Source organism: Triturus cristatus, unplaced genomic scaffold (genome assembly GCF_964204655.1).
Source record: "Triturus cristatus unplaced genomic scaffold, aTriCri1.1 SCAFFOLD_168, whole genome shotgun sequence".
Classification (NCBI taxonomy): domain Eukaryota; kingdom Metazoa; phylum Chordata; class Amphibia; order Caudata; family Salamandridae; genus Triturus; species Triturus cristatus.
In genome coordinates, this window is record NW_028187305.1 from 1787507 (window position 1) to 1931685 (window position 144179).

At 47.0% G+C, this 144179-nt stretch overlaps 1 protein-coding gene across 2 annotated transcripts; it reads left to right on the top strand.

Moving 5' to 3' along the window:
- The first annotated feature begins 6223 nt into the window (after window positions 1–6223).
- Window positions 6224–99830, top strand: LOC146771982 (E3 ubiquitin-protein ligase TRIM38-like). 2 transcript variants are annotated; one of them, XM_085640276.1, is made up of 6 exons: window positions 6224–6683; window positions 18136–18229; window positions 22884–23114; window positions 30627–30649; window positions 32338–32467; window positions 98093–99830. In XM_085640276.1, the coding sequence occupies exons 1-6, from the start codon at window positions 6589–6591 to the stop codon at window positions 98105–98107; spliced, it is 588 nt and encodes a 195-aa protein (XP_085496402.1). In that variant the 5' UTR covers window positions 6224–6588; the 3' UTR covers window positions 98108–99830. The 2 variants fall into 2 exon arrangements, with proteins under 2 accessions (XP_085496402.1, XP_085496403.1); XM_085640277.1 differs by lacking the exon at window positions 6224–6683 and having other exon boundaries at window positions 17426–18229.
- The last annotated feature ends 44349 nt before the right edge of the window (window positions 99831–144179 follow it).

Consider the following 144179-nt stretch of genomic DNA (forward strand, 5'->3'; position numbering starts at 1 on the left):
CATTGCGGACTGTGAATCCGCGCGCTTCAAAATTGCCACTAATCCTAATTGCACTCTTTCAGGCCTGTTTATCTACAGACCGCCGGGGCCTTCCGCGAAATTCACGGAAGAGCTCATTGAGGTAACGCACGCTATGATTACTGACTCGGCCAACTTCACTATCTTAGGAGATCTCAATCTCCATATAGACAACTCATCAGATGCTAAAATCAGCAATTTGACAGCAGACCTAGCCGCTCTTCAGCTAATTCAGCTGATACGAACCCCAACACACGTAGCGGGCCATCTGCTGGACCCAGTGTTCACGAATATTCCGGAAGCCAGTGCGGATGATCCTACACCCATGGCCTGGACGGACCACTCACTAGTAACCTTCTCCATCCCTAATAACCACTATGTCATAAAAAAGCCTCCAACTTCCTGCCTAAAACGACCTTGGCACAAACTCCAACAATATGACCTTGCAGTGAGTTTGGGGAGACCTAATCTGGAGGATATAGATGATATTGAGAAATCATATATATCCTTCCAGAACTGGATTACCAAGGGACTGGACGCCATTATACCAGCGAAGTGGACCATGGGGCGTAGCACCCCTTCCAATCCCTGGTACAATGAGAACCTCAAAATAATGAGGAAAGGCTGTAAAAAAATGGAGCGACAATGGAGAAAGGAGTACAAGCAGGAAGATAAAGATGCATATTTGACTACTCTTAAAACATATCATAAGGCAATCCGGGTAGCCCGTGCTACCTTCTACGCCACTGAGATAAAGGCTAGCCCTAACCCCACGAAAACGATCTTCCAAATCGTGCAAAAACTACAACTCGGTAACATACCGGCGTCTCACATTACCTCCACGCAACAATGTGAAGACCTAGCCACCTTCTTCACGGAGAAAGTGAAAAAAATTTACAACGCCTTCACCCAGGATAGCCCAGAGGACATCAACCTTCCCACTACCATCCGCGGAGACTCTAGTCTCACACGCATACCCGCCATCTCCGGTGAAGAACTCTCTAAACTCTGTAGGAAGGTGAAATCGGGCGCTCCCACAGATCCGATGAGGCCTACTCATTTTCTGGAAGCCTTGGAACTCTTCCTCCCACCCTTGACCTCACTCCTTAATCTTTCTTTTGCCACGGCTACGGTCCCCACCTGTTGGAAACAGGCTTGGGTAACACCGATCATAAAAAAACCCTCCCTAGACCCAGCTAAACCGGAGAACTACCGGCCCGTTTCGCTGCTCCCATGGGTCGCGAAACTCGCGGAAGCCCACGCTAACAAAATACTAAGTGAGCACATGGCAAAAAACAACATCCTGGACCCCTCCCAGCACGGGTTCAGGCCGGGCCACAGCACGGAATCCGCGCTCCTAACTTCCACAGAAAGTTTACGGGAAATTATGGATTCCGGCGAAAGTGCCGCGCTGATTCTACTCGATCTCAGCGCGGCCTTTGACACGGTCTCCCATGCCATCCTATTGAAACGCCTAGGAAACATAGGTATCACAGACGCGGCACTCCAATGGTTCAGATCATTCCTAACCAACAGATCGTTTAGGGTATCCGCCCCCCCGTTTATCTCCCAACCCCAAAACATAGGACAAGGAGTTCCACAGGGCTCTGCCCTCAGTCCCTCCTTGTTTAACCTATACATGCAACCCCTGGCGGAGGTTGCCAAGAAATGGGGCCTCACAATGGTGTCGTACGCCGACGACACACAGCTGGTCATCAGCATCAACCATGCCCCCTCCCCCGATGCCACTAGATTCAGGGATGGTCTGACCGCCGTTGCTAAATGGATGACGGCAAATTGCCTTCAACTCAACGGCGACAAAACAGAGGTGCTGATAATGGGGAAAAATAGTAACAACTGGAATGACCTCTGGTGGCCCCAATCACTGGGCCCAGCACCCCCCCCTAAGACTCTAGCGAAAAACCTGGGAGTATGGCTAGACTCTGCGCTTAGCTTCCAGTCGCACACAAAAAAAGTTGCCGCAACCTGCATTGGCCTACTGAGAAGCCTCACCCCCATCTTAGGCTATTTTGACTCCAAAACTCGACAACTCATCGTTCAATCTACCATTCTGTCCAGATTGGACTACGCGAGTGTCTTGTTGTTAGGAGCTAATAAAACTGAAGTTAAGAGACTCCAACGGATACAAAATTCGGCGGCAAGGGCCATAGTAGGTCTCCCTAAAAGATGCTCGGCGAGAGCAACCATTCACAGACTACATTGGTTACCCATGGAAGCCCGCATCCAGTTCAAGGCCCTCATATTCGCCTTTAAAATCATGAGGAACGAAGGCCCGGAGCTACTCCGCTCACTGCTGACCCCCTACTCTCCCAAACGGAACCTCAGGTCCATGGGGCAACACCTAGCTATGGTGCCCTACACTAAGTTTTGCCGCATCGGAGGGCGCTCCTTCAAACTACTGGGGGCCAAATTATGGAACTCCCTTCCCCTCAATATTCGATGCATGGACAACATCCTAGCTTTCCGCAGAACTATTAAAACCTATCTCTTCCCCCCCTGTTAGGTCCCTCCCCTCCCCTTGTTCAGTTGGTTGTGTTATGGTTCCAGCGCCGGGACGCCCCGTTGCGAGGGCAGCTGTTTGCGCTTTACAAAACTGTTAACATAACATAACATAACAGGAGCGCGAGCTGGCCCCTGCATTGGGAGTTATAGAACTCTCAGGCCATTTGATGGGGGACAGCTCGCTTCAATGTCTGAAATTACTGACAACAGGCATTCGTGGAAGAATGTTTCACGGACAACGGACAAGAGGCCCAAATAACGGTCGGTCCGTGAAATTTACGCATGGTTGGTCACCTTAGCTGCTAGTGCTGGTGAGCACGAAACGGTCGGAGTGGAATCTGTCTCTGACAGCCAAAGCGCATCTGTTGCCCCGAGCCGCCGCTGAACTATCCGCAGGGGCTAATTTGCATAGTATCCGGAAGTGTTCACCATCACGCTGTGTTTGACAAAGAAGCGTCTATTCATGGCCCTGTGCTGTCAGTCACATCTACACTATCGTTTGCATTTGTGCAAACACAGGAATCAAAGCAGCCCAGTGAAGTGGATGGCATCAAACTGCCTGAAACTCAATGCAGGTAAAGCAGAGGTGATCATATTTGGGAACACCTCTAACCCCTGGACACCGGACTGGTGGCCAACTGCAATGGGTACGATTCCAGTCCCTGTGGAGAAGGTTAAGAATCTGGGGGTGATCCTTGATTCGAAACTCTCCTTCAGTGACCAAATCAGCTCATCAAGTTTCTACATTTCTGAGGAAAATGAAATTCCTCCTTCCGGAAGACAGCCTGAAGATAGCAGCCACAGCGCTCATTCTGTTTAACCCTGGGCGTAGTTTGCGAAGTAGCGCTACGTGTAGCTACGCAAAGTGCATTTTGCACTACGCAAGCTATGCGTAGCTTCGCAAACTGCGTAGTGCACTGTGCAAGATGCTGCTCGCACTGATTGCACAGTGCCGGATGCTTGTCCGCACTGTGCAATCAGTGCAAACTGCATCTTGCACAGTGCAAGCGGTCGTTTTCTGCCGCTCGAGTAGATTTCTACTCGAGCGGTAGCTTTCTCAGCACGGACTGGTAGTTTCTCATCGCGAGCAGTCGCGAGCATACGCGACCACTCGCAATGAGAAACCTGACCTCCCCGCGTTGAGAAGCTCGCCGGGAGGTTTATTTTCCACTCTCCCGATCGGCAACTTGATGTTGCTGATCGCGAACGAGGAAAATGTCTCGCCGAGATGTCATTTTGCTTGCTCGCGGTCGCCAACTTGACGTTGAGGACCGTGAGCAAGCAAAAAATGACCGTGCAATTCGCGTAGTGCGAAGTAGCACAAACTTCGCAAACTACGCGAGCGTAGCATAGTGCTTTGCCCAGGCTTAATTCTGTTGTGTCTGGATTACTGCAATAGTCTCTACATGAACATCCAAAAGAGACACCTGAACAGATCGTACAGAATGCGGCAGCCAGGCTGCTAACAGATACACCCAGGTTTGTCTCTGTGAGGATGGGACTTAGAGATCTTCACTGGCTCCCTGTCAAACAACGGGCACAGTTTAAGGCTCTGTGTACAGTTTTTAAGGCCCTTATGGGTGTTGGCCCTGAGGTTCTGAAAAATGGGATACAATGGTATGTTCCTGGAGGAGCTTTGCGCTCCTCGGAAGCTAAACAAGTGATTGTGCCTCGTTTTAAAAAGGCCAGCTGGGGTGGCAGGAGCTTTTGTCACTGTGCTTCAAAGGCTTGAAACAGCCTGCCTTTGCATCTTAGAAACTCAACTGAGCTCCTCCTTCAGGAAGGAATTGAAAACATGGCTCTTTACATGAACAGTTTTATCTTATCTACGTCCAGGTAGGCAGTGCCCAGCGCCCGGACACCCCAGGGTAACAGAGCGCTTTAGAAGTCTTAGTAACATTAACAGTGACAGCGGCAATTACGAAAGCCAAGGGACTTTCTAATAGAACTCTAAGGATGCGCTATGTATTATATTTTTATTGTTTATGTTTACATTTCTTAGATTTTATTAAGACCTATCCTCTCCTTTTCCCTCGGCTCTCTACTTTTTCTCCTCTTTCATTTCTTCTGTTCTTCAAAATTCTTTAAATGATATTTGCTTGAATCAGATTATTATAGCACTATATATACTGTACTATGTATGTTTGTTACTTACTTCCTGTTCAATTATACTTCTGTTGTATATATAGGGCTTATGCACACTCATTTTTTTGGGTGGCACTTTTATGTAGCGCAAACTCGATCCGAAGGTATCAGATCGCTTTACATGACCACCGGTTGCATTACAGACGTGCACATTCATTTTTCAGGCAGAGTGGGGGATGCGTCAGTCTCCTGCCAAGACTCGAACCTGGTTCCCCAGTTTCAAGGTCAGTCGCTTTGGCCATTACGCCACATGCTCCTTTTACAATACTGTATGTTATTGTATTTTATTAAACAAAGCATTATCAAAGTTTTTTTTTAAAACAAAAGAAAGCCGAGGGAGGGAGTTGAAAATGGCTTTAATCCAATCTGAGTGTATTGTGTGTGTCTGCTTATGTCTGTGTGTTTGCCTGCTTATGTTTGCTGCTCTTGACTGAGAGAATGGGGACACTCTTGAGAGGTATTTTAAAAGAAATGTGTGCAATGCTTTTTGTGTGCATGTCTGCTTGTTTCTTTCTGTGTGTGTACGCTCCATAATATCTAGTATTCTGCCAAAGACAACAAACAACAGGAGTGACGCTGCAAATGTTACAAAAAGGGAAATGTTAACACATCATTGCGTTTGACTTTCATTTTGTGTAACAGGTTAACCTGTTTAGTTTATAGACACGTATTTCCTGTGTTTTGGTATGTGCTGCAGCTGGTATAGAAATCTTTAAGTATCATCATGTCTTGCCCTTTGCCCCCCGCCCACTCACCACACCTCTAGCTCATTTTAATGAGTACCTGCGCTTCTTTATTCCCATTTTAAACACTGTACTACAAGTTCCAGAATGCACAGGACAAACCACAAGCGCTGAGTGAACTTCGCGCCCCTGGTTCTCCGTACCCGTTGCTGACGTGCTCTCACGTTCCGTAACCGTTATATTGAGTTGCAGTTCGACTTCCGGTTCCTCCCAGGCAGATGTGGCTTGGCTAGAGTGACAGGCCGTCTGCGCAGTGGGAGACAGGAAGCTGGGATATAGTGACCACACCGTCATCCGCTTCAATCAACACGCATGCACAGACGTCACCCAATGATTACACTGACACTTTCTTTGTGGGTGAAGAACTGCTGCAGGTTTATTTCATACAACATAAGTATGACAATAAAAATGGGTTATCTTACGGGCGATCCAGGGCAAGCAGCCCCTAGCTGCTCCGCCCGCCTGGTGAGCCAGCACACACGGTGGGTCGATGCCCGGCAGTGTGGCACATATTTATTTTCAGATCATCCACTGGGTCACGTGATCTGTCTCCTACTCCCGCCCCTTCTGACAGGGGCGGAGCGTGTTGTGGCACACCCCCGGTTGGTCAGGCCCCCCAACCGCCCGAAGAACTAACGCCCCCCACCCCCAACGGCCCACCTCCACCTCCACACTATTGGGAGGTCTCCTCCCTGGGCGTAGCCTCGCGCGCGAGGCAGAAGAGGGGGAAGGCTGCGACGGGCGGCCACTAGAGAGCTGCCCTGCTGATGTCCCACTGCGTGGGACGCGGGCAGCGGCACTCCCAGGATACAAACAGCAGAAACGAAACTGGTCTATTACTGCATCATGGCGGCGGCAGCCCAGTCTCAGAACCTGGAGGACGAAGTCACTTGTTCGATTTGTTTGGAATATTTCAAGGATCCGGTGGTCATAGGCTGTGGACACATCTTCTGCCAGCCCTGCATCTCACGGTGCTGGCAGGGGTCCGAGACAAACCTCGCCTGTCCCCAGTGCAGAGAAATATCCCAAGAGAAAATACTTCAGCCCATCCGGCAGCTGGGAAACCTCGTGGAAATGCAAAAAATTCACCTCCCCTCTTTGAAGCCGCAGGAGAACGTGTGCGAGAAACACCAGCAGCGGCTGCAGCTCTTCTGTGAGGATGACCAGGAGCCCATCTGTGTGGTGTGTGACCGGTCCAGGGACCACCGGTCTCACACCGTCATTCCTATGGAGGAGGCTGCCCAAGAGTACAAGGTATGTGCGAGGCACTGCTGGGATCGCAGCTCTTTGACCATAAACTCTGTACTGCTTGACTGACTGCGACTAAGAGTACAAGCCGTGTGTGGGACAGCGCTGGGACCTCAGTTCTTTTACTGTAGGACCGTGCCCAAGAACACAAGGCCTGTGTGAGAAACTGCGGGGATTCTGTCTGGACTCACGGGCCTGGTGCTATAATGTGCTCCCTAGAGCACGATGAACCCAAAGAGTAGAATTCTCTTGTCACACAGGGTCTGTGTTGTGCCTCATGACTGTAGGCGTGGTGCCAAAGACAACACGGTGTGTCTGCGACAGACTTGTTTTTTAAAATTTTTATTTATTTTTTTGCATCTTTATATAGCGCGAACTCGACCCGAAGGTAATGGAGCGCTTTACATAGCACCGTATTTACATTACACATTCAGGCACGGGGAGATTAAGTGATTTGCCCAGGATCACAGGATGTGGACGCGACCCCGAGGCTCGAACCCTGGTTTCCTGCACCAGAGGCGGCAGCGCAGCCGACGGACCACATCCGTCAGTTCTCCTTGTCTCTGAGAATATAAAATTAGCTAGCATTCGCGCCAAGAATTTTCAATTCTATTAAGGACACGGAGGCGAGGATTATGCTTCTCTTTCTTATTTATTGCTACTCACAGCAGCCAATGAAAACTTTCCTTATGCAAAACAAACTACATTTCCCATGATGCATGCACCACATCACTTCCTGCAGAGCCCCATAAGAGCCAGTAATACCGGAACCAGTCCTCTTTCTTTGCTCCGAACTATAAGTCCAATAATTATAACAAAGTTCAACAACAGCTTCCAACGTGGAAGGAAATCAGACCAGCTGGGAAGAACGTCAACTTCAAGCAGGATTACGACTAATCCATCTTCTTTTCGGATCCTGAAAAAACAGAGATAGAACAACCCGTAACTTCTGTATAATCAGAGTATATATGCAAAACGGGTGGGCAATAATTACAATACTGTATTTTAACCGGGTGGGATAATCCTCGCCTCCGTGTCCTTAATAGAATTGAAAATTCTTGGCGCGAATTCTAGCTAATTTTATATTCTATTACAGGACCGGAGGCTTCGTATTATGCTAGTTTAACGCTGATTAAAAACAACAAAGGATATGTCACCCACCGGTTTATAATAAAGTTGCTTAAACGTTGACTCAGATGACCAGTCTGCAGAATGCATGATATCCTGTACAGTAGAACCCAACATGAAGGTCTTAGAGGCCATAGCGCCTCGAACAGAATGTGCACCAAAGACCTGAGTGTCTACACCCGCTTCCTGCATAACATTTTTGAGCCATCTGGCTATAGTAGCTGCAGTCACAGGTTTGTACGGTTTTTGCAGAGCAATCAACAATTGTACCACACCATCTGGCCTAATAGCCCTGGTACATTCTTCATAAACCTTAAGGCATTGGACCACACAAAGTTTAGCATTGTCGGGAAAAGCATGATAATCCACACTGCGTGACATTGTGTTAGTTCTAGATGTAAAATTAAACGAAACTCCCTCTGGAGTAAATACTCTACCTGTAATATCCAGAGCTTTAACGTCCGAGGAACGTCTACAGGCCGCTAGGCAGAGCAACATGGCCAGTTTGGCTGACAATTGTTTCCTGGACAACATATTGTTGTCGGGCCATCTGTTAAATAGTGACAGAACCAGCGAGACATCCCACAAAGAAGAATACTTTGGTTTGGGTGTAATAGCTACTCTGATACCCTTTAGAAGTTTACATATTAAAGGATGCATTCCGACAGGTTTGCCCTCGATTTGAGAGTGGCCTGCCGAAATGGCGGAGCGGAAGTTATTAACAGAGCGAAACGCTAAACCTTCCGCCACTTTTTCTGACAGGAAGTTTACAATAAAGGGTAATCCTTCCCCCACGGGATCCACATGCTGTCCCATGCACCAACGAACCCAACATCCCCAGGCTGAAGAATATCGTTTCCTGGTAGAGGGGGCCCACGCTTGGTTGATAAAGCCGGAAGCTTGTTCCGAAAATCCTGGCATTTGCCAACGCTGCCTGAAAGTCTCCAGGCCATCATAGACAGATGCCCCGATAGAACCATCGGGTGTTTCTCTCCATGAGGGCCCTGGAGCATCGTCGAGGACCATGGGATCCTCCTGGGGAAGTCGCAACTCGCCTCCAGTAACAACGGGAACCAAGGCTGCGACTTCCACAAGGGAGTCACTAATATCACTTCTGCTTTCTGGCGCATCACCTGCGTGAACACTCGAGGAATGAGAATGAAGGGTGGAAACTCATAATTCAACTTCTGAGTCCACTCCTGCGCAAAGGCATCCGTCGCCAGCGCCAATGGGTCCGGCCTCCAGCTGAAAAACTTCGTCATTTGACGGTTAAGCCTGGAGGCAAACAGGTCGATCTCGCAAAACCCCCATATCTCCTGCAACCACCAGACCACCCGTGGGAGAAGTTGCCAGTCGCTGTAGTCCCTGAGGTGGCGAGAGTTCCAATCCGCCACCACATTGGACTGACCCGGAATGTACTCTGCTATGACTGAAATCTGATGACTCAGGCAATAGTGCCAAAAGGCCTTCGCTATCTCCACCAACATTGAGGACCTCGTGCCTCCCAGTTTGTTGATGTACTGCACTGCCGATATGTTGTCCATCCGAAGAAGGATGCAACATGAGACCTGCCTGGGAGATAGTGTCCGGATCGCAAAAGATCCTGCGGTGAGTTCTAGACAATTTATGTGAAGATTTAACTCTTCCAGGGACCAACGTCCCCCTGTGGAAATATTTCCGCAGCGCGCTCACCAACCCCAATGGCTGGCGTCGGATTCTATGACCACCTCCGGCAGAGAGCCGAAAATTGCTCTGCCGTTCCACGCCTCGACGTGGGCCAAACGCCACTGGATCTCTTCCCTCACTTCTGGGGACAGAGGGACTACATCCGTGTATGAAAGACCCTTCTGCAAGTGCTGAATTTTGAGTCGTTGCAGGGCCTGTAGTGTAGGGGGCCTGGAATATTGCTTGAATGGATGACGCAAGAAGTCCCACTATCCGGGCAATTCCCCTGAGAGAGACCATTTGTTTGGTCAGGAAGGAGCGAAGCTCCTTCTTGATATCCTGAAGGTTGGAATTTGGAAGGCTGAGCTGGGCCGTCTGAGAGTTTATGACGAACCCCAGAAAATATATTGTCTGCGTGGGACACACAACCGATTTTGGCTCGATCACGTACCCCAGGTTCTGCAAGATACGAATGGTCATGCGCAAGTGCTGAACCGCCAACGCCTGAGACTGTGCCATGATGAGCATGTCGTCCAGGTAGACAATCATGCGAACCCCTTGTTCCCTGAGGTAGGCTATGACGGGTTTCAGAACCTTGGTGAAGCACCACGGTGCTGAGGAAAGTCCGAAAGGAAGGACCAAATATTCGTACCACCGGTTCCGCCATTGAAATTGAAGGAATCTGCGATGGGGACGATCTATGGGGACGGACAAATAAGCGTCCTTCCGGTCCAGACGGACTAACCAGTACCCCTGCTTCAACAGGTCCGCCAGCAGATGGATGCCCTCCATCTTGAAGTGCTTGTAAGTCATATAGTGGTTGAAATCCTTCAAATTGAGTACCAACCTGTAACCACCGCCTTTCTTCTGCACCAGAAAAATATTGCTGCAGAAACCACGAGGGCCCTCGTCGCAAGGTGCTATCGCGTGTTTCTGCAGCAATCCTTCTATTTCTGAATCGATGAAATCGCACTCTAGTTGGGAAAAAGAAAGCTGTCTGGGCCGATGAACCTGACAGGGTGTCTGAAAGAACTCTAGATGGAACCCCTGAACTGTCTGCAACACCCAGGCGTCCTGCGATATTTGAACCCAGTTGTGATAAAACTGCTGAATACGTCCCCCCAATGGAAGAAGAAGTAAGTCTGGAGCGCTCACCTGAAGACTCGGTGTTCTGGAATCCTCCCCGATAGGATCCCTTGTTAAAGCGTCGCTTGTTGAAGCGCTGCCTGGTGGGGTAGAAGGTGCCACCGCGGGTGGAGTCCCACTCTCCCCTGCCGCGTCCGAAATCTCCTCGCTGAGGACCTTGGGAGAATTGACGGATAAACGAGCGTCCCCGGCCTCGTCCGGCCCTGTTGAAAACCCCTGCTTGGAATACCCGTTTGATTCCTGCCTGAGCTTTGTCCAGGGTTGTGAAGGTGCCCACGTATTTCGCCACATCTTTGACGAAGCGGTTGCCAAATAGGTTGCCGTCCGCCAAAGGGCCAGGCTCCGCCGCTGCCAACTCCGTAAGGTTAGTGTCCATGCGCATCAGGATGGACTTTCTGCGCTCCGTGAAGATTGCGCAGTTGGCATTACCCAATAGGCAGATAGCCCGCTGGGTCCAGCCCGCCAATACATGGGAATCAATAGCGGTTCCTGATTCCTCCGCCTCCAGAGCCATCTCCAATATCTTGGCTAGGGGACCGACCACATCTAGAAGCTTGTCTTGGCACCCTTGCCATGCGCGGTCTATACCCTTCTTGGGGTCCTTGGCAAACTTTTTAAGGAAAGTTAGCAGACTAGAGTCAATTTCGGGAGTTTCCGCCACCTTGTCCGTAAGGTCCGGTCGGGGACATTCAGACCGCAGTCTGTTGCGCACTTACTTGTCAAAGCTCTTGCGCAAGTTCTCATGTAGGTACGCTGCCACCTGGGATTGAAGGTGAAAGGCGTAGGGGCCGCCTGTGGAGTCTCCACATTTTTAACCTTCCGAGATTTCTTCCTGGGAGGGGAATCATCAGGGGTGTCCGAGGAGGTGGAACCAGGTTCCGAATCAGTGTCCTGAACCCTCTCCCTCTCTGTCGCAGGGCACGGGAGTGACAAATAGGAAGCAGAATGAGGCCAGGACTTAGGTCGTGGCGCCTCTGCCGGCTCCTCAGTTGGGGTAGTGAAGCCATGATGCTTCGCGAACCTCTCCAATTGCCTAGAAATAGGCCTCCATGCAGTCGCCAAAGCCTGCTGCACAGTTCCCGGAACTGCCTTCTCCAGGGCCTTGTTGACTGACTCCTGCACGGAAGCGTCCAGGGCCTCAACAATATTATCTTCGATGGCAGGTGTACCCACCTCCTCCTCATACAAAGGTGTCATCCTCCTCGTAGTGCACCCAATTGTCCATGGTGGAACCAAATTTGTAGACGTACTTGCTCATAAGGCAGCAGTAAGGAGGAGTAACAGGGGGGGAGCCAACCCTCAGCACCACACCACCGGTACCTAGCTCCTCAGCAAAAGCTGTATCCCAATTATTACAGCCCACAGGGCGTAATGGAGCCAAAAGAGCAGGAAAAGATCCAAGGAGGTGTGCTCCCTCCAGGCCCAAGTCTTTTTTACAGCCAGCCAGGCGTAGTAGATGCTCTCTGTATGGAAATCAGCCTTGAATGGCGAAAAACAAAAGAAAAACTACAGAAAACGGGCAGTTTAAACGTGCGTAGCCCAAATCCTACCAAAATAGCCCAATTGGGCTACGCACGTGGAAACCTGAAGCAAAAAAAACTAAAGTGACCGGCTCCCAGAGCACCGGCTTATTAGGAGAGCCTTCGCGCTACACGATAATGATCTGCCATAATGATATGCACCCACCGAAGGCGGGGCGGTACCGTGCTGTTTATACAAATGAAGAGCTTCGACGCGCTGTTGTGCAATCTATCAGACGCTTGGGAAAAGTGCCATAAACTGGCGCGATGCCCCCACGCATCGAACGCCGTGTGTATGGACCTCGGCTAAGCCCTGAGACCTCCCCGCTCCCAGCGGGAGCTCCGTAGCGCTCAGAGCGCGAAATCAGGCTCGTCCCGCAAAATCGGGCGTTCGTGTCAAAATGCAACGCGGCGTTCAAGGAGACTTTAAATCAAACAATGATGTGTTACATGCTGCCAGCGGCGCTTTAATCATTAAAATAATGTATTTAATATTACAATAATCGAGAGCTCAACTTATCTGTCTGCATGAGCAGCAAAGAAAGAGGACTGGTTCCGGTATTACTGGCTCTTATGGGGTTCTGCAGGAAGTGATGTGGTGCATGCATCATGGGAAATGTAGTTTGTTTTGCATAAGGAAAGTTTTCATTGGCTGCTGTGAGTAGCAATAAATAAGAAAGAAAAGCATAATACGAAGCCTCCGGTCCTGTAATAGAATATGTTGTTTCTGTGTGACCTGGCTGAGGTAAAACAAAGTTCATAGTGTACGACAGGGTCGTAGTTTAGCAATATATGTTTTGGGGGGCATGGCCCCAGTGATGACAAACCTTTATTTACATACTCGAACAGGACGAAGGAGTCGTATTATTTTGCGATATCAATTGAAGATTAAAACTGGTTTGTCACCGGAGGTATTAACAAGAATTGAAGCACATTGGTGCTAGAGTAAACACCTGTGTAGAGATTGGGCTATGCTATTATTGCTTTAATGATCTCGACATAAACAAGATCGTACAGAATTGACGGACTTGCAGAAGTTTTTTGCCTTTGACATGTGGCATATGAGACAAATCCTGAAAGTAGAGCTTGTTTTTCCTGCTTGGTGTAGTGATGCTTTTCATCTGCTGCTGAGTCATTCCGAGTAGAGATGTATATAGACTCTTGAATTCTTTAATTGGAGCATTGGATTCCCGGCTGTACATTCCTAATATGTGTTTGGAGTAGTATTAGATGTTGTGTAAAAAGGAGTTTTTCTTCTATGGAAGATATATACGTATCATATTCCTGCAGGAGGTGGAGCCTATGAATGAATCCCACCAAAACGTGTCAACAAATTGATGGTACACAACTTACCGCTAGTGGACATTCTTACATGATCAAATTCAAGGATGCTTACTGATGTGTATGGTAGAGGTGCGATTTCTTCGCTTTAAATTTCTCCCATTTTATAAATATGGCACAGAATTATAAATATGGCTCAGTGTCTACTGGCCACTAGGAGCAAAAGGCCCTCTGTTTGTCAATGCGACACTAAAATAGGAGAAAAGTAAAATGTAAAGTTAATCATTAAGGTACTTTTTCGTTTTACTTTTCTCCCTTTTAAAAGCCTTCAGAAACATCATTTTGTTCTCATGCTCCAATATTGAGTCCACAAGGACTTTTATTTAAGAGTTAAATACCTCTGTGCTTCACCTCTGACCCATAAAGCTGACTGAGCACTGCTCATTATCAGTCTCTGCAGCCTGATGATAAAAATGTAAAGTAAACTTTGGCCTTACTCAACATTAAAAGAAAAATGCGACCCTGTGCTTATTTAAAAGTGAACTCAAGGCTCCGTGCTACTTTAAAGGTGTCTGAACACCTGGATTATATAGTCTGATCTATCTATATCTACACGTGTGTGTGTATGTGTGTGTGTGTGTGTGTGTGTGTGTGTATATATATATATATATTACCTACTGGCGGTCGCCAGTAGGTAGTTATAGTTAGGACCACGTTTCCATAGGAAAACCTCAACATTCTATTTTGAATAACTTTGGCGCCGGTCGACGAATCCTCGCGAATTTCTCAAAATAGGTGGGGCGCTACGCTCCGCTCCTACCCTGAAAGTCTCGGGGGGATCCGTCAAGCGGGGGCTGAGATAAAAGGGGGGTCCCAAAACGCGTTTTTCCCATGCATTTTTCCATAGGACCTTTAGAACGAGCTACAGCCCGAACGGCTGAACAGAATTACTCAAAATTTGGCAGAGAGGTAGTCCCTAGGTCAAGGAAGTGCCTTTTGTAGGTTTGGTGTAAATCTGTTCAGTAGATTCTGAGAAAATAGCCTTTAAATCAATATATATATCTGAGCCCGCTTACGGTACGCTTACCGTACGCTTACGGTAAGCGTACGGTGGCGTGCGCGAGCGCGATTCTGATTGGCTCTTAGATCTTAGTAAACATTCGAATCGGCCGAAACCAGGAAGCGGCGGCCGCCATTTTGTGTATTTCACTCTGAAAAAAAAGAGTGAAAACAAGGAAAGGGGGCAATGAGGAGAGTTACAGACCCCCTAACATTTGTGAGGTGGTCAAAGAAGGACTGTAAAGTACAAAGAAAACATTTATTGATTTTAAAAAAAATCACGGGGTACGCGTACGGTAAGCTTACGGTAAGCGTACGGTAGAAAAAATAAAAAAAAATAAATGAAAAGCAGATTTAAGAGTTTAGATATTAGGGAGCTCTAAAAAGAGCCGTTGTGTTTATGAAATGATTTTTTAGTGGTACCTACAAGTAAGTACCGATGCAGAGTCTAAGGTTCAAGAGGAAGACTCTGTTCCCTTCATCATTGAAGTGCACACCATCTCCTCTATAAATGTCTTGCATGTCATAACGCAAGTTGTTGTGGTAAATGGCACCCATACCATAGTCACGGAGGAAAGCAGAAACAGATTTGTTGACGTGCTTTCTTGCTTTGTCATCGCACCGCGTGCCCACCGTGCGTGCACGGCACTAACTGCGTAAAGTGGGCGCACGGTGCGCGAAGCGCACCGCGTGCTCACTGTGCGCGCACGGTGCGCGAAGCGCACCGTGCGCGCACGGAACGCGCACGGAACGAACTGCGTTAAGTGGGCGCGCACGCCACGAATGGCGTAAAGTAACTTAGCATTTAAAAAACCGTACAAATTCACTGAAAAAACCATAGGTTTCACACACGTTATAGTTAGGAATTAGCATTTAAAAAACCTTGCAAATTCACTGAAAAAACCATAGGTTTCACACATGTTATAGTTAGCGGAAATTTTACTGATAAAAAAACAATGAAATTCCCCCGTTATAGTTAGTGCAGGCAACTATAACTCACGCGACCGCAATCTTCTGCTGATGACATATGTGTCTTTATGAAAAAAAAATATTTGTAATATATGTATAGCTAAAAATGTATGGAAGAAGACATGGGCAAATAAGTGTCTAAATACAGTATTAGCATCAGCAGAGGATTGCGGTCGCGTGAGTTATAGTTGCCTGCACTAACTATAACGGGGGAATTTCATTGGTTTTTTATCAGTAAAATTTCCGCTAACTATAACATGTGTGAAACCTATGGTTTTTTCAGTGAATATATATATATATGTGATTAACAAAAGGCATCTATATTCCTGCTAAATATTATGCCACTAATCCATACATGCCGATATTTTAGAAGAGGTAAGGGGGAGATTGAAAAATAAAATAGCGGGAGAATGTATTTCTCCCATTGACTTCTATCGAAGCAGTGGTAATTTCAGGCGGGAGACAACCAACATACAGCAATTGTTTGCTTCAAAAATCGTGAGTCTCGCGCCTGAATCAGGTCTGTTGGTGTGTATGCGAAACCCCAGGTACATGCATTCAGTGGAACCGAGCCACCTGACGCTACTTCAAAGACCAGCCACACAGTACTCATGATGGGGAGGAAAACTAGCCCCCTCCCCAGGCTTTCCGCACCACATTTGCCTTTGAATAGCTCTTGCAGTGCCCTCCTCTTGTTTTAGCTGTAGAGCGAAGTCAGAAGATTGGGGCCAGGTACAGGAAGAGTTCTGGCGATCTGGTGGTTTCTGGGGCGAAGATGACTTTTGATGTGTGGTGGCCTGAGCTAGGACATCCCGGAATAGAGGCTGAAAATGGCGGCGCTCTCCACAACAAATCCACAATGTTAATTTTTGTTGTGCAGGGAACACACTTGCTTGAAAACAAAGGAGATTTGGTGACTAGATAACTGGTTTTACCCTTTAAAATATGCTGCTTTAACCACAAGGGAGAAATATCTGAAGCAGATGGCCGTAAGCATATCACAATAAAAAGGAGCGTACATATGCCCTATTTGAGAAAAAATGAATCTGATTTTACTACTCTTAGCTGACTTTATTTACCAGGTAGTTATGGTATAACATTTGATACCTATGTCAGATTCCATTAGGTTTTTTCTGGTATTTTAAATTTGCATCTTTTTAATGAGATTTAGACATTTTCAATTCTTTGTCCAAACATTATTATTGTGTTGCCTTGCTGTTGCGTGTGTAACATATGTATGTTTTTGAGTTAAACTATGCTGCTTGAGCAAGCTTGCAAATCAGTGAATTGGGTATTCCCCACAGTTATAGCTCAAACCAAGACGCTGACTTCTCTCCCCCATAACTTTACTCTCCGATTTCAAACACTCTTTATCCACACATCCTTGCATACATCTGACTGAGTTCTCCCTTAAACATTTTAACAAAATTATTCGTGGGGAGACTCCAGCTATATATTATCTTGTACATATTTACCTTCCACTGTTTTCAATAGTAGGTAGTTTTCATTATCCTAATTTCTCTTCACCATTTTAATGATCTATTTACTCAAATCCCTTTCCAATTGACCATATATATTCAGCGTCACAATCCATTGTATAAAGCAAAGATCTGGTCGACGTTTCCTAAGTAAACTTTCAAGTGACGCGAGTTGCAGTGGTATGTCTGGTGTAAGGGTGGAGCAGATACTTGCTGGAACAATGAACTCTCTGGAAAATAGTGCCACAAATGATTGACGACATATATCACATAGATAATGCGACTAATATATTAAGGTTCTTGATTTGTTTATGTAAGTTGACTTCTCTTGGTTATTCTGGTGTTAATGAGGGTTGGTCTTATGTATCATGCTATTTACATTCATATGTCTGAAGCCACTATGTATGTGGATACCTATAAATTAATAACATAGAGGTATTTAAAAAGTGATGCGAGTTGCAGAAGAACTCTCCTCTTAAGCATAGGGTTGAATATGCAGTGTGTTGTGATCTTTTGAATTGTGCTGCATGCGCATGCTATTCCATCTCCATGGCAGCATTCTGTTGAGACAGTTTACTCCTGGAGTAACAGCAGGCTGGCAGCAGGAGTTGGTGGTCTATGCCTCATGACAGAATAAAGCTTAAAAAATCTACCTGAACGTGTCTTCGTAATACAGTGCTCTCTCATTCTCAATAATTCTGTACCCCCGATTAGAGCCCTCGCATGTTGAGAGCTTCACAATTTTACACTTGACTTCAAGGACAGCCAGACCCCCTCTTTCCAAACATTGAAGGGCTTTACCCATATCCTTGCGCCGATGTCATTGTTTCCCACTGTGGGTGTCAATGGACAAGGTGAATGGATGAATACATTCAGATTTTATGTCTCAGCCTTGTTTGTGTGGGAATAAGTCAGAATGATTATGGGGAGCTTTCTTGTAATTCCAGAGTAGGTGCTGTTTGTTGAGAATAAGAGTGGGAACCAGTAGATCTTCCACATCAATGTGCAGCTTATCCATTGAAGATCTGGAGTCCTGATCAGACTGGAAGACGCGCATCAAGCGGGAAGGGCTGCAGCCCAAACTGAGCAGTTATGTGGTCCATAGGAAATGTGGTTGGTTTGCTATCGGTCTGAAAGTGGGGGTACATTAAAAAATTGCTCCCGCATATCACTGGTGTTGAATCATCATGTTTTTGTTAAAATTATTTATAGAAAATGCTTCAGTCGCTTGATTCAAATGAGAAGCAACCTGGAAGATGTGAAGAGATTCGCAACAGATGAGGACAAGAAAAGATCAGAGCTGAAGGTGAGTGTCATTGGCAGGTGGGGTCCCCTTTAATGAGTGAAGCAGCCAGAAATAAAAGGTGCATAGTATAGGACTTTCCTGTTACTAATGACTAGTACAGGGGAAGATGGCGGATGAGTATATATCCCAGAGTATGACCTACTGTAGGAGATGGGGAGCTTACAGATAAAGTATCACTGCAGCTCACCGGGATCTAGGAAGGAATTGAAAGCTTACCTTCTAATGACAAATTAGTCCAATCTAAACTGGTTGGATGGAAACTCTGATGTTGAGGTCAAAGGACTCAACATCAGAGGTCAAAGGATGTTGAGTCTGATTAATCTGCCCAGCAAAGAATAGAAATGAAAGGAGGCCATGATGGCTAGCATTTGCCTTCCATCACAATCCAATTTCACTAAGGGAAAACCAGTGGGTTACAAGGGTGTTACGTATAGTTAATTATTACGTTTTACTATTGTTAAAAACCGTTTACCACTTTCATGAAGTACTAATATGTTAACTTTTTGTTTTGAAAATTGTATAGATTATCAACCTATCGATTTAAAAAAAAATGTGATACCTTTGCACCCGTTTGAGGAATGCCGTCACACTTTAGCAGACTTTTTCCACTGGTTTAATTGTGGAAGGAGTAATATTTTGCAGGGTTGTTTGAAGGGGGTGTAAAGAGAAAATGGAGATCCCAAAATATGCTTACATTGAATATATGAAACATATACTTTTAAATTATGCACTGTCTGAAAACCAGGAGTCGTATTTTATTTAAATTTGGCAGGATTACATATAATGGTGTGCACATGCCTATTTTGTGTAGTGCAGGTATGTTATGTCATTATTTTTATAAGTTTTAATGTATAATGTATCTAAAGTTAGTACTATTTGTTATGGCGGTATTTTTGTAAAAATGTCGGTATTTCGCCTACCACGGTCATTAGCTGATTAGGTGATCATAAAAAAGTTAAAGGCACCCATGTTATTGTGTACACTTTCACCATGTTGTTTGTTATTTCTTCCGATGTAGGTAAGTATTAGGTTTGGCATTTTTGACCTAATTTTTACCACCTTAGTAAAGTGGTAATAGGTAGAGCAAAATAGTTTTAACTCTCTAGATATTTAAAAAAAAAATCTACAGAGCAGCACTGGAGTACTGCTGCCCCCCAAAATATTTTTGAAAAGGTTAATGTTTGGTTATAACTTTTATCCCACTGTACAATAGTGTTTTCTTTTTAAGTTGCACCGTAATTTTTAGTAATTACAGCGCTACTCCATGCACTTGTTTGTGTGTATTTAAATATGTAAAACATTGAAAAACCTCTTTAGCACACTATAGTAATAAAATATAATGTCTTACAGTGTATTTCCAATTTTTTTGGGGGGGGGGATCAGCGCTACTCCAGCTAAACTCCGTATTTTTTAAGCAACATATATATAATCTTATAAATATTTTTCTCTACCTATTACCACTTTAGTAAAGTGTTAATAGGTAGGGAAAAATACCACACCTAATATTTGCCTATATTGAAAAGGCAGTCATTAGCCAATCAGCTAATGAAATGTCATCGCTATATACCTCAGGAGTACAGCGGTACTACCGCGGCCACAGATAAAGAGCAGTGCTATCATGAGTGATGTCATTGACCATGTCATGAGTGATGTAATGTGCGAGGTCATAAGCAGTGCATTGTGGAGGCATAAGTTATAGTTAACTCTGCTTCACAGTTGTACCAGTGAAATATGAGCCTAACTACAACGTCCCTATAACCTTTGGTTTTTTCCAGTGAATTTCTAAGGTTTTTTAATGTTAATACCTAACAATAATGTCCCTGTAACCTTTGTTTTTTTCAGTAAATTTTTCTAATTCTATTTTCTAGTGGAGAAAGGGGGTGGGGCCTCCCATGAGCTCTCAGAAGTCCTGCTGTGTGGGACTTACTGGGGGTAACAGGAGGGTTGTTGGCCCCCAAGGACCCTCCGTATCCAAGGGAACATCAACCCTCAACCAGTAGTGCACCAGGAGGTGCGTTTGCAGAGTGGTGGAGAAAGGAGGCGGGCCTCGGTTGAGTTCTCAGCAATCGCGCTGTTTGGGACATACTGGAGGTAACAGGAGGGGCTCGTGGCCCTCAAGGAACATTAGCAGGCAAGGGGACTTAAACTCCCAACCAGTTGTGCTCCAGGAGGCCCTTTGCAGAGTGATTGAGAAAGGGGGCGGTGCCTACAACTTCCCCCAGGTTGGCCTTTTGTTTTTCTCATTGAGGGGACGAGGCCCCCACTCCGGGCTGATTTCGGGCTTGGAGACCCAATCCACAGGTCTTTGCCAATACACTACAACCCAGTGACCTCTGTTGGGGACTACGGGGGAGCCTCTAGGCCCCCGCGGTGCATGCTGTCAGCTCCCACAAAGCAAAAGCAATCTGCTACCTCCTGAGGGTGGGCAACTCAGGGGTTAGCAGGAGCCGTCCCTGGAGGACCGCGACCGCCCACAACCCCTACATTAATATATTTCAGCCCCCCCCCTGATTTTTGATAAAATGGCCCTGGGAGGTGGCAGAATACGGGGCTGCGGGGGGGAGAAGATGGGGGGGTGGGAGGGGCAACGCCACGGCTGCCCAACCTGCACTCATTTTATGTTTAGCCCTGGAAGGGGCTGCAGGGGAGGCCATACGGGCCCCTGCATTATTTTGGTATGATTTGCCGTGGGGAGGTGGCGGAGTGCGCGCAGGCCTAGCAGGACCACCCGCATACATATTGTTAATTCCCCCGGGGAGGTGGTGGTCCCCAGGCTGCGGGGGTCACATGCCCCTCCCCGCATTCGTTTATAAACATTTGCCCCAGGGAGGTAATGGTCCTCCAGGGTGCGTGGGTGCTGCGTGAGTGCCCCCCACATACATAAAAAACAATGCCCCGGGGAGGTGGCAGTTTTTGGGGCTTTCATAAACCCTAGGAAGGGGGCCCCAAGGACCCCCCTCCTATTTCACTAGCATTGGGTGCTGGCCCACCTGGGAATTAATTAAAAACAAGCATGCAATTTAAAAAATGCTTCTTTGACCTGTCGGGGACCAACTTTATGGGATCTACCCCCTTTTCTTTTTTTCTTGGTTGAAGTGTTGGCAACCAATCGGAGCTCTGCATTTCCCTGTAGGAGCTCGTTTTTCGTGGTCGTCACGGCTGCAGATATCGCTAGCTCTGTTTTTCTTATATTTCTTAACAACTACTGAACAAATTTAAACCACAATCTACCTTTCTGCCAAATGTAATTCTATCCAGCAGTTCGAGCTGCAGGCGTGTCTAAAGGTCTTGTGTGAATTAATATTGTAAAACACACTTTTTTATACACGCCTTGTTCTCAGTCCCCAATTGACGGATCACCCCACAACTTTTTCGGGAAAACTTTGTGAAGATTCGCCAATTGGCACCAAGGTTATAAGTTATAGGCAAGTAAAAAAAATGCTTTTCCTATGGAAACATGGTCATGACTATAAATACCTACTGGCAACCGTCAGTAGGTAATGTATATATCTCTATCCGGTGCATGTAAGCCAGGGGAGGCAATGGTGGGTACCACTGTGCATTGCCATTCCTGTTGAATAACATTGGCTGGGCCATTGCAGAAAGGTGGGCCCACTCTTTGAGAACCCAGTGTAGTACAACGAGGGAAGGAAGTGTGATAACCATAGCCCAACCTCCACCTGTTGGAATAGCTTCATTTTTGTTTCTTCAGTCTGACAATGTCCTGGGTTCTTGTGAGTCGGTGTCTGTCTAGGATGGTTAATTTCGGAGTCAGGTACTCTGGGGTGGAGGTGTTGGGGGGCTGCCGAGTGTCTTTTTAGGTGATGGAACTAACCTTGAAGTTGCGACAGAGCCAGTTGAGCTGAAATGTACACATTTCTTCAGGTGTTTAATTGGGTGTGCTGGAAGGATGCCTTTCGATGGGGACCTTGGGGAGGGGGAGAGGAGCAGGGTAATGTAGAGTAAAACGTAAAATAGGGCATTGCTGCTATACATATAACACAAATGGAAGACTAAGCAGATACAGACACTGGGGGAGAAGAGAGAATCTTTTCTGGGCTCCAAAGAATCCACAGTTTGCAAACGTGAATACTATCGAACTACACCATCAGACTGTAGATTGAGAAGTGTAAAAAAGAAGAAAAAACACAAGGCAGCAGACCTTTTCCATCTGTGCACCCATGATGTGGACCCACATCCCCTATCCATCAGGACCTCCGTATAGTGCTCCAATTTAAGAAAAGAGTTAAAGACTCTTTAAAGAAAAGGACATCTTAATGAATTAACCATCTACAACCCATCAACCTCTCCTATTACTTAACGTTATGCAGAACTGTCCCCATGTAAAGTGCTCTGCCCCTTTTGCCTAGGTTTGCGGCACAGAAATGCCATATACAAGTTTCCTCGTTATCCGAGTATTGTCTCGAAATGCAGTGGGGCAGAAGCCACAGGAGTTATTTCCTTTAACAAATGAATATTTTTCTGTCTAGAGATGTGATATGTGACGTCACTAGTGAAGTAATCAATAACATCATTTGTGATGGCACATCATGAGCTATGTAATGTCATGAGTGAATTACTACTGACTTCTTTATGTTAAAAAGATCTGTTGGTACTTTCATCAGCTTGAACTAATGTCACCTGTTTTTTTCAGGGTGAATATCAAAGCCACGCTGAGAAAATCACAAGAACCTTTGAAGATCTGCAGAAGTTTCTAGAGCAAGAAAAGAAAAACATACTTGGCAAGCTGGAGAAGGAACAGACAGAACATCTACAGAAGATTACTCTGAAAATGACTGACCTGGAGAAACAAAATGCCTCCTTCAAGAATCTGATCGAAGAGCTTGAGCGAGTGTGTCACAAGCAGGATGTGGAGTTACTGATGGTGAGGGAGTGTGAGGGTTTAAAATGTACACATCTGGAAGAGCTGTATTCTCTACTCATGAGATGCGGAGCTCCTGGAGGTAACTGGATTAGAAATCTACAGCAGCATGACTTACCCATGCCCCAGTGCCATGGAGGGAAGTGTGGGAGCAAGTTATGGAGTTAAGGAAGGCAAAAGGGCTCCAAAATCTACCGATCTAGAATAGCTGCATTCCTTCTCAAAGTGAAGTGTGAGCCTTTCCATTCCACACCCAACAGTATGTCTCTTGATAAGGGAAAGAGAGGATATTTATGTCGGGGACAGATTATATTTGACCTGCAGAGATTCTAGAGTCTGAACTCAATAGTCTGTATCGGACTATTGCAGTCTGCTTGCCTCTAGTCAGTGTGTTCAACCTTGATTTGACATTGGCTTCTTTTAGGACTGCTCATCTTGGAAGCATCCTAGACCAGATCATATCATATGTCTGATAGGCATACCTTAGTATGTGTATTATGTTAACATGCCAGTTATAATCGCCTTGGTTTTTCTGTGACCAACTTTAGCCATGTCTTTTATCCCATCTTTCCTACCGCTATCTTTCTTCCCCCACAGGTTTATCCTCCCCATAATCTCCTGCCCTCCCATTAACTCCTTCGCTCTCCTGCCTCACAGCGCTTTGTGCGCGCACACTGGACACTCACAAGTGTTTTCCTCCTATTGTTTGCCAACACTGGGAAGAAAACAATACAAAGAAACGCGCAGGCCGCAAGACCTGCTGCTGCATTATTCCCATGCAGTGCGTTTGCCAACTACTTACCTATATACTTCCCTGACATTTGCCCTCTGTCTTTGAATGTACAGCAAATGTGAGGGGGCAGGTTAGCAATTCCCTCCCTGGCCTTGCCCAAGGGCTTGGGAGTGGGGATGACACCGATGACATCTCTCCTTGCCTAGGGGAGAAGAGAGGTCACTCTATATTTGTATCAAGCAGCTTCCGCGTTTCCTGGTGTTGTGTACACCCCAGGCCCTAAATCTTAGACTCTCTGTACCTGATCCGAGGTTAAATAGTAGAAGGTGTCCCTCACTCCAAGCCCCCACACAATCAATCAATCGATCTATCAATCCACATTTGTATAGCGCAGCACTGAAACCCCTAGGAGTATTTGGTCGCTGTGGATGCGACGTCTTTGTCAAAGAGGCAGGTCAAAAACAAGCAGAAAGAGGAAAAATAACGCGCAGAGTGTGTAGAGAGAGGACAAAATGGAGGGCAGAAGTGGGCAGGAAAATGAGCAGAAAGCCAGCTGAAAAGAAGGCAGAAAACGAGCAGAGGAGGCACAAACCTAAGGCAGCAGAGGGTAGCGGACTGAGGGCAAGCTGGACAGGATAACTGTCGCATGGGGAGCTAGCACGAGGACCTGCTTTACTCCTGGGAAGGCATGTAAACCTCCTATGGCCTTGCCCAAGATTGATAGGTTGAAGAGAACTTACCTGCAGGAAGCATTGTTTTTACACCCACCTCACAATGCCCAAGATTGAGTGGAGTCTTTGAAAAATAATAATGGCATTTGACAGTTTATCTATCCCTCCCTATCACCTTGTTCCAAAAGGGCGTGGGAAGAAGTGCCAGCTAATAGCCACCTATGCAGACCGTTCGCAACTGAGAGCAGGCTGTAGGGGTAACAGGCGATTCACGCCTTGTGGCCTGCTGCTCTCGGGGCTCATGTAAGCGCAGAACAGGGTCACCCATCACCTGCCTCTGCACCAAGTGACAGGCTCCTCTGTAACTCGCTGAATTGTGCTGGCCAGCTGCCTAGCTGCCAACGTTTCAGATTGCTATGTGTGACTTTTTCATAATTCTTCTCAGCCTCCTCGTAGTGTTGCTGGGCGGGTCGGCAGAAAAACAATTAAATTGATTCCTGCCGTAGCCAGCCTTTGCCCACTGGATCCTCCCAATCATAAACAAACTTCAAAACCTTACCTGAAACTCACGAAACTTGTTCAGGCCACACAGAAATGAAAGCAGCTGCCATTCAGCAAGAAGCTCTTGACCATCAATCTGAGCAGAAGTGCTTGATTGCTGCTGAGAAGTGCCAGTACTCGCCTATCAAAAGCATTGTAGCAGTGCTGAGAAGTGTCAGTACTCGCCTATCAAAAGCATTGTAGCAGCCCGAGAAGTGCCAGTACTCGCCTATTAAAAGCATTGTAGCAGCGCCGAGAAGTGCCAGTACTCGCCTATCAAAAGCATTGTAGCCATGCCGAGAAGTGCCAGTACTCGCCTATCAAAAGCATTGTAGCAGTGCTGAGAAGTGCTAGGGCTATCTCTGCCAAATACTCAGTACCAGCTATGCTTGCCTATTTAAAGCAGTGCCCTCAGTGGAATCCAGAATTGTGGGAGAGTTACAGGGTGGGGGGGTCCTTCTATTGGTAGTGGGCTTGTAGGCACTGCTTTTCACTGCCATGGGACTTGCCTGTTATTCTTCCAGCCTCCTGGAATTATGGCTGCCTCCCAGTACCGGTAATTCCAGGGGCTGTTGTAGGCAGGGGTGGACGGATGACAGATATTATTTCGAGCCAATCGTAATGGGGACAGAATGTTGTGTGGCCTATTTAGGCTGCTATAGTTCCTTCTACAAGCAGCAAAGAAATGCTGTCTCCGTAAACTGTTAGTCTCCACCCCAACCACAGGGAAAAATGCTGCAGATAGGAGACAGCTGACCGACCCCTTCATTTCTTTGGACGTTCATTGACTTAGGATTCAGACCACTAGCACCCCTGTATCTACTCCTGTCCATTCCTTACTATCCCTCAAAAGCTTGCTCCCCACTTGCCACTCTAGATCAGGCCTAATGTCGCAACGTCCTTTCAAAACGTTTCATGTATCCCGAAACCAGTGTGCTGAGAACTCCTAATACAGTAGTCTCCACCCGCTCCCTCAACCCTATCAGGTTACATGCATACACCATCGCTAGTGGTCACGATTCCCAGATCCACGTATGAGGTGCTCCTCTAGTCCAAGTCTTAGCTCTGCGTTGTGGACTTGTTGGCCCAATTTTATAGAGGATAAAACAGGGCTACAGATCTCATGATGAAAACACCTGGTCTTGGTGAGCTTCTCGCAAAACGTGGGAGCTCTGAAACTGGTACTTCTGTTCTCTCTTATCAGAGAAGCCTTCAGTTGAGAGGCCAATAATTCAAAGGGAAGAAAGTCTCCGCGCCCCCTTCAACCAGTCTAACCAAGTGTGAGGCGCAAATGCTTAATGTGAGCAGTTCCTCTACTCCAAAAATACCTGAAGACTTGATGTCACCAGAAACCCCATGTTCCAAAATTGGGGTTTTATTTTAGAAGTCATTTTCTCAGTTGTGTTAGGCTAGTTAGATCAGTTCAAATTAACCAAAAATACAATTCCCAGGATGCACTAGGTTGATATAGAAAAGGATAGGGTTCGACTATGGAGCCATCGGGTAGCTTTACATACCCCAGGCTCTGTGGCTCTGTGCTGCTCAGTCAACCGCAACATTTGAGCCACATGTCTCTATATTTCCCTTTGTTTTGTTCCCGTGTGCAGGATACAGGACAAATGCTCGCTACACACTTGCGAGTCACTTCCTTCCTTTGGGACCTAGCACCTCTCTTGTTTAACATCTCTTCTAGGCGCAGACTCCATGGAGCCCCAGACAGTGCTCTTCTCTGAGTTCTGCTCTCCATTTTCCGGGGCTGGCCACTCACCCTTTTATTCCGTGCCCGTGGGGCTGGCTAATGTGGGAGCCCGGTCTGAACTGCCTCTTATAAGCTTCAGTGTGAGAGGGATTAGCCAGGGGTCAAGAACAATCCCTGAGCAAGAGGGGGAGATAGCGTATAGGAGAAAGTGAGGGAGGCCAGGGAAGGGGGGAGGGGATAAATTGTAAGAGATAGGATGGATACCGAGAAAGGTTCAGAAGTCAGCAAAGGAATGAAAGTGGCGGGGGCAACGAACGTGGACGTAGTGAAAGAAGAAAGTAAACCATAAAGCACGGGGAGAATGAGGGTGAAAGAGGCAGAGATAAAGTAATTCTGTTCTCTTGTACTGCCCCTATTCAAAGATAATGGTGAACCTTTTGCCTCTTCTGTCACGTCCCACAGCGCCTGACTGTGAGAAGTTGGCCTGATATGTAGTGCTCACTATTCTAGTGATCACTGTGTATCATTCCAAACGACCCTTATTGATGATTGGTTGTAAGTCAACCTTTTAGACCAGCTATCCTAGTAGCGTGGATACGAGCAGTCTTAGGCTAAACTCTAGAGGGCGTGTTAAGCCAGCTGTTTACCATCACATATACCCCTTGAACACCAAGTGAAAGGACACCACACAAGTTGTTATGAAAATAAAAGGATATTTATTTATAACAAGACTACCCTGGCTCTTTATGAGTCAGGGAGCTAAGCACACTACAAAACTCTTAGGAAAATACTTCAGTTGCACAATTTACACAAATGCCCGAGGGGCACGAGAAACCACCTACACTAACAGTGAAATGCGAATGGTTAGAGTCTGGAGGTACTGATTCCGGAGTGATCCGATCAGTGGGACTAAACGAAAAAGGAACTGGACACTTGTAGAGCGAACCTGCGATGGAGCACCGAGATGCTCGAGTTACCTAGCCCGGAGGCTGCGGCTGCGTGAAGTTCGTCAAGATGTCGGGAGTCCTCGTGTAGTCTCAGGAGCCTGAAAGAAGAAGTTGCTGGCAGGCGACCAGTGACGATGTTCAGAGCGATCCAAGCCTGGATCGGTGATGAAGGAAAACCTGAAAGCAGAGGGGACTCAGTTCTCAACCGCTAGCCAGCGATCGTGTGGGTACCAGGAGGGTACCGGCTGAAGTCACCTCGACCAGGTGAGTGGGTGACGTCGGACTCGGCTGTTCCTCGGACCAGGAGGCGCGGCGGCGACCAGGATGGAGGGCGAGCTGTCCCACGAAGGTGTCTGCTGTCGATGATGCTGGGCCCAGGAAGGGGCAGCGGATCTTGGCAGTGGCCACCCAAGCGGGGGAGTCAAGATGGCGTCGGGAGTGAACCAGGAGGGCCCGGGGTACTCCTCTGTTGAAGGGGAGCAAGAGCCAGTCTGGAGCAACCAGACTAGTGATGAAACCAAAACGTGGTGCGCCGTGAAGAGGGCCACAAGCCGGTCGGCAAGTGGTCGGACAACGCGGTGAACAGCAAGGAGCGGAAGGGCCCCCACGCAGATCTCGTGGATGCTGGGGAGACAGACTTCGATGCTGGAGCTGCTCAGGGTTTAGGGCTTCTCAAACCCTAGGTGCACTCACTCGAGGGTCCCTCGGTGGGCGTGCTAGATAAGCGTCGTGCAGGTTCTAAAGATAGCCGGTCCCGCAGGTCTCGTCACACCTACGACTCTCAGCTGAGCTGATGAGGGAGGTAAAAGGTCAGAGATGGCAGGGAACTCGGGTCTCGTCGAGCTGGGCAGTCTTGATCCGTAGGAGAGACTTACAGCAAACCGCAAGCGCTTAGGTGGTGCCTGCTGGTGCAGGGTGGCTACTCCTTAGCCACAAGGGAGAGTCTTCAGAAATAGTCAAGAGTTCCTTTCGTGGAAAGTGGTTCGTGATTCGGAGGTATCCGATTATCTGATTATCCAATTTGGGAAGGGGACTCGCTCCTACCTTTATTCTAAGAAAAAGGGGCTGGCCCGTGACTAGGTTCTACCTATGGGTGGAGCCAGGAGGGGGGTGGTTACACCCCTATCCTTTGTCCGGCTTCGCGCCAGCTCAGGGGCTGGGGTGCCCCCGAAACTGGTTTGAGCCGGGCTATGCACAGTGAGCACCGGGGTGCCACTTGCAATCACCTTCCTTTCAGCCCTGCCTACCTGGGATACACAAACCCTGTCTGGGACGGTGCTGACACCGCCCTCGACAGGAAACCCTTTGTCCAAGCTCCCCTCGCTGGAAGGTCCCCCAGCAGCGGGAGGTCAGACTTGTGTCTGGTGGCAGCATCCATTTTGTGATGCTGAGGCTTGAGTCAACTTTAACCGGGGTTCAAGGTTACTTCCATGTCGTGTCCCTCTAAAAGGGGGGAATGCCAACCTTGTCACCAGGACTGGCGAGGGGTTCGTATTCCCATTCGTATGACACCTTACTCGACATGTGTAGGTGAGGCGAGGCCAAAGTTAGCAGATAACCGCAAGGATTATAAGGCATTAAAAGTAGTTGGCCCGCGTCACCATGGCACGGCTATTAGGACTTGGTTCCGCAAGCCGTCGACGGGCTCAGCTCGCGCCAGAGCACCGTCCCACAGGATCCCCTGCACTCTGCCTTCAGGATTGATAAGGCCTGCTATAGGAGTGACTGATAGGAATCCATGTGTCCATTTTAGGGGTTAGGTGTAGGAATACTACACCTACAGCAACGGGTGATTACACCACGTGGCCCCAGCTGTCGTGCAGCCAGTTGTGTCAGATTTGGGCGGCCATTCCAGGGGTGGCATAATACCTGCTTCAGCCCCTGGTAGGCCCTGGGTACACCGGTGCCCTGGATACCTGTGGTATGCTGAGACAGGGACTGACAAGGCGGCCCAGTTCCAATTAGTGGATGCACCTAACGTACATGTGCGTTAATTTCGAGAGAGAACAGCTAGGCTGTGGGTCTGATTGGCAGGCCCACAGCCGGAGAAAGTCGTAAACCAATGAAGCAAAAGCAAAAAATCTGGGTGATCATAGGATTGCAGACCCTACTCCCCTACACTGACTACATCATACAATCTAACTGGGCTCCGGCTAGGCTGTCTTGTCTCGGTAGTTGCCATTTGGCACTACCTCGATGTGACGTCATGGCCTGAGAGCCGCGCTGTAAGAATCAAGACTTGATACATTGTAGCAGTGAGCCTCAAGCCTGAGGGAGCAGCGCGCACATGCTACGGGCTGCCAGCTTCCACACACGCCAATAAACAGTTTTAGGCAGCGCTTGAGTGACAGCTGAGACACTATGCACACGCGTGACATTGCATTTCAGTGCAGTGATGCGGAGCACCATACTGAAATGCTTTAGTCTAACTCCTGGTGTGTAGCAGGACTTTAGCTGCTCCATTGTATCTTTACCCATGCCTAGCGTTGGTTTGCAACAAGGTGTGCAAATATTAATATATCAGTATTTTTGAGGAAGACTGGGAGGAGGGAAACACACAGATCTCTGAGCATGGCAGGTGTATTGACATTCCCATATCATAGATACTTTTGATCTCCAGACTGATCATTTCTGGGCAGTGAAGTACTTTGCTGTTTTAAAGGTAAAAAGGGAAATCCTTTTGTAAAGTGCTCTTCTTCATAAGTGCATTGCGCGGCACCACTTCACATATATCAAAGAAGGAGGAAGAGAGTTACTGCTTGTTGAGTTTTAATAAGAATCATTGGACTCACAGGCACAAGATAAACTTCACTTCCTGTCTTCTAGTCATACTTTAGAATGTTATCAATCTGGCAAACTACACCTAGACTCTATATATGGATTGACACTGACTTGTGCTCTCTGTTTTTGTCTCCCTCACTCTAGGATGTGCGGTACGTCTTGTACAGGTATGGTTATTTTCTCAGGTAAGGTCTTGTAAAACACACACCTTTCTCAGCTGTTTAGGTTCCTCAGGTCAGTTGTAGCCCACTTTACTCTAAGATGTCCTTTTTATGTGATCTTGTACTTTAGATTGGATAATAATGTCACCGACCCAGTGTCAGATGATCCCCTCCTCCTATTTTTCTACCTCATCAGACTTATGTAGAAAAATTAAGGTTGCGAGAAGTTCCGGGAGTTTGGAGTTGGGAGGGGGCTGGGGGTGCTCCGGAGGAGGAAGAGTGACTAGAGTGGTATCACCAAAACAATAAGGACAGAAAGTTGAATCTCCGCGAACAGTTCTTAACCAGTGCAATTCTTAAAGTGCTTCCATCCAAACCACTCTTCTTCAATGGCTTGTCTTTGACTGCCTTACAAAGGTGGTTTTCTGAGACTCATTACTATGTAACTATATTTTTGTATTTTAGGAGAAATTTCCCTTTAACTATCTACATGTCACTCTAGCAAATTTAGTTTTCTGCTTCTCTGTAAAATGCCATCATTTAAAAATAGTAAATCTTTGACTTAACTATGCTTTATCAGTCTTATCTCTTATTTTCTGCCTCCTTGGACCCTAAATAATGTAACTATGCATTTAGTGTACATTTTCTTAACGAGGACAGTGTAGTTACTCTCCGAAGAGCATAGATTTAGAGAAACCTAGTTGGCCAGTCAGCGGACAGGGAGCAAGCACATGGTTTGATCCTCAAAAGATCATGTGTAACATTTCAGAAATGCGCCCCGTAGTGTACAATAGGTTCAGATTTCACACTTTAGTAATTCACAAATTCCAAAGAATCCAATTATTCCTCCAAGATAACTATAACAATTTTACGCTTCTCCAAGTACTTACAAATGTAACATTTCTGCAGGCCCGTTTGCAGAGATTACACTTTTCTCATACACAGAATCTCCTTCCCAAATGGCCCACTCTTTTAAAACTGTTAGTCCAATCCTCTTTCGCCCTCTCAGAGGTATGTAAATACCCTCCACGTTATGAGTTTAGACTACTTTTGTATGCTGTCCCACCTGGAAACATACACAATCCGCCCCTTATCCCTGGTAAATGGCTTATCCAGCATATGTTACACCTTTGTAAGTGTGTATTTCCAAATGTAAACAGTCACTAGGTTTGAATATGTGGTTTAGAACTCAGATATTACATTAATAAATTGATACTTTTGCACACCTAGCTTCTGCCTAGGTGAAGACCAGCTTTTGAGGAGGCCTGGCTCAGCGTACCGTGGCGGCTGCTGTATTCAGGGAGACTAGCCAGAGGATGCACAATGGAGGCTACTAGTTCACATGATCATATCTTGCAAGTCTCCATGAATTGCTTCTCTGCTGCATTTGGCATGGTAGATGTAAGCTCACCAAGAGAGCCTTTGAGGGCATGCTGCTGCTTGACTTCCTTCTTGGACTCTGGGAAGTGTATGGTCCTAACGCAACAGAGGTCAACCGAACTATCTGAAAGTGCATGGAGTGGATGCCAGAGGTTTTCTCTCTTGCTACTCAGTACTCCACCAGGCCACTCATGCTCTATGATTCTTGCTCTTTTCTGACAGTCAGAAGCTGGTAAAGGCACCTACATGTTCATTAATTTGCAATAACATATAGACACGTACAGCTTTAATCCATCATTTTGTGTTATCCACAGGTCTGATAGTGTGAAGGTTCTATTGCCGAAGAATGATTCAGTTGAATCAAATATGCAGAGTCTGCAGAGCTTCAGCAGCCATCATGCCTTTATACAGGAAAAGATCAAAGAATTTAAAGGTAAATGCCATGTAATCTATGAAACACTCTGCCGCGCGCAGTGAAGGTTGGCCAGTGCGCCTGGTTTCTCCAGCTCTTCATTATTGCATCTCCATTTATTTTTCAAACTACAGGCCATATTGCCTTGTCCTACAGTGCTGAGCGCCATAGATTTTTCTCTTCGGTCCGCAGCCCCAAAATAGAGAATGGGTGAATGGCTTGCTCACCAAATCAAAGTAGTTTATTTTTTAAAAGTTGTTCTTGGACGCTCAAACTACTGAGTAGATGTACAATGAACCAAGCAAAGCAGTTACTTGAGGAAGGTTCTGCTTACATGCCGAGTGTGGTGTAATTATGTTCAGCTTTTTTCTGTAGTTAAGAACAAAAATTCACATTGAATTAAAAATGGGAAAAGTCATTTTTCTGACCCCCCTTAACTCAAATTTGACTGTTCTGCATAGAAGTTGCCATGCAAACCCCGAGTCTGATGTACTTGTTTTTGGAAAGGTTTATGCACATTCGTCCACTATGGCAAAGTTATTAGAAAACTTAAAAGCATTTTCTGGCAAGGTCTGACATAACTAAGGCTATCCCCCTTTTGTTGTATGTAATATATATTACTTTATGGGCTTTTACTGAGCAAACTGCAATGGGATATGAACTCGTAATTCATTGTGAACTGACAAATATGGACAGTATTTGAAGCTTCCTCTGTGTAATAGGAGTTTCATCATCATGACCGCCCCAAAAACTATTGCCTGGGCACTAGAGCTAAGAGTACGTGTAAGATCAAAGTATGCACTAAGGCTATCTAAATAACGCCACCAGAAAAGGCAAATTATGCCGTGTGTTCTTGTTTCCATCTATTTGACCAAGAAATAAAATGTTGTTGAAATCTGCAACGTATGTGTCAAATGCAGTAAACCCATTACTATGCGGCAAACTCGGCAGCAACACAATCTTGTACAACCACTGGCCCTTAGTATAGTTCAGTTTTGTCAATAATATATTTGTGAAAGGTAAACAAAGCCTAAACATTCTAATTCAAATACGTGGTCATTGTTATCTGTACTTGTAAGAGAACAGCTTGTTCAAGCTGATTACACTGAAATAAACTTTATGAATAGTCATACATAAATATAAATAATACGTAACTGGTAATCTTGTTCCCTGCATGGTGTACAGTTGTCATTCCCTGCCCTGAGAGCCCAACTGCAAATATCTGATACACTGTTTTTTTAATTTTTGGGCCCCAGCCTTACACTAATCTAGTATGTTGACGAAGGCCTTAGCTTGGTCTTTGACATGATTGAGGCCCTGGAACAGGACAGAGAGACAAAGCGTGCCTTCATTTGTTGGACAGTGGACAACCCGTTTGTGGTTATGGTGATGCTAGCATACAGTGTTGTGTGAATCCGTAGTTGTGGCAAGACCTTTTTAATCTGTCACCAGAGTGAAGGCCTACTAGGCAATTCGTGTAAAGTTCACTGGTACATGCTAACCTAGAAAAGCTCTACTGATTAGTCTTCCAGGGCACAGCTGGTACAGGGTTGGGGTGTAGGGTGGAACTGCAGTCTCTGTTGTATGAATATATGCATGTGGTATTCGTACAGCACAAACCTACCTTAAAGACAGCAGAATGCTGTCCAAGGTCAAAGATGAGCTTAAAATAAAGGAGTGATAAGGGAGGTAGCCTGTTTGTGGACAGTTAAAGCATTAAGATGTAATGTTCTTTAAGGAGGTACGTCTTCAACTCTTTACTAAATTGGAGCTGCGTTGGGGTGATCCTGATGGATGTGGGGATGATGTTCCAGATCCAGGTTGCATTGATGGAAAAGGCCTGTTAACTTGCTTCTTCTTTGTTTTAAATTTAGTCTGAGGTCTGATGGTGTCCTGGATGTGGGTGTGCCGAGTAGCATCAGAGTGGATGAGCTACGGACTACCTAGGACGCACGCTTTCGGACCACAACCCACAGCTGTTGCAACTCACATGGGACATTGGCCCTCCCCCTACGTGGCATCTACAACCAGTAGTATTAGAAGACCATGCATTTTGCGCATTCCTGGTTCATCCATATTAGAATACTTTGTGATAAATGAACACACCGCAGAAGACCCCCTCATAGAATGGGACACCTGTAAGGTGACTACGAGAGGCCACTGCTTAGGAGCCACCTTGAACATCTGGAAACAATTAAATGACACTCAGCCGAATAGAAAAACAACTGCTGAGGGCAAGAAACAAAGCAGTCGGTGGGTAGCCAAAATACGAGGAAGCTAGATGCATTACGAGCCGAACACGCAGAAAGGCTGGAATGGCTTATTTGCCACAACTACGCAGCACACTCGGCGCGCACGCACGCCACAGCAGACCGTGCAGGTAAAATGCTGGCGTGGCTACTAGGACAGGAACATACACATCACCCTATAGGAGCCATACGCACTGAGATAGGGCAACTGGGATTCACACAAAACGAAATGCACAACGCAATGACAAGACATTACGCTCAGCTGTACCAGACCGCAAGATGAAAGGTTGCTCTTAACGTTCCTGGACTCGTGGCGACGGCAATTGAACGCACAAATCACCCCTGAAGAAATTAGAAGTGCAATCACGGCCCTCGCGAATGGGAAAACCCCTGGCCCAAACGGACTCCCAATGGAATTCTATAAAGCTTACGCCAAACCATTAGTTCCCCAACTGCACACACTATACACAGAGGCAATCCGCGCGCAGAGGCTCCCCACATCTACGAGGGAGGCGAGACTGGTATCCCTACCTTCACTGGATAAAGACCCTACAGACATGGGATCTTACAAACCACTAACCCTTCTAAACGTAGACTTTAAAATCCTTGAAGCTACTAACTGACAGGCTTGTGCAAATGGTACCCACACTAGGGCACACAGATCAGAACGGATTCGTACCCTCTAGGAGTATCTCATTAAATTTAAGGCACTTCATCAGACTAGCTACTTATTCGCATAACAATTAGCCACATACAGGATTCCTGATCTTCGATCTAGAGAAGGCCTTTGATTCGCTGGAGTGGTGGGTCCTATTCGCAGGTTTGGAAAAATACAAGCTAGTGGACGACTTCCTTAACCTGGTTAGACTACTGATGCGCCAGCTGTATGGGTAAAGACAGTTGCCTACATGTCAGAACCGATAACAGTGTGCAGAGGAACCAGACAGGGATGCCCCCTCTCCCCGCTGCTCTTTGCTTTAGCAATTGAGCCACATGCAGAAGTTATTAGATGGGCAATAAGTGAGGGCATAAATCTAGGAGATGGCACACATGGCATATCATTATCTGTTGATGATCTCTTGCTATACGTAAGAAACATTTATCAAACACCCCAACAATTGGCACAAATTTTAGTCAGATTTGCTATTGTATCGGGACTTAAGGTGAACGCCTCCAAATCTGGACTATACTCCTTAAGTGAAAGCGCCATAGACCCGGGATATGCATTCAATGGAGAACTGGTTCAGTGGTGTGCTACTCCATTTCGTTATCTTGGGATACTTTTAAACCGCAACCTGCCAGACCTGTTAGACGGAAATCTAGGCAAAGCCATAACAGCTGTCGGGTCCCAAATGGCCTCTTGGAAAACTTTGCCACTCTCAGTAACCGGAAGAATAGCACTGTCTAAAATGGTAATCCTCCCTAAGTTCTTATACTACTTTATAAACCTCCAATTATACGTTCCCCATCCTATTTCCGCCCCTTAGAGAGCTTATTCAGAGATTTCTTATGGGGAAACTCCAGGCATAGGGTAGCCATTGGAAAACTGTACTTACCAACTGACCAAGGATGCCTAGCAGTCCCAAAAATGGAGCAGTACTACCTTGCTGCCCAACTGCAGTGGGTGGCCAGGTGGATGGCAGACAGATACAGAGAAGATACGGTGACCATACTCCAACCCGAGCAACAACAAACCTGATGAAGCTCGTCCATCCCTGTGCTAGAATGAAACCTTTCAACGCAATACTGTTGCACGTGGCACATAAATGCTTCTGTAAATCTCTAAATATAACTCATGCATTCACTCCATACGCCCCCGCCCTCCCACTAGAAGGAACTCCTAGGGGCACTAAAGACACTTCAGCGGCAGAATTAAAGCAATGACGGGACGCAGGGGTCCAAGACATAGGAGACTTCTACTGAGAAGGGGTATTACAGCCGTACGCTTTGCTCGTGGAAGAGGGGGATATCCCTCCTGGGCAATTCCTATTGCACCGTTCTCTCATGGCAGCACTTACCACCAAATGGGGGGATTTAACTACAGAGCAGCCATGCACCTCACAGTGATATATATATATATATATATACCTTGCAAATTCACTGAAAAAACCATAGGTTTCACACATGTTATAGTTAGCTGGACATTTTACTGATAAAAAACCAATGAAATTCCCCCGTTATAGTTAGTGCAGGCAACTATAACTCACGCGACCGTAATCCTCTGCTGATGCTAATACTGTATTTAGACACTTATTTGCCCATGTCTTCTTCCATTAAATTTTAGCTATACATATATTACAAATATTTTTTTTTCATAAAGACACATATGTCATCAGCAGAGGATTACGGTCGCGTGAGTTATAGTTGCCTACAGTAACTATAACGGGGGAATTTCATTGGTTTTTTATCAGTAAAATGTCCAGCTAACTATAACGTGTGAAACCTATGGTTTTTTCAGTGAATTTGCAAGGTTTTTTAAATGCTAATTCCTAACTATACCGTGTGTGAAACCTATGGTTTTTTCAGTGAATTTGTACGGTTTTTTAAATGCTAAGTTACTTTACGCCATTTGTGGCGTGCGCGCCCACTTAACGCAGTTCGTTCCGTGCGCGCACGGTGCGCTTCGCGCACCGTGCGCGCACAGTGAGCACGCGGTGCGCTTTGCGCACCGCGTGTCCACGTTACGCTAGATGGGCCATGAACGCACGATGCGCTTCGCGCACCGTGCGCACATGGAGGACATATGATGAGCATCGTTGTGACAGGTAAAATATATGTTTTGTTTTGCTCTACTATGCCATGCAAAAATGGTGCCCTTCGGGCACCATTTACACACGGGGTGGGGAGAATGTGGATATTTTTTTTTTTTTATTATTTGCTACCGTACGCGTACGGTAAGCGTAATCGGCGAAATTTCCGAAAAAATTAAAATTGCCTTTTTTCACTTGGGGGATCGTTGGGGACTCCCTCGACATGGCTAGGTGCTTGGGAGCTGTCTAAACAGCCCCTTTACATGTTTTTGCACTTTGTTTTTCAACCCCCTGTCAGAGTGCGAGAGAGAAAATGGCGGCCGCCGCTTCCTGGTTTCGACCGATTCGAATGTTTACTAAGATCTAACGGCCAATCAGAATCGCGCTCGCGCACGTCACCGTACGCGTACGGTAAGCGCACCGTAAGCGCACCGTAAGCTGGCTCAGATATATATATTGATTTAAAGGCTATTTTCTCAGAATCTACTGAACAGATTTACACCAAACCTACAAAAGGCACTTCCTTGACCTGAGGACTACCTCTCTGCCAAATTTCATTAAATTCTGTTCAGCCGTTCGGGCTGTAGCTCTGTCTAAAGGTCCTATGGAAAAATGCATGGGAAAAACGCGTTTTGGGACCCCCCTTTTATCTCAGCCCCCGCTTGACGAATCCCCCCGAGACTTTCAGGGTAGGAGCGGAGCGTAGCGCCCCACCTATTTTGAAAAATTCGCGAGGATTCGTCGACCGGCGCCAAAGTTATTCAAAATAGAATGTTGCGGATTTCCTATGGTAAGAGGGTCCTAACTATAACTACCTACTGGCGACCGCCAGTAGGTAATATATATGTATATGTGTATATATATATTTATATTTATATATATATATGTGTGTGTGTGTATATATATATATATATATATATATATATATATATATATATATTATCTACTGGCGGTCGCCAGTAGATAGTCATAGTTAGGACCGTGTTTCCATAGGAAATCCGCAACATTCTATTTGGAATAACTTTGGCGCCGGTCGACGAATCCTCGCGAAATTTTCAAAACTAATGGGGCGCTACGCTCCGCTCCTACCCTGAAAGTCTCGGGGGGATTCGTCAAGCGGGGGCTGAGAAAAGAGGGGGGTCCCAAAACGCGTTTTCCCCATGCATTTTTCCATAGGACCTTTAGATACAGCTACAGCCCGAACGGCTGAACAGAATTACTTGAAATTTGGCAGAGAGGTAGTCCTCAGGTCAAGGATGTGCCTTTTGTAGGTCTGGTGTAAATCTGTTCAGTAGGTCATGAGAAAATAGCATTTAAATCAATATATATATCTGTAAGCGCGCTCCGTGCGCTTACCGTAAGCTTACCGTACGCGTACGGTGCCGTGCGCGAGCTCAATTCTGATTGGTGGTTACATGACTGTAAACATTCGAATCGGTCGAAATCAGGAAGTGTCGGCCGCCATTTTCTGTCTCTCGCACTGAGAAACAAAGGTGGGGAACGTGAAACGGGGGCAACGAAGAGAGTTGCAGACCCCCTAGTGTTTGTCAGGGGGTCCAAGAAGGACCCAAAAGTACGAAAAATAAATTTAATAATTTAAAAAAAAAATCGCGGGGTACGCGTACGGTAAGCTTACCGTACGCGCATGGCAAAAAAAAAAAAAAAAAAAAAATAAAGAAGTAACAATCACATTTATTAAATAAATTAAAGGACCCACAAGGGAGAAAAAAACAAATGTTACTGCGTAAAAAAAGGCGAGGCGCGCACGGCATGGACTGCGCAACGTGCGCGCGCGGCGCACGAAGCACACCGTGCGCCCACAGCGCGCGCACGGTGCGCGAAGCGCACTGTGCGCGCAGGGTGTGCGCATAGTGAAAAACCAGAAAAAAAAAAAATAAATAAATACATAACTTAGCATTTAAAAAACCGTACAAATTCACTGAAAAAACCATAGGTTTCACACACGTTATAGTTAGGAATTATCATTTACAAAACCTTGCAAATTCACTTAAAAAACCATAGGTTTCACACATGTTATAGTTAGCTGTACATTTCACTCGTAAAAAACCAATGAAATTCCACGTTATAGTTAGATCAGGTAACTATAACTTGCGCGACCACAATCCACAATGTGTAATTTCAGATGTCATCATTGATGTCATGAGTGATGTCACTGACCATGTCATGAGTGATGTACTATGTGACGTCATCAGCAGTTTATTGTGGGCGCGCAAGTTATAGTTACCTGATCTAACTATAACGTGGAATTTCATTGGTTTTTTACGAGTGAAATGTACAGCTAACTATAACATGTGTAAACCCTATGGTTTTTTAAGTGAATATATATGTGTGTGATGGGTCAAGGGGGGCACTTAATCAAGTGGTTTGCGACCTCACTGAGACATCACGCTGCTGCTGATCTGTCGCCCCTTAGGCAGCACTGGGAGAATAAGATGGGCCGGCAGCTTTCAACTTCTGAATGGTCCTCAATACTACAGAGCCCTACACGCGTTCCCAGAAACATGCGCTTACCCCAGATTCAATTCTTTAGCATGCACAGATCATATCTCACACCAGCAAAGATTAACCAGTATTTCAAACGCCAAGATGCAAAATGCCCCAGATGCTCACTCATAGATGCAGACCAACTGCACATGCTCTGGGAATGCCCCGCTCTGACAGAATACTGGAAAGAAATAGCGGAGGATCTAGCACATTGTACGAACGGGGACCTCTCCCGGGAATGGTAGACATATATATTGCATCTATATCGTAGAAACCGCAACAATAAGGTAACATCCCGCTTCCTGGATCTAGGGATGGTGGCAGCAAAGAGGCTGATCACTAGGAAGTGGAAGGCCCCACACCCCCCACACATAACAATGTGGAGGTGCTCCAGCGCCGAATACCAAAAATCCCCTCACTACGTCATAGACCACAGATCTTTTCCAACAACCACATTCATTCACTCATTTCACTGGTGGGGCCCATAACACCAATCATTCATTCTACCTTTAGATCAATGGTCCTCGAGAGAGCGAGAGAGAGAGAGAGAGGGGAAATTATTTTCTCTTATTCCATGCGCTGGAAATGGGAGGAAAATCAATACCTTTATAACCTAGCAATTCCTCCCATACTATAGGCCATGGATCAGCTTAGTTGCTGGGAAAGCGACACCTAATTCTTCTAAACAATATACATCAATACATTTCAAATAATAACCCGACACAGTTTTAAATGAATTGAAACATTTATCTAAATAAAGCATAAGAGAATCATAAAGCATTCAATATTTTTAATTCGCATATTTACCTAATCTGGCTAAATGGCGTCCTCTATGTCAAATTCGGATCTTTCCTCTTTATGCCCATAAATCGATCAATCAGTTTGTAAATTAATTTGGCATCTGATCAGTTCGTCAGAGTCTCTGGCAAGCAGCTGTCCAGCAGTGCCACCGTCCTCTCCGTCAGCATAACGTCAGGAAATCAGGTAAAGCACGACCAGTGGAAAATCTATCGACCCTCTCTAGTCTACTTCTATTATAGTAAAAACAATGATAAAATGTTACAATACATGTTTTATAACAGATCCAATTGGTTGAACCAGGATCATTCTTCCTGATTCTCATCCATTCAATGTTGCATTAGATGTAGTTCTCAATTTATTAATAAAATTGTAACAGTTTCTAGTCCATTCAGGGCATGTTGATTCCCATGCGGGTTGGAGTCCATGGTGTCATCAATTACAACAGTTCTTAGTTTATGAAAGTTCATTGTTTGAGGATTGGCACTCCTCCCGGTGCGTCCTTCACGAGTACAGTCTGCCTGGGGTCAGGACGAGGTTATTGTTGCTCATCTTTTAGCGCAGGCGCACTTCACTCCGTGACTTCTGTATCTCGTCTGTCCGTCAAAATGGAGATGGCAGCCATTTTGTGGCCACTCCAGAAAGGTCAACTTAAGCAAAAAGACACAAAACGCAATTAATACATGGAAATGACTATTAAAATGTTTTTCCCTCACTAAACCCTCTATGTGTGTGTATTTATCTAGCAAAAGCAACACGCAATGCGGTTTATACTCACAATTTAAAGCACAATTCACAAATCACATCACAAAGCAACATATAACATGCAAATTCGAAATATCTGACATTAATATGCGTACGAAATTAGTTTACGTATCAATCAGGCCATGCAAATGCGATTCCCACGTGTATTTTCTAATTAGAAATGTTGATTAATCAAACACAGCAAACCATTAATATTATGAAAGTTAGTCAGTTATTCATTTTAATTCTAAATGATAATATGGAGGAGGTATACGATTCTTAGGGAAAACCTCGTTTCAGCAATCCCCCCTTTGGTGATTTTATCACCACAAAACACCCAAATTTAGTACCCTTTTACGGAAATTTGAAATGACTTCTTACTCATAACTCAAAATTCAGTTTCTTCATATTCATCTCCTTTTGCTTTCTTATACATATTGTCTTTCCACTCATCTAAGGCTATCTCTTCAAAATCCTTTTCTGGATCTTTTCCTTTTCTCTGTTTATCTCTTTTTATTTTATTATTTGTTTTCTTTTTCCTGCAACACATATACCCTAATCTTATCACTAATACTGCAACTATCACACGTGTTAATGGAAACAGAATTTTACCTATAACAGTACTACCTATTTTAGCTAAGAAATTTTTAATAGCAGCTATTTTCTTTCCCATTCTCGTCCATACATCTTCAACCTCCAGTGGTACAAGTTCATCGTGCAATTCAGTAATATTTTTAATGTAAACCTTTAGATCTTTGCTTTCGTCTGGAATGTAAGTGCAACAATGTTGTACTTTCAGCATTCCACAGACTCCACCCTCTTTTGCCAAAAGAATGTCAAGGGCAAGTCGATTTTGCATTACCATAGCACGCATGGCAACCATTTCAGTATTAACCAATAAGAATCCATGAGCGGTGCTTGTTGACAAGCGATCCACTACTGTAGATCATTTTCTAATTTTATTTGCATTCAGAGTTATTCCCACTGCCGGTATCAATGCACAAAAGATGTCACCCACAATTTCTGCCCAAGATTCTCTCTTTCTACGCACTAAATGACTATTTAAACTATTTACAACTTCTTCTCTGTCCATGTGAAAGATTTTTGGAAACACCAGGCCTACATAACATGTGCCATACCAATGGTCTGGCAAACGTTAATATGCCCTGTTCCCACAGATAAAATATATTCCAGGAAATACTGGATCGCTTCCACCTTTGAATCCCCATCCACCCATGATTCGGTATGTATCATGGCACTCACTATTACCTACAAAAAGGTTATCATATGCAGTTTGATTCCTTCTTATACAAAGTTTTCCTTTCTGAGGCCTATCTAAAGCAATCGTTGGTGTAGACTCTCCTTTTGTCAGATGTTTCTCTATTTCTATATCCCAAGCCGCTTTCTCAACCTTTCCTTCTGATGCCTTTTTGTGCATCTTTTGCCTTCTTTCCTCAACCATATTCAAAAATGTATTTTCTTCCTTCTGCAAACTGCATGTCAAATTATATTTAAACACAGCTTCTAATGTTAACTCACTAGTCTCTAGGAAAAATTCACCTACAACTTTAGCAGGTCTTACCTTATTTAGCTTATTATTAGCAGGCACTAATGCAAAAATGTTATCTACATCTGAAAAATAATACTCTAATTTCCCTAACTCCTAAAATAAGCTAGCTATTACACTACATGTTATTCCATAAGTAGCTGGAAGGTGATAAGTCACTCCCTCTGCCACAGAAGCAGGTAACTGCATGCAGACGTAGCAGTCCCTTACGTCCATAGTCTTTACAGATTCATACAATAATTTTGAAAATACATTATTAGAAAAATCGTTAATAGACCTATCTTTATGTAAATGAACGTTTGTTCCTACAGTCGGTATTACCTTTGAAATTTTACCTATGTTAGTTTTGTTTTGACCATGTCCTTCTATTGTATCTATTGTGACTTTAAATGATATTACAGGAGCTAGGATGCTCCATAAAAGCATTAATAATCCTGTACAACAGCAACATGTTTTACACCATCTTTTCATGAATGTACATCTACTTTTACTACCATCTGTGTTAGCCATTTTACTAAATAGACCGTGTCTTTTGACTTAGCCTCTTCTACTTTGTGACCAGTTTCTACCCCAAAAGCTTCTACTTGGTTCCACTTGTTTTCTACTTCTTCTCTTTTATTATCGTTTTCCACATCAACAGCTTCTTTGTTTATTCAGTTTGGCATCTCATCGTCCTTTGCCTCCTTCTCCCAATCAGGATACAGAATTTCCTGAATCTCCGCTTCTTCTTCTCCAATGTCGGACAAGAGAACTCTCAGGATTTCTGATTCTTCTTCTTCTTTAACCACTTTCAGTAAAGCCTCCTCTGGATTTCCTTGACTGTCTGCCTCTTGGGATTCTTCAGGCAGGGCCACATACGTCCATTCCGGCGACTTATACTTCTGGTTAGGTTTTCTTGTTCTTCCGGACCCTTTGGTTACAACTGTTTCTTCCTCCTTTGATTTTTCCTGACTCGTGACTTCATTCAATTGTTCAGCTCTTGGTGATTTCACTCGAGACAATCGATATCTTAATCTCTTTATTTTATTCGGCCAAACTTCTGGTTTTACAGTTCTTCTCAATTTACTTTCTTTGACATTCTTTTCATTCTTTTCTTCTCTCCAAGCTCTCTTTCTCAGAACTCGACCTTCAGGTATTTCGTTCTCACTCTCTTCTGATTCTGTCCCAACTTGCTTTTCCTTTTCACCAGTCTCTTTATCCACCATTTGTTCCGGTTTCCCTAATTCTTTCCCTCCTCGGGTCTCCGACACGCAATCTTCCTGCTGACTACTTGTCCCTTCACCTAGCTGGATGTTGCAGTTCCCTACACCTCCTTGGGGGTCTTCCGCAATCTGTCCCTCTCTCTCTGTACCTGTCCCTTTTTCACTTTGATCTCTTATTTCAGGTGGAATTTCTCTTGGTCTTTCATCTGGAGCTTCCTCCTCTCGAATTTCTTTTACTGCCTCTTCATTGTCTTTTCCTTCCTTTTTTTAGGTTCCTTTCTAGGACCTTTCTTTCTCTGCTCGTCTTCAGAATCTGAGCTGTCAGAAATCTGCAATCTTCTTCTCAAAGAGACACTTCTGGGGACTAGAATCTGTTTTGGTTCGTTTTCCCCCCTTTCAGGATTTCCTCGTGTTTTTGGTTCTTCGTTGTCTGATTCAGTACTTGACTCTGATTCGTCATAGTACTCTTTCTCCTTACAATCCACTGGATTTGGTATTCTCAGGGTATGGCTGGCATGGATCCAATTTTTCAGGCCAACACAGCTGTTGTCGTGGTCAGCATGACTTGTCTTGGTTTTCCCGCCAGGGAACCAAACAGTTTCTTCTTCTGTGGACCTTTATCCTCACCCAATCTCCTGGGCTTAGATCATGGGCTTGCTTCTTTTCAAGGGTGGTGGCATCCGCTCCAACCTGATGAAACACAGAATGAACTGCGTCAGCCAGGCCTTTACAGTACTCCAACACCATGTCATCAGAAATCGTCATCAGTTTGTTGACTGGTATGTATGCATGCCTCATGGCACGTCCCATGATTATTTCATGAGGACTTAACCCTGTAGTTCTATCTGGGGTTGCACGTATGGTCATCAATACTAGAGGCAAGACATCAGGCCATTTCATTCCTGTGGCCAAACACATTTTCCCAATTCTGTTTTTGATTGTACCATTCATTTGCTCAACCACACCAGAAACCTCTGGTCGGTAGGCACAGTGCAGTTTCTGTTGTACATTTAATGCTTCACTGACCAATTTCACAATCTCATTATAGAAATGCCCTCCTCTTGTCTGATTCAAGAGTCACTGGGAACCCGAACCTGGGGATGAATTCTCTCAAAAGCAGCTTTGCTACAGTCAATCCATCATTTCTCGCTGTCTGGTATGCTTCTACCCACCTGGAGAATAGGCAGACTATGACCAGAACGTACCTTAATCTGTTACATGTTGGCATCTCAATGAAATCTATCTGCATTCTGGTAAAAGGCCCTCCTTCTCGGCCTATGGTTCCTCGGCTCACCACTGTCTTTCTCCCAGGATTGTATTGCTGACAAATTAGACATCTCTGACATAGGCTCTCTGATATAATTCTGAATTTGGGATTGTACCAGGTCTGTTTAAACGACCTGATCATAGCATCTCTCCCTATGTGTCCCTGGCCATGATACATCCGTGCCGTGGTAGACAACATGCTATCAGGCATGACTGGTCTTCCATCTCGATAGACCCACACATGATCCTTTTCCCTTGGTGCACATCCTGCTTTTACCCACTGCCTTGTTTCCTCATCTCCTGCTTCTTCCTGCAATTGTCTCACTTCTTCCCATGTCCCTACAACGTTAGTAAACATTAAGGAATAGGAAGTCGTTTCTTTCTCCTTTGCCCGATTGACTGAATATTGATTTCTGGCACAGTACTGTGCCATGTCGTTGGCATAACGGTTGCCGACAGTAACATAATCCTCCCCTTGGTTATGGGCAGCACATTTCACCACAGCCAATTGTTTAGGCAGCTGTATCGCCTCAATCAACTTTTCAACCACTTCAGCATTCTTTATAGGAGTTCCACTTGAGGTTAGGAAACCTCTTTGTAGCCACAACTGGCCAAAATCGTGGACAACTCCAAAGCCATACTGGCTGTCAGTTATCACAGTCACTCTCACACCTTTCCCAATTTTGCATGCTCGAGTCAGAGCCACTAATTCTGCTACTTGAGCAGATTTTACTCCTTTTAGATAGGATGCTTCCATCACTGCTGAAACCGTGTACACTGCATATGCTGCACTCAACACCCCTTCTTCTGTTCTCAAACATGACCCATCAACAAACATTACATAATCATTTTCTGCCAAGGGTACATCTTTTATGTTTGGTCTCGGTTTCGTACAATACTCGAGTACATCCAAACAATCATTATCTGCTTCATCTCTCACTTCCACATTCTCACCATCCGGTAACAACGTTGCTGGATTCACATTCACACATCTTGCAAGGCTCACATTCGTTGCACCTAATATGACTTTCTCATACTTAGTCAGCCGACTATGTGTCATATACTGAGTACGACTCCTTGTTAAAAGAATCGCCACATCATGAGGTACAAACACTTTCAAAGGATATCCCATCACAATTCCTTCACTCTGCTCCAAACTTCGACATGTTGCAGCTACTGCTTTCAGACAAACAGGTAAGCCTACTACTGGATCAAGCATCGATGAGTAATATGCAATCGGTCTCCTCAATCTTCCATGCTTCTGGATTAACACAGAAAGTGCACATCCATTTCTTTCACTGCAATACAACTCAAATTCTTTTTCATAATCGGGCATACCCAATGCTGGGGCTTCACACAATCCATCTTTCAATCGTTTGAATGCTGCTAATTCTTCTTTGTTCAATTCAAGGGGATCTTTTACATCACTCCTTGTTAGCCGTACCAGAGATTTTGCAATCAGCGAAAAGTTGCTGATCCACTGGCGGCAGTACCCTACCATTCCCAGAAACATTCTCACCTCTCTTTGGGTCATGGGGGCTCTCATTCCTTTTATGATTCTGATTCTGTCTATTGTTATTTTCCTCAATCCTTTCTCAATGTTATGTCCCAAATACTGTACTTCCTTTTTACAATACTGCAGTTTGGCTGGGGACACTTTTAGTCCTCCATCTGCCAGGTGATTTAGTAAAGCTATAGTGTCTACTTCACGAGTTTTCGACGCCACAAGGAGGCCGTCGATGTACTGCACTAATACTGAATTCTCGGGCATTTGCAGACTTTCCAATGACTTTTTCAACAATTGATTAAATATTGAGGGGCTTTCTGTATACCCCTGTGGGATTCGGCACCATGCCAAAATACGATCTCCAAACCGAAATGCAAAAATTTGCTGACTGTCGTGATGCAATGGAATGGAAAAGAACGCATGGCACAAATCAATTACTGTATACCATTCTGCATCATGGGGAATCTGATACAAAATCACTGATGGATTTGGTACAATGGGACAACATGGTACAACGATTTTGTTTACCTTTCTCAAGTCTTGCACTATTCTGAATTTCCCATTTGGCTTTTTCAGGCCCATTATGGGTGAGTTACATGGACTGCTCATTATCTCTCTCAGAATTCCTTGCTTGATCATTTTCTCAATTATTGGAGTTACTCCTTCAATTATTTCAGGTGTCAATCTATACTGAGGAATGTTCGGATAACTTACTCCATCTTTGACAGTAATTTTTACTGGGTCTACGTTTCTCATTAGCCCTACATCTTCTCCGATGAAATCCCAAACCTCTGCTTTTACAGACAGTTTCAATTCTTTAGGCAGTTAGTTCATCTGGATTAAATACTGCATATGTTCCAATATTCTCACATTCTCTATTAGCTATGGTCATTTTATACAATACATCCTCATCTGGTGTTTCAAAAGCTATTCCATCTGGAGTACAAAATATAGTGCAATTCATCTTGCACAATAGGTCCCTACCTAGCAAGTTCACAGGACTAGTGTCACACACCACAAATCGGTGCATCTCAGAAAATTTCCCTATACTAACCTTTACGGGTTCTGTAAGGTATGTCTTTAACTGTTGGTTAGATACACCAACTACTTGGATTGTTTCATCCGAAAGAGGAAGATTCTTAACATCAGCTGATCTAACAGTAGATCGAGTAACCCCAGTGTCCACTAGGAAAATAATGTTATCATCATTAATCTTCCCATCTACAAATGGTCCTGTCTGGTCTACTTCTAGAGTTGCGCCAAGTACGCACTCTTCTTCCTCCCTTCGGCACCGTCAATAATCCATTTCTGAATCACTCTCATCATGTTGCAGCCAATACTGCGAAACAGTGCGAGCGCGTGATGGTTTATTTACCTGTTCTTAATTGTAGAATCCCGAATCCTTACTATACTTCTGTGTGTTTCTGCTCTGTGGAAAAGGCGGCTTTGGCACCTGATTCTGGGAGGTAACCACCTGCTGCTGTTGCTGCAGTTGACCACCCACCTCTTTCTGCACCTGTGGATTCAATGATCGATTTTCATTATTAGTATTTGGAGGGTTCTTACACTCGGACTTCCAATGCCCTAACTCACCACAATTGTGACATGGTAATTTCTTTTTGGCTTCTGATATATTACCTTTCCCTTTCCCTGAACCAAATCTTGGTCTTACTCCTGGATTGTTTGCTTGTTCTACCAACTGAGCTTCCTGTCGTTCGGCTACCTTTACCTGTGCCCACATTGCCTTTTCTTTCAGTTTTCGCTGTTTTGCCTCAATCTCATCGCTGAAATATTTTGCATGTCTCAAAACTTCATCTTTTTTCTTATTTTGCCAATCAACTGTATGCTGCTTTATCATATCACCAATTTCTGGGCGTAAACCATATACAAACCTGTATACGAAATGACTCAAATCTTTATCACTCAGGTTCTCATCTCCACTGAACTGTTTAAAAGCCTGAATTAGCCTCTCATAATATGCATGTACTGACTCCTTGCTTTCCTGTTGGGTTCTGTCAATTTTTACCCAATCAGTCTCTTTAGGAGGTACCTTATTTTTCAGAAATGTCATAACCTGATCATATTTCTTCATTACTTCTGGGTCGGCAGCTCCCGTCTTAGGATCCCTAGGATACTCCTGAGTGGGCCAATTTATCATCAGCTTGCACTCTGTCCACAAATCTGCTGGTACTATTATATCGAATAGACAATTCAAATCTATCCATAATACCTTTGCCAATTTTACAAATCTGTCTACCTGCCGGTACCACTCGACGGGCTTTTCGCGTAGTCGAGGGAAATCATTTGTGAAAGACAAAATGTCCTGTCTTGTCCATGGGACATGGACATACCCTCCCCCTGGAATCTCTCTCATGGGGTATTCTGTTGTTACCTTTTCTTTCTCTCTAACGGGAAATGCTGAAACTGTCTTTTCTGTGATATTATCACGTCTTCTACACCACTTACTTCTCCATCTGTCAACATCTCCCCATTTTTTGAATAACCCAATTATGTCCTTAATTTGACCTATCCTTCCTGTAGTATTCATATTCTCTATATCCTTCTCAGTGAAATCAACTCGATAAGATTTTTGCAGTGCTTTTACTTTGTCAAAATCTATTCCCATTTCGTTTGCAATCTCCTCTAATCTTTCATGCAAGTTTTTCGCTCTCCACGTGGCACTCTTGCAGAGAAACAACAATTCCTCATCCTGGTAATTTTTCAGTAGGGATAGATCCTACTATTAATTCTTCTAATACCATTCGTAATTTGGCCACATCTATTGACTGGGTCTCTTGATCCTTTTTCTGTAACTCTCTGAGCCATTCACTTAATTCTTCTACAGAAGTTCCTATTGGATTATTTACATTAATTTGTTCTGGAGCCTTCTGTGGTTCTAATAATGTTTCCCCTGTCATTCTACTCTTTTCAGCATAAATTTGATTTACAAATGGATTATTTGAAACACTCGGTTCAAACCTATTTATTACCGGTCCCCACGGATTGTCAATTTGACTCAGTTCAGCATTTTCAATTAGATTTTGGCTTCTGTACGGCACTGTTAAACAATGTTCAGTATCTTTTTGTTTCTCAAATATGGGCATTACTGGATCTATCGTTACTGGAACTGTTACGGCTTCTAGATTTTTGGTCAATTCTCTTATTTTCTCAGTTAATTCTATGGTAGTTTTTGCCAGTTCTACTGAATTTTCCCCATTTACCCTACTCTCTGTTTTTCTATCTCTCTTGCAGAATTACTTTTCCCTAATTCTGGTGACATAGTCTCTGCTTTAATTATTCGTAATGTTTCTCTCATTGGGGCACTTGGTGACAATGCTTCTGGTTCTGGTCGATACGGTGGTGGGTTTTTGTAAAACACCTCATTAAGAACATCATCTTCTGATTCATTCACCTCATACCCACTCAAATCCACATTACGCCTTTTCTCAGTGCATTTTCTTCCTTCATTCTCTCCTACCATTCTCACAGGATACATACCCTCAGTCATACTTGCATTCCGCCACCGTTTCATCATGTCGTCATGTGTCTCATGTCCGTATGATCTACCGAACATGTATCGATAACCCTTGCCACTTCTCTGCTTTTCTCGTTCATGCATTTCGTCTTCCCATTCCGTCAATGCCTCAAACTGCGTCGGTCTAGGTCTTGGTTCTAAGTCCATCATTTTGTCTCTGAGATTCCTCAAAACAGCTAAATTAAAGGAACCATGTTCTGGAAACGCCACGACTCCATCGTCCTTGGTGTATTTTACCCAATTATCCAACCAAATACAAGTATGATACCCATATTTCGCTATCATTGTAGCTGCGGGTGTTTTCAGTGGAGGAAGTAACTGTCCTTCCCTAGTCTCAACTACTTTATCTTTCTTAAACCATCTTTTAATTTTTCCAAACCACGATTTCTTCTTTTCTGGTGGTTGGTAATACATTTTCTCAATTTTCGTGTACCGTTTAGTCTTCTTACAATGGTACCACTATTCTGTCCACTCACAGCGCGACTCTTGCTAACGCACCAATCAGGAGCGTCACTATCACAATCCTCCAATCTCAGCGCGACTCACACTAACACTCCAATTAGGGAGCGTTTACGTCACACTGTATTCCTCCACTCCTAGCGCGGCTTTTCACTAACGCACCAATCCGGAGCGTTTTACGCCTCCAACCTACTGTCCAATCCCAGCGCGGTCGTTCTGACGTCAGCAGCTGCTGCGGCAGCTCTGCTCTGCTCTCGACTACCCCTCCTTTACAAGACCGCTCCGTGAACTCTTACTGTAACTTTTACAATTCTGTTAGTTACAACACTAAAACATCTCCATTGTCTGTTCCGCTAACCAAAGAATAGAAAAAAGACCTTTCTCACAAGAATTCCGTCTTTCCCGAGAGCAGCGCTTACCTCTGCCCTACTACGGAATCGTTACTTCCGTTGATCAAGTAGCACATCCCTCTACTTCATCCTTCTAGCAAGCATTAGCTAATTGTTTTTCTGGTATTTTAGAAATAACCTAGAGTTTCGCAATCAACCCGAATGCCTTTACATTCACTCTCATTCATACAAGAAAATGTAGTACATACGCACAGAATCCTGTCTTTCTTGAGAACAGCGAACAGTCTGTCCTACTACAGAATTATGACACTCGTTAACAAAGCAGCGCTTCCCTCTACTTTGTCCTTCTAACAAGCTCAGAGAACACCTGCCACTTTTTCAGTGATAAGCGTTATCGGTATGCCAATTGGTTTCCTGATACTTAAAGACCAAAATTTCACAGGTAACGTTTACTATCATACGCACTTCTCTCACACAGAAATTGTCTCTAATGGCAACACACACGGCAATGTCGCCGAATCGAACCCAGATAATGCGCCGTGCAACTTCACTTGTCACACGTTTCCCCTGTGTACCTACAGGGCTACAACAATCCCGTCTTTCCCGAGAGCAGCGCTTACCTCTGCTCTGCTATGGAACTGTTACAAACTTCTGACTTCCTACATCCCAGAAGCCGTGCAAACAACATATAACTCTACACAACTCAACATAGAGTGTTAGTACATAAACCAATACCGATCAATAATCAATAAGCTATTTACAAGCAATCGTCACTAAACCCAAAACAATAGCTAACCATCATTCTGCTACCAGAAAAACTGCTCCAGCGCTGAATACCAAAAATCCCCTCACTACGTCATAGACCACAGATCTTTTCCAACAACCACATTCATTCACTCATTTCACTGGTGGGGCCCATAACACCAATCATTCATTCTACCTTTAGATCAATGGTCCTCGAGAGAGAGAGAGAGAGAGAGAGAGAGAGAGAGAGAGAGAGAGAGGGGAAATTATTTTCTCTTATTCCATGCGCTGGAAATGGGAGGGAATCAATACCTTTATAACCTAGCAATTCCTCCCATACTATAGGCCATGGATCAGCTTAGTTGCTGGGAAAGCGACACCTAATTCTTCTAAACAATATACATCAATACATTTCAAATAATAACCCGACACAGTTTTAAATGAATTGAAACGTTTATCTAAATAAAGCATAAGAGAATCATAAAGCATTCAATATTTTTAATTCGCATATTTACCTAATCTGGCTAAATGGCGTCCTCTATGTCAAATTCAGATCTTGCCTCTTTATGCCCATAAATCGATCAATCAGTTTGTAAATTAATTTGGCATCTGATCAGTTCGTCAGAGTCTCTGGCAAGCAGCTGTCCAGCAGTGTCACCGTCCTCTCCGTCAGCATAACGTCAGTAAATCAGGTAAAGCACGACAAGTGGAAAATCTATCGACCCTCTCTAGTCTACTTCTATTATAGTAAAAACAATGATAAAATGTTACAATACATGTTTTAGAACAGATCCAATTGGTTGAACCAGGATCATTCTTCCTGATTCTCACACATTCAATGTTGCATTAGATGTAGTTCTCAATTTATTAATAAAATTGTAACAGTTTCTAGTCCATTCAGGGCATGTTGATTCCCATGTGGGTTTGTGTCCATGGTATCATCAATTATAACAGTTCTTAGTTTATGAAAGTGTATTTTCTAATTAGAAATGTTGATTAATCAAACACACAGCAAACCATTAATATTATTAATGTTACTCAGTTATTCATTTTAATTCTAAATGATAATATGGAGGAGGTATACGATTCTTAGGGAAAACCTCGCTCCAGCAGAGGCACCCATGAATGTTTGGGCTAAAACAGAGAGTGTAGCACTCCACAGAGAAGATACGCTGGCCCTTCATAAGAGCCCCAATGCCAACAGCTGGGATGAGATCCTATCATCTCTGTCCCGGTCCACAACAGTGACGAACCCTCCTCACCCCTAGCGATAGTGCCGACTTAATAAGTAGAGGTATATTACTGAAATAAGTCTAAAAGCTGAACATGAAATAATGCAGATCGAGCAGACGGTAATAATGGGGGACCCCTCACAAATGTAACCAACACCACAAAATATTCCTTGACCATATGCACTCGTGCCCTTAAAACACAGGAACCGGTGTGCCCAGGTGATACAACTGATGCCCAGAACGAAATCCAGCATGTAATATCTGTTACCGTTACCCCATGGTTTATTTATAACTGCAGACAGAAAACAGAAGTAAAGCACAAGTTATAGTTACCCTAGAGGAGTCGTGCACCATTAAAAGTAATAAGAAATAAAAAATATAAGAAAGAGTCGCATAACAGTCAAAAAGTTGTAAATGCAACGAGGCAGTGAGCACTGTAACCATGCACTGTTCGGCGAACTGAAAATATGACTGTTCTTTAGGTTCAAAATGTAGTAGATTTAAACAGCTGAGTTATGTACAAAGCAACTATAATAAGCACCAGTTGGATGTATATGTGAAGCTAATGTACAATGTGCCATGTGTGAAAAATGTGTGATGGCTTTGTAAACCATTCAGCTAGTTTTAAAAAGGTTGTAGGCTGGCAACAGGAACCACTGAAGGATGAGGGTGGTGTGATTCTAAAGACATTTCTGGATGAAATGCTTTCACTTACTTTAAAGAGAGAGCCAGGCCATCTTTGCTTTTTAGGTCTCGCTGAGCCCAGCGCATGCGCTGGCTCGAAGAGACATTTTGTATGTGGGAATTTCAAAGTGCTGCTGGCTGGCCTAACGCTTGCGTTCACGCGATCGTGCACGCGCGCAGCCGGCCGCCAGCAGCACTTTGAAAATTCCTGCGTCATCGCGATCACTTTCGCTTTCAGAGCGATCACGATGACGCACGCGCACACACAACTCCCGCTTCTCCCCCTCCCCCACCACATATTGCGTCTCCAGCAGCTCGCGCGCGGCCAACGCTTGTTTCTTTTAACTTTGAGCACGAGGCGCGCGCGCGGCAAATGCTTGTTTAGTTAGGGAATTTTTCATTTAACTTGTGCTGTGAACGTCTCCAGGCAGTGACCCTACAATGCGCACTGCAGATTTCTGAGCGCTGGCTCTTACTTGCCTTCTCCCATATATTCCACATTTATTCTCTGATCTTTAACTTTCTTTCTTTCTTGGACATTTTTTTTCTCTTCATCTTTTGTGTCATTTATGTGATTCCGCCTGTCCCCCTCTGTTTCTCGCGTATTTCTGCTCTGTCTTCTTTTTTTGTCTTGCCTTTTCTGTTTCTCTTAAAGTGCCTGCTTCGTATCTCTGCTTTTATCCTCCTGCACCGCCCGTCTCTCTAGTCCTCCCTCTGTCTCTGTCTCTCTATCTTTCATTGTTCCTGTCTCTCCTCCTCTTTCTCTCTTTCGCCGCTCTTTCTCCTCTAATATATCTCTCTCTTGTGCCCTCTTTTCCACTGTCTATCGCGGTCTCTCTCTGTGCCTCTGCTTCTCTATCTTTTCCAGTGAGCCTGTCTCTCTCTTCTTCAGCTGTCGCTATCTGCCTCTCTGTGCTTCAGTCTGCGCCCCTCTTCACCACTGTCATTCTCCGCTTCTGTCTTCCCCCCTGAATGTCTCTATCTTTTCCATTGTGTCTCCTTGTCTATCTCTCCACAGTCCGCCTCTGCCTCGCTCTGTGTATCAGTCTCCCTGTCTCTGTGCATTGCACTCTTTCTGTCACCGCCACTCTATCGTTTCCCCTGTATTTCCCTCCCTCTCTGATCCGCTATCTGCCTCTGCTGCTTCCCTTTCTTTTCCCCTGACTGTCTCTGCCCCTCTTTCTTCCACTGTCTGCCCCAGATACTCTCTCTGACTGCATGTCTTTCTGTTCCGATGTCTCTCTTTTCTACCTTGCCAGTCTCACTCTTCCACGGTCCATCTCTGCCCCGCCCTCTCTTTTTGACTTTCTCTCTGCCCGTTTCATTTTTTTCTTCCGCTGAATGTCTCTTTGACTGCCTGTCTCTTTCTCTTCCGCTGACTTTATGTCTGCCTGTCTTTTCTACTTGGCCTCGCTCCTCTCGCTCTCTCTCTCTCTCTCTCTTTATGCTTTTATCTCACTCCGCTGCCTGTCTCTGCCTCTCTCACTAACCACTGCCTGGCTTGCGTATCTCTGTGACTGCCTCTCTCCCTGTCTTGGACTGTCTCTCTCCTCTACCCCCCCTTGTGCTCTCTCTCCCCCGCACGCTTTCTCCCCTCTACAGCCCGCCTCTGCCTCGTGCTCCACGACGCAGTCTCTTCCTTTAGCTTTAATTTTTGGCCGAGGCGCCGCCAGCCAGAACCAAAACAAACCGCAGAAATATTTCCAAGCAGTCTAATAGCATTCCCGTGCAACGACTTCACGTCGCACTTACCAAAATACCACGCTGGGGTCAGTACCGCGAAAAACGAGAATACCCTCTCGTTTCCAAGGCAGCGGCTATTTATATTTCTGGGTTTGTGGATTTAGCATTTTATGACAAAAAAATAGGAAAGCAGCGAGTCACAGCAAATGCAATAAAAGCCTGGCGTGGGAGGTCAGATCTGCGTGTGAAGAAAACATTTGTTGTTAATGCTCCAGAACCCTTTGTTTTTGCGTTGAGCTGAGAGAATATAAAACGTAAACATGAATTGGTTTGGTTACACCTTCTTACTTGGTGCTCTTGTAATGTGTGGCTGATTTTGTCGTTCATCTCCGCAATGTGTTTTTTCTGCTGTAATAACTGTAGACACTACATGTGGGGTGAACGCTTTTTATATATCTCTTTCTACAGTACAGATAGAGTGGAAAATGTACCCCTCTTTTTTCTGCTACAAAGGCTCTATGCAGCGTTCTTAAATGTTGGCAATTTACCTTTTCGGAGCTATTGACGACGCAGGCCCTTGCAAAAAATAGATCAGTAAACGGATAATAAAATTGTTTATGTAATTACAAGCCCTGCGGCAGTCACAATCTATCTATCCATCTATCCTATATGCACGCAGATCCATCAGATAGCCTAAATAAATAGCTAATAGGTCTCGCCTTTGGGACCTTATAAGTGTTTAACCATGCAGCTGTTGATGTTGTTGCAGTAAGGATATTGCACTGCATAACTAAATACTTATAAGGTCCCAAAGGCGAGACCTATTGGCTATGCCAATGCTTGTTTTAAATGTGTTGCTTGAGGCCGAGGTTAGTAGCCAGGGTGAAACTTAGTGACTCGCTTTTTGGTGAAGGTTGGAGTTCGAAGTCATCGAAGTTCATGTGATTGAGCCAGGTATGTTCTGTATCTTGTTTGGTGAATCTTGGTGCCGTTAAAAGCAGCTCGGTGTAGGGGTTGAAGATGATGGGAGTATGGAACCCTGGGGACTTTTGGGGATGATCTTTTGGGACCTAGCGGTGGCCTTGTGAACAAACTGACGTTGGTTGGAAAGGCCCTTTAGTGGAGGCCAGCCTTTTGTTTCCATTCCCCACAACTGTTCAGATTGGCTGTTGATATTCAGGTGCAGATGCTGACTCCACTTGGTGTAACTGCTGTGGATGGTCGAAAATGGAGATGAATCGGCTAAGAGGAGCATCACTCTACACAAAAGATGTGTCTGGAAGACAGCCTGAAAAGGACGCATGAAAGAAAAACCAATTCAAACAGGTTCTGAGCGTGCAGAGAGAGAATCCAAATGGTCTGCTTTGCCTGTATAAAAGTGGGATATGCTGACCCACTTGTTCCAGTTTCGAGTATTCCTTGACCAAAGAGCAGGGTGGCTCTGCAGAGTACTCAGAGGACTGCTGTGCAACTACAGTTGGTGTCTGCCGGACAGCCGTTTCCCAGAGATGAGGGGACATCACCTAGAGTCTGGCCTGGTAGGAAGAGCCAGCTAGTCCCGACCCTGAAGCACCTGAAGGCTGAACTGCCTGAGAAGAAACGGGAAGGAAGTACCAACCCTCCAAGAGGTGCTCGCTACCAGGGCAAGGAGAAGCAACTGACCCCAGAGCTGAGTGCGTCCTTTCACCCCGAGGGATTTGCGAAAGGTCGACTGGTATGCTTTTGTAGTGGAGAAGCTGCTACAGTGTGGCACTGCCGAAGTGCGCTTGAGTGGACTGTGTCACTGTGGCCTGAAAGTGGCCTCCACCATGGCACTGTCGTGAACTGTGCCCAGAGCAGAATGTGCCGCTATAACCCTGAAGCGGATGTCCCAAGGCAATGCTGTATTGTGCCTGATCGGATTGTGCTGCTGTGGCCCTAGAAGTGTCCTGCACCTTGGCACTGACCTGAAGTGTGCCTGAGGCTGACTGCTTGGCTGTGACTCTGAAGCGGCTGTACCGTGGCACTGTTGAAGTGTGTCAAAGCAGATTGCACTGCTGTGGTACATTTGTTCTTTCAGTGGGCTGTGCCACTGCTGAATCGGTCTACATATTGTAGTGAAATTCTGTTTTAAAGTGTATTAAAGTACTGCACGCACTGGTTTGGACAATCAGTTAAGGCGCTGCTGAACAACTGTTGAGTTCTGAGGTTGAAAAACACACTCACCACACCACACCCCACACCACACCCCCTTAGAAGCCTGTGACTGCTGGTAGACGCTACCACTGCAAATCAAGTTCTGAAGGGTTTACACTTAGTCTATGTTAGAAATGGGATTTCTGGTTGGCTAGGGCTTGCGCCAAAGCCAGGCAGAAACCACCACTCTAGTCAGGGCTGGGGAGTTACACGCCAAAGATAACCCCTGCTCACCCCCTTGGTAGCTTGGCACGAGCAGTCAGGCTTATCCCGGAGGCAATGTGTAAAGCGTTTGCACGAGCACCCAGCAACAACACCCAAGGCCCACCACAAAAGAAACTCCACACAAGGTATTATATAAAAAATAGCCTTTGTACTATACCAAAACACATCAGATAATATTCACATAATTTACACTGTGCCAACTGGCACTGGGCAGAATTTTACAAGGGACTATTTACACGGGACAGGGCCACATGGGCTACCGTCAGAATTAGCACAAATCACCAAGTGTACATGTAGAACATAACACAAATTAGCACTGTAGAACACAACCAGTAACTACTGGCGCAATAATGACCTCAGCCTCATCACACTAGCATCAGGTATAAAACCTATCCTGCATCCATCCCAGGGGCATAAAGACATTATGCAATTTCTCATTAGTCTAACGCATTAGACCTAACCAGAACTACACTAGGGCACATATCGCACAGGGAAGTACAATCTCCCTAACACCAACCCAAACAGGTAAAACAACCTCCTAGGCAGAAATGACCACATTTAGAGGTATAAAACACAGGGTGCGCAAAACATGCTATACACAGTACATTTCCTAGCACCAAAAGCATGAACACAGGGTGCGCAAAACATACTACACCGTACATTTCCTAGCACCAAAATCACATTAGAGTCCAGGTTGCGCCAGAACCTAAACGTAGCAGCTGCCCACTACTTGCTGGGCAGCTGGGGACAAGGACAGGGCCTAAACGCTGCAGCTGGCACTAAGTGCTGCGCAGCTGGGAAGGCAAATAGGCATGGGCTCTAAATGGCCCCTGATACAGTATCCAAGACGTGGGAGCCACCTAGGCTCTAAAACATACACATGTCCCCAAGCGTTGGAGCCTCTGGGCTCTAAACAAATACTCGCCCCGTTGTTGGAGTCCCTCTGGACTCAGCAAAGTGAAAGGCTGCCCCTAGACGTTGGAGTCCTGGTCATGGACTCGAGGAATAATGCCCCCAAAAGGTTGGAGTCCCACTCGGGAGACTCTTGAATAGCAATGCCCCCGTTGGAGCGGCCCGCAAACAAGGCACCATCAAAAGGGAAGCCCTTACTCACCGGGCTCCTTCTCTCCACAAGGCGGCTCCTGACGGCTCTCCCACGGTCCCTCTCCTGGGACTGGGGCTTCGATGTAGAGCCCGCTGCACTACGCTTCACCCGGGCCCCCTCCTGGGACCCGGGAGTCGTCCTCACTTCTCGGGGAGGCGGGGTAGGCTCTCGTCCTCCCCCTTGGCACACCGGGTCTCCCCTTGCCTCAGGGGAGCCCCGCATCGATAACTTCCGGTCCGGCCGCCGGCCCCGCCCAGAAGCAGGCGATCCTGGCCTGGCTTCCGGGTCGGCGGCCATTACTCGGGTCGCGGCGGTGATTTTCCTTCAATAATCGCGGGGTGGGCACCCGCAATAAAACAAAGGCACCAGCGGGGTGGGCACCCGCCAAACCCGGGAAATCGCGGGGTGGGCACCCGTGCACCATATACAATCAAAAGCGGCAACATGCGGGGTGGGCTCCCGCCTCTCTCCACTCCATCAGGGGGGGGGGGGATCCCTACGTCGGGACTCCCCCGGGAAAGGTTGCTGCGCCGCGCTGCGGAGCCCCCGTGCTCCTCCTCAGCTGGGCCATTTTAGAAAGCAGAATACAGCGCTCAGGTGCTGGAAGACTATAGCCAAGCCTTGGCAAAAGCAATAATAAAGATCCCAAGGTCCCAGCAGTCCTGGAGGCATCAGGGGGGCAAGGCAGGGCCCGGGGGGCCAGCACACAGGGCCCTCCAGCAGGGAGGTAGCCCCCATGGCAGTCCCTCCTGGGCCCCACCAGCAGCAAGCCCCCCTCTGTCAGGATCAAAAGGAGAACAAGCAATAAAGCGCTCCCCAGGCGCTAGAAGTAAAGTCCTCCAGTATCCAGGGGCTGGGCAGGGCCCAGGGAGGCAAGCCTTCCCCTGGGCCGCAGCAGCAGCACGCCCCTGGTAGATTCAAGACAGAACGCAAGAACATTTTCATGGGGTCACAGCCCCTCTTTTATACACCAAATCCCTTTGTCTCAAAGGTGCAGGGAAGGGGCGAACTAGATACAACTGGTTCCTGAGCACTTTGTTTTACTGAGCCCCTCTCCCTATTCACAGAAAAGGCCAGGGTCATCTTTCGCACCACAGGGGGCGGAGCCAGCATTGTGTGGGGAAAGCCCAGCCCTATTCAGGTCCTAGTTGTACTCCTCCCACCCATCTGGCTGCTGATCTCCCTATTCACCATTGGGTGACTCCTCCTGACTCTGGGGATTCCCTAGCCCGTCACATGACCTCAGCCAGCCAATCGCCAGACAAGGCACTCATTTCACACTGCACACAGAAGTGTCCACTTCTAGAGGTGGCACTTCCACACTAGATACATGCACGCCGCACACATCATCGCGCAGCATTTTACCACACGAGTCCGTACCTACCAAACTCGCACCTGCACTCCCCACGCATCAGGAACTACCAGGGACACATACATTCCCCCATGCATTCCTATGGGAGGGCAGGCCAACTTCACTACACGCACGCACTTTACCCTGGGACACAGTGGTAAAGTGCACAGAAGCAAAAAATCACTAACATCCGGTCACAATAAAAAGCAAAAAGTTCAGGGGGGAACCTGCCAGAAGGGCCAAGTCCAACACAACCCCCTTCCAGCCAAAACGCAGGGCAGACCAATCACCACCGTGATGGGCTTCCCTGCTTTGGGCGATAGAACACGGACGCGGGCCCGCACGGCAGGGACACCCTCCGGTTCTACGCCACTCTGAACCAACGTAGTTCCCTCTGAAACAAACTCTCAGGCCCAAATAGGCTACCCCACTGGTGCTCCCTAGTTGTCCATGGCCAGGACCAGGCCCTAGGCCACCCAGATACCACTGGTCCTTGCCAAACCCAGAGTGGGGGGTAGTAACCCCTGGCATACAACCCATTCTCCACTCTCCCTCTCAGTGTAGTTCCCAACTACCACTGATCCTTCAACCTAGGGTCCACACCCTCAGGCTGACCAGAGGTCACGGGCAAGAATGCCCCACCCTACCTCTACTTCTGGGGTTCCGCACCCTCCCAGGGAAGCACCCACCAGAACACAACTCTCCCACCAGTTCATGACCTCTCTCCACCAACTGGTCTACCACCTGGGATCCAAGGGGTCAGAGGCGGGGACTCCCTCCCTCTGCACCCCCTTCCACTGTAAAGCAGGGTCTCTTCACTTAAGATGAGCCCCACCTGCCCTCAGGACTACAGCTGCCCTTACGTCCAGATCCGGAAACACCGACTACTGGCTCCCCAACCGAGGGACGTACCCTTTGGTCAGATGCCTGGCGAACCAGAACTTAACGAGGGTGACACATAACTAATGGGTCGTGTGACAGTCTGCCTGGCGCTGATCTCACGACCTCCTGTCCATCTGACAGTGCGTGCAGACCCCCCCAGGACAGAAGTGGCGACACCACGGTCACTCAGTGGCGACTCAGCCATCCCGGCTGGTCCCTGACCTACTGGTTCCCACTGGGGAATCCCTCCCCCTCTCACCCCTCCCTCTGGACTTCCACACCCTCCCAACTGGAGCGGTACCGCCAGACACCAGGACTACTGGAGCTCTGATTACAGACACTCCACATCCTCTAGACACTGGGAGATCCTCCTCAAATGACCTATTGGTACAGCCTAGGCCCCCGACCTGATGTTCCCTAAAGAAACCATCCAGGCCCTGAGACTGGGTTTCGGGCACCTGGAGACACGCAGTCCCACCCACTCCTTCTCCGCAGAGACAGGACGTGAGCCCCTACACCGAGACCTAGCTGGGCTACTCTGAACCTCTTCCACCACGCTGGGCTGGAAGACACCTCAGCCACTCCTTTTGGAATCACTCCCCAATGCAAGCTCCCTATCCCAGACAACTCACACCCAATCAACTAGCAAGCTCCTTATTTCAGAGAACTCACACCAAAGTATTCAGCAAGCTCCTTATTTCAGAGAACTCACACCATTCATCCACACACACACACACACACCCCCCAGACTAGTAAGACAGTTTCTACCGCCCCTGATTTCTCAACCTGACCACCACGTGACACAGGTACTATTACTCTGGGAACTGGGAATGGGACGTTCACATTCATCCAGCGCATTACACATTCATCCCCACCCCTTCCAAGACTGGTAAGACAGTGTTCGAGGCATATGAGCTGCAGATTGTACACTTAGCATAGATCGCCATCTGGTGTTGGGCCCGGATGTTTGCAGTTTGTTTTTGTTCTTTGGACAGTCTTTGGAAGTCACGAGTTCGGTGACTCCTCCTTCGGTCCGTACTGCGCATGGGCTTCGGCTCCATCCTCAGATTGTTTTTTTCCGCCATCGGGCTCGGATGTGATACTTCGTGCTCCGGCTTCGAACTTCTACGGTTCCAGCCTCGACGGAAAATCCTCGTTCTTCGAGTTTCTTCATCTATCTTCATCTCTCGAAGCGGCACTTTTCTCCATCCCGTACATCAGCACCGGCCTTCGGGCCCTCCTCGACTCCGGTCCCGGCCGATGGAAAGGACTCCGTTCAAAAAGTGCCCAAAATGTGGGTCTAAATTTCCCCACACCGACTTTGCCTCTCTCCAGAACACGAGGCTAGAGACTGCCCCGCCTGTAAGTCTTTTCGATCTAAAAAGACCATCCGGGATCGAAGAGCTCGACGCACCATGGCGCACTCATCGACCGCAGCTCCACCGGACATTTTCGGAGACGACGCCGGAGCTTCGGGGCAACTACACACCGAGCAGGAGGACAACGTCGTCAGCGCTTCCGAGGCCAACGACTCCGACGTGGAGGACATCACACCGGCGCAGCGGGTCGTGAGTACTGTACCCCCTCCCACCCCCGCGCCCAAAACCAAAGAGACTCAGGTTACACCCTCGCCTGCAGGCCTGGGTAAAACCAAGCACACAGCTTCTATCATGTTAGAAAAACCCCACTCCCACACCGGAAGGGTGGTGGAAATGGGATTTTTCCAGACATACACTGTGGTAGCTTGGCTCGAGTGGTCAGGGGTCAGGCACCGTGTTAAGCATACGTCATACCCACACAATAACCATGCGTGCATCCGTTCCAAAAACGACACTACACCTTAAAAATTATACTGAAAATATATCTCTTTATCTTCTTTTCTCTTAGTTGCTGATTAAATAAATAATAATACAATCACAGTACACAAAGCTTTTTCTTAAAAAGTGCAGGTCAAATAAATAATAACACTTTACAGGTGCAATAAATAGGATCAGGTCAAATAAATACTGTGAGGGAATAAATACTGTGCAGGAATAAGTTAGCTCAGGACAATAAATACATCACAGGAATAACTTAGATAAATACAATACCCTCAATAAATAATATCAGCCAACAATGACATTTGTAAAATCAGATCACATTTAGAATACTATGGGCTGATTTGGCCCAGTCACAGCTTGTGGTTAGATGGATGCCTGAGGGGTATACTCCCTGGCTTGGACAAGGCTGAGGCCTAAACTGAGGTAGGTCAAGGGGGAATCTAGAGATCTGGCTCTCCCACACTACACAACCTCTCTGTATTAGTCTCAGCTCACCCCTGGCACAATCAAGCTGGTTCCAGCACCTCTCTAGCCCCTAGGATAGTCTCTCAGGACTTCACAGGGCCTTAGGCGCCCTCTATTCCACTTACTGCCCTTTTTATGAAGTTCCGACGCCGCTGGAGTCGTGTCGACGCCGTGAGGCGGCCCCGGTTCGATGTCGGCGGCCTCGGCTCAATGTCAGGTCTTGACGACGCCGATAGGCGGTTCCGGTTCGATGTCGGTGGCCTCGGCTCGATGTCGACCTCCGGTTCGATGACGTCGGGCAGTCTTGGCTCGATGTCGACTTCGGGCGGCTCCGGTTCGATGATGTCGGGCGGCCTTGGCTCGATGTCGACTTCCGGCGGCTCCGGAGTGCGATCTCCACTCCCGACCTCCGGTGCTCCTTTCTTCAGGTTCCGGCGACTCCGGAGTGCGACCTCCACTCCCGACCTCCGGCACGATTCTCTTCAGGTTCCGGCGACTCCGGAGTGCGGTCTCCACTCCCGACCTCCGGCACGCTTCACCTCGGTCTCCGGCGACTCCGGAGGGCGGACTTCACTCCCCCGTCGACGCCGCTCACTCGACCTCGGGTGACTTCCTCCTCGACCTCTGGTACTCTCCACGACCTCCGTCGGCGCCCTCTCTCGACCTCTGGCGGCTCCGGGTACGACGTCTGCTTTCCAGTCAGCGCCGCTTCTCCACCTCGGGCTCCAGGTCTCTAGGCTTCTCGACGTCGGACTTCAGGTAGTTACCAGTAACCAGGTCAGGTACTTGCTGTTCTTTCCTTTTAAGGCCTGTTCCTGCTGTCCAGGTCCTTAAGATGGTTTTTCTTGCTTTCTCCCACACAGGGCTCCAGGCTGGGCTCAGTCAGTAGGGACTAGTATCAAGGGTGGGTTTATGGACCCCACTCCAGGCACAAGTTTCCACCCCTGCTGCCTCACTCCTTCCTCCTTCAGGTTTCTGCTGCTCTCTCTTCACCAGTCAGGTGCCAACTGCCAGCTCCAACTGTCAACTCTGGCTTAGCTTCTCAACATTCCAAACCGCCTCCAACTGTCACAGGGTTCTGGAATGTTCTGGAAGGTGCTGGTAGGTTCCAGTGGGTTCTGATGATGTCACAGGTGGCCACCATTTTGTGCTTCAGGCCCTCAGACAGAAGTTCCAGGGGTAGGGAAAATGGCTCCCTGACCCTGCATCAACACTAAAAAGTCTGGTGGTTCCCAAAAAGGAAAAATACTAACAGGGTTTGAGGCAAAAGTGGGACAAAATAAATAATGATGAGGAGGGACCACCCAAAGGGCTGACAGGTCTAACACGCGTCCCCCCCCAGCTGAAAGTGGGGAGAGCTACCCAACCCCTTGGGAGTTCTCATCACTAAGGCGGAAATACCTTGAGAGACCGTCTGCATTGGCGTGGTCCACTCCAGGCCGATGTTCCACCTGAAAGTCCATTCCCTGTAGGGAGATAGACCACCTCAACAACTTGGGATTCTCCCCCTTCATCTGCATCAGCCAACGAAGGGGTCTGTGGTCGGTCTGAACCAGGAAGTGCGAGCCAAACAGGTATGGCCGCAACTTCTTCAGAGCCCATACCACTGCAAAGGCTTCACGCTCTATTGCACTCCACTTCTGTTCCCTGGGAAGTAGTCTCCGGGATAGGAAGACCACGGGTTGATCCAGACCCTCTTCATTGAGTTGCGATAACACTGCCCCAATGCCATGTTCTGATGCATCTGTCTGGACAATGAACTCCTTGGAAAAGTCTGGGGCCCTTAAGACCGGGGCCTCGCACATGGCTTGCTTCAGCTTCACGAAGGCCTGCTGACAAGCCTCTGTCCAGACTACCCGTCGAGGTTGTTTCTTGGACGTGAGCTCCGTGAGGGGGGCTACAATGGTACCGTACCCCTTCACGAAGCGGCGGTAGTATCCGGTGAGGCCCAAAAATGCTCGGACCTCAGTCTGAGTCTTGGGGGGTTCCCAGGCCATGATGGCCTCGATCTTCGCCTGGAGGGGTTGCACCGCTCCCCTACCCACCAAGTGTCCAAGGTACACTACCGACCCCTGCCCGATCTGGCACTTGCTGGCCTTGATCGTCAATCCAGCTTGTCTCAGGGCCTGGAGAACAGCTTGCAGGTGACGCAAGTGATCCTCCCAGCTGTTACTGAAGACGGCTATGTCATCCAGATAAGCAGCAGAGAAACTCTCCATTCCGGTGAGGATCTGGTTTACCAGGCGCTGAAACGTGGCAGGTGCGTTCTTGAGCCCAAAGGGCATCACACAGAACTGGTAGTGGCCATTGGGCGTGGAGAAGGCTGACCTTTCCCTTGCTCCATCAGTCAAAGAGATCTGCCAGTACCCAGAAGTAAGGTCAAAGGTACTTAGATATTGGGCAGCTCCCAGCCGGTCAATCAATTCATCCGCCCTAGGGATCGGATGAGCATCAGTTTTAGTTACTGAATTCAGTCCCCAGTAGTCCACACAGAACCTCAGTTCCGGTTGGGCACCCGGTGGTGCAGCTTTTGGTACTAGTACCACCGGACTGGACCAGGGGCTGCTAGAAGGTTCGATCACTCCTAGCTCCAGCATCTTAGTGACTTCACTATGAATGCTGGCCTTCACCTTGTCTGACATCCGGTAGATCTTGGACTTCACAGGTGGGCTGTCTCCTGTGTCCACGTCATGGACGCACAGGTGAGTCCTACCCGGAACAAGGGAGAACAACGAAGAGTACTGTCCCAGGACCTGGCGGCAGTCCTCCTGCTGTTCAGGAGTTAGAGATGGGGAGAGAATCACTCCCTCCACCGACCCATCCTTCTCTTGAGACGCAAACAAATCGGGGAGAGGCTCGCTTTCCGCGTCCTCTGCTCCGTCAGTCACCATCATCAAGATGACTTCGGGCCTCTCGTGGTGGGGTTTGAGGCGGTTGGCATGCAGCACCCGTAGGGGCTGACGAGGGGTTTTAAGATCCACCAAGTAGGTAGCCTTACCCTTCTTCTCCAACACCTCAAAGGGTCCTGACCAGCGATCCTGGAGGGCGCTAAGCTCTCCTGGTTCGATCACCCACACCTTCTGGCCAGGCTCCAACTCCACCGGGTGAGCGTTGTGGTCATACCACGCCTTCATTACTGCTTGGCTGGCTTCCAAGTTGACAGAAGGTTGCTTCCACAACTTAGCCATTTGGCTTCGGAAGGCCAGCATGTAGCTCACCACGTCCTGGGGAAGCTTTCTGGGAGTTCTTTCCCATTCGTCTCTCACCAGGTTGAGAGGTCCACGCACAGGGTGCCCGTACAAAAGCTCGAAGGGGCTGAAGCCCACTCCCTTCTGTGGCACTTCCCTGTAAGAAAAGAGTAGACAGGGTAGGAGGACGTCCCATTTCCTCCGCAGGCTTTCAGGCAGACTTCTGATCATGCCTTTCAAGGTTTTGTTGAACCTCTCCACCTGACCATTGGTCTGGAGGTGGTAAGGAGTGGTGAACCGGTATGTCACTCCACACTCCTTCCACATCACCCGCATGTACGCTGACATGAAGTTGGTCCCCCTGTCGGACACAACTTCCTTGGGAAAACCCACTCGGGTAAAGATTCCCATCAGGGCCCTAGCCACAACAGGTGCTGTAATGGTCCTCAGAGGTATTGCCTCTGGGTACCGTGTGGCATGATCCACCAGAACCAGGATAAACCTGTGACCAGCTGTAGTAGGTGGATCTAACGGACCCACAATGTCGATGCCCACCCTTTCAAAGGGGGTGCTAACGACAGGAAGTGGTTCCAGGGGAGCTTTCAGCTTCACCCCTGTTTTCCCACTGGCTTGGCAAGACACACATGTCCGGCAGTAGGTATCGGACGACACTTTCATTTGAGGCCAATAAAAGTGTGGGACAAGACGGGCGAAGGTCTTGTCTTGCCCCAGGTGTCCTGCCAAGGGGATCTCATGAGCCAACTCCAGAAGGAAGGCTCGATAACGTTGAGGGACTACCAAGGCTCGTGACGATCCATGTAGGGGTGCCTTGGGTTCACTGTAGAGGAGGCCATCCTCCCAGTAAACACTGTAGTTCCCTTCAACGTTCCCTGCTGCCTGGGCTGCGGCCTGACGCCTCAGCCCCTCAAGGGTAGGGCACTCCCTCTGGCCCTGGCAGAATTCCTCCCTGGACGGGCCTCCCTCCACGTGCCACTCGGCCGGGATGGGTAGGTCCTCCAGTTCGGTGACATCCCCCACCGCAGACTCCTGGTCCACCACCTCCGGTGGCCTATCCGTCCTACGGGGTGTGGACGCCGAGGCAGGCTCCTCCTGTCCTCGGTTCTTCCCTTGACTGGCAGCTGGCTGGGCCTTTGTTCCAGGCTCCAGCCGAAACGAACTCCCTCTCCGGGTAGTCGCGGACCTTGTGCTCACACAGGCCCAGTCAGGTGTACCCAGCATCTCAGTATGAGTCCGGTATTCCACCTCCTTCCAAGCGTTGTGCTCCATGTCATTCCCCAGCAGACAATCAACTGGCACGGCAGGGCTTACGGCAACTCGAAGTGAACCTGCAACCCCCTCCCATTCAAAGGGAACCTCGGCCACTGGATATTGGCCTTTTCTGCCGTCAGCCATCGCGGCTGGGTGGAGTACATCGGGAATTACCTGCTCTGGAGACACCAGTTGGCTACGCACCATAGTCATACTGGCTCCTGTGTCTCTCAGAGCCTCCCCTCTTTGGCCGTTGATGGTGACCCACTGCCCATACTTTACGGTATTTGCGGGCACCTGGATCTTAGGAACCATCTCCCGTTCTCCCAGGGACACTAAAGTGACACCCGCCCACTCCCTTCCCTTAGTTAAGGGCATCTCCTCCCCGAGCACTGCACTAGCTACTCCGGGGGTCTTTCCTCCAATGGGAGGGGGTGGTCGTTTCGGGCACTTCGCATCTCCCTTGTAGTGTCCAACGCCACCGCACTCGTAGCAATGGACAACCCTTGGCTGCTGACTCTGGCCAGGATTAGGGTTTCTGGGTGGGTTAGCCCTAGGGGTGAATCCTGTTCCCTTTCCTTGGAAGTTATTTTGGGGGCCTTTGGAGAACTCCTTTTTCTTTTCCCCTCCCTCTTTCTTCTGGGGGGCGCCCTGTCCGGCCTTTTGAGTATCCCCTCCAGTCCCCCTTGTGGACACCCGGGTACTAGCCCAAATGTCCGCCTCCTCAGCAAGCTTCCGGGGATTGGTCAGCTTGCTATCCACCAGGTGTTGACGCAGTTCAGGGAAACATTTTTCGAGCAGGTGTTCCTTCAGTACTAAATCAAACAACCCCTCGTAGTTCCTCACTTCACTGCCCTGAATCCAACCCTCTAGTGCCTTCTTTGCATAGTCCAGGAAGTCCACCCAATTCTGTGTGCCCAGTTTGTGACTACCCCGGAACTTCTGTCTGTACTTTTCGGGCGTTAGTCCAAACTTTCTCACGAGCGCCTCTTTCATGGTGGGGTAGTGGGTCTGCTCATCCTGCTCTAGGGCCAATAATGCATCCCTACCAGCTGGAGGCATGTATTTGTACAATCCCCCTCCCCAGTACTTCTCCGGAACCCCATGGGCCCTTAAAGAGACCTCATAGGCCGCTAGCCACTTGGCAACATCGTCGCCCGCACTATAGCTAGCTACTATGTCTTTCGGCAGATAGGGTTTGGGTTCCCTGGTGATTTCTCTACCTTCGCTGCCACCACTAGGAACAGGGTGTGCCCCGACTTGTAGGATCTGAAGATCTATCTCCCTCAGCCTCAACTCGTGAGCCATCCTCTGTCCCTCCTTCTCTTTCTCCAGCTTTGCCAACTCCCATGTGAGCTGTCTTTTCTCCCTCCGGTCAGTTAACTCTGTTTCAGATAAGCCACCGCTAGAGACAGTGCTGCCCTTCCTGGAAATGGTTCTGGGCCCCGCTAACAGGTTCCCCACCTCAGGTTGGTACAACCCAGCCCCCTCGCTGTCAGGCTCACCATCCCTGTCCTCCTGCTCAGCCTTACTTTCTCGTCGTGCCTCCCCCCAAGCCCTCAAGCTGGTCTGGAGTTAACCCTTCTTGGCCCCTTGGGGACAATACACCCCCTCTCTCTGACAAAACTCTCTGAGTTGGGCCACAGTATAAGTTTCCAGGTCTTCCAACACAAACTCCATTTTGCCCACTCAGAATAGAAGACAGGTGTTTACAGAAGCTATGCAGGGGGGTACCTTTTGTAATACCTCCTCCCACCACCAGAGTAAATTTGGAAAAAACAAAACTCAGAATTAGGAAGTCCGCTTTGAGAAAACTCCCGGTGTAGGCCTATGGACTACCCACAGTTATTGTCGAGTGGACGCAAGCACAGCTCTATCCCACCGCTGAACACCAATTATGTTAGAAAAACCCCACTCCCACACCGGAAGGGTGGTGGAAATGGGATTTTTCCAGACATACACTGTGGTAGCTTGGCTCGAGTGGTCAGGGGTCAGGCACCGTGTTAAGCATACGTCATACCCACACAATAACCATGCGTGCATCCGTTCCAAAAACGACACTACACCTTAAAAATTATACTGAAAATATATCTCTTTATCTTCTTTTCTCTTAGTTGCTGATTAAATAAATAATAATACAATCACAGTACACAAAGCTTTTTCTTAAAAAGTGCAGGTCAAATAAATAATAACACTTTACAGGTGCAATAAATAGGATCAGGTCAAATAAATACTGTGAGGGAATAAATACTGTGCAGGAATAAGTTAGCTCAGGACAATAAATACATCACAGGAATAACTTAGATAAATACAATAAATACAGTACCCTCAATAAATAATATCAGCCAACAATGACATTTGTAAAATCAGATCACATTTAGAATACTATGGGCTGATTTGGCCCAGTCACAGCTTGTGGTTAGATGGATGGCCTGAGGGGTATACTCCCTGGCTTGGACAAGGCTGAGGCCTAAACTGAGGTAGGTCAAGGGGGAATCTAGAGATCTGGCTCTCCCACACTACACAACCTCTCTGTATTAGTCTCAGCTCACCCCTGGCACAATCAAGCTGGTTCCAGCACCTCTCTAGCCCCTAGGATAGTCTCTCAGGGCTTCACAGGGCCTTAGGCGCCCTCTACTCCACTTACTGCCCTTTTTATGAAGTTCCGACGCCGCTGGAGTCGTGTCGACGCCGTGAGGCGGCCCCGGTTCGATGTCGGCGGCCTCGGCTCAATGTCAGGTCTTGACGACGCCGATAGGCGGTTCCGGTTCGATGTCGGCGGCCTCGGCTCGATGTCGACCTCCGGTTCGATGACGTCGGGCAGTCTTGGCTCGATGTCGACTTCGGGCGGCTCCGGTTCGATGACGTCGGGCGGCCTTGGCTCGATGTCGACTTCCGGAGTGCGATCTCCACTCCCGACCTCCGGTGCTCCTTTCTTCAGGTTCCGGCGACTCCGGAGTGCGACCTCCACTCCCGACCTCCGGCACGATTCTCTTCAGGTTCCGGCGACTCCGGAGTGCGATCTCCACTCCCGACCTCCGGCACGCTTCACCTCGGTCTCCGGCGACTCCGGAGGGCGGACTTCACTCCCCCGTCGATGCCGCTCACTCGACCTCGGGTGACTTCCTCCTCGACCTCTGGTACTCTCCACGACCTCCGTCGGCGCCCTCTCTCGACCTCTGGCGGCTCCGGGTACGACGTCTGCTTTCCAGTCAGCGCCGCTTCTCCACCTCGGGCTCCAGGTCTCTAGGCTTCTCGACGTCGGACTTCAGGTAGTTACCAGTAACCAGGTCAGGTACTTGCTGTTCTTTCCTTTTAAGGCCTGTTCCTGCTGTCCAGGTCCTTAAGATGGTTTTTCTTGCTTTCTCCCACACAGGGCTCCAGGCTGTGCTCAGTCAGTAGGGACTAGTATCAAGGGTGGGTTTATGGACCCCACTCCAGGCACAAGTTTCCACCCCTGCTGCCTCACTCCTTCCTCCTTCAGGTTTCTGCTGCTCTCTCTTCACCAGTCAGGTGCCAACTGCCAGCTCCAACTGTCAACTCTGGCTTAGCTTCTCAACATTCCAAACCGCCTCCAACTGTCACAGGGTTCTGGAATGTTCTGGAAGGTGCTGGTAGGTTCGAGTGGGTTCTGATGATGTCACAGGTGGCCACCATTTTGTGCTTCAGGCCCTCAGACAGAAGTTCCAGGGGTAGGGAAAATGGCTCCCTGACCCTGCATCAACACTAAAAAGTCTGGTGGTTCCCAAAAAGGAAAAATACTAACAGGGTTTGAGGCAAAAGTGGGACAAAATAAATAATGATGAGGAGGGACCACCCAAAGGGCTGACAGGTCTAACATATCACCCCACCTTCGGGCCCGGTGTCGAAGCCTCAGAAGTCTCACGGCAGCTCGGGCTCGAGCCAGCCGACGCCTGGTGCCGAAAAACACCATCCGGCACCAAAGAAAGTGATACCCAGCTCGACTCCGAAGCCACCGGTGCCGAAGCCTGGACTCTCGGTGCCGACAAAACACAAACACAAATCTGTCGGCACCGACGCTCCGGCGCCGAAAACTCCTTCGATGCCGAAAAAACCAGAGGTTCCAAAAAAGCATGGCGCACAGAAACCATCGAAACCCTCGGCTCCGAAAACATTGGCGCCAGCGGAAGATTCGGTGCCACTGGACCTCTTTACACCAGACCCTTTGCAAAAGACTCTATTTAAAGATCCAAAGACTGGCCTATTGACTTTAGTTGTCAAGAAAAGACGTCTTGACACACCGGCTCCTCCTCCACCGCCCAAGCGGAAGGACTCTGCTACTTCTCCTCTCAGAGTGCCCTCCCCACTACCTCCTCCTCCGCCTCCTCCACCTCCTCCACCCCCTCCCCCTCCCAGGTCTCCGCCACCCTTACCTCATCGCTCCCCGACCCCGTCCCCAGATCCGGATTACGGGGATCCAGATTATGACCCGGCGGACGCCCCAATGGACCCCACTCCACCGGGGACCCCAGACCCATGGGAAGACTACCAAAACCCTGACATACCGGATATGCCTCAGGACGACCTATACCCATCCAGGCCGTCTCCCCCTGAGGACTCCTTAGGGTTTCACCACTTAGTGCAGAGAGCAGCACACTACCATGGGGTGGAAATGCATAGTGAACCAGTGGAAGACGACTTCCTACTGGACACATTTGACATTCAGGACAAGTCCACATCTATCTTGCCCATGCTTAAAGGTGTCACCAAGCATGCTGCAGAGGTGTTCAAAGACCCGGTCAGGGCCAGGGTATTGAACCCTAGAATAGAAAAAAAGTACAAGGCGGCACCCACAGACCCTGCATACATTAAGGGCCCTGCTCCCTTAGATTCCCTAGTTGTGTCCACAGCTAGAAAGCAGGCTAACTCCCAGTCCTCAGGAGAAGCCCCACCGCCAGATAAGGAATCCAAACTTCTAGACGCGTATGGCAAACGCACCGCCTCCCAAGCTGCAAACATGTGGCGCATTGCAAATACACAAGCGCTACTTGCGCGCTATGACAGAGCACACTACGACGAGCTTGAGGCTCTTATGCAGCACCTCCCCGAAAAACACAAACGCAAGGCTCATGACCTGATACAGGAGGGTAAACTAATTACTAACACCTCCATTAAGTGTGCCCTCGATGCAGCTGACACGGCTTCTAGAGCCATAAATACCAGTGTCCTGCTTCGTCGTCATGCCTGGCTCAGGATCTCAGGGTTCAAGCCTGAAGTCCAGGCGTCCATACTAAATCACCCCTTTGACCAACAAACTCTCTTTGGGCCAAAGGTGGACGAAGCATTAGAAAAGATGAAAAAGGACACAGACACAGCAAAGTCTATGGGGGCACTACAATCACAGGCCCCTAAACGCTCCTTTCGACGCTCATCCTTTCGTAGCACAGGCAGAGGCTACTCCACCGATAGCGCCTCTACCTCCTACAAGTCCCCTCCTCAAAATACCTTTTCAAAGGGCTACCAAAGGGGTGGTTACAGAGGCAACAACAATAAGGGCAGGGGCAAAACTAACACCACCCGTTCTGCAACGCCGCCCGCACAATGACTTCCCTTCACTCCCCCCAGACCATCCCACTCCGGTCGGGGGCAGACTACAAAACTTTATCCACGCATGGGAATCCATAACATCGGAAAAATGGGTGACCCAAATTATTCGGTCAGGGTACTGTCTCGAGCTAACATCTACCCCACCCAATATCCCACCAAGGCACCGTCCAATGTCTCAAGAACATTCCACACTACTCAAACAGGAGGTGCTCTCCCTCCTCCAAAAACACGCTATAGAGCAGGTCCCCGTCAATCAGCAAAATCTAGGGGTCTACTCTCTGTATTTCTTAATACCAAAGAAAGACGGGACCCTGAGGCCCATTCTGGACCTCCGGCCTCTAAATGCGTACATACATTCAGACCATTTCCACATGGTCACCCTACAACAAGTCCTCCCGCTCCTCTGTCAGGGAGACTTTCTCACTACCTTGGATCTGAAAGACGCATACTTTCACATTCCAATACACCCCTCTCACAGGAAGTACCTCAGGTTCGTGGTGGACGGTCAGCATTACCAATTCACGGTTCTCCCCTTCGGGGTCACCACCGCGCCACGGGTGTTTACCAAATGCCTAGCAGTTGTAGCAGCACACCTCAGGCATCAACATATTCACGTCTTCCCTTACCTAGACGACTGGCTCATAAAAGCCGCGTCCTACAACCAATGTACGCAACATACCAACAGCACCATTCAACTACTCCACCGGCTAGGCTTCACGTTGAACTACCAAAAGTCCCACCTCCTACCATCTCACACAAAGCAATATCTCGGGGCCACTATAGACACCTCCAAAGGTATTGCCTATCCAAACTCAGCCAGAATCGCAAGCATACAAGCCTTGCGCAAAACATTCCTTCCTCAACACTCTCTTCCAGCAGGAGTGTTTATGAAGCTCATAGGAATGATGGCGTCTTGCATTTTCATAGTGCCCCATGCAAGACTCCACATGCGTCCACTTCAAGAGTGCCTAGCACGACAGTGGAACCAGGCCCAGGGTCAGCTGACGGATCTGGTGTTGGTGGACGGCCGCACCCATCACTCTCTGCAGTGGTGGAACACCACAAACCTTTCCAAAGGGCGGCCGTTCCTGGACCCGGTTCCTCAGGTGATTCTAACAGCGGACGCATCGCTCTCCGGCTGGGGAGCGCACCTCTTACACCTCAGAATGCAAGGTCTATGGACGCCACAGCAAAAATCGCTCCACATCAACCATCTGGAGCTCTTGGCGATCTTTCTAGCCCTAAAATCCTTTCAAAAACAGATTTCGGGCAAAGCAGTCCTCATTCGCACAGACAACATGACTGCAATGTATTATATCCAAAAACAGGGGGGGACACACTCTCCCCAGCTCTCCCGCTTAGCCCAGAGCATATGGAGATGGGCAATTCCCCAAAACATCTTTCTCCTGGCACAGCACGTTCCAGGCGTACAAAACACCATGGCAGATCTGCTCAGCAGACAAACGCAACAACTACACGAATGGGAACTGCATCCACAAGTTCTTCACCCATTCTTCCAACAGTGGGGACATCCTCAGATAGACCTCTTCGCCACCCACGAAAACAAAAAATGCCCAAGCTTCGCCGCCAGATACCCACACCCATTCTCCAAAGGCAATGCGATATGGATGAACTGGTCAGGCAGATTTGCATACGCCTTTCCACCTCTCCCACTAATTCCGTTAGTGGTAAGGAAGCTACAGCAGCACTCCCTCACACTCATTCTGGTAGCCCCAACATGGGCCAGGCAGCCGTGGTACACCACACTACTACAGCTATCGGTGGTACCACATCAAAAACTGCACCTGTCCCCATGCCTCCTAACCCAGAACCATGGAGAAATCAGGCACCCGGACCCAGCTCAGCTCAACCTTGCGATCTGGCTCCTGAAATCTTAGAATTTGGATACCTTAACCTTCCCCCTGATTGCATGAACATTATCATGGAAGCCAGACGTCCTACCACTAGAGCATGCTATGCCGCAAAGTGGAAAAGATTTGTAATTTACTGCCGTAACAATACAATCAACCCTTTAGATGCATCCATACAGCACATCATATGCTATCTGCTCCATCTTCACAGGTGTAACCTGGCGTATTCATCCATACGCCTACACCTAGCAGCGATTGCTGCTTATCTACAAAACAGACAGCATTTATCACTGTTCAGAGTGCCCGCTATTAAAGCCTTTATGGAAGGCCTTAAACGAGTAATTCCTCCCAGGGCACCACCTTCCCCTGTGTGGAATCTAAATGTAGTTCTTACACGGCTAATGGGTCCACCCTTCGAACCAATGCATAAATCTGAGCTACAGTTCCTCACCTGGAAAACAGCTTTCCTCGTAGCTATCACTTCCCTTAGAAGGGTTGGTGAAATACAAGCGTTCACTATACAGGAACCCTTCCTACAAATACATCACAGCAAGGTCATACTTCGTACGAATCCGAAGTTTCTGCCCAAGGTCATTTCCCCCTTCCATCTCAATCAATCAGTGGAATTACCTGTCTTTTTCTCGCAACCTCAATCTGTTGCAGAAAGGGCCTTACACACACTTGATGTTAAGAGGGCTTTGCTGTACTACATACAAAGAACGCAACCTTTCAGGAAAACTAAACAATTGTTCGTTTCCTTCTCTCCACCACATAAAGGCAACCCCATCTCTAAATCAGGGATAGCTAGGTGGATTGTAAAGTGCATACAAATTTGCTATCAAAAGGCAAAAAGAACATTATCTGTTCCACCTAAAGCCCACTCTACTAGAAAGTTAGGGGCTTCTATGGCTTTTCTAGGGAACATACCCTTAGATGACATCTGCAAAGCAGCCACATGGTCAACACCGCACACCTTCACAAAACATTACTGTGTAGATGTGCATTCCAAGCAGCAAGCTAGTGTGGGCCAGGCTGTACTAAAGACACTTTTTCAAACCGCTGCAACGGATACCGGTGGTCGCCGCTAAGGTTGGGTACTGCTATATAATCTATGCTAAGTGTACAATCTGCAGCTCATATGCCTCGAACGGAATATGCTACTTACCAGTATGCATCTGTTCTTGGCATGTAGAGCTGCAGAGTTGTACACGCCCACCCGCCTCCCCGGCTACCTGTATCCGTTCCAGTCCATCTTATTTAGATACAACACACATGGGTTTCTCACTGTTATTACTACGCTCCATCATTTCCCTATTGGCGAAAAACAATCTGAGGATGGAGCCGAAGCCCATGCGCAGTACGGACCGAAGGAGGAGTCACCGAACTCGTGACTTCCAAAGAACAAAAACAAACTGCAAACATCCGGGTCCAACACCAGATGGCGATCTATGCTAAGTGTACAACTCTGCAGCTCTACATGCCAAGAACAGATGAATACTGGTAAGTAGCATATTCCTTCTACCGCCCCTGATTTCTCAACCTGACCACCACGTGACACAGGTACCACTACCCCGGGAACTGGGAATGGGAATACATGCACTGGACACACATCTGCTGCTACCACTGGATCCCACCCTTACTGGTGAATCCAGAAACACATTTCCACAGAAATGACATTTAAGAACAAACTTAGAACAATAATCCCTATACCATGTGATTATCTAACTGCAGAGTTTTGTAGTGCAGTCAGTTGCTGCTGTGGTACTGCGCAAACGCAAGTCCTAATCCCACCGCTGCCACCAATGTTAGAAATGGGATTTCTGGTTGGCTAGGGCTTGCGCAAAAGCCAGGCAGAAACCACCACTCTAGTCAGGGCTGGGGAGTTACACGCCAAAGATAACCCCTGCTCACCCCCTTGGTAGCTTGGCACGAGCAGTCAGGCTTATCCCGGAGGCAATGTGTAAAGCGTTTGCGCGCGCACCCAGCAACAACACCCAAGGCCCACCACAAAAGAAACTCCACACAAGGTATTATATAAAAAATAACCTTTGTATTATACCAAAACACATTAGATAATATTCACTTAATTTACACTGTGCCAACTGGCACTGGGCAGAATTTTACAAGGGACTATTTACACGGGACAGGGCCACATGGGCCACTGTCAGAATAAGCACAAATCACCAAGTGTACATGTAGAACATAACACAAATTAGCACTGTAGAACACAACCAGTAACTACTGGCGCAATAATGACCTCAGCGTCATCACACTAGCATCAGGTATAAAACCTATCCTGCATCCATCACAGGGGCATAAACACATTATGCAATTTCTCATTAGTCTAACGCATTAGACCTAACCACCTAAGTATAACTACACTAGGGCGCATATCGCACAGGGAAGTACAATCTCCCTAATACCAACCTAAACAGGTAAAACAACCTCCTAGGCAGAAATGACCACATTTAGAGGTATAAAACACTGTGCGCAAAACATGCTATACACAGTACATTTCCTAGCACCAAAAGCATGAACACAGGGTGCGCAAAACATACTACACCGTACATTTCCTAGCACCAAAATCCCATTAGAGTCCAGGTTGCGCCAGAACCTAAACGTAGCAGCTGCCCACTACTTGCTGGGCAGCTGGGGACAAGGACAGGGCCTAAACGCTGCAGCTGGCACTAAGTGCTGCGCAGCTGGGAAGGCAAATAGGCATGGGCTCTCAATGGCCCCTGATACAGTATCCAAGACGTGGGAGCCACCTAGGCTCTAAAACATACACATGTCCCCAAGCGTTGGAGCCTCGGGGCTCTAAACAAATACTCGCCCCGTTGTTGGAGTCCCTCTGGACTCAGCAAAGTGAAAGGCTGCCCCTAGACGTTGGAGTCCTGGTCATGGACTCGAGGAATAATGCCCCCAAAAGGTTGGAGTCCCACTCGGGGGACTCTTGAATAGCAAACAAGGCACCATCAAAAGGGAAGCCCTTACTCACCGGGCTCCTTCTCTCCACAAGGCGGCTCCTGACGGCTCTCCCACGGTCCCTCTCCTGGGACCGGGGCTTCGATGTAGAGCCCGCTGCACTACGCTTCACCCGGGCCCCCTCCTGGGACCCGAGACTCGTCCTCACTTCTCGGGGAGGCGGGGTAGCCTCCCGTCCTCCCCCTTGGCACACCGGGGCTCCCCTTGCCTCAGGGGAGCCCCGCATCGATAACTTCCGGTCCGACCGCCGGCCCCGCCCAGAAGCAGGCAATCCTGGCCTGGCTTCCGGGTCGGCGGCCATTACTCGGGTCGCGGCGGTGATTTTCCTTCAATAATCGCGGGGTGGGCACCCGCAATAAAACAAAGGCACCAGCGGGGTGGGCACCCGCCAAACCCGGGAAATCGCGGGGTGGGCACCCGTGCACCATAAACAATCAAAAGCGGCAACATGCGGGGTGGGCTCCCGCCTCTCTCCACTCCATCGGGGGGGGGGGATCCCTACGTCGGGACTCCCCCAGGAAAGGTTGCTGCGCCGCGCTGCAGAGCCCCCGTGCTCCTCCTCAGCTGGGCCATTTTAGAAAGCAGAATACAGCGCTCAGGCGCTGGAAGACTATAGCCAAGCCTTGGCAAAAGCAATAATAAAGAGCCCAAGGTCCCAGCAGTCCTGGAGGCATCAGGGGGGCAAGGCGGGGCCCGAGGGCCAGCACACAGGGCCCTCCAGCAGGGAGGTAGCCCCCATGGCGGTCCCTCCTGGGCCCCACCAGCAGCAAGCCCCCCTCTGTCAGGATCCAAAGGAGAACAAGCAATAAAGCGCTCCCCAGGCGCTAGAAGTAAAGTCCTCCAGTATCCAGGGGCTGGGCAGGGCCCAGGGAGGCAAGCCTTCCCCTGGGCCGCAGCAGCAGCACGCCCCTGGTAGATTCAAGACAGAACGCAAGAACATTTTCATGGGGTCACAGCCCCTCTTTTATACACCAAATCCCTTTGTCTCAAAGGTGCAGGGAAGGGGCGAACCAGATACAACTGGTTCCTGAGCACTTTGTTTTGCTCAGCCCCTCTCCCTATTCACAGAACAGGCCAGGGTCATCAGTCGCACCACAGGGGGCGGAGCCAACATTGTGTGGGGAAAGCCCAGCCCTATTCAGGTCCTAGGTGTACTCCTCCCACCCATCTGGCTGCTGATCTCCCTATTCACCACTGGGTAACTCCTCCTGACTCTGGGGATTCCCTAGCCCGTCACATGACCTCAGCCAGCCAATCGCCAGACAAGGCACTCATTTCACACTGCACACAGAAGTGTCCACTTCTAGAGGTGGCACTTCCACACTAGATACATGCACGCCGCACACATCATCGCGCAACATTTTACCACACGAGTCCGTACCTACCAAACTCGCACCTGCACTCCCCACGCATCAGGAACTACCAGGGACACATACATTCCCCCATGCATTCCTATGGGAGGGCAGGCCAACTTCACTACACGCACGCACTTTACCCTGGGACACAGTGGTAAAGTGCACAGAAGCAAAAAATCACTAACATCCGGTCACAATAAAAAGCAAAAAGTTCAGGGGGGAACCTGCCAGAAGGGCCAAGTCCAACACAACCCCCTTCCAGCCAAAACGCAGGGCAGACCATTCACCACCGTGATGGGCTTCCCTGCTTTGGGCGATAGAACACGGACACGGGCCCACACGGCAGGGACACCCTCCGGTTCTACGCCACTCTGAACCAACGTAGTTCCCTCTGAAACAAACTCTCAGGCCCAAATAGGCTACCCCACTGGTGCTCCCTAGTTGTCCATGGCCAGGACCAGGCCCTAGGCCACCCAGATACCACTGGTCCTTGCCAAACCCAGAGTGGGGGTAGTAACCCCTGGCATACAAGCCATTCTCCACTCTCCCTCTCAGTGTAGTTCCCAACTACCACTGATCCTTCAACCTAGGGTCCATACCCTCAGGCTGACCAGAGGTCACGGGCAAGAATGCCCCATCCTACCTCTACTTCTGGGGTTCCGCACCCTCCCAGGGAAGCACCCACCAGAACACAACTCTCCCACCAGTTCAGGACCTCTCTCCACCAACTGGTCTACCACCTGGGATCCAAGGGGTCAGAGGCGAGGACTCCCTCCCTCTGCACCCCCTTCCACTGTAGAGCAGGGTCTCTTCACTTAAGATGAGCCCCACCTGCCCTCAGGGCTACAGCTGCCCTTACGTCCAGATCCGGAAACACCGACTTCTGGCTCCCCAACCGAGGGACGTACCCTTTGGTCAGATGCCTGGCGAACCAGAACTTAACGAGGGTGACACATAACTAATGGGTCGTGTGACAGTCTGCCTGGCGCTGATCTCACGACCTCCTGTCCATCTGACAGTGCGTGCAGACCCCCAGGACAGAAGTGGCGACACCACGGTCACTCAGTGGCGACTCAGCCATCCCGGCTGGTCCCTGACCTACTGGTTCCCACTGGGGAATCCCTCCCCCTCTCACCCCTCCCTCTGGACTTCCACACCCTCCCAACTGGAGCGGTACCGCCAGACACCAGGACTACTGGAGCTCTGATTGCAGACACTCCACGTCCTCTAGACACTGGGAGATCCTCCTCAAATGACCTATTGGTACAGCATAGGCCCCCGACCTGATGTTCCCTAAAGAAACCATTCAGGCCCCGAGACTGGGTTTCGGGCACCTGGAGACACGCAGTCCCACCCACTCCTTCTCCGCAGAGACAGGACGTGAGCCCCTACACCGAGACCTAGCTGGGCTACTCTGAACCTCTCCCACCACGCTGGGCTGGAAGACACCTCAGCCACTCCTTTTGGAATCACTCCCCAATGCAAGCTCCCTATCCCAGAGAACTCACACCCAATCAACTAGCAAGCTCCTTATTTCAGAGAACTCACACCAAAGTATTCAGCAAGCTCCTTATTTCAGAGAACTCACACCATTCATCCACACACACACACACACCCCAGACTAGTAAGACAGTTTCTACCGCCCCTGATTTCTCAACCTGACCACCACGTGACACAGGTACTATTACTCTGGGAACTGGGAATGGGACGTTCACATTCATCCAGCGCATTACACATTCATCCCCACCCCTTCCAAGACTGGTAAGACAGTTTCTACCGCCCCTGATTTCTTAACCTGACCACCACGTGACACAGGTACCACTACCCCGGGAACTGGGAATGGGAATACATGCACTGGACACACATCTGCTGCTACCACTGGATCCTACCCTTACTGGTGAATCCAGAAACACATTTCCACAGAAATGACATTTAAGAACAAACTTAGAACAATAATCCCTATACCATGTGATTATCTAACTGCAGAGTTTTGTAGTGCAGCCAGTTGCTGCTGCGGTACTGCGCAAACGCAAGTCCTAATCCCACCGCTGCCACCAATGTTAGAAATGGGATTTCTGGTTGGCTAGGGCTTGCGCCAAAGCCAGGCAGAAACCACCACTCTAGTCAGGGCTGGGGAGTTACACGCCCAAGATAACCCCTGCTCACCCCCTTGGTAGCTTGGCACGAGCAGTCAGGCTTATCCCGGAGGCAATGTGTAAAGCGTTTGCGCGCGCACCCAGCAACAACACCCAAGGCCCACCACAAAAGAAACTCCACACAAGGTATTATATAAAAAATAGCCTTTGTATTATACCAAAACACATTAGATAATATTCACATAATTTACACTGTGCCAACTGGCACTGGGCAGAATTTTACAAGGGACTATTTACACGGGACAGGGCCACATGGGCCACTGTCAGAATTAGCACAAATCACCAAGTGTACATGTAGAACATAACACAAATTAGCACTGTAGAACACAACCAGTAACTACTGGCGCAATAATGACCTCAGCGTCATCACACTAGCATCAGGTATAAAACCTATCCTGCATCCATCACAGGGGCATAAACACATTATGCAATTTCTCATTAGTCTAACGCATTAGACCTAACCACCTAAGTATAACTACACTAGGGCGCATATCGCACAGGGAAGTACAATCTCCTTAACACCAACCTAAACAGGTAAAACAACCTCCTAGGCAGAAATGACCACATTTAGAGGTATAAAACACAGGGTGCGCAAAACATGCTCTACACAGTACATTTCCTAGCACCAAAAGCATGAACACAGGGTGCGCAAAACATACTACACCGTACATTTCCTAGCACCAAAATCACATTAGAGTCCAGGTTGCGCCAGAACCTAAACGTAGCAGCTGCCCACTACTTGCTGGGCAGCTGGGGACAAGGACAGGGCCTAAACGCTGCAGCTGGCACTAAGTGCTGCGCAGCTGGGAAGGCAAATAGGCATGGGCTCTCAATGGCCCCTGATACAGTATCCAAGACGTGGGAGCCACCTAGGCTCTAAAACATACACATTTCCCCAAGCGTTGGAGCCTCGGGGCTCTAAACAAATACTCGCCCCGTTGTTGGAGTCCCTCTGGACTCCGCAAAGTGAAAGGCTGCCCCTAGACGTTGGAGTCCTGGTCATGGACTCGAGGAATAATACCCCCAAAAGGTTGGAGTCCCACTCGGGGGACTCTTGAATAGCAATGCCCCCGTTGGAGCGGCCCGTAAACAAGGCACCATCAAAAGGGAAGCCCTTACTCACCGGGCTCCTTCTATCCACAAGGCGGCTCCTGACGGCTCTCCCACGGTCCCTCTCCTGGGACCAGGGCTTCGATGTAGAGCCCGCTGCACTACGCTTCACCCGGGCCCCCTCCTGGGACCCGGGACTCGTCCTCACTTCTCGGGGAGGCGGGGTAGGCTCCCGTCCTCCCCCTTGGCACACCGGGGCTCCCCTTGCCTCATGGGAGCCCTGCATCGATAACTTCCGGTCCGGCCGCCGGCCCCGCCCAGAAGCAGGCGATCCTGGCCTGGCTTCCGGGTCGGCGGCCATTACTCGGGTCGCGGCGGTGATTTTCCTTCAATAATCGCGGTGTGGGCACCCGCAATAAAACAAAGGCACCAGCGGGGTGGGCACCTGCCAAACCCGGGAAATCGCGGGGTGGGCACCCGCGCACCATAAACAATCACAAGCGGCAACATGCGGGTTGGGCTCCCGCCTCTCTCCACTCCATCATGGGGGGGGGGATCCCTACGTCGGGACTACCCCGGGAAAGGTTGCTGCGCCACGCTGCGGAGCCCCCGTGCTCCTCCTCAGCTGGGCCATTTTAGAAAGCAGAATACAGCGCTCAGGCGCTGGAAGACTATAGCCAAGCCTTGGCAAAAGCAATAATAAAGAGCCCAAGCTCCCAGCAGTCCTGGAGGCATCAGGGGGGCAAGGCAGGGCCCAGTGGCCAGCACACAGGGCCCTCCAGCAGGGAGGTAGCCCCCATGGCGGTCCCTCCTGGGCCCCACCAGCAGCGAGCCCCCCTCTGTCAGGATCCAAAGGAGAACAAGCAATAAAGCGCTCCCCAGGCGCTAGAAGTAAAGTCCTCCAGTATCCAGGGCATCCAGGGGCTGGGCAGGGCCCAGGGAGGCAAGCCTTCCCCTGGGCCCCAGCAGCAGCACGCCCCTGGTAGATTCAAGACAGAACGCAAGAACATTTTCATGGGGTCACAGCCCCTCTTTTATACACCAAATCCCTTTGTCTCAGAGGTGCAGGGAAGGGGCGAACCAGATACAACTGGTTCCTGAGCACTTTGTTTTGCTCAGCCCCTCTCCCTATTCACAGAACAGGCCAGGGTCATCAGTCGCACCACAGGGGGCGGAGCCAACATTGCTTGAATCCAGTGGCAAAGTAAGCAAGGGACTCACGTCTGAGCATACCCTGCCAACTTATGGCGAACAAAGCAGTACAAAAGGGGGTGGTGATGGACGGAAACCAGAAACCGGTCCTAGGAAGCTTGTTTCCGGTCCAGGGAAGGCATGGCTTGGCAGTTCGGGCTGGACTGTTCCCATGAGGCACAGGGTCAGACTGATTTGCATATGGCCATGTCTGAACTGGGGTGGCAGAGTGGGCTAAAGAACGGTGATGGATCAAACCCAGATCTGTTGACTGGGTGTGAGTGTTTGATTGGTTCTGATGCTCCGTCCATTACCACCCCCTTTTGTACCCAACCTGAGTTAGAGCAGCCCCTCCTCCCAATTAATTTAATCGTGATGCCAAACAGAATTTGTTGGTCTACAGCACCCGGGGCCATCAATTCCTCACCAATTTATGGGACCCACATTCCATATGTCCACTTAGTCCATTGTTGACTCTGCTGTTTTGTTATCAATAAGACTGAGACCAATAGCAAAGTGTTGTTTAAATTATACATGCTATGCTTTTAGTGGGTGAAGCACCAACTGGGCGGTAAACCTGATATTGTTTATTTCATCTGGGCTTTCAGTCAGACGAGCAGGCAGACGAAGTACATCTTCGGATGTCAGTCATCCCCACCGTGTAAAGAAGAAACATTCACTCGGTAAATGCGGGCAGCTGTCAGAAGTCCATAGTAAGCGCCAATCTGGAGTGAAAAACATTCAAATGTATATGAAAATAGGTGCATGTACAGGGACTCGAACAGCATGTCCTGTGGTGCGGCAAGTCCGGCTTTCAACACCAGTAAGACGAGATGCCAAAAAAACACATGGAAATGCAAGCATACAGAAATAAACAAAGGACTAAGTCCTATTCTGCACGTAAACCTCTCAATATAATGCCGCCATGTTTGAACGGTGTCCGAATCTTAAGAAACCAGAGGGTATGTATGTGACAGGTTTGTCTGACTGCCCTGTCTTTTTCTCTATATTAAACCAGCATTTGCAAAGCAATAGGTCTCGCATTTATGCGAGTTTAAGCTACTGGCATTGTAAATGACGATGCCTTTTATGTTTTAAAAACCAAAACATAAAAATAAGCATTGTCATTTAAAAAGACAATAGCTCACTCGTGTAAATGCGATACCTATTGCAATGCAAATGCTTGTTTTAACATAGTTAGAGGTGACAAAAGCCATCTGTTTGTAGATACTGGATCTTAAAATAGTCCTATCTAAAACTTCTTTCACCATTGCTGGCCACCCAACAAACACTGTATTGCAAAAGATCCAGTGCACGTTTGTTTCTTTCCACCTATTTAGATTTCACTCTGTGGTAGGGCTACTAAATGTGGTCTGCTTTTCAGGGCAAGGGGACATGAAGATCCTTTACTCGCCTTCAACATCCAAATTGACACCAACTGTCATATTTTGTTTCTATGCAGTTTCCTAATCTGTTATTCTATTTAGCATTTTAATTCTATTTGTTGGACATCTTCACATTTGAATTAAAGTTACTAATCCTTAACCTTGTATACTGGGACAGGCAGTAGTTTAATAACCTAACTTGTTATATACCTCCTTACTGCTGCTCTGTGTATTTGGTATTTATAAAGCATAACTTCACCTCAAGGTATCTTGGTGCTGGGAACAGTCTTACAAAATGTGGGAATCTACAATAATAATGAGACCCAGCACTAAATAGATGTGCACTGAATGGAAAGAGGTTAGTGAAATAAGGGCGTTGAGGGTTTCCTAAAAACCGAATGTGTGTTAGTGGTGTAACTTTGACGTGGGCAGAAAAATTATTCCATAGTTGTTGGGAGACTCCTGGCCCATATGGAGCTACTAGGATGATTTGGGCCTGATCATCTTCAGCACTTTGGACAAGCGAGGCAGAGGTGTGAAGGTGTACAGGAGTCCTGTGCTCTGTAGTAGTGAAAGAATAGGCCCAGATTCCGGTTGCGCTGTAGCAGATTCGGGGTGTGACCATGCAAGAAAGAGGGACAGATCTGGATCTCTGACTTGGTGCTTAACCTGTGATGGCTCTGGTCCAAGGGGTTCAGACGGCTCAGAGAAAAGATCTGCTAGAAGTAATTTAGTTGATGGTACATATGGATCATTGGGACCTGTAGATGCTCCACAGGGAACAGGAAGAGTGCCAAAGATATGCAGCATGGTCTTATTAAAGGCCATGATCTGCTGTGATACCACCAATGGTTTGGAACTTTGGGTGCATCAGGAAATGTAGGTACTGGATCAACATTGAGTGGTACCTTTTCACTCTCACAACTTCCCTACTGCTAGAGAGGAAGGATGGTTGAACTCCTGGAGGACTTGGATTGTGAAGACTTGTTTTGCAAGTTGCCTTGGCAGTTGGTCTACATTCTTAACTTGAAGAAGGACTTTGGTGAGGCCTAGGACTTCTTCCTGTGTTTGAAATTTAGCTTTCATGGCCCTAGATCAACTTTGGGTGCATGAGGGCGCACTCATCACATGACTTTGAGTTGTGCCCTGAACCCAGACACTAAAGATGTAACTTGTACAGGGACTGTGACGACCCTGCAGTCACTCCATGGTTCGAAAAGTGCAGTTGTAGGCGGGGGCATTGTTCCATTGCACATTGGATTTCATTTTGGGAGCCAATAAAAGACCAATGCAAGTGGGAGTGGAGCTCTGGATCTGCATGTCAGGGTGCGGAAAGGAACTAATAAGTGTCTCTCTCACTTCCTGAGTAAAACACAGCCTACTTGGAGCTGTACACCACCACATGATGTGCGGGAGGGCTTCTATCTAAAGCTTCCTGATTCAGTTTGTGCCTCGTAAATGTGAGGAGTCTGCAATTAGAATCATCTATCAACTATGAGAGGTCAGTGTAGGCTAGTTATTAGGTAGGAGGGTCAATTAAAAAACCAGGGCAATTTTTTAATTTTTTTAATGTATAAAATTTTGGACGTAACCATGCTATGTGCCACAAAAAGCCGAATCTTATCAATTGGGCAATGGAGGCAGACCTGAGCTGATGGCATTGGTACTATGTATTATACTGCATCCATTTTCAAATAGGTTTATTTTCCTCTGCGTTAGTAGTGCTTATGAATTAAGCATTTAATTTCCACACCTCACTACAAACAGACTTATGATAAAGCCAGTTCTTGCCAATTGTAGGAAATATCGTCCATTATAACTTTGAGTTATGTGATAAGATACCATTGTCCAATTAATTTCTATTTGATAGCTTGCTATAAACCAAATTACCAAGTTCTATTGTGCCAATGCTAGTGTGCTAAAATGTTATTGTATGTGCCATTCTACCAACGGCTATGCTCCAATATGGACTTTGAAATTAACCTTCAGGGCTTTAATTGTGCTTCCTGTAAAGTATTCTTCCCACATGCCAACTTCATCCTACCTTTTTACGGTAAAATCATCAAGTAATGGAACGATATCTCTTGAGTCAATTAGGTCTTTGCATGAAGGACTGAAACCTTAAAATGCTTAAATATTGTTTTTCTTGTATAGATCTTCAGTAGCATATGGTGCCCACTTGGAGAACTGTAGCTTGCTAGAACGTTCCGAGTCTCCATCTGTGTCGGGTTTCCAAATTGTTATCTTTGAGTACAAGAGGCTAAAAAAAAAAAAGATGTGCGAAGCCTCCTTTATATAACTTTTGGGAAGTTAATTAATGTACCTTGCCTTGCCTATGGCAAACAGGAACTTTGTGCTTGTTTATAAGAATTTTCTTGGCTGTAACTGAATGTTTTATGCGTGACATAGCTTAGAGTTTAGTCACAAACGAATAGAAAGTGAGAGCTGTATGGCTTTTCCTTTGGAGTGGAAGAGCACTTATCTAATACATTCGATTTAAAATTTCTAAAGTAGGACATTGAGAAATTCCAGGCATCCAGAAACCAAAGTATCTCTTCGGGCAGCTGGAAAACTGACTGCATGCATTAATAAGCCGAGAAGGAATGAACCCTTACCTGCCGCTTAGTCTCGGAGGCCATGTCTGTTTCCAGGGGAAAGCGAAAGCACGCCATGCGCACGTTGAGGTGAGCCAAGCCGTACGCTGTCCCCTGTGCTAACGCTGCCTGCCGTGCGCGTACACATGTCCTATCTCCTCCACCTTTCGGCACAGAAAGCGGCAACAACAGATCTCACCAAGGCGAGCAGAGCATGCGCTGCTTCGCTAGGCGAGACCTAAAAAGGAGCTACAAAGTGCAGGAATCCAATTATAAGCATGCTGGCAAAACGGGGAAGAAAGTCATCAAGCTAATTCATATTTGACAGCTTGAAAAGATAGTTCCCGCCCAATACTTACCCATCGATTGACGAGCTATTGGAGCAAAGCGTGTCTCCCACAGTAGCAGCAGCTGCTGCTGTACGCACCGCTGCTCGCTACTGTGGCAATACTCCAGGGGAGTTAACTTTTGAAAAAAGGTGGGACATACACCCACCATTTGCAGGCTCTGATGTTTAAAGGACAAACACAATAGCCTATCCAAAAACGTGGTAGGAGTCGGACCCCACAAATACATCCAACAAATCGCCTGACAGTGCAAGCACTGTAGGCTCGACCTAAAAATTTGAAAAAAATAGGCTATGTCCAAGTAAAATGCCAAAACTGTGTAAAAAAATTTTGGTTTTCTGACAAAAGTCTGCCTGTCCCTGAAAGCTGTGAAGATGGTGATTTCAGCATCACAAACCCTTTGATACCATTTGCAGGGAAAAACAGACGCTTTCTTCTCCAGCACTTTTCTCGCATTTTTCCTCCAAAAAAAACATTCAGCTGTATTTTGGCTAATTTCTGAGTCCCCTTCAGGGAAATCCACAAGCCCTGGGTACCTTTAAAATCCCTATGATGTTGAAAGAAATGGACGCAAATCTGGCGTGGAGACCTTATTTGGACAAAAAGTTACAGGGTCCTAAACGCCAAATAGCCAAAAAAAAAGGCTTAGCAAGGGGGGGGGGAGGGGCGGGGGGGTGAAGGGGTCCTAGCAGCGAAAGGGTTAAGCACTCCAACTGGGGTAATATGCTTTTCAGCTGGAGTGCAGGGACAATTCGTAGTTGGTTATATAGAAATGGTTTGTGGCCTCAAAAATGTTTTCTTAAATACTACGAAATGATTAAAAAAAAAATGCTTTACTGAAAAATGTTGACAGTAACGATTATTAAAAACATTGCAGTGTGCGAATATATAAAATATTCAGTTGATTGCACTTATTTGTTATTCTCTGACAAAGCCAATAAGTCTTCCTAATATATGTTCATGTCCTGACCACTTGATAAAGCCAGTAGCCCCACTGTTTTTAGGTCTCGACCTGATCCAGCGCTTGCGCTGATCTGGCCGAGACATTTTGTATACAGGCTTTTCAAAGTGCTGCCGTGGCCTAAAGCTGCAGTGCACGTGAACGTGCACGCGCGCAGCGCCATGAGTCTTTCCTCCGTAGCACCGTAGTCACTTTCACTTTCGCGGCCGCGTTGCCAAAGCTTGTGTATGTTAATGCTTTTGTTATTTCAAAGCTTTTGTGAATCGCGGCCGCGTCTGCCTCAATTTCGCCCGCGTGGCCAATGATTGTTTTTTTATTTTCAGTGCGCAAGTACACACACACACCACTGACGCTGTTGTCTCATTTATATTACGTCTTCCTGTGCCGTGTTTGCCCGCCCCCGCCACCGTTCCGAGATGCCTGCTTTAAAAAAATTATTTTTAGCACCGCACACCACTTGCGGGACACCTGGGGATCTGCATGGCCGAGGTTACTTTACTGTTTTGGGGATGTGGTGGAGGCCGGGTGCTGGGCCTGCTCCGATGCCATCGCTGCTGCTATCCCAATTCTAAGGCAGTGCTGCTATCTCTCCCTTGTCCCTTCACCAACAGAGCTTTCATCTGTCCTCCACACCCCCTTATAGAGGGTGCTGCTGCTGAGCATACTTCGGGAGCAGGGCCGGCATCTCGCTCGGCAGAGTCAATCGGAGATATCAAACTCTTTTTAATCATGGGATTGCAGCCACGGGAGTTCAGCGACTGCTACCTGGACAGTACGTGGTTGCTGGAAACGATACGAGCTCACGAGGTGGAGCTGGAAAAAACCAACAAGTTTATTAAAGAGCTGCTGACAGAGGGCAAGAAGAACCTGACCTCTGCGACCAAAAGTAAGTTTAGACGGGTTCTGCTTGAGCAGTAGCAGGGGAGCACAGCTGAAAAAAGCGCATGGCACCAGAATAAGGTGCTCGTTATTTTTTTTTTTTTTGCTGGTGCCTTACCCTGTCCCTCCTTGCTTGCGTCTCCTGCTTTGGATAGTTACCCTTTTTCTGCCTCCTTCCAACTCATGCGAGTTGTTAAACTTACAATACCTCATCCAATTTGTTGATTTAAAAGAAAAAGCTTCATAATTCCCACATGTTTACATTTTTTATATGTCTTTTTTGTAATACTGATGAATCATATCTGAACAGGGACGACCCTCTTCGTTATTGCAATCCACACTTTAACTGTGTTTATATAGTGATGTTGCGCCCTCTGTAACCCTCTGAGATCAGCTTATTCCTTAATGATAGTTAAGAATTTGTTGGAGGCACATCTTTTGTTAGCGTGTCATAAAGATTAAGCCAGCGCTGTTGTCCACTACTACGTTTTTCAGTAATTGTGCATGTATAAGCAGATTGTTTGATAAAAGCAATATAATGAAAAAATAAATATGTGGCATTAACCTGTGCTTCAGAAGTGATGCCTTAAAATGTTGTTTACTTTGTTTATATTTTTGTGAAGCAATTAAAATGTTTAAATACATTGCTTTATCAATTATCGTCTCGGGTTATGACTCACAAACCAAAGTCAGAGATGAAATCATTAGATGAGGATAAAATGTGGAGCAAGAGAACCTTTTAATACTTGTATTCTGCACTTTTATGGTTCAACGAACCGAAATAAAGTTACTTGCTGCTGATTAACTTATTGAAATAATTCTAGGTGTCACACTACTTAACCTACCTACACTAACATTTCTTTCAGCATAATGCCAAAACTATTGGAAAATCATTCATAGGACAAAAGGAGCATTTCAAGAAGGCAACAATAAGAGAAATGGCGTAGCTGAGAGAAACCATCATCAGATAGCTTTGGGACTTCATAGCATTTTGGTAGAAGTAATTTTAACGAAACTATTGGAGACAAAAAACAGATTTTATGAAAAAGTACTTTTGCATTCTGTGCTTTCATGTCCAGTTCCGATTCCGAGATTTTTCCTAGAAAGACACACATTTTGGCTGACAAATGCAAAATGGCAAATTTATACTTTTCAGCCTCGGGGTGAGCGCGCACAAGCCTTTCCGAAGGAGGGCAGTGTCTTTGGAGTATTCCTGGAAAATGTTGACCTTCACTCCTTCCCACAGGATCTGTTTGTTATATCACAAATAGTCCAAAAAGTTTCTACCTGTTGGTATCGGAGGACTTTGTATACAATGGTCCTTGGAATTTTGAGACTTAGGAGTTGACAGTGTGTGGGCTACTTCACGTTCAAAGTCATTTTTTACGTTGATTATTAGTGCCATCGGGAACCACATTTCGAGAAATTCCACGCTTGATTTAGGGTCCTCTTTAAACACCACAAGCAGCTGCGAACTTCCAACTCAGCTAAGTCTCTTTGACGAGATAAACATAAGGATTTAGACAAAGCAATTACTCTTTTCTTATTTTTGCTTCTGAGTATCCAACATTGTATATTCTGATTTCAGCTTCTGAGCTTCTTCCTGGTGGATCCCTGTTATGTCAGACTGCATTATTTCCGAGTTTGCCTTGGTGTTGTGTGCGAGATCATTCACTTTCAAATGGTTTTTGAGACTCACTGTGATGGTGCTGTTGATGTCTGTTTTAGTCTTCAATCGGCTTCTGTGGATAATGCTGTGATTGGATCTAATATTGCAGGTGGGGAGTGGGATTACAATACCTACAGAAATGGCTGGCTTGTGCTCTGCTGAGAAATGCATGCTAAATGTGCAATAGCCCTTTACTATTTAAGTAACATCCAGTGTTGTCCTTGTTTAATCCTGCCCCAGGACTGAAAGATTGTTCCCTAAAAGCATCAACAGGAGTGGCTTCGTTACTAATGTTCCTAGATGTTGAAGCCTGTTTTGCAGAGCTCAGGACTATCCACGCAAAGGATGCTTTTAAAAAGATACAATCCGATTTATAGAAAATGCAAACTCACGATATTTCAGTATGCTCTCAATTTTAGTCTTTGGAGTTATCTTGATGATGGCAGGTAAATGTATGTTGTTTCTTCAGCAGTTCGTAGACAATCCGTTGCCATTTTGTAAAGAAGATTTTGTAGAGAATGTTGAATGTCATAATGAATCAGCAGCAGCCAAGAATCCAGTGTCACCTTGATGTACACAGACAAAAACAAGCATCTGCAATGCAATAGGTCTCGCATTTACGCGAGTTTGAGCTATTGGCATTGTAAATGACAATGCCTTTTATTTATGTTTTGGTTTTTGAAACATAAATGAAACACATTGTCATTTACAATGCTAATAGCTTAAACTCCCGTAAATTCGAGACCTATTGCATTGCAAATGCTTGTTTACATTTTGGTGTTCGGCCCCTTTGACAATGTCAGAAGGTCTGCTTTACTTAGAATAACACCCTTTAAATTGTTGCATGACATAGTCTGCTATGTGCAGCGGAAAGGGGTTAGGCACAGGGCCTAACCACACACCGTGCACGTTGAGAGACATCTTACTTTACTTGAAAAGATTAGAATTCACTGACAAAAACAAAGGGTTAAGTCACATTATATTTACGAATTGTAATAATATCTTTCTCTATGTAAAAAAAAAAAAAAAAAGCCTTAAAAATTAAGTAGAAAACCCAAAGATTAAAGGGACGTTATAGCTAGGTGAAAATATCAGTTAACAGCTACCGTTTTAAACTAACAAAACCACTAAAATCCACAAGTTATATTTAGCCTAAATACATTTAACTTGTGCTGTAATGTAAGAATAAATTGCACCCTCGCCAAGCATCTCTATTTACCTCACATATTGCATTACTCATGACATGACCTGCGACATTATTGATAGTTTCACTGCAACATCTGAATTTACATCATGTATGACCGTACTGTGCGGGCCTGGAAGCAGCAAGCTACTCCCCTCCCCCATTCACGTGTGGTGGGGTAAAATGTGGAACATATGGAGGCACTTCACAAATTAAGAGCAACTATAGATGAGGGATCAAACACATTGAATCTTAAAATCTGTATGAAGAGGGACAGAATGGCAGATGCAAACTCGACTCTGGTTCCCGAATAGATTTAAAACGCGAAATTGAACACAATGTGATCACCATCAACTGGGGCAGCAGAAGGACAATAAAGGTTGTTAACCCAGGAACCTATGTAAGGGGTGTACTATACGAAGTCTTGCATTTCAACAAGTATTTTACGTTGATGTGAAACAAACTTATAGTCCGCATAGCAACATGTCTCTGGTAACAGTAGCTTGAATTTTACAAATAAAGTTGTTAAACGGTGACTGTATTTAAAGTCCAATCAATATCAAGAAATGGAAAAAAAATCAAGTAATTTATTTGATTAAAAGGTGTACCTTTGCCACGCATTAAAGGCATTTCCTGCATAGTCGCGTCAGAGAAGGAGGTGGCCTTAGCTTGTGATAGTTAGGATGGTGTTGTCTTGTACTTTGGTACACACTGTTGAGTGCATTACATGGAAGCAATAAAATATTTAGCATCTTCTTGCTTCAAAGTTGTCTTGGGTTCGTTATTCATGCACATTCATCTTTCACACAGCATCCCAAATTGTATTTGATTGAACATTGTGGCATAATATTGAATACAGATTAAATCAGAAAAAGGAAGTTGTACGGACGCGTCTAAGAAGCAGACCGTCATTGAGTGGGAAGGCTACCATTATTCCTCTTCTTGTGCAGGAACTGGCCAAGAAATTGTGAGGCTCACCACTCCACGCTACATAAAGCATAAGTGGAAATCTGCCCTCTAGCTCAGTAAACCGCTGTATGGCGCATTGCTTGGCCAGAACCAGGAGTGACTGGTGACCTTTCAGAGTGATGGGGCGCTGGGGCGAAAGAAGTGCCCACCACCTGCAAAAAACAAAAACAGATTTTCCCTCCTTAGGAACCCAAGCTAAAAAAAACTCTCTCAAATGGCCAAATAAAAACAACCCCTCCCTCCAAAATAAAACAAACAGTACATGCATTGCTCATTATATTAATTAAATACAACAAAATTGTTCTTCCCATGAACTCCACGCCCTATTCGCTGTCCATCTGAAGACTGTGGAAAGGACCCTCCAACCAATCCAGAAGCTGCTCTCATGCTGCACGAGAGCAGCGCCAGGATTGGATGGAGCGGGTTGGCCTCGCGCTCCTTCAGGCACTAGAGGCCTGTGCTTGGTCTACATTCAGCTTTGTAAAACACTCACCTGTCCTCATAAAGAAACCCCCGCTGGACAGCGCTCCGGCTTACTGTCAGCATTTCAGAGCTATACTGGTCAGTAGTAAAACGTTTATTCTTCTGAAGCTGCATACCGTACAGTCAGATTATGATCCATAATCTCTTGTCATTGAGCTGACTGAATCTGAATTCTCAAACTGTAAACATTTCTTTACTCTTGGGACCAAAACTCACAGCTGAATCTGGGGTAAACGTGAATTCCCAAAAACATCTCTGTAATTAAGTGCCAAACCCGTTGTGCCCAGGGAACCTCTTTCTTTAGACACTTGGGTCATCGTGTCGCGTGGCCCTTTAGTTCGAATGGGAGCGGCCCCATCAGGATTTCAAGATCGGTGTCAATTCCCTGGATCCGTTATCTTTTCGACCGACCAATGAGCTGAAAGGTGAGATTGAGGACTCACCAGGGGCATTTGGTATGGAAGGACACATTCCATTGTTAATTTATTAATCTATGTAAAACTGGTAATTCCCACACCCCCACCAGAGTTAGTGATTACCCCTGGCATGGGTAACTCTTGGGGGGGTCAGGGGGGGAGGAGTACTAGGTCTGATACCTGGACACTCATAGTGAGCCTCAACAAAGGTAGTAAACAAGTCCAGTACCAATAACCCTTTGCTCAGACATTTTTACTCCTGCTGCGCATTCAACCTGTCCTCTATGTCTACCTACCAATCTTTCAGGATACTGCCCCCTTCTTGTAACAGTAACTTCTCAATCAGCACTGCTCAAACGATGAGGTGGTCCCACCACTACGGACCAGCAAAATGGCAGCCTACGCCCTCGCCATAAAGAGCACGGTGGGCGCAGTGGGTAGGTGTAGGAAGGTGGATATCTGACTATGGTTACCCCCAACTTTTTGCCTAGTGTCTAGCTGGTTTTTCGACTTAGTTGGCCTGAGATCCTGCCATTCAGGATCTCAGCCTATCTGCTCTCTCTTTAAAATGGACTCCATGTACCCTAGGTACATAACCAATTGGAATTGGATCACCCTGTGAGCCCCCTGTACCAGTGTACACTAGGTACCCAGGGCATTGGTGTTTCTAAGGCCTACCAGGGGCTGAAGCATGTATTGTGCCACCCCTGGCCTGGCCTAACAATTTGACACAACTGGCTGATCACTCAGCTGGGGTAAGTTGGTGTAACCACCTCTTACGTAGGTGTAGTATACCTATACCTAACCTTAAATGGGACACATGTTAACCTATAAGTCACTCCTATGGCAGGCCTTAACAATCCTGAAGGCAGAGTGCTTGGTTCCATGTGAGATAGTGCTCTGGCATGAGCTGAGCCTGTCTGCAGTGGTCGAAACAACTTCCTTCTACCGTTTCCAGATATCGTCATACCATATACTCTTGAGTGCATTATGAACCTCGCGGTTAAATGCTATCTTTGGTTTGGCTTTATCAAAACATGTCGAGTAAGGTGTCATACGAATTGGAATACTAACCCCTCGCCAGTTCTGGCGACGGGGTTAGCATTCCACCCTTCTAGAGGGACACGACATGTACAGATCCTGAAATCCGGGTAAAATCAGACATAGCCTCAGCTTCACAAAATGGACGCTGCCACCACCGACACAAGTCTGCCCTCCTGCTGCTGGGAGTCCTTCCAGCTTGGGAGACGTGGACAAAGGGTTTCCTGCCAGGGGAGGTGCGAGCACCACCCCAGACAGGATTTTGTGTATTGGTCAGGTAGGGCTTGAATAGAATCAGACATGCCTGAGACTCACAAGGAGCCTCGGTGCATATGCCAGTTCAAACCGGTCCTGGGGCACACCAGCCCCGGACCTGGGGCGAGCTGGACAAAGGATTGGGGGTGTAACCACCCCCCTTCCTGGTCCCACCCTTAGGGAGGGACCTAGCAGGTAGTCCGGCCCCTAGAATCCGCTTAAAGGTAGGAGCTGTGTCCTAAGACTTCAGACATCCTGGAATCAACTTGAAACTAAGAAGAAGACGGGAACTTCGACGTTCTGCTGCACAGAAGACTGGAGGAAATCTCCCCTGTGGTCAGGGAGTGACCATCTTGCTAACGCAAGCACCATCCAGCGAGTCGACGTCTGCTTTGCCGCCGCCTCCTGCCGGAGCCCGAGCCCAGAGCCCAACAAGAACTGGACCTCCAGACCTCTCGCAGCCCGATCCTCAGTCCCTGCAAAGAAGGAACCCGTGGAGGCACCGAGACACATGGAGCCAGCCATCTTGAAAGACACTCGACAAGCTGCAAGCGCGACGACAGAGGCTCCCTCCGAGTTGTGCTTTGGGTCCTGAGAAGCCCAACATCCGAGCAGCATCTGCACCAAAGGTGAGCCCTCCAGCATCTCCACAATCTGCGTGGGGCCCCTCTGCACTTCGCGACTCGACGCGCCTGCCCGGTCCCTGGCCCGTTGGCTAGTGGCCATTTTGGCGAACCTAATTGAAAACTACGACGCTGGTCTGGTTGCTCCAGACTGGCCCCTGCTGCCCTCCCAAGGAGCAGCCCCTCTGACCTTGCTGGTCAGAACCACAAGCTTTCTTCGATTCCTGCGACTCCTGCTTTTGCCAAGGCTTGTTTGCTTCCTTTGAGTCGCTGACACTGCCGACAGCGAGAACCTGCATGGGACAGCTCGTGAACCGACTCCTGGATGTCGTCGACCTTCAGGGACCACGTGGCTGCAGAGACAGGCTACACCTCTTCACCTGTTTGCACCCGACATCGCCTGGTACCTACCTGGTGCCACGCCGGTCACTGGCTAGTGACTGTGAACACTGTCTACTCTGCTTTCAGGTCTTCTACACTTCCGATCCACCCTTGGATCCACCGCATCTCTTCTGGACCGACCGCCTGCAGCATCTTTGTCATCAGGCTCCATTGAACAGATAGACGAAACCCGACGCACTTCGAGACCTATGCACCCACTTCCTGTGGGTGAGGTAAAGCTGGCACTCCGGTGCACAAGTGTAGAGTAACATCTCTAATGTCTAGATCTGAAGTCTTGATTTCGTAGTTCAACCAGAAGACCCTTTTAGCAGTAACTTTTGAACTTTTACGCACCCATTGAAAACCTATGGGAGCCCACGTGTAACTTTCCTCACTGCACATGCGACCCGTGGACCTCCTGGTCACTAACTGAAGTTAGCTCCTTGTAGGCCCAGCGATTCTAGAGGCCCTAGGCCTTCTTTCTTTCCTAGTCGTGGTACTTATACCACTATTTTAGTATATGGTTTGATCGGCCACCAGGGCCTATCCATATAAAGTGCAACTTCTGTATATTGTAATACTTTCTTGTTTAACGATTTGATGAAGATCCTTCGCCCCCCTTTTTTACTAGTTTGAGTTTCGCAGACGCAGACCAAAACCTAGAAAACTCTGTAATCAAATTATTTCCAGAGAGTAATGTTGACATCTCCCAGACTCCAGTGGAAAGCGCAAAGAAGGCTTCCGAATGTATATATGATATACTTCTACTTCCTAGACCCAAGAAAAAAACAGTTACTCCGAAGAGGCCTGTGAAAAGAACAGACGCAGCTCAGCCCCTGGCGAAGGAACCTGTAGAAGTCACCCAGAGAACCTTCTGCGGTGCCCTCACCCCCTCCACCAGAATAATTAAAAGTTGAAACGTGCCCCACTCATCCACTGATAGTTCTACTACAAATTTTGTGGAATCAGATGTGAAATATCCATTATTTTCTTTTAAGAAGTTGCCAAAAAGCCATGGATATCCCAAGCCGTTTTGAAGGACGACTCCTCGTCTGCCAGGTTCAGCTCTTACTCCATGGGGGTGTTTAAGCTGGTGTTTACAGTCACTTAAAAACTGTTTGACCTGGCATTCTGCCTTTCCTCGCAAGGCTTATACCTTCACCTCTAACGTGCATATCCTTTCATTTTCACATTCTGGTTTTTCGAAATATATTCTCAGTCTGGTGGCAATGGAGAATTTAAAATGGCACAGACCTATCAATTTGGGCAATTAATCTGTTCCTCAGATTATCAAATGTATATGCATTCCCTTATAAAGCAGAGTTATCATTCGGGCTCAGATAGCACCATATGCTTTAGGTTCCATTGACATGGAATGTTCAGTCCTCTGACAGCAGGTAGACAGCAATGTCTTACTAATCTATAGATCTTGACCAGGAAACGGGAAATCATTTCCAAACACACAGGCAAGTGTCCTCAGGAACCAATTAAATGATACTAGTGTGGTCCTGGTTACCAGTTGGGCAGAGTGGGATTACCAGATGCATTTCTGGCTGAATGATGCAGTGTGGTAAGTGTTCCTGACTCGAATTTACCAGGTATATGAACACTAGCCCTGGTTCTATCATGTGGTAATGTTGCACTGTGAAATTGCTCGAGGCTTTGGCTACCAGGCCTTGCCATTTTTTTCTTTCTTAAAGCGTGGTGAATACACACTCCGTACACCCCACCCAGAAGCCCCCAAATATATTTACCATCTGCTCAGAGCAGGTGGAAAATGTAAGTGTTAAACCCCGCGGAATTTGTAATCAACGATTCCATTGGGTTGAAGTTATAATTGCATGTTACTGGGGCTGGTAGAGGTAAATGTAATGCAGACAGTACAGTGCGGCTCTTAATTAGGACCTATGTTTACAATATGTGTCCCAAATTCTGCATGAGCTATCCCACAACTATCAACGTTAATATATTTTGAAAAATGCACATATTTTACCCCTGAACACCAGCTTGTCAGTTTCCACCACGCACTAAGTGGGTCTTAAAAACCAGCTTGCTGTTTTCAGAAAATATTCTTGTTCTTCAAGACCAGCTTTTCATTTTATTTTCACAATATATTTTAGCATTTTCTGAAAATATAATAATTTTGCTCTGAAAAACCAACTTTTTGTGACAAGATACATTATTTGGCATCAAATATCAGCTTTAGTTCGGTTTTCTATTGTCTAGTTTTAATAAATGAATTAATATCACAATAAAATAAAATCTTAACACAATAAAATCATCTTGGCATTTTTCCTCGGGTAACCATCATTTACAAGTGTTCCACGTGGATAGATATGAATATGAGAGGCAATATACATACAAGGTAAATCATATAGTAGGCACAAAAAGGGAAGAAAAGTCCACATTGCTGTATGTAGTCTTTAGGTGGCTTTATTATAGATGTGCTTGGTTTTCATAAGTGGACAGCCAACGCATTTCGCCCAGACATGGGCTTCTTCAGAGTTGCGTAAAAAACTCTGTGTGAGGGCCGTATCCGGTGGCGTCTCGTCCTCCAGCCAAGCACATCTATAATAAAGACACCTTAAGGCTACATACAGCAACGTGGACTTCTTTTCTTCGCTTTTTGTGCATACTATATGATTTACCTTGTATATATATTGCCTCTCATACCCTTTGAATGAATGTTTAATTTTGTGGTCAAGTGGCAGCTGACCATCTGAGGTGGGCAATATTTTGTTACCTTTGTGACTAGTCCTGGCAGTGCAATCCTCTACAACCCGGCTGCCTTTTCGAGTATTAGATATTTGTTCTCTAAATACATTGAATGCAGTGGGAATGTACTTTTAGATCCACTGGCCCGGAATCCTGTGATGGTGCATAATCGAGCCATCGTTTTCTCAGATTTATTCCACAGATGAACCTTTCTAATGTGTTAAGGCTCTCACACCCTACCGGAACGGCAGCTACAGCTTATAAAAGGAATTAAGCTTATTAGGAAATAAGGCGATCACTGTGTCCAGTAGTAAACAGAGACTTGTATGCATTGACTATTTGAACATATAGCTGTATTGCACATCCTGCTATTTTACAGTAAGGCTTTCAGGCCTAGGGTAATTTTTAGTGATTATTTTGAAAATAGTTCATCTCCTTCTTAGCTGTATGTTGAATCTGGGTTGTCAGGAAGAAGTGGTTTCCTGAACCTCTTTATAGATCAATGCTATCAGCATAGCTATCTGGTTGCAAAAGACCTATTGTCAAGCTACCAGAGCTTGCAGTGGGCTGAAGGCCTGCCCATAACTTACCATTGGTTGGCAATATTGGCGCTGATTTTCTTGCTTCTTGTTCAATGGCTAGCCTTGCTCATCTTGTGTCTGTCCCTCCCATGGATCATTGTCTCTTTGCTTGTGTCGTTCCACTGCTTGCTTTTAAGGGACTACTTTTTTTTTTTCTTTTTGCTTAAGCATTCGCAAGAGTGCATGTGTTTTCCAGCAGTTTCCCTTGTGTGCTTCTCTCACTCACCCACGTGCTTTTTCTCTCCCGCATTGCTATCTCTCCGCAAGTGTTTCTCCCCCTCCTTCCAAGTTGCTTCTGCCATCTAGCCTCCCCCACCTGAGCCCTCAGTGTTGCTTCCCCACATATATATGAAAGTAAGTAATCTACTTTGAAAAACAAAAATTACCCTTTCACCTTGGGTCAGCAAATAAAATCAGAATTTTTTGGCCCTTACCTACAAAATAATGTGCCACATGAACTGCATCACAGCACCTTTTTTCTCTTTAGCCCTGCTGCACTGTGTTGAGTATGCTGTACAACATTGCTAAAAACCATTAGCGATGCCAATAGTTCCTAAAGGTGAGACCTACTGGCATTACCAGTGCTTTTTTTTTTTTAAACGAGATTCAGGCTAGCCAGATGTCTCTATGCATACAAAGTTGCTGTAGGCAAAGCATTCAGAAAAAATATACCTAAAATAAACACTATCTTTCAAATGGATGGACATCTCATAAACCACTTTGGGTGACTCGCGTCATCCCATGATAATGGAACCGGCATCCCCTTTGGTTTATGCACATTAATGTCAGGTAAGCAACACCTGCCTCCTGCTTTCATGCTGCTAGTAAAAACAGGCTATCTGGTACTTTTCTTCAGCATCCTGTCTAAAGAACGGTGAAACGCAGAGCATCAGCACTATACTCCTTGTATTTTTTCTTCCTTACCGCGCAGTTGATTGCTTGATTTTGCTTTCGAGAAAGTGTCACTCATAGTCGTTGAATGTCACTCATATTTACACTGAAATTATGAAAATATCTCACATAAGCAATCTGATACCTTGGCAGCTATGCAGCATGTGGAACCAGATTCTCTTAGGTACAGCTTCATCACTTCTTGCAGCCACTGTTTCTCTTGGAAATGCACAAGGAGAGGCTTCCTGGCCTGCAGCTCTTTCTCCCTACACAAAGTTTAGAGGTGTGGTGCCGCGGCCAGGGTGACTGACTCCGGAATCTGGGGATCACGGCTCGATCCCCGGCGTCGGCGGCAGATTAGGCCAGCACCATGTGACTCTGGGCAATAACTTGCTTAATCTTCCCGACGGCCCCCAGCGCCTAGAGACCCTTACGGGTGATTGTTCGCGCTTTACATATGTGGATTATTATTCTTCTTGGGCACCCACATATTGTGATGGCACTGGTGGGGCTGCCCTTCCCTTCCCCATTGTTTTTCTTTCTGTTTCTCATTTGTTAAGAGTTCCTAAAGTTCACATCTCTCCATCCTTGGTTCTCACCCGGCTCCTGGGATGTAATCCAAAGAGGAGGCGTGTGGTGTAGAAACCCGCTAGAAACTGCAGGTTCTCTGTTGGCTCTTTATTAGATAAACACGGCTAGTAATAGATGGCGAAGTAGAAGGAAATATAAAACCTCCCCAGGGAAAGGGACACCCACCCTGCGCAGTCCACCAGCTCTGCCAACTGTCCTTGCCAGTCACACCATGGCAGTGGAACACTCCAGGTGACTCCATTCTCACACGCCTGTAAGTAATTAAGCATCTGCAGATATAGTAACAGATCACATACAAGACTATGTTAGGTCGTGAGTTGGAGTAGAAAGGTAGAACTCCTAGTGATGTCTGGCTTTAGAACCTCAGGGAAGTATTTTATGCTGTGATGGCACACAGAAAGCAGTTGGGTGGGATTCTGCTGACAGTTTGCAGAACTGGGCTGTTTATGCAGAATACCTCATGTCAATGTTTAGACCTCATCATTCTAAAATGTAATCACGTGGTCAGGACCTAGGGTTGCTTCAGATCAATTCAGGACTGGTCTAGGAACCAAAGGCAACTGATAAAAGCTGTTCAAACCAGCCCTTCTCCGTTCCCCTCGCACTCCCACCTCTGACTTTTCTCACCCTCTCCTGTAGCCTCCGCTGAGCCTGCTATAGAAAGTGATGGAGGTGCCATCAATGCCTCCCTGCCCTAAAAGCCGGCACCCAAAGGCTCCAAACCATGGGGAAATGCCCAGTGGAAAAAACTGGCAGTCCGGCCTTGGCTCCAGTGCCAGCAATAACCGGTGGTGCAGGGCCGTGACACGTCACAGGCAGACAGCTTAGATTGGTGGAACCTGCCCCTCTACATAGCAACCATCCAAAAAAAAAAAAACAGTAAAGCCCTCAGCTCAGACCTCTTAGCCTGTCATCCGTTGTTCCAGGATTATCCATACCCTGTGAGAACAGATTCTGAGGAAGTAGAGCCTGTGTGTGGACACATTCTGACATATGCACTACCCTTGGAAGTGATGAAACAGTAAACCTATTTATTAGGTCTTGCCTACGCAGCGCGCATGCACTGCATTGGAGACCTTTAGCCGTTGTTTGCTCTTTTTCAAGTACTTGCAAGCAACTGACTCTGGGTGTACCAGCTATAGTCTGTGTTAAAACTTATATCAATCACTCTGTATACATTTGAAGATCTGGCACTGAAGCCCCCCCCATCCAAATTACATGAAATTTCTAATTCTAATAAATACATCATCACAGATTTGAATCTCTACTTTCCTGTTGGCCTGGGAGCAAAAAGCTATTTATAAGTAATATATTACAATGGGAACGTTGATGGATTTCATTAACAACAATGAGCAAATGGGCTATTAAAGTATTTGCACTATGGCCACTTGATTGAGATGGTCCGCTATTGCGATTAATATATCTTTAGTCCTAACACTTGTTCCAGGACTATCCTGGCTAAGGAAGATGCAAAGTCCAATAAAGCAACCTTAGCTGTCCACCAAGTATTCTAAAATAGGATGATAACAAATTTCTTAATACAACTTTAGCATTTCTAATCATCTATTTCACCAGTTCTGTGATAATCCAAATTAGACAATGTAAATGTAATTGCAGATCGCTGGTGCTAGATTAAGAAGGAGACAGTTAATTATGGTAAAAGAAACAAACTAGCACGCCTAGGAAGGCCACTACAGGGCAGCCACTTTATCAGAGTACCCTCATCACGGGAGGCAGAGGTTTGTATCCTGTCCAAGTAGGGACCACAATCCTAGTCAGGGTGAGCTAGATACACACTTTCAATTAACCTATACTCACCCTCTGACCGCTTGTCCTAGATCAGGAATGCTTAACTTAAGAGGCAATGTGTAAAGTATTTGTACATAACACTCACAGTAACACATTGAAAGTAACACAAAAAGGCTCCACGCTGGTTTAGTAAAATAAAGAATATTTCTCTGAGTAAAACAAAAACAACAAAAATCCAAGTAGTAGAAATTGAGATATGAATTTTAAAGAATAAATGTAAAACTAGTGCTTAGAAGTCACTAGTGATCAAAAGGTTACTTGAGGTTGTGAGGGACCGGTACAAATCCAAAGTTCTGGCTGACCCCAATGGACGACAGGCCGGTTATGAGACTCAAGCAGGTTCTGCTGAAAAAAGTACCTTATATGGAGCACGGGTCGACGTCGAGTGCACAATTGGTTGGTTCCAATTCACGCAGTGGGTTCCTGCATAGTCGTCATCAAGCTTTATAGCGATAAAGGCAATGCGTCGTCGTTGGACTGCGCAGGCTGTGAAACTGCTATCGGCGAACTGACTGCGTCGTCGGTTCAGACTGGCGCAGTGGTTACTATGTGTCGGGTTTTTGCAGGAAACAGCTGCAGAACCCACTTCTGAGGCCCAGGACTGGCAGCACCAAGAGCGTTTCAAGAAGTCTTTTGTGTCCCTGAGACATCAGAAAACAGGAGGCATGCCAGCCAGCCCTTGGAGTCATTCTTGGTTCAAGTGAGATCGTTCCAGTCTTTATCCTCAGCAGAGCAGATATCAGCAGACAGCAGGGCAGCTGAGCAAAGCAGAAATGCAGTTCCTCACAACAGTGAGCCAAGGCAAAGTGGCAATCCTTACAGCACAGCAGTCTTGACTCCAGCAGAGTTCTTCCCAGGTCCAGAGGTGTACTGATTTGGTACGATCAGAGCCCCCGCATTTATAACTAAAAGTGCTTTTGATGTAGAGGGTGACTTCAAAGCAGCTCTCTGAAGTGCACAAGGATCCCTTTCCACCCTGTCCTGTCTGCAAGGCTATCTGTGGGTGGTAAATCAGTGCTTTGTGTGCGGACTCAGAATGCAGATGAGCCCCACCTTCCTGTGTTTGTGGCTGTCTATAGGGAATGCACAAAGTGTAGCTGTCACCCAGCCCAGAAGTGTATTGGAGACAGGCTGCAGACACACAGAGTACAGTTAAGGGCAGGGAAATGTCCACTTTCTAAAAGTGCCATTTCTAAAATAATGTCAAAACCAACGTTACCACTAAAGAGGATTCATCATTACGGTCCCAAAGATATGAAACATTATTTAGTTACTCCTTTCTAATCAGGAATTGCAGCTTAAGAGTGTTTTTAAGAAATTCCCAATGCTAGCCGATGAGGAGTAGGCCTCACAGCAGTGAAAAATGTATTTAGCTGATGGTCATTACCAGGACATGTAAAACTTCAAAGTACTTGTCCTATATTTTACTTACACAGCACCCCGTCCTTAGGGCTACCTAGGGCCTATCTTAGGGGTGACCTATGTGTAATAAAACAGGAGTTTAAGGCTTGGTAAGTGGTTTTAAATACCTAGTCAAAGTGGCAGTAAACTGTGCACACAAACCTTGCAATGGCAGGCCGCCACAGGTTTGAAAGGTAACTTTTGTGGGTGGCACAATCAGTGCTCCAGGCCTTCTTGTAGCATTTAGATTACAGGCCCTGGGTATATGGTATATCACTTTATAAGGAACTTACAGATACATTAAATATGCTAATCAGGTAAACATAAATGTCACCATGTTTAGGGGAGAAGCACAGGCACTGTAACACCAATTAGGAGTGATAAAGTGCTCAGAGTCCTATAGCCAACAAAAAGCCAAAAGAGGAGGAGGAAGGCAAAAAGTTTGGGGTGATCCTTCAAAGATGGCCATCTTCCAACAAACAGTAATGCCATCTTCAGGGCTTCTTGCTAGTGCCCCTACTGACTGGATTCAAACAATATTTGTTAGAGTTTTCTTTAGGTCACTATGGTTTCAAGTCTAAAAGAAAAGTCTGAAATTTACTCTTGTAGGCTCACACCTACATTTGTGATGAAAGTCCATCTGCTTTTGAAATTACCGAGTATTTCAGACATTGTCCTGGAAAAATGTGACAGTCATTTATCCTGTGCAAATCAATCTTGCTTGCGTAACTATTACAAGCGTACATGCATGCAATACTGTAACAGGAATACATTGATGCATGCGTAAACTCTTTACAAAAGCATATTTGCACTTAAATATGCTTTGGATTTTTTTTCTAAACAGAGAAAACATTTTTTACTGCAAAGAAACCCCAAATGTAGCAGAAAAAACAATTATCTACAACCCCACCGATTTTTAAAGTGTTCTCTCCCCATTCACACCCTACAAACAAATTTACTTTTTACCTAAACTTGGCTATATGAAGAGTTGGAATGTACCTTGCAAAGGTTTGGTAACACTTAGAAATACACAGGTTTGTGGGTGTACTACTAGTATCAATGGCACGCCTCCCAACCCCCATTTTCAAGATCACACATTCTTAACCTCTGCGGTTAAATATCTCTGTAACAGAGGGTTCACCGGCAGGAAGATGACATTTTACCAACCACTGGCTCTCTCCTCAGGTAGATGACACAAGGCATTATGGCACCGTATAAATTTAACAAGGAATGTTTTTTTTTTCTAATTTTTGGCTTTAATAATTGTATCATGCTGTTGTGTAATTTAATCATTTTGTTGTGTATATATTTTCATTTCCAGTTCTACACTCCATTTATCTTTACATTGGCAAATCTGTCAATCAAACATTTTTCCACAGAGTGGAGGGGGGGTGAGGCCTTAGAGGGGCAGGACTTTGTGCTGAGCACTGCTTGGGAGGAACTTCTAACCCCTACACCCACCAACAAAAGGCAAAAGCTCTTCAGTCTTCAGTGTTTTCACATCCTGTAATGGACATCGGCCGTGCAGGGAGACACGAGCTGGAAACCCATTGCATGCAGGGTTTTCTAGGCCACCTTTTTATGCGCCACGTAATTTCGGCTCCTCATCAGGTGATGGGAGCCCATATTGTGTGACACACAGTGGCACCATATGTCTTGGTAGGTCTGCATCACATTTACTTATGTATACACAAGAAATTATGTTTAGAAAACATGCTTAACATTTTACAAACATTCCCCTCATCTCCGAACATCCGAACATTTATAAGAGATAATGTCAAGTTAAGCACCTATCTCACTGCTCTATGATACACCCAGTTCAGGGATGCATGATCCAGCACGACCCTTGACCCTGTTGTAGGCAGGTCGCTCCCCACGCCGCACAGCTGCACCAGTTGTGCTCGTGTCCCTTGCTCCTATTTCTCGCTGCTGCGAGTTCGAGGCCCTTCTCCCCCCGCAGGCTCCCGCCTACGCCTCATCCCTGGTGGCACAAAGACCTGGTTGTTCGAGCAGTAGCATCACCCCCACCCACCCTCCAGCGCCTTGAGACCCTCACGGGTAAGTAGTGTGCTCTACAAATGTACTGATTGATCCTGAGAAACAACATAGGGGGATATTCACAAGGACTTATCTCCGATCTATCTCCACCTTAACCCATCAAAAGTGGACATAGTCCTAACACCCCATTCACAAGCTGGTGCAAACTGCAGACATCACCAGTATTCCCGCGATAACTACCCCTAAATTTATCACCACGGCAGACACCACCAACTAACCACAACACCACTTTCACAACGAACTGCCAGATCTGCGAAGCGAACCAAAAACAGGCGATAAGCTGTGGTAGCCGCAGGTATTTAACACCTGCCTCAAGCAGGTGTAAAGACGGACGACTACCTGCAGTAGGCAACTGAGCCCCGCACACAGCCGCACCCGAAGAACAAACAACGCCATGGAGCTACTCATCATGCAGCTCGGAGCACCAACAGGGCCACAACACCCACCGCCACCACCCCCACGACCGCCACCACCCCCAGGACCCGGACCCACCCCCCCGGACCACCACAGAGGCAGCGCAGAGTAAGACAGCGATCCTATCAAAAATGCACCAGTCTCATAAGACCTAACGCCCGAGGAAGTCATTGCCCACTACAGGCTCAAAAGGGCAACCATCCTCTGCATCATGACTCACATCGCCCACAGGCTGTGACACAGCTGTCCCAACACAGTGGAGAACCAACATCCCTCCACAGACAAAGCTGCTGGCTGTGCTGCACCTGTTGACCTCTGGTACATTCCAACCAACAACTGCCAGAGCCGATGGGGTCTCACAGCCAGCCCTATCAAAGTTCATCACACCTGTCCTGGATGCCATCCTCCGCTTCATACCCCAGTACCTTCACTTCCCCAACACTGTGCAGGAACAGCTGGAGACAAAGCAAGGCTTCTACGCCATAGCCGGATTCTCAGCCGTGCTGGGGGCAATCGATTGCACACATGTCCCACTTGTGTCCCCTGTGGATACTGCACACCACTACTGCAACAGGCAATAGTGGACCAACGGGGACTCTTCACCAATGTTGTCGCCAACTACCCAGGCAGTGTGCATGATTCCTTCATCTTCCAACAGTCCGTCATCAACCAGCACTTCCAGGATGGCACATATGAACGGGACTGCTTGTTGGTAAGTGCCAAATCAACACATCACACACCCCAAAGCTACCAACACACAACGCACAACTGTGGGAATGCACATGTGACCAAACCACATACAACATGTCAAACTACACGATCACCTACCAGACACAACACCACTCCATGGACATCCTGGGCTACCCCTGCACCAAGCACAGACATTTCATGACAGCACAGCCACACAACGGCTGAACGTGTGGAGAAGCGAAATGCAGCCATGTGCAAGGATGCAAGTGACCTGTGAGTGGGAATGTACACAACGAGAAGTGAAGCGTCGATGTGCAGGACAGACATGGGAATGCAAACAACTGATATGTCCATGCAGACCACAACTGCTGGTGACTGGAGAGTAGTGAGCAGTGGACCCAACCATGTCACCCCAGGCCGTGGGACGGATAGCAGAAGTGTTGCAAGCTGCATCCCCCCCTGTGTGCGTGAGCGTAGTGGGTTGGCCCTGAGTACGCCAGAGCTGCGCAGGGGTGTGGTGACAAATCCCGTTGCGCAGGACGTGGTCCACTCCCGGGAAAGCCAGCGTCACTGACAGAGCGGAGCCACGCGGCCGGTCACAAGGCCGACGTCGTGAGCAGCAGGGCCTGCGACCCTGTGCATCTGCTGCACCCCAGGATGTTGACCAGGCTTGCCCACCCCAGCGCACCAGTGCCGCACTGCTCACCTGCCAACACCGTTGTGTGTCAAAGTGAGCCCAACACATGCCGGTGCAAGCACCAAGCCCCAGTCCCGCGACCTCTGCACCCTCTGCAGACCATCGCTGGCCCCCCGACGCTGGTCCCCATCACTCCTTACTAATTTACATGCTCCACCGGTGTCCTCTTCGACCCAGTAGGTTCCACATGTGGAACAGTGTCCTGAGTCCTTAATGGCAGTGACCCCAAGTCTGTGGCAGCGGCCACAGCACAAGATTCCCTTCGATGAGTGAGGCATAATTCCATATCGCAGACGTGCGACACATGGTGCCAATAACCCTGAGCGCCATGAGTGACCGTCATCCTTGGTGTCTGAGTCTGTGGCCTGGGGTTGTCATCAGCAACAGACAGGTACGGACTTGGTGTCTGGCCTGGGTCTGTGGCATTCATATCCACCATGTTGCCAGACACAGCTGGCATGTGCCCCCTGCATCATGCCCTGGGGGTAGGCCTCCCATTCTCCCCGGTGACACTCCGCGGAAGGCACCCATGACACATGTGAGGCCCTGCTCTGCCCTCATGACCCTACCTCAGTCTCCCGCAGGTCAGCGACCCGTGGTGGTGGGCCCATGTCGGCCGCTGTGCATCCGGGCCCACTAGCCCTGGCGACTCGAGTCATTCCCCCTTGTTGTACTGACATTGCATTTCTGAGTGCCTGATGACTGTTGGAGTTGTTGCAGCACCAGCTACTCCCAGAGGGCTGGCTTACACTCACCCCACACACAGCCAGCACATGCGTCATTGTATTAGTGGGCTTGCCATCACATCCTGCCAAACCAAGTATTGACTTTTCTCCCTGCACTGTCACAGGTGATCAAGGATATGCACTCTGCTCTTGGATGATGACACCCCTCTGAGACCCAAACACACCCACCCAGAGGCAGTACAATGCGGCCCACATACGCACCAGTGGCATCATTGAACGCACATTTGGCGTGTTGAAGTAACGTTTCAGGTGCCTGGACGGCACAGGTGGAAAGCTCCTGTACAGCCCGGACATCGTGTGCAAGATGATCGTTGCATGTTGCACAACATCTGTGTTCCCACCAATGCCCCATGGATCCCAGTTCCAGAGGTACCGGACGATGATAGTGACGTTGGGGCAGGTGGCCCACATCCAACTGCAGCTGCAGCAGGAATGGCCCTTAGGAACTCCATCATCGACACTTACTTCTCATGAGCACGTCACATTGTGGCCGTCCAGGGCACTCATGGGACAATAGAAGCTGTCCAATTGCATTGCATGTTTGACTAAAACATATTTGCAGGTTACAGATTGTACTTGTACATTGTCATGTTACATTTTCCTGCAGTTTCAGATGTGATTTGCCATGTTGTGCACATTTGCGGAACCAGTTGTGTCCTGTGTTCAGTAGTGGAGGGGTTGCTGTTTGTACCGGGATGTTGTCAATGTCGAGGTGCACTTATGCTTATGTGCGTATGCTGCACGGGGGGTGAGTCGCTCCTGCGGCTCTGATTTGTCTGCTACTTATCTCTTTCATGCGGTGTGCCTTCCGGTTCTGTTCTCCCACGGTGCTTGGATGTTGTGGTGTACATGTTGTCCTCTGCAGCCGGCAGGGTGCCTCCGCGGTACTCCGCTGTTGATGTATTTTTTTCTGTGGCATTTTCCGTATGCTGTTCTTGTGCTTTTTCCCGCATTACGCGTGAGTATTACTGCCCTCGCGCTGGTTGTCACTGTTTACTTATCGCACTTTGGCATATATATTTATTTATTTAATTTATATGGCGCAACAGCTACCCAATAAGGGTTTCCCGGCGCATTGGGATTTGTGTTTTTATCGGCATTGGGGTTTGTGTTTTTATCTCCGTCGAGGTGGTTGTATCACAGGCATTGGCAGCGGTTTCGGCAAACTATCGCATGAGGCCACCTTGTTGTGAATTCCACGTTGACACAGGGTTATTTTCCCACGATATGCTGCGATGTTGAGAGTAGCGTTAAGCTACTCTTGCGGTAGTTATCACACGTTCTTGTGAATATACCCCTTAAACTTTATTTCACACTATGAAGATTTTTATTCCAAGGCGTAGCATCCTTGAGTTTCTATTGGGTTTATCTACAATGATGGATGAATAATGGGGCTTCAGTAATCGTTGCAACAGACATGGTTATGGGGCTAAGCACCCTTCTGCCCCTTCTTTATTTTATTTCACATTCTAACACTCAGATATCAAATAAGGGGCTGTTTTTGCTTCTAGTGTGGAAAAGTAGCCTCAGGTTGTGCCTTTAAAATTGGAGACCCTGTCTGCTTTTCTTCTTAAACTGGACTCTGTTTCCCTCCACATTAACACAGAGGTTGGAGGTATAAACTTTTTAAACAGAGAAATACTTTTTCTTTTCTCTTCTCTGAGTTTTATATAGCGCAAACTTGACCCAAAGGTATTAGAGAGCTTTACATGAGTACTGGTTGAGTAAAAAATTAGCTAGCATTCGCGCCAAGAATTTTCAATTCTATTAAGGACACGGAGGCGAGGATTATGCTTCTCTTTCTATTTATTGCTACTCACAGCAGCCAATGAAATCTTTTCTTATGCAAAACAAACTACATTTCCCATGATGCATATACCACATCACTTCCTGCAGGGCCCCATAAGAGCCAGTAACACCGGAACCAGTCCTCTTTCTTTGCTCCGAACAACAAGTCCAATAAGTATATTAAAGTTCAACAACAGCTTCCAACGTGGAAGAAAACCAGACCAGCTGGGAAGAACGTCAATCTGCAAACAGGATTAGTCCATCTTCTTGTCAGATCCTGAAAAAACAGAGATAAAACAACCCGTAACTTCTGTATAATCAGAGTATATACACAAACGGGTGGGCAAAAATTACAGTACAGTAATTTAACCGGGTGGGATAATCCTCGCCTCCGTGTCCTTAATAGAATTGAACATTCTTGGCGCGAATGCTAGCTAATTTTTTATTCTATTACAGGACCGGAGGCTTCGTATTATGCTAGTTTAATGCTGATTAAAAACAACAGAGAATATATCACCCACCGGTTTATAATAAAACTGCTTAAACGTTGATTCAGAGGACCAGTCTGCAGAATGCATAATATCTTGCACAGTAGAACCCAGCATGAAAGTCTTAGAGGCCATAGCGCCTCGGACAGAATGTGCACCAAAGACCTGAGTATCCACCCCTGCTTCTTGCATAACATCTTTGAGCCATCTGGCTATGGTAGCCGCAGTCACAGGTTTGTACGGTTTCTGCAGAGCAATTAACAATTGTGCCACACCATCAGGCCTGGTAGACCTGGTACATTCTTCATAAGCCTTGAGGCATTGAACCACACAAAGTTTCGCATTATCGGGAAAAGCATGATAATCCACACTGCGTGACATTGTTTTAGTCCTAGACGTAATAGAAAACGAAACTCCCTCCGGAGTAAATACTCTACCTGTAATATCAAGAGCTTTAACATCCGAAGAACGTTTGCAAGCCGCTAGGCAAAGCAACATGGCCAGCTTGGCCGACAACTGTTTCCTGTACAACCTATTGTTGTCGGGCCAGCTATTAAAGAGAGACAGAACCAGTGAGACATCCCACAATGAAGAGTACTTCGGTTTGGGTGGATTAGCTACTCTGATACCCTTTAGGAGTTTACATATTAAAGGATGCATTCCGACAGGTTTGCCCTCGATCTGAGAGTGACCTGCCGAGATGGCGGAACGGAAGTTATTAACAGAGCGATACGCCAAACCCTCCGCCGCCTTTTCTGAGAGAAAATTTACAATATAGGGTAATCCAGCCCCACGGGATCCACATGTTGTCCCATGCACCAACGAACCCAGCATCCCCAGGCTGAAGCATATCACTTCCTGGTAGAGGGGGCCCACGCTTGATTGATAAAGCTCGCAGCCTGGTCCGAAAATCCTGGCATTTGCCAACGCTGCCTGAAAGTCTCCAGGCCATCAGGGACAGGTGCCCCGATAGAACCATCGGGTGTCTCTCCCCCTGAGGGCCCTGGAGCATCGTCGAGGACCATGGGATCCTCCTGGGAAAGTCGCAACTCGCCTCCAACAACAACGGGAACCAGGGCTGCGACTTCCACAAGGGAGTCACTAATATCACTTCTGCCTCCTGACGCATCATGTGTGTGAATACGCGCGGAATGAGGATGAATGGTGGAAACGCGTAATTCAATTTCTGAGTCCACTCCTGCGCAAAGGCATCCGTCGCCAGCGCCAGAGGGTCCGGCCTCCAGCTGAAAAATCTCGTCATCTGACGGTTCAGCCTGGAGGCAAACAGGTCGATCTCGCAAATCCCCCAAATCTCCTGCAACCACCGGACCACTCGTGGGAGAAGTTGCCAGTCGCTGTAGTCCCTGAGGTGGCGTGGGTTCCAGTCCGCCACCACATTGGACTGACCCGGAATGTATTCCGCTATCACTGAGATCTGCTGGCTCAGGCAATGGTGCCAAAAGGCCTTCGCTATCTCCACCAACATTGAGGACCTCGTGCCCCCCAATTTGTTGATGTACCGGACCGCCGATATGTTGTCCATCCGAAGAAGGATGCAACATGAGATCCGTTTGGGAGCCAGTGTCCGAATCGCAAACGATCCTGTGAGGAGCTCTAGACAATTTATGTGAAGATCTAACTCCCCTAGAGACCAACGTCCCCCTGTGGAAATATTTCCGCAGCGCGCTCCCCAACCCCAACGGCTGGCGTCGGATTCTATGACTACCTCCGGTAGAGAGCCAAAAATTGCTCTGCCGTTCCACGCTTCGACGTGGGCCAACCACCAGTGCATCTCTTCCCTCACTTCTTGGGAAAGTGGGACTACGTCCGTGTAGGAAAGGCCCTTCTGCAAGTGTTGAATTTTGAGTCGCTGAAGGGCCCTGTAGTGCAGGGGACCCGGAAATATCGCCTGAATGGACGACGCAAGAAGTCCCACTATCTGGGCAATCTCCCTGAGCGAGACCATCTGTTTGGTCAGGAACGAGCGAAGCTCCTTCTTGATATCCCGAAGCTTGGAATTTGGAAGGCTGAGTTGGGCCGTCTGCGAGTTTATGACGAACCCCAGAAAATCTATCCTCTGTGTGGGAGACGGGACCGATTTCGGTTCGTTGATCACGAGCCCCAGGTTCTGCAAAATATGAATGGTCATGCACAAGTGGTGAGCTACCAACTCCTGAGATTGCGCCATGATGAGCATGTCGTCCAGATAGACAATCATGCGAACCCCCTGCTCCCTGAGGTAGGCAACGACCGGTTTCAGAACCTTGGTGAAGCACCACGGTGCTGAGGAAAGTCCGAAAGGAAGGACCAAATATTCGTACCACCGGTTCCGCCATTGAAATTGAAGGAATCGGCGATGGGGACGATATATGGGGACGGACAGATAAGCGTCTTTCAGGTCCAGCCGGACCAACCAGTCCCCTTGTTTCAATAGGTCTGCCAGCAGATGGATGCCCTCCATCTTGAAGTGCTTGTAAGTCAGAAAATGGTTGAAATCCTTCAAATTGAGTACCAACCTGTAACCACCGCCTTTCTTCTGCATCAGAAAAATATTGCTGCAGAAACCGCGAGGGCCCTCGTTGCAAGGAGCTATCGCGCGTTTCCGCAGCAACCCTTCTATTTCTGAATCTATGAAATCGCACTCTAGTTGGGAAAAAGAAAGCTGTCTGGGACGATGCACCTGACAGGGTGTCTGAAAAAACTCTAGGTGGAACCCCTGAACTGTCTGTACAACCCAGGCGTCTTGTGATATCTGAACCCGATTGTGATAGAAATGCTGAATACGCCCCCCCAAGGGAAGAAGAAATAAATCTGGAGCGCTCACCTGAAGCCTCGGTGACTTGGAATCCTCCTCGATAGGATCCCTTGTTAAAGTGCCGCTTGTTGAAGCGCTGCCTGGTGGGATAGAAGGTGCCACCGCGGGTGGAGTCCCACTCTCCTCTGCCGCGTCCGAAATCTCCTCGTGGAGGACCTTGGGAGTATTGACGGCCAAACGAGCGTCCCCGACCTCGTCCGGCCCGGTTGAAAACCCCCGCGTGGAAAACGCGTTTGATCCCATCCTGAGCCTTGTCCAGGGTCATGAACGTGCCCATATATTTCGCAACGTCCTTGACGAATCGGTCGCCAAAGAGGTTTCCGTCCGCCAACGGCCCAGGTTCCGCCGCAGCCAACTCTGTAAGGTTGAAGTCCATGCGCATCAGAATAGACTTCCTGCGCTCCGTGGAAATTGCGCAGTTGGCATTCCCGAGTAGGCAGATAGCCCGTTGGGTCCAGCCTGCCAGCACATGAGAATCAATCATGGTACCCGATTCCTGCGCCTCCAGAGCCATCTCCAATATTTTCGCTAGGGGCCCGACCACGTCCAAAAGCTTATCTTGGCACCCTCGCCAAGCGCGGTCTATCCCCTTCTTGGGGTGCTTGGCAAACTTTTTAAGAAAAGTAAGCAAACTTGGATCAATCTCTGGCGTTTCCGCCACCTTCTCCGAGAGATCCGGTCTGGGACATTCGGACCGCAGCCTATTGCACACCTCCTTATCCAAGCTCTTGCGCAAATTCTCATGTAAATACGCAGCCACCTCCGGGGCAGGCAACCAGTCTGAGGATCTGGGGTGAACGATATCCGAGGGGTTGAATGTAAAAGGCGTGGGGGCCGGCGGAGAAGTCTCCACATGTTTAACTTTCCGAGACTTCTTCTTGGGAGGGGAGTCATCAGGGGTGTCAGAAGAGGTGGAATTAGACTCCGAGTCAGTATCCTGTACCCTCTCTCTCTCCCGCGCCGGGCGCGGTAGCGACTCATAAGAATCAGAATGCGGCCAAAACCTAGTCCGGGGCTCCCCTGCCGGCTCTTCAGTTGGGGTAGTGAAGCCATGATGCTTCGCGAACCTCTCCAATTGCTTAGTAATAGGCTTCAAAGCAGTCGCCAAAGCCTGCTGCACAGTTCCCGGAACTGCCTTTTCCAGGGCCTTGTTGACTGACTCCTGCACGGAAGCGTCCAGGGCCTCAACAATATTATCCTCGATGGCAGGTACCCCTACCTCCTCCTCGTAGAAGGTATCATCCTCCTCATAATGCACCCAATTCTCCATGGTGGAACCAAACTTATAAACGTATTTGCTCATAAGGCAACAGCAAGGAGGTATAATCCAAAGGGGGAGCCAACCCACAGCACAACAGCACCGCTACCTAGCTCCCCAGCAACAGCTGTATACCAATTATTACAGCTCTCAGGGCGTAGTGGAGCCAAAGAGCAAGAATAAGATTCAAGGAGGTGTGCTCCCTCCAGGCCCAGGTCGTTTTTGCAGCCAGCCAGCCGTCAGCAGTGCTCTCTGATGAAAAGCGCAGCCTAAATGACTAAAAGTGAAAGCAAAAACACCAAAAACGGGTTGTTTCGACGTGCGTAGCCCAAATCCTACCAAAACAGCCCAATTGGGCTACGCACGTGGAAACGCGACCTAAACCAAAACTAACAGGCTCCCGGCGTCATCGGCATACAAGGGAAGCCTTAGCGCCAATATAATGCCTAACTTTTACCCGCCGAAGGCGGGGCGGTACCGTGTGCCTCAATGAAAGAAGCGCTCACGCGCTGACCGGGGCATTGACGAGGCGGCCGAGTGCCGCGTCTAAACTCGTCCTTTCAAATGCCACGCTTTCGTGCCTCGGACCGCTCGTTGTCCGAAATGCCCCCAACACCACCCCGCACTCTGCGGGGGCCACGGAGCGCCAAAGCGCGTTGCTCAGTCCGCCCAACCCGAGGGTTGCATGAAATCAGGGCGCTCCCGCCTACGCTACCGCTGCACAAAAACGGCTGTCACATTGAAATGCAATCATTACAATATCAATAGTCACAATCAATAATCACATACAAAGTAAAAATCGGAGCTCTTAACTTAACTGTCTGCGTGAGCAGCAAAGAAAGAGGACTGGTTCCGGTGTTACTGGCTCTTATGGGGCCCTGCATGAAGTGATGTGGTATATGCATCATAGGAAATGTAGTTTGTTTTGCATAAGAAAAGTTTTCATTGGCTGCTGTGAGTAGCAATAAATAGAAAGAGAAGCATAATACGAAGCCTCCGGTCCTGTAATAGAATTACAGAAAGACACATTTGTTCTTTGTTAGGCACGGGGAGATTAAGTGATGTGCCCAGAATCACAGGATGTTGAGAGTCCCGGCAGAGACTCAACGCAGTTCCCCAGCTTTAAGATTGGCCGCTTTAGCTGTTAGGCTACATCCTTTACCAATATTCTATTGATTCCCATATTTATAAATGTTTGGAGTTGTAAGAGCACCACACGTTATCCTGTTGCTCCTACAAAGCTCTGTAGTAAGTGATGTGAACAACAGCTGGGGGGAAGGTTTAACCCCTTCAGTGCCCATGACGAGCTGGACTCGTCATGGGCCGCGGTAGCGCTGTGCCCATGACGAGTCCAGCTCGTCATAGACCCCGCCCGCTAATACAACGGCCGGCACAGGGCGGGGAAAGGGGCGGGCACTGAAGGGGTTAAGGGTAGAATCAAACCAGATGCAACGTATTTGCCCTTTGCTAGAATTTCTCAGTTGCTGGCCCAGTTCTTGCAGGATTTCAGAGAAAGCCATTTTTATTATGTGTGGCTGTCACTGAGAGCCTTTAACGTCAATGTCTCATTCTAAATGCAACATTTCACTGCTGTGACATCAACGTTGGGTTATAGATCCCATGACTCACTGTTGCTACCTCCTGAAGAAATTACAGGCTGCTCTGACTGGGCTTTGTGAGAGATGGCATGTAGGGAGAACAGCTTCTGGAGGAGAGGGAAGGGAAGGCACAGAGAGTGGTGTGTGACTGGAGGTCAGGTACTTTTTTTTAAAAGGGGGGACAGGCCATGTCATATATGCTCCTCCATTACTCCTCCGTCCCTGCATAGCAGTTGAAACGGGTGTACATTTCCTATATGGCCCATTGTGGTTTTCCCTATGTTAGACTATTTTTGCATATTGTAGGCCGCATTTTCTTTTGCACACATTACTATATAAAAGCGTTTGCGTTTGTGCCATATTATATTTTCACACCGAACCTGTGCATGTTTCGTGTTCTGTTTTCTTCCTAGGATTCAGTCTGAACACCAAAGACAAGGTCAAGCAACAATGCCCATTGTTACTTTCTCTCTAGTCAGCCACTGGCATCTAGACATAACACGAGAATGCAGCTGTTCTTTAAAAGCACACATGTCTTGTCATATAACTGAGTATAGGAGTTTAAGCAAACACTGAACGAGGGCTCTGAGACAAGATTGCTACGTCAGCTGAAATGAAGAACATCCATGTGTATATATCCTAAGGTACGGGGTCCGCCACTAATCCCAGAGATATTTGATACATAATCATTTATTTTCGGTAAAAGGGGAGGGGAGTTTAGATTGCTCTCTCATAACATGACAGTACATTTTATCGCATATGGTTTGTTGACTATGCTATCAGTATTTTTTGCATGCATTTGTTCTCTGATTGTGGCAAGGATACTGCATTTTAGAGCATGATAGTTTAAATAAATATTCTAAAACTTCCTTCGTCTCTCTTGGTTATCTTATTGTGGACGGGTATGAGTGAGAGAGCGAAAAGGTGTGTCCTGTTACCACGATCCATGAGAGGGTCAAGAGTGTTGTGTTCTGGGGTGTCAATTCACTTGCTTCTCTGGTAACAAGAAAATTGTGCAAAATTATCATGAAATCAGCTGAGGGGCACGATGGCTGTGATATTAATCTTTTCGGCCGCAAAACACCAGGACATCAAGTTCACAGCTTGCATTCTCTGGGTGTGGTTCCAGAGCTGCGTGTGCCTCAGAATGAAGTTGAAAGCAATGCTGTTGAAAGAAAGATGAGAAAACAAAAGTAGCATTTCACTCGCAAACTGTAACATTGCGCTAATGTGTTTGAATATAACCACACTGTCTTGTTTTATTTATTTTGATGGAATTTGGAAAAAAAAAGACTTCCTTTCGTTTCACTGTCCCGAGACTACACTTTGGAAAGGAAAAATATCCTAAAAGGACATTTCCAGCAATGTATGTTTCTCTCTTTTGGGTCCATTTTACACGGTTTTCAGCAGGTGAGGAGGAGCGAGATAGAGACTCGTGGGACTAGTGTTACAGTAAGATGAAGGCTTGGTTTTGTGTCAGTGCCAGACAGGCTTTACGGTACTTCCGGACATTGTGGGGGGCTCATTTAAGAGTTATTTGCATAAAGGTGCCTCAGTTTGCCTCTAAAATACACAGGTGATACACCACCTTCCTGAAACACCTGACTGCTCTGTCTCTTAACCCCTCTGTGTGCATGTCTGTCGTCTCCTCTCCTGAGAGCACTGACTTTGCATAGTGGTATAAAGTCAAAAATCTGCAATTAGATGGATCAGTTGTTTATTGCACCCTTCTGTTTCAATATTAGATTATAATTTAAAGCCTGTATCGAAAGCATTTGATGAACTAGGTACACAACAGAGAAACAAACTATGTTTGTTCTCCAAATCATCACAGTTGACATTTTGGATAAAAACTCAGGTAGCAAGCCTTTACTGTGACTCACGTATTCCTAGCATATTCCTTTAGTATTATCTAAGTTTTCTGAGGTCACAGTAACAAACTACCACTAAAAGATCCCTCTGCTGCAAAAGGTGTGCCATAACCCAGAAGATGGACCTACCTGGCTAGGTATTCTAAGACATTCAGGCACCTAAGAAAATGTATCTAACCACTTGACCTAAGGGCCTGCTTATTATGGCGATGGGGTTGGTAGCGTTCCCTCTGACATCCAGCCTATCAGTCTGACCGTTGCATTAGGATGCAGGCAGTCGGAGCTTGACTGTTGGGGGGAAAGACCGACACGTCCGACAGGATCAAGGATCCCGTTGGGGCATCGGTCGGACTCCTATTTCCTACAAAGAGGGCGGTGCCTGTGCAGGTACCGATGTAGGGATCAAGATGTCCTTTTCCAACAGTCTGTTCAAGGCACTCCGACTGCCATGTACAGGCTATGAGAAAAGGAATTTGGGGCAACCAAGCAGGGCCTCGTCCCCCGTACAACGGTCTGGGGGGTACCTGTGGTACCCCAGGCACATCTATGCACTGTGTGCCAGGCACTACATGGTTGCTGGCACACTGTGCATGGATGTTCACATGGTGCCTTTTTTAACAGAGGCTTGTGCTGCGGCCCTCTTTCTGGGCCGCAGCACAAGCTGCTGTTGAAAAAGGCATTCTAGGACCACAGGCATGGCAGTCCTATCTGGCAGGTGGAACTTTCAACACGCTGTCGGACGGACACCTGCCGGAAATGACGTGTCCGACCGCCTTTGTAATCAGGCCCCAAAATAGAAATAGGTTAAGTGAAGGACCCTGAAACCTCCGACTGTTGAAATCATCCTATCTTTGCCACATCATGCAAAGGTCAATGAATGGCAGACTCCGGAATTAGTCTGGGAATCAGATGGGATATCATTGGAGCAGCGTAATTTAGGCTCCACCCTCATCATGACACTTTTCAGTTTTTTGTGGTCAGCCATGTATTTCAACCATCAGCGAATACATTGAGAGTGTTTCATGTTTTCCTTGACACACATTTCCCACCAGAGCAACAGGCTCTGCTTGCAAGGAAGTGGGTCCAAACTGAACTGGTAACCACAGATGAGGAGGACTACTGCATTCTCCAATCATATTATATGGAGAACCGGGGTCGGACTGGGACAGAAAATAGTCCAGGGCACTAAAATAAAAGTGGCACCTATTAGTGCACCAGGTAGCTAAAATAGTGGCCCTCGTCACAATTAGGGCAGTTTCCAACTTTTGGAACACTATTGGTGTTTTGTAATGTATGCATGCAGTTGTATTTGCTATAAGCAATGGTTGAGGTAAAATCAGTAAAACCAACAGTAGAAACCTGCCTACCAGACCATAAATGAAATCACATAACTGTCCTCTGAGCCCCAAACCCTTGGCATGCTGCTATTCAAATAAAGGAATGGACCTATGTGTGAAATCTAACAAGTAAGAGGCAAGGTGAAGAAGAAGTGGAATGGTAATCTTGGGTAATCACAAGCGTTAGCGTTATTTAGAAGTAGGTTTCTTAATGAGGCCTATCACCAAAAACTATCGCACTGTTAGCAATGTATTTACAATATGTCGCTACATTGCGATAGTTTCAGGTAGCCGCCATGAAAACTGCCGCTAACACTAGCGTGAAGGCGATACAAATTCTGGAGTTAGCGGGCAAAAACTGCAGAAAGGCCCATTAGTGGCAAAAAAAACTCATGTTAGTCAGCCCAACGTGACTTTTTTTTGGCTCTAGAGGCAAAAATAGCCTATAAATCCACCTCCAAAGAAAAATAGGTAAGAAAACTAATGGAATACAGAATGAAGCAGCCAGGGCCAAGTGCAGCACAGATCAACAATCCTCCCAAGTCCCCAACAGCCAGGATGAGCCAGAGTCCCAGGGGAAAAAGAACTTCAGGGCTACGATCATGAAAAGAGGCGCACCGCTGGGCAAAACCAGTGAGGCATCACTTATCATAGCGCACTCCTTGCAACACCAGGGCATCCAAAACCTTGAAAGCGTGGACAGTCCCCGGGGCACGGAGGGCTCACTGGGCCTGCGTCTGGGACCAGGAGTGGGATGCGGAGGTGCTGTGGAGTTGCTGGTCATTGGTGGTAGACATTGTGGCATCGGCGATCACCCTTACCTGGTGGTGAAGTCTGCCAGGTTGCATGGAGACACATTGCTGACCTGTGTGAGAAGACCACCTGGTGCCCCTTAGAGCTGTGAACGGTAGAGGCGCTCCTGCGCAACAACGTAGGGAGGTCTGCATCGCATACCACATGTGCCACCACTACACCGGGGTGCACGGAGGAGGTTACCAATGGTAGGCCGCACCTCTCTGCATCACAGGCCAGAGGATGTTTCACTGGCTGGATGCTGTGGAGGGTGAGGTCCCTGAGCTGTGCCGAACTTGTGTGGCGGGAGCGCTGCAATTTCACGCCTAAGGGGACCTTGTTGCATCACCTGCATCAGCAGGTTCCCCACCGGACTTGGCGGCAACTGCTGTACCCAGGCTTATGAAATCCCACCTGGCTAAGGCACCAGTTGGCTGAGTCACAGATCTGGAGAGAGTGCAGCAGATTGCGCCACAGTGTCAATGTCCAGGTGAGGAGAAGGTGGAACACGTAGCGGATGAGGCCCGGGGGTCTAGTCGGGGCTAGGCCTAGCACCTGTTATTTGTTATTTGTTATGATTATTTCTAGAGCGCAGCGAATCACCCTGGGGCATCTCGGCGCTATACCTGGTAGAAACTAAGGCAAAGAAGGTGAAACAGGACGTGAGCGGGAAGAATTGGAGAGATCCAATCGCGGAAGATCAGAAAAGGAAGGTCTTCAGTTTTTTCCTAAACATGATGAGAGAAGAGCAGGAGCGAATGGATGTAGGAAGCATGTTCCAGTAGCGGGGGGCGAGATATGAGAAGGATCTCCCCCCCGAGCGAGCAAGGCGGATTCGAGGGATCTTCAAGAGCCCTAGGGTATTAGACCTAAGATGCTGAGTTGAGATTTGTTTCGTAAGTTTGCGCGATAGATATTGAGGTCCTTTACCATTTAGGGCCTTGAAAGTAAGACAGCAGGTCTTGAAGAATGCTCGTTTCTCTATTGGGAGCCAATGAAAGTGAGACAATAGGGGGGCAGACGCCGTGCCCGGGGGGCGGTTCAGAATCATACGTGCGGCCGTATTTGGGTGATGCACCCCCAGTGGCGGCTCATCCACAATGGTGGAAGAGCATCGCCCCACTGCTTTCGAGCAGTGCAAGAAGAGGAAACATAACATGATGATAACATTCTGATGTACTCATGCTATGTTTCCTATGCGGGCGGGAGGGTGGGTGGGGCTGCTCTGCTCATGGAGCAGGGCAGGGGCGGTGTGGTATGCCCACTCAAGTGCGCAATGACGGTTTGTTCGGCCCTCTCAGGCTGCCCAAAGCAGTCATGCACACATCCCTGTTCACAATGCAGGCTGCATTACAGCCTGTATGGAGAACATGCCCACTCCTCCAGCCCCTGGCTGAACGCCTTGTCACTGCGCTAAAGAACAAACACAGCATTGTGATTGGCTTAGGGAAGGCAGCCTGGCTGCCTGCTTCCTATCCCTGGAAGCGGATTCAGGAGAGCAGGAGCACAAAAGACACAGGACCTGGCCTTGAGGTAAGATTTAAAAGAAAAAAGATATTTACAACACCTGTTCCCCTGCGTCCCTGCCCCCTCCAGTGTCCTTTCCCGCATTTTCCGCCTCCCAGCTGTCCAGTCCTCCCTGCAGCACTGGATAATGGTGGCCGCTGTGTGGCCATGCGCAGCGGGCGTACCACTTGTGTGCCAAAGGCAAGCCTGCCTGTGTCCGTCTGCCCCTGGCCCACACCCAGCACCCTTCTTCTTGGACACTCCAACGCTACGACGCCAGTACCCTCCTCCCCATCAACCCTGGACGCCACACCGCCTGCCATCTACCAACACTGTTGAAACTGCAAACACACCTTCTGCCACATCAGCACACAAGCGCCTCCTGCCATCCAGCCGACTGACAGCACAGCCGCCCGGTTCAACTGCATCCCCTCAAAGTGCGGTCCCTCCACAAACACCCAACAGAAATCTGGGACCTCCTTGATGCCACCTCTTCAGACATCATCTTCTTCACGGAAATCTGGACCAACCTCTGCAACGGACCGGACATCGCCATCACCATCCTCGATGGCTACAAATTCACCCGCAAGGACCACCCCGAGCGGCCAGAAGAAGGCATTGCCATTGTCTAGAAAAGGCACACTCTGACTGACCACGCACCCTAATCAGTGGCGTAACAAAACTTGAGGGTGTCCCCCTGCAAAGCAGATGGAGCCCACCATCTACCACTTTGCCCTACCACCCAGAAATCTAGTATATTTTGATTTGAAACCTCCAACATTTAAATGAAATTCCTCTATATTGTCTTTCGGTAAGTTCTAATGAGAAAGTGGGAAAAGCTTCAGCACTGATGTCCACGTGTGTGTCTCCTGAGAGAGGCTGAGTTGAGCCTTCTTGGATTGTGAGATCTCTCGGTTGAAATTTTGTCTGAAGACGTGGCCCCTGTGCCTCCCTCTGTCCCAGTTTCACGTCCGTCCCCTCTGCAGTCCGTGATCAGGCTGTGAAAAGAGGCATCACTTGTACTGTGCCCACATTATACAATCTTTAGATGAGATCTGCTTCCACCTTTCTTTCTTTGATCCCCTGCTCAACCCCTTGTCAATGTCAATGTCTAACGTTTTTATAACGCGCACAAATCACCTAAAGGTCTCCGGGCGCTCGCAGCCAAGACAGAGACAGACAGTGACTGAAGTACTCAAATACCTAACTTTATTGAGAAAAAAGCCAAGTCTTCAGCTTTCTTCGAAAAAGTAGATGATCCGTTATGGATAGAAGCTCCAATGGAAGTTTGTTCCAAAGCAGAGGAGCTAAGTATGAAAAGGATCGGCCACCATTGCGGACCGTTCGAATACGTGGTTGAACAGGAAGAAGTTTTGTGCTTGACCGAAGAGAACGTCCAGGTACATACCATTGGAGTTTTTTAGCCAGATATTGTGGACCAGTTCCATGCATTATTTTATGTGTAATGCTTAAGATTTTAAAACGTCCTCTTTGGCGGACCGAGAGCCAGTGCGGGGTTTTAAGAGTCGGAACGGAAGGAGTACGGGAAGGGAGATTGAGAACAAGTCTGGGAGCCGTATTCTGAAGGATTTGAAGTTTGGAAAGTAGGTCTTAAGTACCGTAAAAAGGGCATTACCATAGTCAAGACGACTGATAATAAGTCCCTGGACCAATGGTTTCCTTGCTTCAATGGGTAACCGTTTAAAAATCTTTCGCAGCTTACGCATGATCCCAAAACAGGCTCCAAGCACTTGATTGATATGAGCGCTCATGGACAGGGAATTGTCAATAGTAATACCCAGATTGCGGACTGCTAGCTTAGGCGGGGGACAGGTACCCAGCTCTGACGGCCACCAGTCGCAGGTCCAAACCTGTTCCGCTTTCCCAAAAAGGATAACCTCCGTTTTACCACCATTCAACTGTAGCATATTTAGGCTCATCCAGTCATTGATCCGGAACATACAGCTCTTGAAACGAGACTGAACGCCATCTTGGTCAGAATCACAAGTAACAAACATCTGGGTATCATCAGCATAAGACAAGGTCTCAAAGCCATACGATCTGATGATATCCGTTAGAGGTGTTAGATATACGTTGAACAGCATGGGACTAAGAATAGATCCCTGCGGAACCCCGACTGTTACTGGATAGGTACGGGAGACCATCTCATCCACAGTAACCATAGTGAAACGATCAGCCAGATAGCTCTCAAACCAGTCCAAGGCCTTCCCTCTGACACCCATCTCCCACAGACGGTGTTTAAGAATTCTGTGGGAGATGGTGTTGAATGCTGCAGACCGATCCAAAAGGACCAAGATTTCAGATTCTTGATGGTCCAGTGCAAGCCTGATGTTATCCACCACTTCAATAACTGTGGTCTCCGTGCTATGAGCAGCACGGAAGCCTGATTGGGAGGGATCAAGGAGACCATGGGTCTCAAGATGGGCAGTAAAACGTTTATTGACTAGGTGCTCCAGTACCTTCCTTCAGGTGTCCAGACCTCCCACTCCATGTTGAATGCAGAGTGGGCTTTCTGGGGAGGAGTGGAAGAGCCGAATCCACCTACCATAGATGGAAAATGCAGCTGGACGCCAAGATGTGTTCTATCTGAAGCTCTTATGTAGAACAATACTGTGCATGATTGACCAGGCACACATCTTATTTTGGAACAATGTTTGTTTCACAAACCTTTATACAACTTCTGCTCATTCGCAAAATACACAATAGATCTTTACTAGGGTAGTAGGACTGGGAAAGGTCGCTTAAGATGTTATCTTTTTAAAGGAAATACAGCCCCCAATTTGAAACCATACAAACGGTAGGAGGTGCAATGGAATGTAACACGGTTTGAAACTAGGGTACAATATTGGTACCAGAGAAGTCATCACAGCGTGATTGGATAAACGTTAAGCCAGAGGTTGGGGTCTCTCAGGGGCAGATCTGGGATGTGGTCCAAGGTGAGGTATAGCAGTGGCGTCTGCTGCCGGGTCACAGGGGAAGGGTGCTGACATAGTTTGCTGGGATGCCCTGTTCCTCACGGTGGCCAATTGGCGACACCAGGAGGAACAGTGAAGAATGTGACTGAGTATAAACATCAACTGGTCCAAATGGAAGAGGAAGTACAAACATATGCTCAGAAAGTTGCAGGTCACAGAATTAGGACGGGCTTTCCATATTTAAAAGTGAACTGAGTTGAACACAACAAAATTGATTTGAAAAATGTAGTTCCACTGGACAGAATTGAGAAGGGAAACTTAGGGGCAGATTTACAAGCCCCCTTGCGCCACTTTTGGAAAAGTGACGCAAAAGTGGCGCAAGGGGCTTGTAAATCTGCCCCCTAGTGTTTGCTCAGAGCTCCATGTATTCAAGGCCGAACCCGATAAAGACAGGGAACAGAAATCCAGAAATTTTTATTTTTAAAATCATTTTTATTACCATTTTCAAATAACAGGCTACTACCGTGCAAATTGTAATGACACAGACGAACACCTATTTTTCACACACAAAAAATAGATTTTTATATAGCGCGAACTAGACCCAAGACATCGGGTTAAGTGATTTTTTGCCCAGAATCATAGGACGTTGAGCGTCGTTGCCGAGACTCGAACCACATTCCCCAGGTCCGACGTTGACCGCCCTAGCCCTGAGGCTACATCCTCCCCCCAGTATACAGCGCCAACACCAGTATACAGCGCCAACAAGACAGGAATTGTACAGCATATGATAGTGGTGATGGCAAGATTAGTATTTTCTCCGCTATAAGGGACTATGAAGACTATTGACTTAAAAGCTTAAGGTGCCGTAAATTGTCATTTGTAAAAAATGACAACTGTACGTTTAGAAAACGAGGAGCCCCCCCCCCCCCACCCCCCGCCAAAATCCAAGTATTGTATTGGGCTATATCAAAGTCTGGAAAATGTGGTTGGGGGCAGAAAAAGAGTGGCACGTCCGGAAGGGGCGAATGTAAGTGCTAGTGACACACCGTGTCATAGGAGTCTGGTCTGTGCCATTCCTGCACTGGGTGTGTTTGTGCTCATCACAGAAGTGTGCCCCATTGAGCTGGGCTCTCCAAGTGCCTCATCCGTAGTTTTGGAAGGTACAGCCGAGGCCACTTACAGTCTGACCCGCCATACACTTTGTGACCCTAAGATGTCTTTTTCAGGAGATGAAAGAACACACTTCTGATGATGGGGGTACCTCTCTTCTATTTGCTCCCCCTCCCCCGCCATAGACTCGGCCTGTCTAATGGACAGCGGGAGGTTGGGGTGGTCAGGCATGGACCCCCAGGGGTGAACAGGCAGTGAGCGAATACTGCAGGGAAGACAGCAAGAGGTTGGGGTGGTCACACATGGACCCCCAGGGGTGAACAGGCAGTGAGCGAATACTGCAGGGAAGACAGCAAGAGGTTGGGGTGGTCACACATGGACCCCCAGGGGTGAACAGGCAGTGAGCGAATACTGCAGGGAAGACAGCAAGAGGTTGGGGTGGTCACACATGGACCCCCAGGGGTGAACAGGCGGTGAGTGAATACTGCAGGGAAGACAGCAAGAGGTTGGGGTGGTCACACATGGACCCCCAGGGGTGAACAGGCAGTGAGCGAATACTGCAGGGAAGACAGCAAGAGGTTGGGGTGGTCACACATGGACCCCCAGGGGTGAACAGGCGGTGAGTGAATACTGCAGGGAAGACAGCAAGAGGTTGGGGTGGTCAGGCATGGATGCCCAATGATGAACAGGCGGTGAGTAAATACTGCAGGGGAGAAAGCAAGAGGTTGGGGTGGTCACACATGGACCCCCACAGGTGAACAGGCAGGGGATAATAAACAGATGTCCCGGGCACTGAAAAGGGGTGTTGCATAACATCTCATGGATTTACAGAGGCCGAAGGAAATGGGCAAGAAAATACAGGGAATTGAGTAGCAAAAAGAGTGGTTTTCAAAATCATGCACACTCTCAGGACACATATTGACTGTGATCCTTATGTCTCGTGTGATCGTGTCCAGGTGTAACCTCCTCCAATTCTAGCTTCATGTTCAGGAATGTCCTCAGACCATTTTTTGCAAATATTTCGTCTTAACTGAGCCTCTCACTTCATATATGATCTTGAGCGCTTTGCTCTTAAACCTTGTGGTTATGCATTAAGCGTGGTGTTGTCCTATTTTTGAAAATATTATGACTTCAAACCTTAAAGGAACGGAAGTGTAGAGGGAAAAATAAAGTCCCCCTAGCCAAGGCTAGCATCTCTGAAGACCAAGCATTGGAAATGCAATTGGTCTTGCATTCGTTTGAGTCATAGCTATTGGCATTGTAAATGGGCATGGCTTTTATATATGTGTTATTGAATGTATGGATGTGGTGTTGTCCTATTTTTGAAATTATAATGACCTCAAACCTTAAGGGGACTCTGAAGTGTAAATAGAAAAGAAAACCATTCCTCTTAGCCCAGGCTAGCGTCTCTGAAGAAAAGGGTAGTACAGAATGCTTGATGATGTCGGCTGGGGTTTTGTGATCTATTGTGACAGTTTTCACTGGACGCCCCTTCATTCTTTTTTAATCACAGCTAGCAAGACAAAGGGCTGAGTTTGCCCATGTTTTGTACTGCAGTGAAGCAAAGCTTTAATTACATTTAGTGAAAAGCAACTCAGTCTTTGCCTTTTGGGCCAGTATTACAGTCAGAGTCTCTGTTGTGGTCTGAGGAAGTCAGAATGCGCATCAAGTCTTTTGTTGGTAGCCCCCGTTTTAGGAAGAGGATGCTCAGGGATTAAACCTTCTCTCTTTTATGCCCCTTCCATATGAATCTTTTCTGAAGCAAAAATGTTTCTCCCATGTCAACATTCACATGTATTATCCTGTGAGATGTTTCAGGGATCATGCACATGCTATAGAATGGTACTAACATTTCTATTGCATTGCTCTGATGCCCAGGAAACCTGGTCCACCCTATAAAAATCATTACAAAAATTCGATATTCTCCTGACCCTTCTTTTGCCCACTGTACCTACAATGTGCTGGATTTATCCAGCCTGCACTTGTCTTGTAGATCTTGTGCTGACCTTATGCAAGCTGTGCTTGCCTCTTCCAGAGACCCAGATTGATTGCTTTATTAAACCAGCCATCATCTAGACCACCATGTTCTCATCTGTGCTTGACTCATCCAGTGCTTGACTCACCTACCCTATACTTACCTTGCCAACTCTTGCTTACATCATGCAAGCTGTGCTTGGCTCTTCCAATCTGCACTGACCAATCATGCTTGATTTACTCAACCCACCCTAACTGATCTGTCCTTCCTCCCCTCCCCCACCTAGTTTCCCTGACCCCGCCAGTGCAAGGCTCACTTGCCCTGTTCTTGCCTGGGCTGCCCTGTGCATGCCTTGCGTACCCGGGTACCCCCGATCCTGATTTTTATCTCATTCTCTTTGTGCAGACATGTTGCTCAACTCATCCTATTTCGTTCATCTCAGTCATTTATTTAAGTCCTTCCTCACATGTGTAACCACTCTACTTCCCTGTAATCACTTCATTCACCCAGTGCCTTGTGGTTTCATTGACGGCCTGCGGAGGGGTTTGAATGACCACGGTGGCTGCGTGCGTGCTGTATAGTAAATGACGACTCTAGACTGTGGTGTAGTCTGCATTGTGGTGAAGATCAGATTGAAAAAAAACACCTGCTTTTCCAGATACTAGAAAAGTATACAGCTCGATAAAACAGAAGAGTATCAGTGAATAAACCAAGAAATTTACAGATATTGAAAATAGTATTAATCTAATAATTTTTTCTTAACAAACTTTCCTCTGTCATGGTCCTATCATTTCTACATGGAAATCTGAGCAATGCTGCAAAGCATGGCCCTGGCATGTTTTTTCTTTTTAAAGGAAAATACACACATACCGATGTTACCATTTGAGGAACAAATTCACATTCAATGTATCCACTACAATAAAACACTATGGGCCTAATTACAATGTCGGCTGGAAAGCCTCCGACCAGCTTTTAAACCGGACAGGGACTCCGACTCGGGTCCGACAGGCTCAAGGAGCAGGTCAGCCAGTTGGAGAGGCCTCATAATCCCTTGAGGATGGCTTTCCGTTGTTGGGATTATGATGGCACTTTCCGACAGCAGTTTATGTTGGCCTTTCCGACATGGAACTGCTGTCAGAAAGTGTCGTTGGGGGCCCTTAGTAGGGCCCCTCCCCCCATGGCCCTCTGTATTTGGCCCTGGGGGGCACCTCTTGTGCCCCCTTTCATATCCCTGCACCGTGTGGCAGGCACCTCATGGTGTCTGCCACACGGGACAGGGGTATTTAAAAATGTCAATTTTTCAATGGGAGCTTGTGCAGCATATAAACCTTGTACCAGGGTTGGGATACTCCAGACCATATTTAAAAGGGCTGCCCTGGCTTGGCACACAGCAGGCTCAGGCTCTTAATGTTTAAATATTGTGTACACTCAGACACAGATCTTTAAACTGCCTGCCTCTCATGTGGGGCACTGCGTATAATGTTGTTTCTTTCTACAGCTTGCATCATCGGATTCCTTGCTACCTCAGAAAGACTTCTCCCAAAATAATCAAACTGCATAAAAAGTTGACCTTAACTTACTTCAACTTTCGTTCGTTCGTTCGTAGAGGAAGACTAGTGTATTGTTAACCTTGGCTGTTCATTTACGTGAGAGCACACGCCCTGGAGCAGAGTCTGGAAATCGTGTGCTGACAGTGGGAGGATTTGAAGGACGGGACTGCGAGGACCAGCAGCCCCGTAACCGCGAATAGCTGTGTCCTCTTCTCGCCCCTGCTGCCTGCTGCTGGTATTTAATTAACTAACTCAACCGCAGCGCGGTCGCGCGCAGTCGCGCGCCGGGAGAAGCCCGGGACAAGGGCGGGACCGTTTGTGGCCGTTCGAGGACAGTAGAGGTCGGGCCGGGCTCCGTCCCTATCGTTTTGTTAATTATATGCTTCTCGGAGGAATATACTTGTGTGATACATTGCGCCTGTAGTCCCTGTGATCGGTTTAATTGTTATATTGTTTTGCAATTATGAATTCATCTTCGGGGCGTTCTGGCCACAAGTCGCTCTTTAGGGGTTCAGTTGCTGGGACGTTAGACAAATTTATAATAAGAGCCTCATCATTATTAGCTCATGAAATTGAATTAACGGAAAGGAGATTGTCGCTGGATACAGTTGTTGATAAACGCTCTTCATTGGGTTCTATTATGCACGCTAAATCTCCTAATCCTCCGCTTATAACTATTCCTGGATCACCTGATGATATCATGATAGGTAGTAGGAGTTTCTCACCCCCGTTGGAGAGAATGTTGGAAATTGGGCAAGGGTGTCATCCAATTTCAGAGGAAGAAGGCATGCATAGCAGTAAGATCTCATACCATCCTAATAGCTCAAGTCCATCAGTTCCTTCTATTTTTTTGTCCCCAGTTCGAACAAGATCGACTTCTGTTATTAGGCAGGGTTTGTCTAAGTTACCCTCTGCCACTGTCCCGAAGGGTGTACGTTCTAAAAGGAAAAGGGGGAAGGAAAACGATAAAGGAACGTTGCCTAAAAGCCGTAAATTGGGCCCCCCAAAAAATAATTTAGCAGCCCCTGTGAGTCGAGGTCAGGGGAAGGATTTACATGAAGACCTGCCTACCACCTCGGCTCTGGCAGATATCATGCCCACTAAACTGGGTGATGATTTTTGGCCTAGACTAGAATCGATGTTTAATAAATCTGTTTCTCTGATCCATGATAGGTTGGATTGCATTGAAAATAGGCTCTCTTGCCTTGAATTGGCTTTTGCCTCTTTTCAAACTAGATATGATTCGCGGGGTAGTGCTATTAAGAGTGTCACAAGATCAATATCTCATAATCGTGAGGGACCGCAGGTTAACGTAGGGGTAGTCCCTATACCACAGGTACTTCCGATTCCCCCGGTTGTACTTTCCAGTCCATCGGTTACTAGGGTGCAATCTAACTTATCTGGAGAGAGGGACGGGAATGGGCATGAGCTTGGAGGTAATGTTGTTACTATTAAATCTACGGGACAGCGGGGCTTCCAACCCTCTGGCCCGGTAGATCGAAGGCCATTTTTAAATCTCCCGCCCGAATCAACCCCTTATGTCGTTGTTCTCACGGGAGTCCCATCATTAATTGACGGGAAGCGGGAGGAGTTTTTGGACCTAAAACATAAGTGCATTCACTGGTTAAATCAACACAGGCCGTTACCAGTGTCGGTTTCAGCAGAAATCATTTTTGCACTTCGGGTGGATTGGGTAGGCCCCCAAGCCAAATTGGTGAAGGGAGACTGTGTTGTCTTAAATTTCAGAGACAGAAGGGCCGTGGAGCATATCTGTGCTTGGCCTGTAAATAACTTGGCCTCCCACATTAATTCTTTACCGCTCACATTTTTTTACCCACCTTTGCGTTATAATAAGAGTCCCCCGCGCTCGTTAGTGCCTGGTATTTTTGCTGAAAGGTTGGGTGCAAGAATTCCCCTGTTTAACCGGTTTGAAGGTCTGTCGGGTCTGGAAGACTGTGATTGACGGTCCACCGTTTTGCTAGATGAAACCCCTCCTGGAGAGTTAATTGACATGAATAATACTAAGTCCCCGGTTGGGTGTGTTGGTAAATTTGCCACGCTGACAGCGGACTCTTTTTTAGATTGATTTACCCGCCCGGGGAGCGGTGGTTTTCCCACCGGATGTAGTTGAAGACATGGCCCCTAGATTGCCAATAGATCCCACCTTCATTGAGAATGTATTTATGCCCACAGGACTATTGTCTCAGATACATTATGATCGCTTTGGTTCCACTGGCTCTGGCTATTATCTAGCCACATGGAATATTGCCGGGTGGCAACGTAAGCTGGATACTCTGGGCTGGAGGGAATTTGTTGGTTGTTGTGACTTATTCTGTCTGCAGGAGACCTGCTGCAAGGAACAAATCAATTTTGACGGGTTTGTTTCCTTTAATCTACCAGCCCAGGAATCCTCGTCGGGTCGTGCAAAGGGTGGTCTATTAATATTACTGTCAATTAAACTACCCGTGGTTGTTAAGGTATACGAAACGATTGGACACCGCTCCCAAGTGTTATGGTTACAGCACGAGAATGGCCGCAATGTTCTGATTATTAATTACTATAATAATGTATTTAACCAGACGCGATCAATTGCGGTCTTGGAATTAATGGGTGTCCTTGATAAACTGTGCTCCGACAATTTTATTAATTTTGATTTTATTTGGGTGGGAGACTTCAATACCCCTCTTTGCCCCCTATCCTTAATTGAGGCCTGTGGGTATACTACAGACAGCGATGAGGTGGAGGTTCACTTCCCACATAATCAATATGGAGAGATGTTAAACTCTGTCATGGCTAAATATGATTTAGAAGTATTACAGTGTGTTAAAGAGGACCAGGGTAATCCTATTCCTACATTTGCTGGTAGGGGTGTTGGTACAGTAATTGATCACTTAGTCCTCTCTGCGAATATTAATACCTTCTGTGGATCCCCGGTGATTTTGGACCTATCCGTTAGTGATCATAACTGTATTATTTCATGTCTGTCCTTATGGGGCCACAAGAAACAGGTGTTTGAAACTATTGTAAATGATGTTGTTTTAAGTAGACCTAATGGTCATAGGATTAAGTGGACTGTCACTAACTCAGACACGTATTTGAACAAAATTGTTACTCTCTGTCTACCTGAGATAAGCAAGTGTCTTGATGTTAATGTTGGTCACTTAGGTATCTTACATTGTTTTAATAAAATTAACGACAACATTAATAAAGTTTTGACCACCCCTAATGTAAAGCGACATAAACAGAACAGCGGATGGTTCGATAAAGCTTGTACCAGGGCTCTACAGAAGCTAAAGAAAGCTCTTTCGTGTAGTCCCCGGAACAGGTCTAGTATTGTTAATCTTAGAATAGCCTACAAGGAACAGCTTAAACGTAGGAAACGTGAACTTCAGGTCGAAGCGTGGGACAAATTGACGGTCGCGGCGGAGCTATCTAACAGTAAGCTCTTCTGGGATACCGTCAATAGTCCTTTTTTAAGGAACGATGAGGCACCGACAATTACCTCCCAAGTTAGTAAGGAAAGTTGGGTTCTCCACTTTTCTTCTATTTTTAATTGTAGTGATATTTCTTGTACACCTAGTCTATCTACCGTTGTCTGGCCTATTATCCCCCTTAATATTACTCCATCTGAAGTAGCACTTGCATTGAGATGTAGTAAAGGTGGTAAAGCTCCTGGGCCGGATGGAGTGCCAATCGACCTTTATAAAGCTGACATAACAATATGGGGCCCCGTTCTATCAAATCTTTTTAATGCAGCTGTAGAGGAAAACATTTCGTCAACTTGGGGGGAGTCCATAATAATTCCCATATACAAAAAGGGCCCTAGATCTGAAGCCAAAAATTATCGCCCAATATCCCTTTTAGACTCATCATTAAAAACTATGAGTCGGGTCTTATTGTTTAGATTAGAAGAATGGGCGGAGGATAATGGGATTTTGGCTCAATCCCAATATGGGTTTAGGAAAGGCCGGGAGACCCTGGAACAATGTGTAAACCTAGATCTTATTATTGGGAAGTATACGCACGCAAAGCAGGGATCTCTTTTTCTCTGCTTTGCTGATCTTAGTAGCGCGTTTGATCTGGTAGATCATGGTTTCCTATGGTCAACCCTTTTGGACCTAGGTGCCCCCAGGCTAATATTTTCTTTTTGGCACGACTCTATGTTCAATTATCCGCAAACATACGCTATGGCCAAGCAGGAGAATGTACAAGCCAAATTACGGTGAGCCTTGGCATTAGGCAAGGTTGCGTGCTGGCACCCCTTCTTTTTTCTCTTTTTATCAATGCCATAGAAGCCGACCTTAAAAAAGTTAAATGTGATGCTCCGCAAATTGAGGGACAGGAGGTACCTGTGCTGCTTTATGCTGATGACACGGTACTCCTCTCAAGAACTCCCATGGGCCTACAAAAATTAATGAATAGATTTTCTGATTTTATAAAGGAAAGGAAACTAAAACTCAATTATTCTAAGACTTTTATTTTACCGTGCGGACGTAAAATAAGGAATTTGAGATCCTTCCATATTGAGAACCATAAAATCCTTCTAGTCAATAAGTTTTGCTACCTTGGCATCATGTTTTCGAGTAACGGCCTGTGGTATGATGAGATTTTAAATGTTAAGGCCAAAATGGCCTAATGTGCTTATGGCGTTTTTAAATTTGCAATCAAATTGGGGGATCTCCGCATATCTGATATGTTACACATTTATAGAAACAAATGTGTTTCGGTAGTGCTTTATGGTGCAGGGGTTTGGGGCTATTGCCCTCATGGAGAGCTTCAGGTGGAGGAAAACGCTTTTCTAAAAAAGTTATTATGTCTGCCTTCATCCGCCCCCACTGTATTAATTCATAACGAGGTGGGGTTGAATTATTTAACTGATCTGATAGAGCTGAAATCCTTAATGTTATGGAGATCGATTTGGATGAAGCAAGAGGCTGGGTTCAACAGAAGCATCATTAAGGATTGTCTCTGTCTGGACAATTGCCTACAAATCCCCTGGTTAAAATATGTGGTATCTACTTTTAAGGATTTTTTCAAGGTGAATATTTTGGAAAATCCGAATTATGCGTCTGATTTTTCTAAGTCAGAATTTAAACAAATTTTTCTGAGGGAAAAAGTTCAACGGCGCCATTGTAAGAACATGCAGCTGGCAACCGTGGCTTTTTATTATTCACAGGAGCATACTGTAGGGTTCCAATTATACCTTTCCAAGGTTACCAGAGTCTCGCATCGGTTCGTATTGACCCGATTGAGATTAGGTATCGTCCACCATTTGGTGGATTTTCCATCTATAAAAAAATATCCCACTGCTCCTTGTCCATGTGATGGAGTCACTAAACAGAGTGTTGTACATTTTCTCCTTACATGTGATTTATACGTACATTTGCGCATTATCTATCTGAAACCACTTTTTAAAAAATACGGGTCTCGTACTTTGAAATCTGCTTTGAATTTGTTGTTTACTTTAAATGAGATAGATATATGTTTTTTTACTGCCACGTTTATTTTAAAATCTATTGCTGCTAGAAAAAGTATGGTTTTTTAACTTTTATGTTCAGACGGCTGATTATTTTTCTAAAATTCTGTTCTGTGAATCCCTCAAATTGTCTTATTTTGGTCCAATTTGTTTAGTAAGTTTCATATCTGTTGTCTTGTGCATTTATGATTGTTTTTAATAATCGAATAAAGCTTACATTGAATTGAATTGAATTGACTTCAACTTGATTGCTTTTCTTTCATGACAGTGACCCTCTTCTTATCTTCCATCTTCAGCATGTCTTCTATTTCTGAGTATAGCCTCCTCTCAGTCTCATTCCTGTCCGCCTTAATTCTTCTTATTGTAATTCTGCAACTGGCTGATACCTCATTTACCAGATCAAACCTCTCCTTTTTAAAACCCTATCAGTATAACCTAACATTACCTAATCCCTGCCAGCTTGTCTATCTCCCCAAACATTCACCTGAAGCCACATTTCCCCCACTAACGAGCACACATAACGGGCATTAATATAATCTCTCACAAAGTAACTGGATTAAATTACTACACTTTGTTCCTTGAGAGCACATGACTAATCACAATAACCAACAATAACTAATAGGTTAACCTCTAACCTTGAGTTCTGGAGTAGCGTGCTCCTAGCCATAAAGCACCTCAACACCTCATCTGGGGCAGTAACCACTATATAAATACAATTACAATTTCACCAGACACCAGGCTAGGCACAAAGAACACCAGTCTCCACACACAGTCCACGGCCTCTGAATAATGGGAGGCACATTCCACACACTGTGGAGCTCTGACACAGGAACAAGGCATTCACAACACCTTCCATTCTGCTCTGTAGATGAGCATCACATCCCACCAGACACCAGTGCCAGACACAAAGAACAAGTCTCCACACAGTCCACAGTGCCTGAATGATGAGAGGCAGATTCCACGCACCGTGATGGTCTGGTACAGGAACAAGGCATTGATAACACCTCCAACTTCATCTTATTCTACAGTGAACACACCATCCCACCAGACTTCTTGAGGTGCCAAGTGCTGGTGAGTTCTCAGTCTTGTGATACCCCGATGTCACTGAAAGGTTTGATACCCTGAACTATTTTTCACACAAAGGAAAGTATTATACACTTTCACAATCCACTGCTCACCAAGCACCAGAAAGCTTTCTTCAGGACGTTGGGCCCGTGTGGACCTTAGTCCATTGCATTGTCAGTCATAAAAACACCTTAAAATACAGGTATTGCTAATAGGGCACCAAAACTGCTCCAAGAAAGGAACCTGCAAGTGTAAAGGGTAAAGAAAGAAAATGAAGTATGTGGGGACAGGAGAAGGAGGTGTGTAGCTGCAAACGTTCCAGAGTCCAAAAATAAACCTTGGCTTTACCACATTTTAACTATTCTCCCAAAAATACATTGTGTCTCTTGTGACACTGGAATCCATTGAAGATAACACATACACCATTGAGGATGTATGAGAAAGGAATGATTTTCATATTGCATGCTGTCACATTGTTTTGAATGGATTCAACAACTAAGCTTTACAAAACGTAAATCTGCGTAAAAACCTGGGGGCAGATTTACAAGCCCCCTGCGCCACTTTTGCGTCACTTTTGCATTGTTAAAAGTGACGCAAAAGTGGCGCAAGGGGCTTGTAAATCTGCCCCCTGGTCTTTAGCCAGTTTAGCCTGTTTATTTAGGGCTAAACAGGTTATGCCCACGGGCTCATGTGAGACTGTGCGTCTTGGGACTGGCCAGCAGGCTTGCTGCCAACAGTCTAACAACCATTGAAGCCCACATGTTACACCAGAATAGGCAAAAAATGATTTGGTTAAAACCCCATGCACAGGTCTTCCCTTTGGGAAGACACCTGGACTAACTTTAAATATAAAGAATACAAGACTTATTAAAGCCAATCGGTCTCACCTTTGATCTTGGACCCTGATGCAATGGCTATGCCAATTACTCCCCCTCAACCTCCCAGATGTCAGTCAGAGCATGTTTATGTACAGTGGTCATCTTGTAATGATTGTTCTTCATTCTAGAATGGGGAGGAAGTGCACAATAATCTGGGGAACCATGGAGATGTTACAAAGGGGACTATTTATTGGCTTTAAGGACAGCGCACCGAAGCGATGGCAGTGCTTAAAAAAATGGCAAAAGCAAATGGCTGAAGGGGCTTAGGAAATGGTCACTCTATGGGTATTGTACGTTTGTAGTGTCTAGTATTCTCTCATAGACAGCTACAGAGGTTTGTCGTCAACAACTAAAAATGAAGGCCCTCATGCAGATGCCGGTGGGCCCGCCACCAACAGTCAGTCGGTCGCGGCCCAACCTACATCCATTGAAGTGGTAAGCCAGCCGGTTTACGACCCCGAAGTCTGAGGCATTTGGGGGAGGGACCATCCACTGCTGTACTGACCTGCTCAAAAAGCCCGTCGGGGCAGCAGTGGGACCGTAATCCCGACAATAGGGGCGGTGCCTGACATAGGGATTACAATGTCCCTTTCCCTCTGCCTTTCTATCGTTGTCCAACCGCCATAGAAAGGCAGACGGAAAGAGGCTTTGGGGGACCCTAGCAAGGCCCCCATGCCTCCGCTATGGGGCCTGGGGGGGGCACCTGTGGTGCTTCCACAAACATCCATGCACTACGTGGCAGGCTCCGCATGGTGCCTGACACAAGTTGCATGGAAGTTTGAAAACATCCAGTCTCCTATTGCACCTTATGCTGGTGCCCTTTTCCAGCCACCACACAAGCTGCAATGGAAACATTGATGTTTCCAAACGCCCATAGGGCGGTTGCTTCCAATTTCGGCGGATGGAACCGCTGACTAATAGTTGGGCGGATTCCATCCCGCTACGGTGCCGGTCGGATGCTCGTCTGATTAACATCATAATAGGCCCCAAAATGTTTACAGAACCGTGGTTAGTAAGCTTAATTAAATCTAATTCCAGTCTACTTCATTCTTTATGAATGAGCTTTACGTGCAATAATGTGTCTCAACCTGCACACCTTCAATACTGTGGGGCAGATTTACAAGCCCCTTGCGCCACTTTTGCGCCACTTTTCCCATGTTAAAAGTGACGCAAAAGTGGCGCAAGGGGCTTGTAAATCTGCCCCTGTGAGTTTAACAAGATTTGTAATGGTATGTCAAAATACACAATGCGATCTGCCTCTGTCCCTAAAAAGTTAATCACAAGTGAGGGCATGAAGAACACTTCCTGCTTCTGTGGAGCACACAGCAGAATGAATCACTAGGGTTTCAACTGAAAGATAGTTTGGTTGAAATGCAATTCAAACAAGCTATTACAAGACTCAAACGTTATGCGCAAGCATTTCTTTTATGTTTACAATCGAAACTTATGAAGGCATAAAAAATGCTCGAACTGCAGCCACTGCAGTAACGTGATTATTGGGAACTCTTTTTTGCATCCGCATACAGACAAGAAAATTGCTCTGAGGCACTCCTCTGATTGCAACACTGTTTGTGTTATCTACGCCATAAAATGTCCATGCGGACTGACTTGTGTAGGACGTACATCACGTAAAATAAAAGTTTGCATCACTGAACACAAAAGCATGATCAGAACCAAACACATCAACTCTTGTTTAGCCGCACACTGGATGAGTCACTCACACTCCATTCTCCAACTTTGTTACACCATACTTGAAAAGATCACCGCACTGAGAGGGACAGATACTTACACTTTGTTAGCCCGTAGGGAAATGTTTTGGATAAAACATCTTGACACCATTATTCCGAAGGGTCTCAATGACCAAAATGATTTTTTGTGCTTTTTGTAGTATCTCTTTCATGTTTATTTCTACATTTAACGATGATGCACTTACGACATTTTGATGTACATCGCTGAGCGCACACACACTGACCAGGAGCCCCTTATTCCCACTGCTCATCACTTTTTTCATGTTTGTTTTTTATACCTTTCACGATACCACCGATTGTAATCACACTTTGTTCCAACTATGGGTTGCCCAGCTGGAGCACGATTGGGTTCTGAGACACTCGTCCAAACATTAGTGCATGTCTATCACTCATTCGTCCACACGGCCTACCTCGATTAAACAGTGATTGTGTAACTATTTTGTGGTGATAGAGCGTCATGTTATTCTGAAAATTGTAGGGGTGTATCATTGTCACAGGTAGTTCGCACTCGCATATCTAAAGACATGTATTAACATGTGATTAGTAGAAATGTAGTACTAAAGCAGTATATATTAGAGTGAATAGAAGTGTAATTGTGTCATTATAGTGATTAATGTAGTGCTAATATGAATGTGTACTTTAGATGATGCATAAATGAATTAGTTCACGTATAATGTGATGCATTTGTTTAAACGTGTGCCATATTAAAGTTTGCACATGTAGTTTTGTTTATTCATATACGAAATGTAATGAATTAAATGATTATAGAAGTGATATTAGAGAAATGTGTTTAAAGTGTAAAGGCCTAATCGCATATACGTTTAAGAGAAGGCCTATTCGCTTCTTATGTTAGCTGAATATTGTAAGCCAAAAAAGGTTTCCCTTGGAAAGGCTCTCGTTTAGAAGGAGTCAGCAGATTTCTGAAAGTGGAAAGTTTCTCGTTCACACGTATCTGTTGCAGGTGCAAGGACACATGTCTCGTTAGGAAGACTAGCCCTTTGTTTTAGGAGTTAGGTTGGAAGGAGAAGCCGTTATGGGAGTGCACAGGAACGCTGATATGGAAGGAGGATACTTTCAGCGATGCCTGGGACTCAAGGTCGTCCAAACGGTTTTTGCAGGGGTACAGGTTTTGATGGAAATTCACCGGAGAGAAGACCTGGCCGAAGAGGCATGACATGGGCGTGTGCTACTGTATGTGGATTTTGTATCAGGGACAGTGCCCCTGGGGAGGAGAGCAGTCCTGAGCAGATGAGAGCAGAGAAGGGAAGTTGGAGCAGAGCAGACTTGAGAAGAGAGGCAGGGAGAGGGACTTGGGTAGGAAGGAGCATCTTAGAACGAGCTCAGGATGCAAAGTGAGTGGCCTTCTTAGGAAGTCTTCACAACTGACACCTTTTCCTATTCTTGTCTGGGGAAACTTGCTAAGTAGGGATGTCACCTTAGTAGTAGTGCAGGGATAGATTAACGCTTTCCTTTAACAGGTTAATGAAGTCTAACATAGAGATTGGAGCAGTTATTGTTTGTCTAATGCTTCTGGAGTTAACTATTCTTCTTATTCTGAGTCGAATGAGACTCCTGCGTAGGAGGATGCTTGTATTAGTGCCCGTTTATTTTCTTTTTTTTTTTTTTAAAACTTTATTTTTCGTTTTAATACAAACAATCAAATTTCACCCCCCTCCCCCGACATCAGAAATAAGTAGTACATCCAGATCCAATCAGCAATCATATACATATGTGGTACCTTAGGGTGAGGCAGGCCTTCGGCCATAGCGCGAGGGTATCCGGGTCAGCCCCGCTCAATGCCGCACAGGATCTGCCGCCCGTTTATTTTCTTAATCTCGTTCTGCAACTCACATCGAAAGAGAAAAATACCTCTCTGCATTGTTTTTGTGCAGGAAGGTACGCCTTCCTGCACAAAAGCAATCCTGCCTGCAACTGAGGCATCAAAGGTGCAAGGGTGCCTATATTGTCGCAAGGCACCAAATTGTGCACCAGCGCAGGGGGGAAGGACAGGAATCCACCATATTTAATACATACAGCGCATTGCCTCCCTTTCACATTGGTGTAGGGCAGCCTCACACGAAGATTTGCGATGATGCCCCATGCCAGTTCCTCATAAAAGAGGCCCCTAATCTTGGACGTGCTATGTGCCTCATTTATGAATTACTTTGCCCCCATGAGCCTTTACTCTGGCTTCAAACGTGGCCGGGAACTTCACCCATATATGCAGATGGGTGTGTTCTGGATTTAATGTCATAATAAGGGCTTGTCTACAGGTTCAAATTGCGGCCTGGTTGAATACCCCACGCAACGCCTTTCTAAGATCAGATAGCACGCCTAGACAGATACATAGGACATGTATCATTGTTTCTTTCCCATAGTCGTCTAATCTGCCTTCTGATTCTTCCGCTGTTTTTAACCAGACTTGTTTCTGGTCCCCTGTTGGTCGAACTCCTAAGCGGAGTCGCAGGAGCTTGATCTATGTGTAGTATGAGTACTCATTGTCAAAGTATGAAAGAGGCTTCAAGGTCATGTAGATGTTGATGACTTGCCAGGCATAAGACCCTTTCACTAAGGTAGCTTTAACATGATGTTATGAATATGATGTTGCCATGCTGTTAAGGTGTTTTATAAATTCACTGCTTGACTGGTAGATTGATGGTTTGTAGTGACTGAAAAGTGTCATCTAGAAAGTGTTTAGGTGTTGAATTTGAGTTTTACTTGTTTATTTCAAACAAGACACACGTGGCTAGTGTATTTTCCTCGGCCAATCCGAGTGTATGACACATCTTGAGAAAGGCACTTTTTGTGGTCCAGGTTTGTGTTATTAGGCTGAACTCCAGGAGCAATTGTGTCTGCAACGTATATCTTTGAAGTTTAAATACAGATTGGTAGGACTTTTCAGTCAGTAAATCTAACAGCCTACCTGCTTATCCTGCTGTGATGGTCGACAGCAACTTTGTCGCCATTACTTTCTGTAGAGGTCCCATGTTGTGGCCTGTAGGGTCCTGGAGAGAGTGTGGAACTCTGAGGTTAGGGATGCTGCCTGTGATTTCATTACTTCCATATATGGCACTAATGTGCCTCTGGAGTCAAATAGCATCGCAAGATATTTATATTGTTTTTCGGTGAATAGCCGGAATCCGTTGATGTTCCATGATTTGGGGATTTTAAATTTCTTGCTGAGCTTGTGTGCTTTGTTCTTCATAGGGTTTTTTTGGGTTAATTCCACTTTGTAAAGCAGTGAAGAGCATCTAGAACTCACTATAGGTCCATGGACGTCTTGCTCAGTAGAAGCAGGTCATCAGCAAGTTTTGGAGGATGTGTGTTTTAATGTCAGGCTCTCTAGACAGGCTTGAAATATAGATGTTGAACAGCAAGGGGGCGAAGATTTAATTCTGCTTCAGGCCAACCGAGGTGTAGATTTTCTGAGAGAGCTAGGTGCCGTCTCCTATCTTCACATTTAGACACATTTTGGTGTGCAGAACCTGAATGGCTTCCAGTATTTTTGATGGAATCCTATAGCTGATTAGTATCTGCCACCACAGATCTCAGGGGACTGTGTTGAATACTGCCATGAAGTCAATGAAACAAGTGTAGAGCATAGATTTTATGCTGCAGATGTTTCTATTGGTGAATGTAACTCACGTAATTACATGCAGAATAATCGCGACATAACGTGGAATTACACAAGAAGAATGATTCTGCTTTAATGCCATAAAACACAAATAGCGAGCGCGAGCAGCCTCTTTCACTCGCTAAATGTATTTTTAGGGTAGGATTTTCTCCAACGTACTGCCAGCAGTTAAAGCTATTTTCTTAGAACAAAATGCTAGGGGTGGGCGA

Excerpts from the sequence above, each read along its gene's own strand:
- LOC146771982 (XM_085640277.1), top strand. The coding sequence starts at position 18,032 with ATGTGGTTGGTTTGCTATCGGTCTGAAAGTGGGGGTACATTAAAAAAT. Across the intron at positions 18,230-22,883 it reads AGAAAAGATCAGAGCTGAAG|GGTGAATATCAAAGCCACGC; the intron begins GTGAGTGTCATT and ends TGTTTTTTTCAG. Across the intron at positions 30,650-32,337 it reads GTGCGGTACGTCTTGTACAG|GTCTGATAGTGTGAAGGTTC; the intron begins GTATGGTTATTT and ends TGTTATCCACAG.